Below are 144,179 nucleotides of genomic sequence, written 5' to 3'. Positions count from 1 at the left end.
ACTGTTTTAATCATGTCCACATAGTCTATGACCAATGACTTAAAGGGTCCTTCTGGCACCGGAATGTGTCCCACTGGTGTCTTCACACCCTTTCGCACATTATTCTGTGCACAGATTTCACATTGACCCAACACTTCATCAACCATTGCATGCATGTATGGTGACCAATAACCTTGTTGTTTTACCTTTTTCACTACCTCTGCCCTGGCGCAGTGATCCACACTGTGAACATCAGAGATCAGCATTGTCAGCAGAGCCACTGGTGCCACCAGGAGACCCTCCTGTGATCTCCACAACCCCTTCTCATTCTTCACGGCGCCTCTCTGCGTCCAGACATTGTGCTCCCCCACCCCTGCTTCCTGTTGCATTAGAATGATGTCTTCTGGCGTGACAACTGGCTCCAGTGACACCATCGGTGCCAAAACAGCCACCTGGCATCCTGATGCTACTTTCGCTGCTTCATCAGCCGCGTTATTACCTTTACTGACCATCTCGTTACCTTTCCGATGTGCCTGACACTTTATCACTGCCAGTTTCGAGGGGAGCATCATGGCTGCAATCAACTCCCTCACTTGGACCTCGTGCCGCACTGGACTCCTGTCTGCCCTTCTGAATCCTCTCTGCTTCCAAACTGCTCCAAACAAATAGCAAATACCATGAGCATATGCAGAATCTGTGTACACATTTGCAACCTTACCCTTCGCCAGTCGACATGCTTCCGTTAATGCCCTCAGTTCAGCCAACTGTGCCGAACATGGCTGTTCACACTTCTCAGCCTTCACCGTCACAAAGTCTCCGTCCTCCTGCTTCACAACTGCAAAACCTGCATGATTACCCAAATGATCTCTGAAACATGAACCATCCACAAAGTATGTGACATCAGCCCGCCCAAGCGGAGTTGCTTCTACATCAGGTCTCAATTTGGTATATCTCATAGTTTCTGCTACACACTCATGTGGTTCTCCTTCAAACTCGAGTGGAATGACATCCGCCGGATTCAATGTAGTACACTTCTGTATTCTCACATCAGGATATGTCAACAGATGCATAAACTGCAAACACCTTGCCTGAGTCACAACATACTTTCCCTGATTTATTAATTCTGAGATGTTATGGTGTGTCATGATGTTGACTGGATACCCCATTGTTATTGTGGATGCTTTCTCATAAGCATACTGCACTGCGGCCAACCCTTGATAACACGGTGGCCAGCCTTGTACAACATTATCCAATTTTGTACTGTAATAAGCAATAGCTTGTTTTCTTCGACCACTACACGTTTCCTGCATCAATACTGCAGAAGCGTACATGTTGTGTCTGTTTGAGACATATAAGAAAAATGGCTTCTCATAGTCTGGTATTGCCAGTGTTGGTGCTTTTTGCAAATCCTGTTTCAAACTTTCGAAGGCTAACTTAGCCTCGCTGGTCCACTCCAGTGGTGCTTTCAACCTTTGGTCTTTGGATTGTTTCATGATCCCTCTTAAGGGAGCGCATTTAATTGCATAATCTTCTATCCAATCTGCACTGAAACCTGTCATCCCCAAAAAGATCATCATTTCCTCGATTGTTTTTGGACATGGTGCTTTACTTACTCCCTCCAAGTGTGTTGGGGAAATAGCAATCGTTCCCTGCGAGATTACCCTCCCCAGATAATCTACTTTAGGTTGACAATACTGCAGTTTCGATTTAGAAACTTTGTACCCTCCCTCTGCCAACCTCTCAAGGATTTTCATGGAGTCCTGATGACACGCCTCAAGTGTTGGTGAGCATAGCAAGAGATCATCGACATAGCGTAGTAGGGTACCGTTCAATGCGAGGCCCTCTAGGTCCTGTCCAAGGACCTGGTTAAACACATGAGGGCTGTGTTTAAACCCTTGAGGAAGTCTGGTGTAAGTGTACTTCTTACCTCTGTATGTGAATGCGAACAAATACTGGGATTCCTCAGCTAGAGGAACGCTGAAAAATGCAGAACATAAATCGATTACTGTGAAAAATTTTGCCTCAGGAGGCACGTTGGTGAGGAGTGTGTACGGATTTGGCACCTCTGCTGGCCAATCTTCCACAATCGCGTTTATCATGCGCAAGTCATGTGCTAACCTGTATTTAGATTTGTCTGCCTTCAGTACTGGAAATATTGGAGTATTACACACACTGACTGTCTCAACCAACACTCCTTTTCCTACAAAACCTTCTACTGTCCCACTTACCCCCTCCTCTGCTTCTGGCTTGAGTGGATACTGAGGACGATTAGGAAGTTTGACATTAGGTCTTAACTCTACTTTCACTGGGTTAGCAGATTTCACCAAACCAACATCGGCCTCATTCTTAGACCACACTTGGTTTGGGACATGAGCTATCATTTCTTTCAACAGATCACTCTCAACCCCTTCTGTCTCACTTTGCTTTGCTGTCTGGACTGATTGGTTCACCAATGCCATAACAGCCTGCGGTTTCGCCAATGCTGCTACGCTGCATAGGATTTTAATCATCGTGGCATCCTGTGATTGGAAAATTAACGGATTCTCTGTTCGCTCCCACTTTACTCCTAACGCTGTTTTCATCATGGGCCCCACATCCTTTGCTTTGAAATTCTCATTCACCAACAAAGTAACATGTGGAGCAGATTCTGGCACATTGTACCATTTTGAAATAAATGCATTTGATTCCACATTCATGGCTGCCCCTTGTTTTCCAATGATAATGTATTGAGTTGTCAGACTTATCTCAGAGTTTTCCGTTTGTTTGTCCCATGGCTCTTCGAACTCTCCACTTTTTGAAACATCATAATACATTGTACAATGATAATCGAGCGTGGGTTTCCTTGCTTTAGGGCACTGGGCTTGAATGTATTTTTCCCATTTGTTCCACGCCACTGTTACTGGCTCAGAAATGTCTCCCAACCAATAGATTCTTGCTGTGTCTGCCTGTGTTGACTCCGGAAACTCCAGACCTCTTTTATCCAAGATTATGCCTTGCGGTGAACACCAAATCTTAATTTTTAATTTGCACAGAGCATCCCTCCCCAGCAAGTTAAGGGGAGTCTGAAAAGATACCCCGATTGGCATCCTGATTTCATTTTCCCCTGTGGAGATGCGCACGGGGGCGGTCATTTGTACTAGCTGCTTAATTCCCGAGAATCCTATTGTCTCAATAAATTTATTTGACATGGGGAGGTGTGTGGCATAATGTTGACTTACACAAGTGTAGGTGGCTCCAGTGTCCACCAACATTGGAGTTGGCTCATCCTCAATTAGAACCTGCAGCATCGGTTCTTCATCAGCTCCCACCATTACGACTGGAAACTGACCCTCCCCTCTAGGACTCTGTGGGCACCCCTAATAACCAAAGTTTGGACTCACCCATGGGCCTGCCGGGCCACTTGATCCACCCCGCGGGGACTGGCCGCGGTCCTGCCGCACATTCTGGTTTCCTGGTGCTCGCGGACATCTGTCAGCAAAGTGTCCCAACTCGCCGCAGGCCCAACATGCCCCCGAGGATCTTCGTCTTACGGCTGTGCCTCTCCTGTACCCTCGGTAAGGTCGAGGCTGGCTTTGTCCTCCTGCACGTGGTGTGTATGGTGGTTGCGTGTAGGCCTGAGGTGTGACGGGTTGAAAGGGTGCAGAGGGTGCAGAGGGTGCAGAGGGTGTAGAGGGTGCAAAGGGTGGAGGTACCTGTTCAGTGGTCCCTGGTGTCATCAGGGCCTGGCCTCCTACCTTTGGTCCTTCCAACTGCATCTGTGTGAGTTTCCTCTGCAAGTTCTTATCCTGCTCCTTCCGTTTCCGTTCACTTTGCCTGTATTTGTCAATAGCATGCACAACATTATCCCGGAATGCCGCATGCGTCATTGATTTCAACTCTACCACATCCTCCAGCCTCGCTCGCACTGAGTCGGGCATGGCTTCTAGGATAGAGTCTCTGAATACAGAGTTGAGCACTGTGTTTGGTTCAATGTCTTGTTCCAGTTCTTGTTTCCATCTTTCCAACTGGCGTGCAACGTACGCCGCTGGATTATCTGTATCCAACAGTGTGTCGCTCTTTAATGCTTTTGGATCCGTTTTCGTAGGATACTCAGCTCGCAGAGCTCCCCACAGTGCAGGTCGATGTACATCGAACCCAATTCCATCTGCTCGATGGCCCACCATCCAGTCATTCATACTGTTTCTCAAAATGCCCTCCATGGTAGTAGTTCCAAAACACCTTGCCCACACTGCCTTGATGTCTCCCACAGCCAACAGTTTGCCTACAGTTTCTTGTTCAAAAGCTCTTATCCATTTGCTTGCACCTGTGTGAATGTCCGGCAGTCTGGCAACCAGCCCCGCTAGGTCGAGCATCTGCCACGGCACATACTGTCCCTGCATCCCATTCACCAAAATCGGAAAATTACCCGCAGTATATTTCTGTGGTGCATGAATATTTGGTCGGTATCTTAAATTAAACTCTCTGTCCCTGGCGTTTCCCTGCTGGCCGGGTGGATCCTGTTCTTGAACCTGCTTTTCTGCTTGATTTATCTCTTGCTGTAAATCAACCATGGAATGAGCATGCTCTATCCAATATGAATCTTCTGCAAGTTTCCCCTCATATTCTGCATAACAGTCTAACCCGTGTGGTGTCTTCCTGGCCGTACTACAATGTTTGGGAGGCCTTTCATGTAACATGGATTTTTCTTGTGACGTCCTTTCCTGTAGTATAGACTTTTCTACTATGGGAGTGGTGGTACGATCTAGGTGTAGTGCTTTTTGGTGATCTGAGGCCTGTGCCGTTGCTGAAGCTGAGGCTGTTGGACTCTTAAACTCTACAACAGATAGTGGTTTCGGATAACCTGAGGCCTGGGCTGATGTTGAAGCTGTTGGACTGCTGTGTTCAGTACAAGATGAACATTGATCACATGATGGTTTTTGATCTGACGCTGCCTGATAGTGTGGGGGGTTTCCCCTTGCAACCTGATCTGAACCACCGACAGCGCCTGGCTCAGGAGCTCCCTGACTGCTTGAAGCCGCTGTTTGTGGTTCAGGGCGCACATAAGGTGCTTCCTGATTTTTCATCTCAAAGTCTCCTTTTATGTTCATCACCCCTGACAGTGTTGGATATAGTCCTGCAGACTCATGCTGCTTGACCTTCTCCACTACCGGCTGTTCCCCCCTCAGTATGGCTACGCCCTCCTTCAAATTCCTTCTGTAACGACGACCTTCAGTTTCAAAGAAGTGCAAAATTTCTAATTCAAGCTCCCTCTTTTTCTGTCTCTTTTTGCTTTTGTTTTTTGATTTGTGATCGTTGATTCTTTGTTCCATAACTTCACAGACAGCTACATCAAAAGTGCCATCCTTTGGCCAGGGTGGGAACATATTTTTGGTTCTTTTTTCCCATTTTTGAGATAACTTTTGAATGTCTTTGTAACGTCCTGGATGCCTAGCGCTAACGATTATTGTTGGTGTTACATCCATCGTCTCACCTAGTTAGTTCCTTAGAACCGGGAATACTAATTATTATTATCCCTTTCTCCCCCCCCCCTTTTTTTTTTTTTTTTTTTTTTTTTTTTTTTTTTTTTTTCAAACAAATTTTGAAGACCAATTTCTAAATTACCTAATTATTCAACTCTACTGCTTATTTAATGCTCGGCTAAATTTAGCTTAGATGCAGCTAATTATTGGATTGGATATTATCAATGCTACTGTTAAGCTAATATAGCTCGTTGCTATTTTGATTCCTAATTAGGAGTTAGGTTCTTATTAGCTTATTGTTAATGCTATTGTTTGCTATCCAATGCCAACTGCTGTTGGTTTCCCAGCTGTTGTTAATGAATGCTAGCTTATTGCCAATTAAGATTTAAACCAATATTTGCCTTATTGCTATTGTTGATCAATGCTAATTGTGTTTCTGATCAATGCTAATTATGGCTAACGAAATGCTAACAAATGCTAACAGATGCTAACAATGCTAACTATTGCTAATCAATGCTACTTATTGCTAATCAATACTAGCTTCCTTGTTGACCAATGCTAATCGAATGCTAATTATGCTATTTAATGCTAATTATTGCTAATCAATGCTATCGATTGCTAACCAATGCTAATCAATGCTAATTTATTGCTAAACAATGCTAGTTATTGCTAATCAATGCTATTGATTGCTAACCAATGCTAATCAATGCTAATTTATTGCTAATCGAAAGCTCAGTTAATGCTTACTCTGTTTAAAGTGACTCAGGCTTGGCGTTGCCCCAACCTTTGCTCACACCCGGATGTTTCTGATCCAATCCACACACAATGTCCTCCACCAATCCAGATGATACAATGCACGTCACGGCTACGTCAATTTCGACCAATGAAATCTGAACACACCTCTAAATCCGACTCCAATGAAACACGTCTACGACACGTAACTTCTAACCAATGAAATATGAACACACCTCTAAGCCCGCCTCCAGCGAACCACGTGAATTGTAACCAATCAAATATGAACACACCACTTAGTCTACCTCCCAGGCTGTTATTAACTCCTCCCAATCATAACAATTGAACCAGACATAACAATTGAACCACACCCAAACTCAAAATGGCGTTTGTCACACTTTGTAACAAGTTAAGAAAAAGGAGGAAATACAAACTTTCAGCTGGACATAGAAGAAATACAATTTAACACAGAAATAACAGTTGCACTATTCTTCACCTCGAAATGGCATTTGTTAAGAAAGAGAGAGAAATACAATTTAACACGCTGTGGACAGGGAAACTACAAATCAAAAGATACAGAAACAATGCATAAGCGAAAAACTTTCTTTATCAGGAATGTCACATTCAACTTGACTAGAGACAGCAACCTCTCCTCTAGAATTGCGAAACCCTCATTACTCGACTGATAACAACTCCGCAATTAGCACATTACCTAAAGAAAACTAATAATTATTACAGTTCAACCATAAATTGCCCCTGGAAGACACAAGGAAAGAAAATGTGATCACACACGAACATTTGCAGCAGCCGAAAACTCTCAAGGACAGTGCATGCGCCCACACACCAGCCGCGGGAGCGCGCAGCACCCTCTGTCCCCCTGAAAGCCAAAACACCTTCACTTGCCTGTTGAGAATAGAACTTTCGAAACTTAACACCAATCACAGCAGTATTCAATAATAACAAGATGCACTCAACGAAAATATAAAGTCTTAAAGAAAGAAACCCACAGCGTTTAAAAATAACAGCACATTTCTGCAACAACACCTTATTTCCCCAAGTTATTAATGCGGCAACTATCACAATTAAGCAGATTATACCAATGAAGCAAGTTATGACCATAAAGCCAGTTATAATAATGAAGCAAATCTGAGTGTAAATTAAAATACTACGAATACTCAAAAGTCAAGGGATGAGATGAGTTAGGTTAGAACCTTGATTTATCACACAAAATAATTTTCCTTTTTTCTTTTTTTTTTTTAGATTCACATAAAACATCAGATTTCACACCCATTTGACAGACACAGACAGAGACCGGTCCCACACACTCATACCAAGTCAGTCGATCACCAAATCGGTCGATCAAAGTTTTGTGTCAGTCACCGTTCAAATCTTCACATTTTTAAATTATCAATTTCTTTCATTTAGACTTTTAATTTTTCAGGAGATGTTGGTGTCGGCAATATATGGAATACAAAATGTGTTTTCCCTACAAGCCTTGTGATATGGTTTCTTGACCAATGCAGCAAATGCTGACGTGTATTTATCAGCTTCGCTGTGACCTCTTAATAAAAATCTCCTGTGGCCAATTTCATAAACGAATTTGACTTTTCTTCTCCAAATGTCTTTATACTGAGGTCTCGGATAACTCCAAAGAGTTCTAAGCAGATATATAAAATGATATAAACATATATACTTAAAATGTGCTCCTCATAGAACTGGATTTTTTTCATTTCAGAGTTTTTTTTTGAAAGCCTGATTGATTCAATCGTTGAACTTTAATGTTCGCCAGTCAATCAATTATCAGTATTCGTTTTACTCCTTGACTAGTGAAAATAATTTTCACGTATGTTTAATGCGTCTAGTGTACCCCGTACTCCCGTCAGTGTTCCCCCCCCCATGCATTGAAGGATGGCTGATAGAATGCAAGAGGTACTATTGGTGGCCGCTCAACGGCCTACCCGCTTCTTTACAGCTATTAATTAATCCAGTTTGAATTCATCCGATTCACAATTGGCCGGAGCGCAGCGACTATAGTCCTTCTTAATTACCAACAAAAAAATACAACAACACAATAGCCCGACCAGCTGCTCACAGCTGTCTGCTTCACAAAACACATCAGCTGCTGTTTACCCAATTTTATCCCAATTAAAACACTTGGCTCCCCTTGGCCCACAATTTCAACAATTTCAACAGCCCCCCTGCGCAGAGGTAACAATGAGATGCTTACCGAATATACTCGCCCTTCTCCCGTGTTCTTTTAAATTTGTGGAGCTGTCGGAGGCCCGTCACCTGTACACCACCAACAGACACCGCCGCTTTCAGAAAAAAAAGGAAAAAATATGTCGTACCTGCAGGTTTAACGACTGATCTCGGCTGTCGGCGCACAGAGGACGCGTCCCGTCGGGCTCCAGCTGCCAAAATCTCACGCACTCGGGGTCACCATTATGTTGTAGAGAAAATAGAGACGAGTACGCGGTCGGTCAGCAGTCCATTGGGGAATTTATTGAACAAACCGTCACAACAAGTGTGCATACAGAATGTACAAAATGTCCACCGTCTTCATTCTGGGACACCCTTTTATACCGTTTTATCATAACAAGTGTACGTGGCCCTCTCTGGAGGCGCCTAGCTTTCGCAGTTTATCATAAACACGCTCATTCTAACTATCAACAATATTCATATGAACCAGTCAACAAGGCCCAGGATGTAACTAGGCCAGAAGTCATGAACATGTCATGACATCCTTCTCCCACAGGGGTCCTTAAGCAAGACCCCTTTTCGCTATCTGCCTACCAGGGATATGAATGTAAAGGCCTCAGTATGCTTCTCCGTCGCTATCCGTCAATCCGTCTCTGTTGTCCGTCCTTTCGAAGTTCTCCATCGGGCTGTCAGATACGCAAAGCAGTTCACCTCCCGATCAGTAGGCGTCGCTACGTTAGACGACCCAATCTCGCAACGTCTATCGTGAAAGTGGTTGATTGATTGTTCACCTTCCGGCTCCGTTCCACTCCTCACGCAAGCGACGGAGAGCGTCTCCGGGAGGGTCTCCGTAGATCTCCATAGGCGACCATAAATCAGCCTTAAGTCGCTTTGGATAAAAGCCAAATGTATAAACATAAAGTATGATGTGATATGATTAAATGGAATACCTGATGAATACAAAAGTCAAAGTCAAAGTTTCTTTATTGTCAATTTCTTCACATGCCGAAACATACAAAGGAATCGTGAGGACGTTTCACACACTCTCACGGTGACATATAAAGTGCACAGGCACAACAGATAGGACAGGACATATCAATACAAAGTAAACATTCAGGGCACACAGGTAAGACATATACTAAGCTAAAACTAAAAGAGCCAATGAAAAATGTATATAAAAAAATATGCAGTGTGGTTGTGTACAAGTTAAGTATAAGTTAAGTTAGCAGCATAGTTATGGTTGTGGTAGTGCAAAAACGGCAGTATGGAACATAATAAAGTGATAAAAAAGTTATAGTAGTGCAAACTGGCAGTATGGAACATAATAACAGCGATAAAAGGTGTTCCTGAGTCTGGCAGTGCGGCAACGGAGGCTTCTGTATCTTCTTCCAGAGGGAAGGAGGCTGAACAGACCGTGTGCAGGGTGACTGGTGTCGTTCGCAATTGAGATTGCTTTCCGGGTGAGGCGGGTGGTGTATGTGTCTAGCAGGGAGGGGAGTGGGAGTGGGGCACCAATGATCTTTCCCGCTGTGTTCACAATGCGTTGCAGTGTTTTCATGCTGTATGCAGTGCAGCCACCGCCCCACACAGTGATGCTGCTGGTCAGGATGCTTTCAATGGTGCCCCGGTAGAAGTGTTCAGAATAGGTGTGGGAATTTTCGCTCTCTTGAGTTTGCGGAGGAAGTAGAGGCGCCGCTGGGCTTTCTTCGCCAGTGATGCAGAGTTGGTGGCCCAGGAGAGGTCCTCACTGATGTACACCCCCAGGAATTTGGTGCTGCTAACTCGCTCCACAGCAGCACCATCGATGGTCAGTGGCAGGTGTACGGTGTGGCTTTTCCTGAAATCAACCACAATCTCCTTTGTTTTGCTGACATTCAGCAGGAGATTGTTGTCTCTGCACCACGTGGTCAGAAGGCCAACCTCCTTCCTGTAGTGGGTCTCATCGTTCTTGGTGATGAGTGACAGTGACAGTAAAATCTTAACTGCTTGTGTTAACATCTTGATTTATTTTCATATGGAAATGTGGATCTGAATTAATTAGTTCCCTTTGTGTGAAGGAAAAGTTGGATCTTTGTGTGAATGACTCAGTTTGAAGACTTTTTGTTCCCATTTAGTGACACTGAATGTGATAAGTTTGTAGACATTGACAAGGACCGTGTGGGTGAACAGTTACACATAATATATGGTAAGTATTCCAATTTCAACTTCTGACTACATGGAACACAGGGTGCTTGAAGATGCTATTGATCACTTTAACAACAACACTAACAGTAACTGAGAGCACTGCACAGATAAACAGTTCAGCAGTAATGTGGAGAAGGAAGGTGCTCCATCCATCACGCACTTCAACATTAGAATTTATGTCACTTCAAAGGGTTTAATGTTATTACTATATCTGAGATCTGGCTTGGTAATGATACAGATTATAATGTGGAACTAGAATATTATGAGTTTTTTACGATTAATAGGCAAAAATAAAAAAGGAGGAGCTGCTCTATTTGTCGATTCAGCTCTAGGATGCACTATGGTGAAATGTATGTCTGATACTGTAGAAAATACATTTGAATGTTTGACGGTAGAAAATGATGTGGAAAAAAAAGTCAAAGTTAGCTGTGTAAATCGAACTCCAGACACCTGCACTGATACATTCTGTAACAAATGAATGGGCCTACTTGGCAAATCAAGTGGAAACAATGTTTGTGTTTGGAGATTTTAACAGTGACTTGTTAAACCCAAATAAAGACAAAAGGATCAGGGATATCAAAATGAACAGCAACAGCTATTTTCCTGTAACCACAAAACCAAGTAGAATATCATCTCATACTGCCCCATAGATAAATATGTGGAGGAGGAGGAGTTGTCCTGCTGGTTCGGGGTCTGTGGTGGCTGGGGGGCTGCTGGCCCCCGGATGTGCCCGCTACGCCACACTCCAGCGGAAGTGGGGGATGGGTGCATGTGCTGTGCAAGTGTTTGTGGATGTGTTTTTTTTGTTTGTTTGTTTTTGTTTTTTTCTCTTATATGATTTATGGGGTGACTGGGTCTGGGTCCTGCTGTCCTCTGGCCTGCATGTGCTGTTCCTGATGGGGGGGGGGGGCATTGCTTCTCCCCGCTGCTCGCAGCCTCACCCACCTGTGGGCACGTCTTGACTCCCGGGGCGCTTGCCCAGGGGCACTGGGGTAGGCGCTGGCCCACTGCGGTTGGCTGTCTGGGGCGCCTGGCCCTCTCGGGTGTTGGGCGGGGCCCCTGCCGGGGGGTTTGGTGGCGCTCGGGCTCGCGGGGGCCGGTTCCGGCGCGCGGCCCATGTCTGGGTGGCGGGGGCCTGGCGGGGCTGGTAGGCTGCCGCCTCTGGTCGCCGGGGGGGCTCTGCCCGATACTTGTGGGGGCTCTGTCCGGGAGCTTCCTCTGCTGTCTTCTGGGGGGATGCGTGGTTGTCCCTATGGTGGGCTTCCCGGGTTCTGTGCTCCTTAGGGGCTGTTGGTGGCCTGGGTCTGGGGGCCCTCTCGGCCTGCTTCTGATTGCTGGGGGGGGGGGGTTGTGACACTATACACTGATATTTAAGCATGGTTATTATGTGGGACCATCTATGTGTATTGCATGTTCATGCACACACACACACACACACACACACACACTCACACACACACATTCATTAGCCCAGTAGCATGCTCACTATGCTCACTAAGCAGTTGTTCTGCTTGTGTTTTTTTTGTTTGTGTGTTTGTTCTCTACTTGTCTGCTTACAGGTGCTCCTGGTGCTTCTAAGGTTGGATTCCCCACAAAAGCCGTGAATCGTCTTCAGTTTTGTTTTTACAGGTGTAGCAGCTAGTTGTCGGATTTTTCATTGTTTTTTATGTTTGTCTCTTCATGTTTCTGTTCTTTTTTTCTCTTCTTCGCTTTCCCTCTCTCTCTGTCCCCCGGTCCGGTTCGGCACTATTATCATATCATGTTAAATATTGTAACAAAAATAAATAAATAAAAATGAGGAGTTGATGGGCGTCAAGGGGAGCTTTACATTCATAAAGATTCCCTTGGCATAGCAAATGTGTTTAGCATAAACGGTATTCAGATTACAATTCTGCTGCCATAATGCTGGACAGGACAAGGAAAAAAAAAAAAGAAAAAAAGATAAATATGTGGATGACAAGATGACAAAACCATGAAAACATTTGAAAACCCGAACACAAAAACACAGATCTTGACAGCGACAGTATATACTGTTTCAAAACTGCATAGAAATTGTTCCAATGTTATATAAGATGCAAACAAAAGTTTGCTATCACTTTGGCTTGGGTTGGTTGTTCAATGGTATTGTAGCTTAAACAGTGTTAGTTAGTAATTCTATCAATTGAATTATATCTTCTGGACTAATAATAACCCCACACATCTGTGCATAGTAGTCACAAAATATGCTCTAACATTCTATGGTATGTTTTCAACTCAATTGTAAGTTATTGTCAGTTAATTATTAGACTTTGTGGATGCTCTGTCAGTTTGTGTAGTTATCAAACAGGAAATACTAGCATAATATTATTCAGTATAAAGAGATTAGGATGTACCTCTGACACAGAAAATGCAGAGTCACAGGACTGGTTTTTATAAAGGGATAATTTTAGTCAAGCCCTTCTGGACAGGTAATAAACTACTCATCTGCAACATTTGCGAGGAAATGAAACTCAGTTTCGATCCCAACCTTTGGCACTGTGAAACGCTTTACAGCCTGCCATAAATTGTGATTGTTGGGAAAGAGGACAAGGTAAACTGTAGACGCTTCATAGCACCTGAGATTCAGTAGATAAAGCCAGTGTTAGGTTTTGCGAAAACACAGCTGTATTAACATGGACACCTGTGGATGGATTTGGACTTGTCTTATTCTTGCTGTTTGTTTGCATGTCGCCAGTGGAAGTCCAGTTGGTAAGTGCAAACAGAATAAATGGATTTTCTAGAGATTAAACAGGATGAAAGTGGCAGATTTTCAAACCTTGAACCGAATAAAGATTTCAGTTGGCTGTTTTAAGTGTTGAACGATCAGTATTTTCTTGACAGAGTTTTCATAATACTGGTGGTTACATTCGTGAGTGTGTGTATGTGTTCTTGTCTTTTTATATTCAGAAAAGCTAGAAGCTCACTAAAATTGTTGCCTGAAAATTCTGAATGCCACAAGTTAAATGTTTTCTTGAGGGTCAAAACTTTGGTTAAGGTTAGGGGTTAGACTTTAGTTAAGATCAGGGTTTTCCATTCAGTTGTGATAATTAGAGTAAAGGCAAGTAATGGAAATACAAGAATGTATGCGTATAATTAGGTAAGGCAAGGCAAGTTTATTTGTAGAGCACAATTCGTACACAAGGCAATTCAAAGAGCTTTACGTGTACATAAAATCTCAAGGCAAATAAAAACATTGCATAAAACATAAAAATAATCATTAATTGATTCAATTAAAAGTGAAGAGTGCAGATGAAATACTTTCAGTTGTCATATGCACAGCTAAATAGAACTGTTTTCAGGCTGGATTTGAACCTTGTCAGAGTTGAGGCCTGTCTCACATCTTCTGGAAGACTGTTCCAGATTTTAGGAGCATGAAACTGAAACGCAGCCTCACTTTGTTTAGTCCTGACTCTGGGCACCAGCAGGAGACCACGGAGGCAAGTGCAGAGACCTAAGCACTGGACTAATATGGTCGTATATCCTGGTTCTAGTCACGACTCGAGCAGTGAGCAGGCCGTTACAGTAGTCCGAGGCTCTGTTTACATTAATTAATTTCACCATTTCTTCGTGTCGGCGTCTTGCAAACTATTTACATTTACACACAAAGTTGCTGTCCTCTCAATAAAAGCCTAACTGTTTACTCTGAAACAGGGATCGGCTGATTCGCTAGTCACATGACTAATCAGCCATCACATCACTTGCATCTGGAGCATGCGCAACTGCTTAGAAAACACGACCTACAGGAAGAATCCCACTACCTGCATTGTGTTGCTACCTGTAGCACGTCACGAGCGTCAAGAGGAATGGCAAACATTAGTTCTTCCAGTGTAAAATGTGTGTTCTCGTGGACAGATGACGAGGTGCAACTTCTTTTAAACACAACCATGGACTATAAAACTTCGGTTGCGGCACAGTGCATAGACTGGGAGTCGGTACAAACAAAATATGCAGACATCCTTAGCCGTTTCATGGAAAGTTTCCCAGCACTCAAGTCACATGACCAACGATACCAGCCTAGCGAATCAGGGAGGAGTACGTCATACGTCATAGTGATGTTGTCCAACCAGGACGAGTAGCTAGAGCTCAGCACTGTGGAGCCTCGTTTCTCACCGTTTACAACTGCTAAAATCAGCATCGTATGCGAATGCTTACGTGGGCTCCGGCGTCTTTGAATCCTTCCACCTATGAAGTCGTATTCCAGTATTTTAATGTAAATGGACAGTACATCCGCGATAGAAACGATATAGAAACAGATTAGTATAAATGGCACCTAACCTGCTGGAGACAAACGCATGGATTAGTCTTTCTAAGTCTGGTTTAGACACTATTCCTTTGATTCTGGCAATGTTTTTTAGATGGTAAAAAGCTGAAAATGTTACTGATTTAATGTGGCTGTTAAAGTTCACGTCTGTATTCAGCCACACGTTTATTCTAAGTTTATTTTATTTTATTTTATTTATTTATGTATATATGTACATATATATATATATATATATATATATATATATGTGTGTGTGTGTGTGTGTGTGTGTGTGTGTGTGTGCATATGTCTGTTTGTGTGTATGTGCTAGGGTGGGGCAGGGTGGGGTGGGGATGTGGGGCTGCTTTTAAACATGTATAGCACTTTGTGCTACATTTTTAATGTATGAAAAGTGCTTTATAAATAAAGTTTGATTTGATTTGATTTGAGTCCAATATTAACCCAAGATTTCTAACTTGATTATTAGGTTTTAGAGAGAGTCTCAAGGTGACTTTATTTGTTTCTGTGGGCCACAGACAATGATTTCAGTTTTGTCTGAGTTTAGCTGGAGAAAATTGTTTTGCATCCACACACTGATCTGTTCGATGCAGTGACACAACGTATCTACAGGCCCGTGTTCTCCTGCCGTCAGTGACATGTAAATCTGAGTGTCATCTGCATAGTTGTGGTAGGACACATTATAGCTGTGTATTAGCTGGCCTAATGGAAGCATGTACGGATTGAACAATAGGGGTCCCAAGATTGACCCCTGGGGAACCCCACAGGTCATAGCCATTTGGTCTGAAACACAGTTACCAATTTCAACAAAATATTTCCTGTCCTCCAGATAGGACTTGAACCAGTTTAAAGCACGACCAGAGATCCCACCCAGTCTTCTAACCTCTGTAATAAGATCGCATGGTCAACTGTGTCAAAGGCAGCACTCAGGTCCAGCAAAACTAAGACTGTGGCTTTGCCTGCGTCGGATATCGTTTGTCACCTTGATCAGAGCTGTCTCAGTGCAGTGGTGGGGCCTAAACTCTGATTGGAAATGATCAAAAGCATTGTTAGACAGGAGAAAGTCACTAAGCTGTTGGTATACAACTTTTTCTAGGACTTCGCTGAAGAATGGCAGGATATTTGAGATGTTAACTAGATGAGGGAGTTGTGGTTACAAACTGCTCAGCACAGACTTTAGAAATCTAGTGGGCAACTCATCAAGGCAGCACATCGATGAACTCAGACTGCAGATGATCTCTTCGATTGTTTTGTCAGTAACAGGTGTGAAATGTGTCAGCTCTAGGTGTCTAGCTGGCTGCAGAGTAGTTATTTGTGTTGTGGAAATTATTGCATTTTTAATGCCTTGAACTGTCATTAGAGAATATTGCAAACTCATCACACTTAGATGTAGAAATGAGTTCTAAAGGCAGTGAAACTGGAGGGTTTGTTAATCTGTTTACTGTAGCAAACAGGACACAAGAGTTGTTACTGCAGTTTTTGATGATTTCAGAAAAATAACTCCCTCGTTCTACGCAAAGTCTGGTTGAACACACATAGCTTTTCTTTGTAAATCTCATAATGAACCTGGAGCTTTGACTCGGCTCTCCGGCACTCCCTTTTCTGTGCCCTGACCGAATCTTCTTTCCTCTATAACGCCCTTTGCCTACTTTTAACCATTCTAACCTTGATAGGAGCAATGGTATCCAGAACATTCAAAAGACTTGATGTATAAGAGTTCAACAGATCATCAACATTAGAACACGGGGTGTTCTCAAACCTAATCATTTGCATAAACTGTGTCCCTGTTCTGTCATTTATGAGTCTTTCCTGAACAACTGCAGATTACGTTACATTACATTACATTACATTACATTATGGTAATTTTGCAGACACTTTTATCCAAAGCGACTTACAATAAGTGTGTTCCACATCGGTAGGCAAAAGAACTTCAGGTCACAAGAAATCATAAGTGCATTTCCTTCCAAAACCAAACAGCTAAGAGCATAACTAGTGCTAGAGTAAGTGCGGTAAGTTAGGTACCTAGACAAATGGGAAGACAATTTAGAAAACAAAGACAATTTAGGAAACAAATAAGTGCGTAAGGAGCTAGGACGAAACAGGTGATGTCCTAAGAGGGCGGATCTGGGTAGTGTTTCCTGAAGAGATGGGTTTTCAGTCTGCGGCGAAAGATAGGCAGCAACTCAGCTGTCCTGACATCAGTCTGGAGATCATTCCACCATCGGGGTGCCAGAACAGAGAAAAGCCGTGACCGTGTCAATCGTGCGCAGGGACCGCTGAGTGACGGGGCAACCGGCCGCCTGGAGGCCGCAGAGCGAAGTGGTCGGGGGGGGGGGGTGTAGGGCTTGACCATAGCCTGGAGGTATGAAGGAGCTGTTCCTTCCACTGCCCTGTAGGCTAGCACCAGAGTCTTAAACTGGATGCGAGCAGCTACAGGGAGCCAGTGTAGAGAGCGGAGAAGGGGAGTGGTGTGGGAGAACTTGGGGAGGTTGTACACCAGACGAGCAGCAGCTTTCTGAACAAGCTCCAGAGGTCTGATGGCAGATGCCGGGGCGCCAGCAAGGAGGGAGTTGCAGTAGTCCAGGCGGGAGATGACAAGAGCCTGGATGAGCAACTGTGCTGCCTTGTCGGTGAGGAAGGGGCGAATCCTCCGGATGTTGTAGAGGAGGAATCGGCAGGAACGGGTCACTGATGCAATGTTTGCCGAGAACGACAGTTGGTCGTCCAGGGTCACACCTAGATTCCTCGCAGTCCGAGTTGACGTCACCACGGAGTCATCCATGGTGATGGCCAGCTCTCGGAACGGGCAGCCCTTCCCCGGGAGAAACACCAGCTCAGTCTTGTCCAGGTTGAGCTTAAGGTGGTGCATCGACATCCACCCCGAGATGTCTGCCAGGCACGCAGCAATGCCTCCACTTGGGTGTCAGAAGGGGGGAAAGACAGAATCAGCTGGGTGTCATCTGCATAGCAGTGGTAGGAAAAGTTATGGGAGTGGATGATGTGTAGAGGGAGAAAAGAAGAGGACCCAAGACCGAACCTTGCGGAACCCCAGTGGTAAGCAGACATGGCTTCGACACAGACCCTCTCAGTGTTACCTGGTAGGAGCGACCTGTCAGGTAGGATAAGAACATGGAGAGTGCAGAGCCAGAGACCAGCAGATCCAGCTTCTGGTTTGGGTGTAACAGATAGGCCGAAGAAAACACAAAAATGATCAGATAAAGCAACATCGACAACATCCACATTTGAGATAACAACACCCTTTGAAATTAGCACATCTAGAGTGTGCCCTCTGCTGTGGGTGGGCTCAGTCACATGCTGAGTTAGACCAAACATTTCAAGGACAGCAGTGAGCTCTTTAGCTTGCTTGCCACGAGCTACATCCACGTGCACATTCAAGTCCCCTGTTATGACTAAACAGTCAAAAGCAGTGCACACAATTGAAAGTAGTTCAGTAAAATCATCAATGAAACAATTCTGTGGTGGTTTGTAAATGGTGATATAAAGTATGGAAGATTGTTTTATCTCCATTTTGAATGACACATACTCAAATGATGAAAAAACCCCAAATGACAACTTGTGGGTGGGTATATTGTCCCTGAACATGGCACAAACACCCCCACCCTTCTGGTTTTCTCGTGTTTCAGACAAAAATATTTAAATGAGATGGACTAGACTCAATTAAGACTGTATTAGCTGTGTTTTTGTCGAGCCATGTCTCAGTTAAAAACATAAAATCAAGTTTGTGAGAGGAAATAAAACTATTAATTAAGAATGATTTGTTACTTAAACATCTGACATTGATTACCACGTCTTTGAGATTAGTTAGGGTTGAACTGGACGCTGTGTTCTTGCAAGGGATATGGATAAGATTCCTCTGATTGGACGGTCTGATTGTCCCTCTCTTATCTAATCTATGTGGTTTAACAATAGGTATTATTTTAGAAGACAAACACTCCCTCCCTGGACCTCTGGTTGAGATGGGGTTTAGCAACGTAGAGACCCTTAGTGACCCTTAATCCTAGACAACAGCATTTAGCGTGTAGGAGATTATCCGTCAATCGTCTCACTCCACCTCTGTTCAGGTGTGGGCTTTTTCCTTTAAACAGATCATCTCTTTGCCAGAAAAGATTAAAGTTCTCAATGAAAGGCAGTCCTCTGGACTCACAGACTTTGGACAGCCATGTGTTCAACTGAAGCAGCCGGCTGAATTAGTTAATCCTCCTGTCGATGTTTGGGAGAGGTCCACTAGTGAACGTTGGAATCGCCACTTTATGAAGACTCTCAAACAGTTTCTCAAAGTCTTTTTTTAAGATTTCAGACTGATTCTCTCTGATGTCCACTGCACCCACGTGCACAATCAGCTGTTTCACCCCTAAACACCAAGTCCGGAACCTCGGCGTGCTGATAGACTCAGACCTGACCTTCAACAATCATATCAAATCAGTCACCAAATCAGCCTTTTATCAACTTAAGAACATATCCAGAATTAAGGGTTTCATGTCCCAAACAGATCAGGAGAAGCTGATTCATGCTTTCATCTCCAACAGACTTGACTACTGTAACGGTCTTCTGACTGGACTCCCCCAAAAGAGTCTCAAACAGCTGCAGCTCATTCAGAATGCTGCAGCCCGAGTTTTAACCAGAACAAAGAGATCACATCACATCACCCCAGTTCTCAAGTCTTTACATTGGCTCCCGGTCAGATACAGAATAGATTTTAAAGTTCTGCTGCTCGTCTACAAATCACGGAATGGTTTAGGTCCAGAATACATGAATGACATGCTAGCAGAGTATAAACCCAGCAGAGCTCTGAGATCTACTGACTCAGGTCAGATAGCGGAGCCCAGAGTTCAAACTGTACCCGGTGAAGCAGCTTTTAGCTGTTATGCTGCACACAACTGGAACAAACTACCAGCAGAACTGAAATCAGCCACAACTGTAAGCACTTTTAAATCCAGGTTAAAAACATTTCTCTTTCCGTGTGCTTATGGTTGAGTTTATATATTTCTTTTTCCCCTCTTCTTTGATTGCTTTAATTTTTATTCTATTTTTTTTTTCTCTTTAAATTGCTTGTTTTTATGCTGCTTTATGCTGTTCTTTTAAATGCCTTGTCTTTATGTAAAGCACATTGAGTTGCCTGTGGTATGAAATGCGCTATATAAATAAAGATGCCTTGCCTTGCCTTGCCTTGCCTTGGTGTTTTGCCAGTACCTCAGGTAGTAATCTTGTGATGTCAGAGACAGCGGCACTTGGATAGCTGCATGTAACTATTCTGTTTATATTTATATTAAGTATGGCTCCGTCTCTAAGCACAAGAGTATCTTTGACCTTTACACCCGGCACAGTTTCTCTGTCCATCTGCTGCTTTGTACCGTCTCTCTGTCTGTTACACTCAGTCACATTTGGCTCTGACAGTGGTAAAAATCTGTTTGTTAACTTTATTCTGGGTCATGTTACATATCCTCCATAGATTCCAACAGTTTGACGTTTCTTTGGCTTAGCACCAAGTCCATCATAAGTGTCTTTACAGAGTCTTGGAAAAGACACAGTATCATTTAGCTTTAAGTTGGAGGTAGCAGTTTTTTCACCCTTTCCTTTGGAAGTAAATGTTGACTTCTTACCACCGGATTCCATTCGGAGCGTTTCATGAAGTCCTTTTATTGTTTCAAAGGCAAAAATCCTTTCTTTTTTTTGTGATCAAATTTTTATTTAACAAGAATACAAGTTACAACCAAGAAACATGACTCATTAATGACAATAGAGACAGTACAAAAATTGACTGTAACAACTAAATCAAAAAAAAAAAAAAAATAATAAAATAATAATAGTGATAGTGTAACCTTGCACTTCAATAAGGTACAAGAAAAAAAATCCTTTCTTGAAGTGCAAGAATTTCTTGTTGATATATCCGACAGCTTTCACAGGGAGACTTTGTTTGGATTACTCCTTTGTGCATGTTGAAAGGATTGTAGTCGCTGGCTAGTCAGATAAGTTGTAAAAAGAATAAAAATGATTCAAAAAGTCTTGGGTCACTTAAAAGAAAAAGAATAAAATCATATCCAAGACTTGTCGAAAAAAGTCGAATGATTTAAAAGCGAATAAAACAGTAAAGCAGTAAGCGGCAGGAGCAAGCAGAGACACTTCTGCACTCCTCAGAAGCAGATAGCAAAGTATGTGTTCAAATCTTTTACATCAATCTGCCAAATAATCTAAGTGAAATACATCATGTTAATTATCAAGTGGATGACTTGTGCTCCCTGTATGTACATAATCATTAATCTGAGATGTCTAAATTCTACTCTAACCAATGAAATGACAATCACCTGAACTTGTTTACTTGACCCATTATAACTGCATTTCATCTGCCATGGGCTAAACTATAGCGTCATGTCTGTCACATGTGGGTAGTGGCGAGGAAGGAGGACCCAGGTGCAGACACTGACTGAGAGAATTAAACGAAAGTACTTATTTTCAAAAAAGGCACGGCAAACCCGGAAACACATCAATCTAAAATATGGAAAACAAAATCTAGAACAGACAGACTGACCAAATTAGAAAAAAGGATCTCGGAGCAGCACAAGTGAGAGTAACGGTGAGGATCTGGCAAAGAGTGAAAGAAACCGGGAGTTTAAATACAGAGGAGGGTGATTGGTGAATGAGTGCAGCTGAGGATAAGTGAACACAGTGAAGGGAGTAAAGCTGATGACTGCACTGGAGAGAGACTGAGTAAGGAAGTGACAGAACCCTAATAAGAAACAGAATGGAAAAACAAACAGCAAAAGACATCAAAACAACACGGATCATGACAATGTCAGTTCGATCCTTCTTTAAACACTTTCCATAAACTCCAACCATAATAAACTGAGCTTTATGTACAGTGTAATGGTAAATATACGTGACCACAGTTATCAAAAACATTTTTTAAGATAATTTCAAGACAGGTCATTATTCCAGAAAATATGTTAAAGTAAGATTTATTCTTACTTTGAGAGCATAAATCTCACAACGAGGTATCCAGTCAGTGCAGCAGTGTTGTGAGAAAGGGACAAAAAAGAAGTCAAGATACTGTTAAAACAATGTGATTATAGGTCAAATACAACCAAACCATATAAAACATTTAGTTGAAAACTGCACGAACAACATATCAAAATGATTAAACTAAGAAATTGAATCAACTTTTGGTAAAGATATGCTTATTTTGAACAGTTGGGACCGGGGTATGTTTACTGAAGTGTTACATCACTTCTTCTTTTATCAACACCTGTACAAGTTATAAGACCAGCTGTAGTTTTAGAAAAAAAAAACTTTCATGTTCATGTCCTTGACATTTCTGTTTGACTGTTGCCGCTGTAATGCATATGTAATGCATGTGTAATGCATATGTAATGCATGTGTAATGCATGTGTAATGCATATGTAATGCATGTGTAATGCATATGTAATGCATGTGTAATGCTTGTGTAATGCTTGTGTAATGCTTGTGTAATGCATGTGTAATGCATGTGTAATGCATGTGTAATGCATGTGTAATGCATCTTACACATGTAATGCATGTGTAATGCATGTGTAATGCATGTGTAATGCATCTTACACATGTAATGCATGTGTAATGCATGTGTAATGCATGTGTAATGCATGTATAATGCTTGTGTAATGCATGTGTAATGCATATGTAATGCATGTGTAATGCATGTATAATGCATATGTAATGCATGTGTAATGCATATGTAATGCATGTGTAATGCATATGTAATGCATGTGTAATGCATGTATAATGCTTGTGTAATGCATGTGTAATGCATATGTAATGCATGTGTAATGCATATGTAATGCATGTGTAATGCATATGTAATGCATGTGTAATGCATGTGTAATGCATATGTAATGCATGTGTAATGCATATGTAATGCATGTGTAATGCATATGTAATGCATGTGTAATGCATGTGTAATGCATATGTAATGCTTGTGTAATGCATGTGTAATGCTTGTGTAATAAATGTGTAATGCATGTGTAATGCATGTGTAATGCATCTTACACATGTAATGCATGTGTAATGCATGTGTAATGCATCTTACACATGTAATGCATGTGTAATGCATGTGTAATGCATCTTACACATGTAATGCATGTGTAATGCATGTGTAATGCATGTGTAATGCATCTTACACATGTAATGCATGTGTAGCATATGTAATGCATGTGTAATGCATGTGTAATGCATATGTAATGCATGTGTAATGCATGTGTAATGCATATGTAACTTCACTAATGAAGTAAACAATCTCACTCTTAAAAAATTAACATTACTCTGATAAAGTGCATTTTCTTATAATATAAAAAGTATGAAAATATGAAATGTTGAAAAACACAAACTGTTTTTGGCTATATTCACACGATTTAAATATCAATGGTCCAATGCAAACTGAGGTAACTGTATTAGTGCAATAACAAACTGCTCCTGATAAAAAAGAGGAATTCACAGTTTCCCCATCACAGATTTTTGGTCAGAAAAATCAATTTGTCCACCTTTATCTGGCTTGAGAGTAGCCCTTTGGCAAGTTACGATGTTGCCACCTGTGCTGAAGACTCGTTCAGAGGGAGAACTTGTAGCTGGAATGCACAGGTATTTCTGAGCTAGTTGGCTCACTCGTGGAAAGTTTCCCTCATGGACTTTCCACCATTCCACAGGATCCATCTCACTGTCTGCATGTGGGGTGGAAAGATAGGCCTTCATTTCCCCCTCGACTGCCTCTCTTATAGATGGGGTGGGGGAAGCTGTTGTGCCAGCTGCAGATGCAGCACCTAAAATTTTGAAAAGGCTGCCTAATGTTTTTTTCTTTGCTTTCTTTGGTGGGGGTTGGTCTGCACCAGGATCACTCTGCGAAGTGGAGGTGGGCAGTGAATGCTGTGCTGTGGTCAGTAAGCCCTCAATCTCGGAAACAGCTCTGGCTTGTATTTCCTCTGTTTTGTCACTGTCAATGTACTGGCTCTTGAACCTTGGATCCAAAAGCGAAGCCATGTCGAGCAGGGCATCAGTGGTGGGGTCCTGATATTTGTCAGTGAGGTAGTTGAGGATTGTTGTCCTCATTGTGTTGGTGAGCTCAATGTCTTCTTCATTCTGCTCAAGGAGGTTGGCTTTCAGCAGGTACAGGACTGGCTTGACATATGAGACACTCACATAGTCCTCCCCAGAAAGTGCATCAGTGAAATCTCTCAGAGGGCCGAGGGCCTTCTTAACACACTCCATGACTTCGATATCTTGCCATGATGTTGCCAACTGCCGTGTCTTCTTGTCAGCTTTCAGGACCTGCGAGATGGCACTTTCTTGTTCCAACACTCTCTCGATCATGGCAAGTCTGGAACCCCATCTGGTTGGTGACTCTTTTTTGAAGTTTTTTTTTGTGGGAGTTTAAGCTCTGTTTAAGCTTGAGCCAAATCCCTCTTCTTCTTCTTCCAGCTGAAGGAGAATGCACTGACCACTTTTTTGCAGACAGATGTCACACGAACAACTCGATGGTCTTTGGCACTGTTTTCTATAAAAGAAGAGCACAGTAGTATTTCATTAGCTAGATAGATGCATTGACAGAAATAAACCAAAACAACAAAATGAACATTTTAATCTGCCATTAATTATTAACATTAGAAGTGTTGCATTGCTCATATTTTTTTCATTCAGAATTATTATTATTATTATTTGTTATCATCATCATTATAATAATACATATTATTGTTGTTATTATATGTGAAGAAACATTTAATCATAGACCCCATCACTGATTTTTTTTTTAATAATCTGTTCGGGATAAGTACTGAAAACATCTTAACAGACATGACACATGCATTATTAATTTATAAAGTTTACTCACCAATGGCTAGGTGCAGCCTATGCCCAAAGCAGGGAAGACGAGTCCAGCTGTTAAGTTGGAGGGCCTTCACCATGTTGGTCCCACTGTCTGTGGTCATGCAGGTCATGTTCTCCTCACGGAGTCCCCAACTTTCAAGTGCGTCTCGTAGCCCTTGCGCGATGAGCTCCCCCGTGTGGTCTTCTGGGAAGTATGTTGCTTGCAGAGTCGCACTGCAGAGCTTCCAGTTGTCGATGTAGTGGATGGTCAAGCTCAAATAAGGCTCAGATGTGCGGCTAGACCACAGATCACTGGTTGTTGCAAAGAACTGCACTTTTTGTATTTGATGTTCCAGCTTCGCTCTGCACTCTGTGTACAGACGTGGCATTGCAGTGTTGGAAAAAAATTTCCTGCCTGGTACCTCGTAGCGGGGGTCAAGTACTTTCACTAGGCGTTTAAATCCCTCGTCCTCCACGGCCGAGAAAGGAACCATGTCCTTAGCTAGATAGTACGTGATAGCGTCCGTTACCTCTCTCCATCGCTTACTGGACTTCTTATACGGGCTGCCTTTTTGGAATGCCTGGGTAACTGTTGTTTGCTTCGGTTTTGCCACCGAGGCCGCAGGTTGTGAGGAGGTGGTGGAAACCCCCGCTGCTCGCATTGTTTCACTCTTGGCATATTCCTTGGGATGCCTACGTCTCAGGTGGTTGAACAAATTTGTTGTACTGGCATCGGACGTTTTAACATGTTCTTTGCACACCTTACATATGGCTGAAGTTTGGTCTTGGTCAGTAGAAGAAAACCCGAACCAATTCCAAATTACAGAGGTGGATTTCGTCTTCTTCACCAGCTCGTCGGCTTGGCTTTCAGCCATGGCTGTCCATGCGTTTTCTAAGTTTTTACAAACACAACATGGAGGCGTGTAAGAAAGTGTTACGACGCACTGCTCGCTATGATTGGTCGGTTAGGTTAAGGACGCCCTACGTCTGCCGCATCGGCGGGAACCAGCATTAAAAAAATAAAATCATTGCGCTGATTGGCAAAGGCGATCTATACGGTTTCTCTAATTTGGTAGATCGCCTGCGATTCTCCACTCTTCCTCGCCAGTCACGATTTTATATCGTCAGATCGCGCACCCCTATGTGTAATGCATGTGTAATGCATCTTACACATGTAATGCATGAGTAATGCATGAGTAATGCATGTGTAATGCATGTGTAATGCATCGTACACATGTAATGCATGTGTAATGCATGTGTAATGCATCTTACACATGTAATGCATGTGTAATGCATCTTACACATGTAATGCATGTGTAATGCATGTGTAATGCATCTTACACATGTAATGCATGTGTAATGCATGTGTAATGCATGTGTAATGCATCTTACACATGTAATGCATGTGTAATGCATGTGTAATGCATCTTACACATGTAATGCATGTGTAATGCATCTTACACATGTAATGCATGTGTAATGCATGTGTAATGCATGTGTAATGCATCTTACACATGTAATGCATGAGTCATGCATGTGTAATGCATCTTACACATGTAATGCATGTGTAATGCATGTGTAATGCATGTGTAATGCATGTGTAATGCATGTGTAATGCATGTGTAATGCATGAGTAATGTTCTTTGCACACCTTACATATGGCTGAAGTTTGGTCTTGGTCAGTAGAAGAAAACGCGAACCAATTCCAAATTACAGAGGTGGATTTCCACATAAAACATAAATTATGAGTAATGCATGTGTAATGCATGTGTAATGCATGAGTAATGCATGTGTAATGCATGAGTAATGCATGTGTAATGCATGTGTAATGCATGTGTAATGCATGTGTAATGCATGTGTAATGCATGTGTAATGCATGAGTAATGCATGTGTAATGCATGTGTAATGCATGTGTAATGCATGAGTAATGCATGTGTAATGCATGTGTAATGCATGTGTAATGCATGAGTAATGCATGTGTAATGCATGTGTAATGCATGTGTAATGCATGTGTAATGCATGAGTAATGCATGTGTAATGCATGTGTAATGCATGTGTAATGCATGTGTAATGCATGAGTAATGCATGTGTAATGCATGTGTAATGCATGTGTAATGCATGTGTAATGCATGAGTAATGCATGTGTAATGCATGTGTAATGCATGTGTAATGCATGAGTAATGCATGTGTAATGCATGTGTAATGCATGTGTAATGCATGAGTAATGCATGTGTAATGCATGTGTAATGCATGTGTAATGCATGTGTAATGCATGAGTAATGCATGTGTAATGCATGTGTAATGCATGTGTAATGCATGAGTAATGCATGTGTAATGCATGAGTAATGCATGAGTAATGCATGTGTAATGCATGTGTAATGCATGTGTAATGCATGAGTAATGCATGTGTAATGCATGTGTAATGCATGTGTAATGCATGAGTAATGCATGTGTAATGCATGTGTAATGCATGTGTAATGCATGTGGCTTAGAAAAGTCTTGATGAAATAGGCTAAGCCTTCCTTGAAAAAGACTATATATAATTCACGATCAATGGAACGTTAACAAATGCTTGATTCTGATGTCATGTGCCTCAAGCACCTCAATGCAACCACAGATGTGTACTAATAAAGAGATTAGGTTATTTCTCTTCTCGAGCCTGGAGAACATGGTGTCGATGATTTTTTATTCCGATCAGATTCATCCCAATACAGAACAGCTGTCTACATCTTTACTGGACTGGGGGCCAGAGATAGCATCAGTGTTTCAGTGTTTTTTTTTTTCTTGTGAATGCAGTTATAAATGGTGTTAATGCCAAATTGTTTTCTGAGGTTCCTGCACTTATACAGGGATTTCCATGAACTAATTTAGTTTGTTTTTAATGAAGTGCCTCTGGCTGGGCATTCAAAAGCTGTTTTCAGCATTGTACCTTTCATATAGAGATTTCCTCTGCTTCCTGAGTTCCTTACATGATATTATAGGTTAATTATCTAAAAATGATTTGCAAATTTACATTGAAATGAGTCATTTACCGTTCTATACTTTTTTTTCATACAGACTTTGATAGAGTTTTGAAATCTTCCACAGCTTTACTTCTCAAACTCTTTGTTTTTTTTAACCCAGCTATGGTACAGTCCTGTTACACATGTAGTTGTGAGATGTTCCACCAGCTATTCTTTTTAGCATTACACAAATTTGCAAGTCTTTTGTCTCCAATGTTTGAACTTTTTCAAATGTTCCTCTGGCATAATATTCAAAATGAGCATATGATACATTATTTTATGCATTATATATATATATATATATATACATATACTTTACAATGTATATGATATAATGTCTTTTAAAAAAAAAAATAATTTATTGTACTACCAAGAGAATTTTTACTATTTTTGATGTGGTATAGGGTTTGCAGGATTTATAGATTATTGCATTCTATTTTAATTCATATTTTTACACTGAATTTCAACTTTTTTGGAAACTTTTTTGTATTGTTTTTGCTTTTTGTTTTAATTAACATTACTTTTGTTTCTGCAGGTACTTCAAATATAGACTGCACTGGGGCTACACAAACTATACATTTGGGTACAGTTGATGAAGGGTACATAGGTGAGCTGTTAGAATGATATTTTTGAATCATACATTCCAATAATAGATTCAATTAAATAAACTTTATTCATCAGCTGCATCTCTTTTTTTTCCTTTTTATCTTGTTATCTTTACTTAACTGCATGCTGAATACATAATGGAACAACCTTTACATAATTTTGAAATGAAAAGTTCACATGTAATTTCTGAGGTCATGAAGTTTATCTTTACATCAGTCCTCTGCTCCCACAGGGGATGTGGAGGTGGTTAATGGTATCGAAGAAGGAAGCAATGTGAAGCTGGTTTCCTACTTATTTCCTCTCCACCTTGAGTTTCTGGAGTTGAGCTTCACACTTGGGAACCCCAGTGCAACTATTCGCACCAAAAAGCCACTGGATGCAGATGCCCTGGCAGCTGTGAGTTTGGCCAAGTATTTTTTTCTTGAAATGATGAATTATTAACCATTGATTTGCTGCATAACATAAATGGAAAGGGTTTTGCACATAAATGCTAGATTTCTAAACTTAAAAGGGACCCTAATTGATAAGACTCAAATACCTTAATATTCTATCCTCACATAGTAAAATACATTAAAGCCACTTTCATTCTTTAACTGAAAAACAATCCTAAAAGTTGATCATACATGTTGAACTACAGAATCCACCTTTACTTTACGAAAAAAAATACATTCTAGTTTCCAACTTTTACTAGCCAACAGAAAATATGTAAATTCGGTGCCAGATGGTGCTGCTTTGGGGCCTCAGTTTCCTTTTGAAAGGTACACACATCAGCTTTTAGACAACCTTTTTATTAAACTCATTATTTCAGCTTCCAAGAGTTCACTGACAACAAAATCAATTCAGTCTAAAATATCTTGTCTTCCAGGTTTTGTCATCTGGTTGAACCTGAAGTATTCTTTTCAGTTGTGTTTCAGTGTTTATTAAAGAGTAAGGCTGCATCTTGGTTAAATTAAAGGATGCCATTTAAAAAGATTGAAATAATTTTTGTGTGTGTGTTTTTTTTTGTTTCAGAGTGATAGCACCTTGTACTACTCTATCATGTGTGATGGCACTATCAAGGTGGATTAACTTCTAAAGTCTCAGCACAAAGTCTTAATATCAATGCCATACTTTACAAAACTAAATTTTTCAAATAATGTTTCATTTTGTGATATTTTTTATGATTTACTTTTATAGTTCAACAACACTCGCACACTGAGGATCAATGATCTCAATGACAACAGCCCAATATTTACAGAAAAGTTCTACACCGTCAATATATCTGAGGTAAGTCTCTGTCATCTGCTGGAATGAGACAGGGGACCTCTTGCATGATACATCTCTGCATGAGTATACGTGTCAACTGATGCTCTGCAGCAACAAGATAAGTCAATAATACTCAAATAATACTCTCTGACTATTAAGTTACTGTCAAATAAATGTCACCACTGCCCAAAAATCCTTTAAAAATGAACAGTATTTGGACCGGGGGGTTGGCAGGGTTGCATGGTGGCATGGCGCTGCCGGCTGGAGCCTTTCTATTTGGAGTTTGCATGTTCTCCCTGTGCATCCATGGGTTTTCTCCGGATGCTCTGACTTCCCTCTGCCATCCAAAAAACACCAAACATGCATGTTAGGTTAATTGGCAATTCTACATTGACCCTAGAAGTGAGTGTGAGCTTGCATGGCTGTTTGTTCCCTTTGTCTCTATGTGGCCCTGTGATGGACTGGTGACCTGTCCACAATGCACCCTGCCCCACCCAATGGCAGCTGGGATAGTCTCCAGCCCCCACTGAATTGGATTAAGTGGGTATAGATACTGGATGGAGGGGTTTTAAACTGAAACTGTTGATACTGCTTTGTTCAGAGGTTTTAAGCCACTGCCTGGCTAATCGGTGGGCGAGGGTGATATTAAGACGTAGGCTACAGTGAAGCAGGATCGAAATATACATCTAATATTAAGTGTTATGCTAAAGCTAAATTTGTTTGACTTGTCTGATCTTTTCTTCTTTTAGATTCATAGTGTGGAAACTGAGGTTCTTCGTGTCAGAGCTGTGGACGCAGACAGCACCCCAGAAAACAACCGAGTGACATATTCCTTTGTAATAACATTTATTATGCTTGGAAAGCTACAATGAGTGTTTTGATTTATTGTATGTCGATACTGAGAGTGCCGCAAGTAATATATAAGTGACATGATATTTGTAATTTAGGTTGATGTAACTGTACACTAATTGGCCAAACATTATGACAAATGGCAGGTGAAGTGAAAAACATTGAGTATCTCATGAAGGTGGTACCTGGCAGTGGGTGGAATGTATTAGGAAGTGAACATTTTGTCCTTGAAATCGATGTGTTGAAAAAATAGCAAGCCTAAGGCTTTGATGCATGTGGAGAGTGAAGGCTTGTCTGTGTTGTCTGTTCCAATACAAGGGCAACCGGAATACAAATTAATGCAAAATTAGTGCTGGTTCTGATCAAAAGGCGCTAGAACACAATACATTGCAATTTGCTGCATTTGCTGTGTAGCCGCAGACTGGTAAGGGTGACCAGGTGCTTACAATGGGAAACAAAGCTTACACTGATCACAAGAACTGAACTAATAAGCAATGGAAAAAGGCGGCCTGGTTGCTTCTCCATCTGGTATGAGCAGAGATCCCCAGGCCTTCCTCTTCCCAGGCACCTCCTCCAGCTGTTCTGGAGGGACACCAAGGCATTCCCAAGCTAGTCAAGACATGATGATATCTCAATCGAGTCCTGGGTCTGCCCCAAGGCATCCTCCCATTTGGATATGTCCAAAACACCTCTCCTGTGAGGTGTCCGGAAGGCATCCTGACAAGATGTCAAAACCACCTAGACTGACTACGTTTGATGCAGTGGAAAACAATTCTTCTCCAAGATCCTCTCACTATTCCTAAAAATAAGGCCAGCCACCCTTTGCAGAAAGCTCATTTCAGCTTCTTTCTGTTTGTAATAGTTTGCAGGCCATTACCGTAGCTGAGGGTCGGATAAATGATCAATAAATGAACCATCATCCAGGTCGATAGCCTTAGAAAAACTCCTACAATACCTTTCACAGCTGCCTAAGCCACATTCTGATTGCACTGTTGACACCTGTCGGCTGCCTCCAAGATCCTACAAGCTAACCAAACTCCGTAAGGCTCTTTCTTCAGCCTTACAGTTCGTTTCACCTGAGTTGTCCACCGCCAGGCTCGGGAATTGCTGCCAGAACCACCCACTTTACGACCTGCAACTCTGTATGGCTGCCTCAGTAATCTCCCAAAGATGGGAGTTGAACATCTCCTGGCATGGGGCCTCTGACAAATATTCCCAGCACACCCTCACTAGACTCTTGAGCACCAAGCTGAGGGCGCATACACAAAAAACAACAGTGAAAGCCTTTTCCCCAACCCAAAGGCACAGGGAAACTACTTTGCCGTCCAATAAGAAAAATTCCAGCACTTTAGTGCTTGGGAAGTTACAAGTAAGCCAACTCTTATCCAAGGCAACTCCATAAAGAAATAAATTTGAGCCGCTCTCTGGAAGATTGTTGCCTTGCCGTGTGTTGAGGTGAGCCCCACTATATTTAGCCAACATCTCTCGACACCCGCATGTTTGGACTCCATCCTCACCAGTGAAGTGACGTTCCATGTCCCTATCGCTAGTATAGCCATAAATATGGCAAACACAAAAAAGAAAGAAAAATAAAGTGGCAGCACTAATAATATTATGCTAAATATGATTCCTTTTTTTCCATCAAAAGGCTCCAGCAACAGAAGACTTTCTTTTGACCAACTCAGGGGTTTTTATTTTGAAGAGACCTTTGAACTACAATGTTGTCCAGAGGTACAACTTCATGGTGACTGCCAAGGTAAGTGAACAAATGAACACGTAGTTATTTTAGAGCCAAAAGATATGCCGGTCATGCATATCTGCCTTATTCGTGTACATAATCCCACCATTGTTTACTGCAGGATAACAGCGGACTGAATGACACCGCTTCTGTGGCGATTATCATAGAGGACTTTGATAACTTCAATCCCTATTTCAGCCACAGCCTGTACCAGGCCTTTATCCCAGAGAATCAGGTCAGTCTTCTGACTTCTGCTGCATTTCTCTCCCGGGTAACGTGGGTTTTCAGTGCTTGAATTTCACAAATGTGTAACATTTTGTTAAGGTAACAAATTTTGGAGGTGTTACGTAAAAATATTTCTTTTGCATTTGAATAACAGAAATTTAGTACTATCTATCTTACATATTTTAGGTTGGGCTTTTCCACTCTATTCAACCTGAGGCAATCAAAGCCCAGGATGGAGACACTGGAATCAACATCGCAGTAACGTACAGCATCGGTGCTGGTAAATGACAAGTGGCTTTTTTCAGTCTGAACATGTGTAAAATATGTAGAATAAAAACTTAGTGTACCATTATTTATGTTTTTTTCAGTGTCTCCTGACAAGTATGAAAGAAACTTTAACGTTGACTCCAGCAGTGGAGTTTTGTCTCTGATGACAACTATTGACAGGGAGGAGATGAACAGCAGTGTGATCTCTGTTAGCATCAAGGTAAGGACATGTTCATCTACACACACTTTGTTTCTAGTAGCTGTTTAATCAGTTGTTGCTTCTTTTCAATCCTCAAGCAATTCACTGTGAACACTGAGAGCTCTATGGCATTGATCAAAAACAACTTTGTGCATCATTTTATTTGAATTATTACTCAGAAAACCAAATTCGAAAAACTATGCATATATGAAGAGAAAGACCATCAGCAGTGACTCATGGCCACTGCAGTGCTTAGCCATCTTTTGTAGCCATTCAGCTACTGAGAACACTTGATGTGACTTTTGTATCCACGCTGAATGGTCATGGTCATGAGATCCTCTAAAGTATATTACATTCAATTAATTTTATTTATATAGCGCCAAATACAACAAATGTCATCTCAAGGCACGTAGATAATAAAGTCCAATTCAAGCCAATTGGAATTCAATTAATTGTAATCATAATTATTCATAAATTAATCCAATTCGTTCATATGGAGCCAATTCAAAAACAATTTCCTAGCTAAGGAAACCGACAGATTGCACTGAAACTTTGTTTTCGGTCCAATCTCCCGTCCTGAGCGTGCCTGAGGCGACTGTGGAGAGAAACGTAATTAATTACTGTCCCAATTATGCAATTAATTAAACTGCAATTATGTACAGTAATTGCAGTACTATATTGCATGTAATTTTGAGAGAGCAGTTGCTTTGCTGTTTCATTTAGCAGATGAAAAATCTTATGAAACATGTCTATTAGGAAAGTTTATTCCATAAGCGGTATCTGATTAAGATTTATTCAATACCTCAGACGTCATCAAAGGTCAAAGGTTCAGCAGAGCTTACTTAACATTGAATTCATGTGAATTTACTTTACCCACAGGCAGCCCAAACAGATAACGCTCTGAAGACGGCTGATGCTGTGGTCTCCATTACAGTTGAAGATGTGAATGATAACGCTCCAGAGTTTGATCAAACCAACTACTCTGTAGCTCTCCTGGAAAACTCCCGCGTTGATACTTTTCTTTTTCAAGCTGCCGTCACTGATTTGGACCAGGTGAATTTTACTTTAAACAACACTCACACATTACATACAGTCTCTGCCATTGGAGGTTTCTGCTGACCCTGTTAGGCATTTCTGATATCACTCTCCTCTCTACATGTTACCCATCTCTCAGGGAGGATTTGTGGGAACTCTGCGGATTGTTCCAGATTCTGTCCCTTTCTCTGTCAGTCCTGATGGGGCAGTCAGAGTGAAAAACTCCACAGCTCTGGACAGAGAGGCCACAGAAAGGATCATGTTTCAGGTAAACTGAACTTCATAACAAGCATGCCCTGGGGTTCCCATTAAAGACAACATTTTGTAATTCTGTAACATGAATTGACTTTCAACGCTTATTAATTTTTATTTGTTTTTCTTACATCAGTTACACAGGAGAAAATAGTGCATAAGTGCATTTTGATGATATTAAAGTTATAAAGAAACACACAGCTAAATATAGCTGAATCCTTGTTGTTTTTTTCAATTCAATCTTATTTTTCTTAAATAATTTACACTAACTGCCGTTTTCAGTGTGACATAGCAACTCTGAACACATGAAGGCACAAGTGAACGATTACTTTAGCTGTGAAGACAGATTCAAACTATTTGAAAGGCCACAATGGGCTGTATTTGGGCCTGAATACACTGTAAGTCTTACCATTGGGTGTTGTTCTGTCCACGATAAGATTGAAGCAAGGGAAAGAGATCACCCCAACCATAATGCCACAGCACAAGTCACTGTGACTCTCTTGGATGAGAATGACAACAGTCCCATCTTCACCAGTAGCAAATACGAGGGGAAGGTGTTTGCAAATCAGACGGTGGGAATGCTGCTGGTTCAGGTGAGTGACGGAAACACCTCTGTTACACATTTACTGCATACATAATTGAAGTCATGTAATCAATATTGCTATATTGAATTATTCGATCTCCCTTTCACGATTTATTCCTATATTCTATTCTATTCTAATATTCTAAATCAATTCAGAAGTTTTGACAGAGTTCTCATTAACGTTTGTCAAATCGTTCTCCGGGTGTCTTAAGTTGCATTATGATATTCCAATAGACGTATCTGAAATTGAGTGTCTAAAGTGATGTGATATTCAATTCAATTCAATTAATTTTTATTTATATAGCGCCAAATACAACAAATGTCATCTCAAGGCACTTAGATAATAAAGTCCAATTCAAGCCAATTGGAATTCAATTAATTGTAATCATAATTATTCATAAAATAATCCAATTCGTTCATATAGAGCCAATTCAAAAACAATTTCCTAGCTAAGGAAACCAACAGATTGCACTGAAACTTTGTTTTCGGTCCAATCTCCTGTCCTGAGCGTGCCTGAGGTGACTGGAGAGAAACGTAATTAATTACTGTCCCAATTATGCAATTACTCCCAATTACCAATTACTTACTACCCTTTTAACAGGAAGAAACCTCTGGCAGAACCAGACTCAGGAAGGGTGGCCATCCGCCTCGACCAGCTGGGGTTTGAGAAGACAGAAAGGGGGGGGGGGCAGCGGCGGCGGCACTGTAACACCATTCAAAGGATATTTGTTGGAACAGGGAAACACGAGTTAATGACCACAACAATATCACATATACATAAAGAGAGTAAAGTGAGGAAATGTGTGACAGATGAGGCCCCCCAGCAGTCTGGGCCTATAGCAGCTTAACTATGGGATGTTTCAGGATCACCTGAGCCATCCCTAACTATAAGCTTTATCAAAAAGGAAAGTTTTAAGCCTGGTCTTAAAAGTGGAAAGGGTGTCTGCTTCTCGGACATGACATGACACTTGATGTTGATACAACTCATTTGGTTTTGAGAAAAGAATTTTCTTTTTTTACATTTAAAAAATCTAGTATTTGTAGCATAAAGTGAATATACTGTTCCTTCATGTTCAACGTATGCAACGTATTAGCTGCAGACACTAACCAGCCACTGCTATGCTGATGATGGATAGCTTGAGGAACCTAAATGAGTCATATTATTAAGAGTACATGTCATAAGCAAGATTTCTTTTTGACTTCTGATGTTATCTTTTTTCTTTTCTTTTTTGGCCTTTAACAACTCTCTGCTTAGTTCTATTCATGTTATGTTTGAGGTGGTTTAAGAATCACTGTTATGACATTGGTTTGTATTATGTAACTTAAAGGTTAAAGCAGAAGATCCAGATGCTGATGGAAATGGGCTTGTAAAATACTCGATTGACTTTGGAAACAATGAAGGATACTTCTCAATCGATGAAGACACCGGAGAGATCACACTGGTTAAAGCCATCCCCCTGGTGGAAAACAGGCTTTTGGTGTTCCCTCTTTACATAACAGCCAGAGATGGTATTATATTTTTCCTGCATTGTCCACTACCATAACTAATCTGTGACTTTAAAAAATGACTTGTACTGACTTGAATTATGATGTTAGAGCTAATCAGCACCAAATTATAGCTACAAGCCCGGTTCTCTGGCACATGTTTGCAACAAATCATTCATGCAGTACTGAATCACAGCTCAGAACATCTTCAGTGACCTACTCTCTGCGAGCTGCAATTTTTTTACTTGATATTCTTCAGTTCTTAAAGTAAAGTCTTTGGCTGCTGTCAAATGTAGTGAATATAATAATGTCATCACACCAATATACACATTGTTGCTTTTGTTTGCTGACTAATTTTGCTCGGTTACTTAAAAATGATATATTGGAGGATGACAGTAACTGTGTTTGATCCTAAGTGATCTAATAATTTAACATAAGTCTACTGACTGATTTGATTTTGGTACAAGTTTGTTTTTCAGAGGGCAGTTTACAGCAGAAGCTGTTAAAGGTGTTTTCCGATTAATACAACAACCATTTTGTTGGCAGATAATGTGTAAAAGCTGTGGGCAAAGAGAATGCTTACTGTGTTAGTTTACTTTAAATGAATGATTTAATTGCCCTGCTGAACCTTAAAATCTCTTTTCTGAAGCATTTTCTGTGGCAATTTGTCAGAGATCACACTGGTTATATAAAAAGTCATCAATCTCACTCAAGTGCCACAACGGTTGTTAAAAGAGTTCTGGATTGGACAGCATGCCAACCATGCAAACCGGTTTATCTGAAGTATATCAAAGCTTTGGTGAAACATGAAATGCCCTGAAACAGACTGCGTTTCAGTTAAGAAAGATTTATCAAACTCGGTTACAATCATGTCCCTCTCCACCTCTCCTGTAGGGGGAATCATATACCGTTCCTCTTCAGCACAGGTTACCATTCGTGCTCCTGGTGACTCCAAACCTCAGTTTTTACAAAAAGTCTACCAGGGCACTGTTGAGGAGGAGCAGGACCCAGGAGTTGTTATTCTTAGGGTGAGTGCAACAGTGAATTTCAATGACCAAAAGATTTTTACTAGCAACTTGTTAATCTGACAGAAGATGTGGAATTGGATATATATATATACTCACTGCTGCTCAGATTCTGCTAAACTTTTAGGAAATAGTGATTCCCGCTACTCATCTGTTTGTTTTTAGGTCAACTTTCTAACAACTGGAGAGACTCCAGCGACCCTCCAAGTTCAGTCAGAAGCCGATAAGTTCTCCATCTCCTCCAATGGTGAACTTACCACCAACGTGAAGCTCGACTTCGATGATTCCCCACACAACTACTCTGTGGAAATCTCTATCTCTGATGGCATTACCAGTGACAGTGCAATCGTTGAGGTTCGTGTCACCGACATCAATGACAACAGTCCAGTTTTTGCTTCCACAACTGTCCCAAAATCTGTCCCAGAGGGCACAGCGGTGGGATCCAACGTTACCGTAGTCCCGGCAACAGACAAAGACAGCAACTTTAACAAAGAAATCAGATACTCACTGAGAGGAGGACAGGGGTTGTTTTCTATTGATCCTATATCTGGGATGGTAAGTGTAGCTGGTGCACTTGACAGGGAGACCACAGCAAATTACAGCCTGCTTGTGGTGGCTGAAGATCAAGGTCGTCCTGCACGATCCGCTACAGCCACCCTGCTGGTCCAAGTGTCTGACATCAATGATAATGTCCCAAAGTTCTTTGAGTCTGAGTACGAGGTGGAAGTCTTAGAAACAGAAGAAGTGGAAACGAGCTTGCTAACTTTATCAGCTGTAGACCCTGATGAAGGAGCAAACGGGAGACTCACCTACAGGATTTTCCAGCAAAGTCCCTCATCAGACCCTGCTGTTTTTGGGTTGGACGCCTCCACTGGCACCCTGCGGCTGGCACAGCCTCTGGACTACAGCCGGGTAAAGATGTACACTCTGACGGTCCAGGCCTCGGATGGGGGGGTTCCTTCTCTGGTTGGGAATAGCTCTGTGTTGGTCAAGGTGAAGGACGTGAACAACAACCCACCTGAGTTCAGTCAGGACAGCTATGATGTGGCTGTCTCTGAGAGCCTGGCCATGGGCGCATCCATCCTGACCCTGGAGGTCACAGACAGGGACGAGGTGAGTTTCATCATGTGGTTCTGGTGCCCTGTCAGAGCACATTCCTGGTGTGGAGTAGTCAGATAAAGTTATTTTCTTATTTGTTGGAGTAGATTCTGCATGAAATATATTTGAATACTTGCTAGATTTGTGTCGAATTGAAAAAACAAATGAGATGAAATGTATGTTTTTTTTCACAATTTGGACCTTGAAACTAGTGTTTACTAATCTTGCTGCTGTTTGATGGCTGAAAATAACTCTGACGTTAAAGCTGGCTGATTTTTAACACACTTATCTTCCTGCTCAGGGTGGATTTTCCAAAGGTCACTTCCTCTTTATCAATGATACTTTTGACATTAACGAGCAAGGTGTTGTCTCCCTGAGGAGAGACGTTAACTTGGACAGAGAGACAATCGACAGCTACCTACTTCAGGTAGGACTGTGCATTTAAATGTTTCTAATGTTTTTGGGATGTGTGACTCCCAGAACATACAGCAGTATGATAAACTGATTAATCCATACAAACTTGTTTTTTTGCATATTTTGATGGTGACTTGGATTTGATCAATACAATTGTTAAAACAAACGCTTCTTCTCCCTCTTCGGATTAAGTGTAGAGAAATGTTTATGACAGGTTGCTGTATATCCATAAAGTGCATAGCTGTCATGATCTTTTATTGTGGCACTGAGTCAATTTACAGCATATCTACTTTGTTGAGGAGATAAACTGTATAAATCCACCCACAGTGTTATTAAAGACCTCATTTACTATATAATAGCGATGTACTTTGTTCCTCTGAAATGATCAGAGGCCAAATTGGAGATTGTAAAGCCTTGAGCAATTTCTTCCAAAGGGCTTCTATCTCATCTCATCTCATCTTGATCACGTGCAAGAGCCAACCTTTTGCTTTTGGAAACAATATCGCTCAATAAAGAAGAGCCGGAGAAAAATCCAAGCTAAAAATCATTTAAAAACTTCTAAACTGAGTGTTTGTTTTTGTTGTTTTCTATTTCCTTTTTCAGGTTGTAGCAGTGGATCAGCCCACTGATGGTCTGAGAGCAACAGCTCAGCTCAACATCTCAATCCTGGACTACAATGACAATGCTCCACAGTTCCCAAGCATCCCCGACCCCTTGCAGATCGTTGAGGGTGAATACTCAGTGGAAACTCCAGGAGAAGTTTTCACCATCGAGCCCACTGACGCCGACATTGGGCCCAACGGAGAAGTCAGCCTCTATCTTGCATCCCCACACCCACTCTTCAGATTCGGAGAGGTGAGTCCGGAAAAAATAAATGTGGAAATATTTTGAAATCTCAGCCAGCATATGGAGCAGCTTCTGCCTCTCTGCTGGTGACATCAGAATCAGGAAATCAGAACCAAGTGTACTTTTGACTTTTTATGCTTGATGGGTACTCTTGCTTCCAGAGGTTGGAGTCATGAGTGGAATTAAGATGCAGAAAAAAAACACATATGGCAAATGAAAAAACTTTATTCAAAATGCAAACAATGGTCATTATTCTCAAGTGTGGCACAGGATGCAGTGGGACACTCAGAAGCATGCTTCCAAAAACATTGCTTTTACATTGCCATTTTAAGCCAGTGTTAAAGACAAATAACAAGTTTACAAATTCTGGTAATGCCTTTATTATTTTGTAATAGCAACTGTACGATTGTACTCATTTGACTCAAATCAACTTGCCTGCCACAGCTTTTGCTTAGACATCTGTGCAGTCTGTAAGAAACCTAATGCTAATGATTTTCTGGTTTGTCTTTTGTTTTTCATTCAGTAACAGCCAATTAACTTTGACCCGAATGTAACTTCATAACAACAAAGTTTTTTCATTTGTAATGTCACTCTGAGCTGTTAGTTACACAGATACATAATGTCTTGGCTTTTTCGTATTTAGTTACATCAATCAAAGGTACTTTATGGAACCTAGTTATATCTACATTTGGAGGCAACATAAAATATTGTAACGTCCAAGTCACAACAAAATGTCAACAAGTTTTTACAAGTGGGTCAAAAATTCTTAACATAGAGGGACAGAGCAGCCAGAATGGCTTCGTTAATCATCACGGGTCTCATTGATGCGTAACGTTTACTGTGATGTTTGCCGTAGTTTGTGTGATTGTGTCTTGTGTTGCAGGATGGGACATTGTTGGCCATTGGTTCTCTGGATCGGGAGAGCAGGGAAACTTATGAATTGGTTGTAAAGGCTTCAGACAAAGGCAGCCCAAAAAGAGAAGTAAGATGCAACTGCAGGACAGAAGGAAGGACACAGGACTAGTTCTGATGACAAAATCTTGATTTGCGTATGGGAACAAAAAAATGACCCATTGACATTGAATATTGAATCAGATTGGTGGCTTCATTTTACCAGGAGACAGATTTATTTTAACGGGATATGTAAAAGGAAAACATTGCAACTCCACAATAGTTACAGAAACGATTTTGAATAATCATTTCTTTAAATAACTTTTTGAGCAGAGAAGTGTTATAAAGTTTAACTTAACAGTAGGGCTGGGCGAGTTAACTCGTTATTATCAGGTTAACTCGCTAACTATTTAACGCCGATAAATATTTTATCGCACATTAACGCAGTTGGTTTTTTTTCTAATTATTATTTTTAAAATTTATTTTATTATTGTAAAAGTCTGCTGCTCACAGGCTTTTATTTTGTAAAAGTCTGTTGCTGTCTGCTGTGGAACAGGAAAAGAAAGTAATCGGCGGATCCACCAAACATGGAGAAGGGTACGGAACTTTTACTCGGCCATTTTCATTTTAAAATTCTTCCAGACGGCGGAGTCGACAGAACCAAAGTCATCTGTAAACACTGCCAAGTTGAATTGTCTTCTCAGCGTAGTAGTTCCAGTCTAAAATATCACTTAAAGGCAAAACACACAACTGATAGCAGCAAGTCATTCAAGGAAACAGACAGTGGAGCGAGGCTTCTACATAAAAACTACAGAAAGATGCTGATGTTAAAAGTGTGTTTGCACAACAAATGTTATGGCACTTTCATTCATATGGCAGCACATTTAAAATAAAACTAAATGCTAAAAGCTATACACTACTTTTGAATCCATTTTTGGATTTTGCGTACAAATGCGATTAATCAGGGAAATCGTGCGATTAATTAGATTAAAAATTTTAATCGTTGCCCAGCCCTACTTAACAGTGCTCAATCATATAATCTAAAATAGTGTTTCCTATTAGACAGGCTTATATTGCTCAGGACTTTACTATTATCCAGTTCTTAACCTGTAATTGTTGTAGTGATCAGTCAGTTACAAAGGCTGTTGAGCATCACAAACATATCTTGAAAAAAGTGTAATAGATGGTATTCGACTGATTAACACAATTACATTTTTAACGAATATGGTCTTCGTTAAACTTTTTCCACCAGAACATTACCACCATCAGAGTGAGCCTTATCGACGTCAATGACAACCCACCTGAGTTCAGCTTCAGCAGCTATGTCAGCAATATCCTGCTGAAGGATGCAGAGGAAGGGAAGCTGGTGCTGACGTTGTCCGCCACCGACAAAGACGCCGGGAACAACTCGCGCATCAGCTACAGGTCAGTTGAAACCAGTTTAGGATGTGTTGCACCTTGACAACTTGGAAATATTCCCAGAGAAATTAGGAACCACCACCATAACAAGTAAATGCTGAAAGTATTTTATTTTATTTTTTTTGTAGTTTCTGTGCAGGAAATTCTCCATATCTGGCCTTAAACAGTGAGAGTGGAGCAGTGACTTTGACTTCTGACTTGGCTGATCTAGCAGAAGACACCACGCTGGTGCTGACAGCCATGGCCACAGACCACGGCCATCCTCCTCTCAACTCCACCGGTCAGTTAGATCTTTTTATTTCTGTGTACTTCTTGAACATTGCCATATTTTATGAATATGCACTTAAATTGTCTCAAATACAGAACCTTTCCAAATGAACTTGACAGTAGATTCATAATGTAAAACTAAAACGAGCATGGTAAGATTTAAGAAAAACACACACAAAATGATGGCAGTGGAGAAAAAAAGATACTACAGAAGAAAATTGCTTTTTTTTAAAAAAAAAAAAACAACTTCTAAACTCTTTGTCTTGACATATCTGATATCTACCAGTAACTATGCATGCAAAACTAAATAAATATGTAATAAATACCTTTTTAACCTGTTCTCTCTACCATTTCATGTTGAGGAGACAGCAGGAATGTAATCCCTTTAAACTTAAGATTCCCCTCCTGGTATTAGGGAAACTAATCTCTTTCAATTAAAAATTAGACATTTATTTCATTAAAATAATCTGCTGATGCCTTTAAAAAAGGACAATTAAATGCACTGAAATACATTTGCAGTTATACACAATATTATATTATATATTACCCATTTTTAGCTTGATTGGATTGGACAAATTGGGCACACTATTCACATTTGACTGTGCTCGAACATTATTACTAATACTACAAAATGGCAAGTTGCAATCATTTAATTCCAATCAGTGTTATTTATATAGTGCTAAATCACAACTGTTAATAAAACAATAAAATCAATTAAATTCAAATCCAAGTTATTCCAACTCATACAATGCCAATCAAAAAACAAAAAGTTGCCTAACATCAAGAGTGAAAAATATAGTTCATGTGAAGTCAGTCTCTCACCACACAGCTCTGACTGCAAGCTGGAGTGATTGTTCCTGTGATGTTCTGTCGTCCTGCAGCTCGCCTCGTGGTAAATCTGAGGAATGTCAGTCTTGTGGAGGGTGTAGCATTCGAAAGTTCCTCCTACAACTTCAGCGTGCCCGAGAACCAGCCAGAGGGGGTGACTGTAGGGCGGGTCTGGGCCTCTTCAGGAAGCCAACTTTATGAAGTCGCCTACAAGCTGAAAACGTACACCGACTTGTTCTCGGTGAACAGCGACGGTGCCGTCCTGACCACTACACAGCTGGACAAAGAACAGCAGGAGTGGTACATCCTGGATGTGGAGGCTGTGGACACACGGACACCCCCTACATCAGCCATAACAACAGTATAAACCTTTAAGATTTCATTTGCAGCCTGGTGAAATAGTAATGTGGGCTAAATCCTGTTGTTGTTTTCATTCGGAGCAGGCTAACATGCTGATGTCAACCATCATGAGACCACTCGTGCTCTTATCTAATTATCTTCAAAACAATATTATAAACATGTCCTTAATTAAAGAGGGACTTTGTTTCTTTATTTGTTTCAAATCTGTATACAGAATAGAGTTCACAATTAGCTACAGCACTGCGATTTGAAAAGGGGATGGAGGAAGCTTTGCTTTTAATATTCCAACCCCTCACTCAACCACTCACAACAAAACAAACATAAAACACAATTCACTACAATAACTCTCAACACAAACACAGGACAAAGACAGAGACACAGACAGGCCCAGACAAACTCCAACCCTACACCCCTCTCCCCACAGAATATACATGTGTATTAACATATACATACATACACATGTATACACATACACATATATATATACATACACACACAACATACACAAAATCTGTATATTAAGAAGAAAAAAAGGAATAATAATAATAGTAAATTTAAAAAGTAGTGGTAGTTGTAGCAGCAAGAGTAGTAGTTAAATAATAATAATAATAATAATAAAAATAATAATAATAAAATAAAAAATAAAACTACCAATAGTTAATACAATAGGTTTTTGGGCATCAGTCACTCTCCTCCTGGTATTTCCTCATCACCTTTCTTTTGAACATTATTTTAAACATTACCAAATTTGTACAGGTTTTTGTTTCCTCTGTTAGACTGTTCCATAATGTGACTCCCCTCACCGAAATACACATAGATTTCAGGGTTGTTCTTACTTTTGGTTGGTATAATTTATTAATGAAATGACTTGAAATTCTTCAGCCTGAACTTATTTACAACAACTGCTTGATAACTTGTTTGTGCCTCTCACAGATCAGAGTTCATGTGGAGGATGTGAACGAGTCCCCGCAGTTCCCCAGCGAGGTTTATAAAGCCTCTGTATACAGCATTGCCCCTTATAAAACCCCTGTCATCCAAGTCAAGGTAAACACACCCAGCCTCTATCAGTTTCCAATTTTTTGAGAAAAACGGTGGTTTGAAGAATTTTTATTGTTTTTCTGTGTCGTGTGATTGCAACATTTAGCTACTGTGGTGCTAATGGAAGAGTGTTTGTGTGCTTTGAGCTGGAACCCGCGCAGCAATAAGTGAATAAGCAATATGTGTGGTTAATGTGTCAGTGAAATACATCACATCACCGGGAATCTGGAGGAAACTTTTTTTTCTCCGATTGGAGACGGTGTTATCTGATTGGCCATGAAACTTTCCAGGAAATACAGTCTCCAAGCTGAGTCACAACAGCACAGAAAACATGAAATATGTAGGAGTTAATACTTTAGCAACAGTCCCAGTGACCCAAGTCAAAAAAAAGATCCTGCCTATATTTACTGCATGTATTGGTATTATTGTACTCTCTACTTTGGGCTCATCATCAAATGTTCCCCAACCTCGCATTTCATTGTATGGCTACTCTGTATTACTGTTAGATCTTGTTGGCTTTAAAACTATATTTCTGATATTTCTTTTAACCATCCTCTCTGTCCATCTCTAGGCTTCAGACCCAGATGTTGGGGATCAGAATCAGCTGGTCTACAGTTTGTCAGCAGATAGTCCGTCCTTTGATGTAGAACCGGTCTCGGGTCTGGTGTTCGTGGTCTCGGCGATGGGTGAAGCTGGGCAGACAACTGTTTTGGAGGTGAAGGCCACAGACTCCCGAGGACTGTATGCTGAAGCCACAGTGGAGGTGAGTGTCCAAGACTGGATGAAAAGTAATGAAAAAATATTTGCTTATCATAGGTCTCTGCTAAAATAATACAGACAGGAAAATAGTAAATTAACCAGTACATCTGCAATATATGTATATATATATATATATACAAACACACACACATTTATTTATGTATATATAAATGTGCGTGTGTGTATATAAGTGTTCTATTGTTCTGTAGCTGGGCCCTGTTCATGTATTGAGCCATGTGTCTGCTCATCTTGGCCACTGTGAGGCCTTCTATGTGCTTCCATATTGTGCTAAACCAGATTAATAGCAGGAAGTTGGATAGATTTGCCCCCTTCTTGGGATCCTTCATGAGCAGGACTGTCTGGTCTGGAGTAAACCCCTTTGGGTGGGTTCCATTCCTTAGCAGCTGGTTCATGTGTGCTGCCTGACGTTCACAGAGAACAGTTCATAGCTTGAGCTAAAACAGTTTGAATCATGTCAGGCCCTGGTGCAGGCCAACTCTCTCTACTGGAGACTCTCTTAGATGTCTGCCATTGTGCCATTTCTTGTTCTGGGAGACTGCTTTAGTCATCTCTGCCATCCACTAGTCACGAAGCATTGATTTTATATTATGTCCCTTTTTCTGTTTATTCTCCTTATTTATTCGTCCCTTTGTACTTTTTTGGGTGGGCAGCCAGAGTTTTGACTCTATGCAAGTGCTGGAGGACTGGCACTATGTAGTATTTCTTAGGACTTCTCTTACTTACTGGTTACGGTTCTCTTACTGAGACTTACTGGTCTCTGTGATAGTCCCAGTTGGACTCTGGATCCTGTTCCTCTGCATATAGCACTTTACACCAGGGTTGCTTGTACACTAGCCTTCCAGTAGTCTGATAATCTCTGCTGTTGTCCATGAGATTTTACCTGTATAAATAAAGGTTAATGATAAAAAAAAATGAATGTTTGTTCCAGTAACCCACTTTTCATCAGCATCTCCTGATCTCCTACAACCAAAATGTTCTGCCTCAGGTGATGGTTCAGGGTGGTGCAAGCAGCAGTGACGTTGTGATCATCTCACTCAATCAGCCGGCTAACACTGTGGAGAAGAAGGTTCCGGAGCTGGAGAAGTAAGTTTAACCAAGAATTAAGATTATTTTCTCATGTATCTGATCCATTTATGCTGTTACACCCCAGCCTGCTGTTGTCCTCTCTTTGCCCTGCCTGAGTCGGGTTCTGCCAGAGGTTTTTTCTGTTAAAAGAGAGTTTTTTCTTTCCACCGTTGCCATGTGCATGGTCAGGACGGGAGATTAGATCGAAGAGACATTTCGATGCAATCTGTTGGTTTCCTTAGCGAGGCAACTTTTTTATGAGTTGGACTAATTTGGAATGATGAAATTGATTTAACTGGATTGTAAATTGGCTTGATTTGGACTGTATCTTTAAAATGCCTCAAGATGACATTTGCTGTGATTTGGCGCTGTATACATAAAACTAAATTGTATTGAAATGAATATACAATTTTTTTCTCCTAGGTCTTTAAGTAAAGTTCTGGACTGGACTGTGAATGTCCTCCAGGTGTCCAGCTCTAGCGGAGGAACCACTAACTCTCGAGGGCTGAGGGAGTCTGTGAGGACATTAGTCAGCTTTGTCGCTGTAGATGGAGATGAAGTTGTTTCCTCTGAGGAAGTCACAAAGTAAGAGTTGAAAAAATTATCTTTTTTTTAGTCTGTCTCAGGCCTGGGTCATCAGCATTTGCCAGCTTATTAAATCTATGATGTTGTGGTCTAACAGGTCAAAGTTTTGACTCTTCTGTTTGATCCACCAGGAAACTGCAGAGCCAATCAGCTGCTGTGACTGCAGAGTTGGCTTCTGTGTTTGGAGAGGAGCTTCATTTTGATGTAGAGACAAGGCCTCAAAGTTCCACCTCCAACCAAGCTGCGGTCATTGCTTTGGGCGTCTTGTTGGCCCTGAGCATCCTGGGATTGATTGTTGCTGTTACATTGATTATCATGTAAGAATAATGTTCTTCAAAGTGGTTTTAGTTGATGTTGATTACTGGATAACATCCAGCTAAACTAAACGGTGTTACTCTGCTGTCAGGTTCAAGAAGAAGACACATCAGGACTCTGACAAAGAGGCCTTTGACAATAACCGACATAATCAAGGTTACCCGTAAGTCTTCTGAAAAACTCCCCATTCTCTGTCATAGTTCTGCATGAGAAGTTCCTTTTAAATTGAAATTTTCTGTTGTGTTTAAGGAACATGAACTGGTCTCAGAAGATTTCTGAAACTTCTGAGCAGGTAAGGAAATATCACTCAGATTAAATCAAAGTGTTGAATTGACATGTAAAAAGTATACAAGTGGTTGATTGGCCATGTGTGTTCCAGGCAGAGATGAGGCCACGAGAGAGCAGAACTGAGGGCAAGCAGCAGAGGACGGACAAAGAGACAGCTCAGAGTAACGGACGGGCAGATGAAGAGGACAGAGAGAGTGACACTGATGACAGCAAGACTTCTGCTCTCTGATCTGAACACAGAAACCTTATGATAGTTCAATTAAATTTAAGCAAATGAGTATTGGAACCACAAACTGTGTTCTTCTGAAATATCTAAATGTATATTCTTTATTGCAAACTGTGTTTCAGCCATGACTAACACTTCACTGCATTTTCTATACTTAAAGGCCAGCAGTATCCAACTGTATCCATAACTATATTTTCATTAGTGTAGAATTGTTCGAGTTGAGAGATGAAATTTCCTCAAGAACCAAGAAAACAAGTCAACTTACTCTCTGCACAAGCACTTAGGATCATGATGACCTGGGTGACTGAGAACATATAGACCTGTCACTACATCCCAGATACGGGACCTTAAAAACCTTTTTCATTAAATACTATTAGTAGGCTTGTGACCAGAGGAGAGATTAGAGCTTTAGTTTGTGAACCATACGCCTATTTTTTTGGCAGCAAACCAAACTTTATGCCAACAAATAATTAACAAGCAATAAAATAACGTAAAAAAAAAGTATAATAAAGTAAAAAGATTTTAAAAAGACAGTGTTGTCATTACAAATAAAGTTTTAAAAAAGAACTCTGCTGTTGAAGTCTTGAGTCTCTTTACTGCATCTGCCACAATTTTACTTCTATAACACCTTTTAAACACGAGTGTAACCCAAAGTGCTTTAAAAGGTAATGTAATGTATATTCACGGGCTATTATGTTATCATCATATAAATTGTGATTAACATCAAATAAGAGATGAGAAGATATGTGTAATAATATGTTAAAATTAGGTTGAAAGTTAAAAACTATGCCAATGTATGTAAGACGCATCCATATAAACTGTAATTTTTGAATGGGGGTGGGAGCAAATAAGTATTTTTACTTCATCTCACTCCCTTTCTGTTACCTTTGTACTAAATGAATATGTAAATTCATATGTATTATGGAAATGTATTTATTTTGTAATCTGCCTGAAAATCAATCAAGGTAAAAACACAATCAAGAGTCATGGTAAAAAAGGAAATTTAAGAAAACACAAGATCATTCATGAAACAAATTAAAAAAAAGCAATAAAAGCAGGAGGTAAATGAAGGAATTAGTGAATAAATACAGTAGTTGTAAGTATTGTTTTAATATACACAAAGGTGTATGAACACAAATAAGCCACTGGCGCATTAAAACATCAATAATCAAGAACACGTTATGAGCTTCAGTTTAAAAACAGAGAAGATGTCAGCGTTCCGGCCCCCAAGCAGGTAGTTGGTTCCTCAGGACGGGAGCCCAAAAACAAAAAGCTCTGCCTCCCATTCTGGTCCCAACAATTCTGGGAACAACAAGTAGACCAGACTGCCGAGAATCGTCTGAGTGATCTTTTTGGGCGATAGTGAATAATGAGATCTTTGAGATAATTAGGGTTAAGGACTTTGTATGTTGTAAGAAAGGATTTTAAAGTCTATCCTAGACTTTACAGGAAGCCAGTGTAAAGAATTCAAGACTGGAGAGCGGTGTGAGCTGTCTTGGCAGTACCGGTCAGTTCTCTGGCTGCAGCATTTTGGATCAACTGAAGCATCTTTATGGAATTTCCTGGACAGCCAGCTAAAGTTGTAGTAGTCAAGCCTACAATTAATGAACCCATGGAACAGATTTTCAGCATCGGTTTGGGACAAGATACTTTCTATTTTTGTTAAAGGGACAATATGTAATATATTAAGTCATTTATTAGCTGAAAAATCTCACTTATCCTCCTGAGTGAAGAATAACTTGTCTGTATCTACATAGAGTGGGCAAGCTCTATGGAGGCTGCCATGTCCTTCCGCTCTATGAAAAACGACGAAGTGCCGAGAGGGACATAAAGCACTTCGAATCGCGTTTTCCCCAACGCCAGGCCTGCAAGCGGAAATGACGTCACATCCGCCGAATGGCTTATTACTGGCACTAATGGTAAATAGATTTTATCTGGTAAATTATCCCACTAATAATGCATTGATTGTTACCAAACTTCTGCCGTAGTACACATAGGCTCTTAACTCACAAAACGAGGCATTAGAAAGTTTGTAAGTTTACCGGGAGTTTATTTAAAAGAACACTTTCCAGATAGCAACTACACACTGCTGCTAATGCTAACGCTGCGTCGATGTCACTTCCGGTAACTCCCGGAATATGACTAACTGCATTGCTTGTACACCAAAGGCTATGTCAACTTATGTTATCTGTCATCTGTATTTATAGTGTTATTGTATGTGTGTTATGTAATCCTTTGTACTGTGTGTCTTGATCTCTTTTTGTTTGTATGGACCTTGAGTCTGAATATATAGCTTCTTGAATCTTGACACATACCGCCTGCCGTAGTTCAAGAAGTTGCAGCGCACATTTGAAAACGCGAGGCGCTAGAGAGCAAATTCATTCAACTTTGCAAAATAAAATTGCACCACTAGATGGGGGAAGAAATGACATACTTTAAGTGTCGCTGATGAACGACAGCCCTCGTGACCTGTTTGTAAAGGACAAATATTGGTCCAAGGTTCCTCACAGTAGAGCCAGAAGGCAATACTATCTATATAGTAACTATATTGCTGAGAGTGATTGTCTGAGGTTTTTAGGATGAAAAACAATTACCTCAGTTTTCTCTGAATTTAAAAGCAGGAAATTGCTGCTCAACCAGGTTTTTTTTCCTGAAAGACAATCTTGCAGTTTCAATAACTGGTTGGTATCACCAGGTTTCATTGATAGATAAAGCTGGGTGTAATCAGCGTCGCAATGAAAATTTATACTGTGTTTCCTGATGATACAGGGAAAAAATGACCCCGTTCTAAATGAGGAATGTTGTTCATTGTGTTGTGTTTATGTAAGGGATAATGGGCGACATTAATAAACATTATCTTGCATCAGTGGTTCTTGGACGCTCCCTGCAGAGCGGAGATCTACAGGTAGCTAATAGTCAGCCACTGACAGCGGTGGCCGACCATTAGCCACTTTTAGAACCTGGTGTCTCTCTCCGTCCGGAAGGACCCGAGCGCTGATCACATCTGTTGTGGTGTAACTTCCCTTGTGGCTTATGTGTTGTGGCATTTTTTTATTTTCTTCCCTGCTCTCTCCTGTAACATTTTTTAAAAACGGAGGAGCAGAGATTAATTACTGGGTTTGATTTGATGTCATGCCAGAATAGTGGTTTGTTCTTGTAAGTTATCAATTTAAGTAGTGTTTATCCACACATAGGTTTAAACCTACAGTATGACTAACAATGTTTTTTAATGGTTTAAAATGTATACAAATACTTTAGTAATGTAATTGTGTTTTATAGTTGAAGTTGGGAATGCTTGTTGCACAAACACGATGCACAACGGAGCATTCTCCATCGCGTTGTTTGTTTTTTTCTGACGGCGACAACAACAGTAATATCGTCTCCTTTGACTTCCGGGTCACGACCCCGGGAAAACATCTGGAGCATGCGCAGAACGCAAAGTCTGATTCACCACGAGCTTCAGCGTCTACAAGCAGGTTTAGAGTGACTTTCAACCCAGTTATCTCGGGGTGTTAATCTGATCGCGAGTAACCCGATCCGATCCAATTTCTTGTCAGATTAAGGTGTATACATGAATTTAATAACTCAGTCTTATTGTAATTTAGCCCTTAATCCGATTTTTACAGTGCCATGTAACCCCACTGAGTGTCTTCTGAGAGTGGCAGAGTAGAACTGCTGCTGATCTGAGACCCACATCCTTCTCCTCCTGCCCTCCCTCTGCTCTGCCTCCTTGCTCTTGAACTACAGCATCTCAGACACCTCCTCCTGTACAAACCCTCCCCCAACTCTTGCAGCAGAGAGGAGGACCCTCCATGGCTGTGGGGACTCTACCTGGGGCTTTCCTCTGCTGTCCACTGGGCTGGAGCATGGCTCTCTTGTGATTGTCTGTCTGGTTTCTGTCTTCCTTACCTCACAGGGGTTACTGGTTGCCTGGGCCGGGGGCCTTTCATGTCTGCTAACCCCCCCCCCCCTAAAACCCCTAACAAATGCAGCTACTAGAGAGTGTCATTTCGATGTGATACACAGAATGGAAAATAAATGAGTTAGTAAATAAATAAGCAATATTTGACTTAGCATTCATTTCAAACCAATTTATAACCTTTTATTGGCAACATATATTCCCAACCACACTATCAATATTCTATAGGTTCTTGTAAATGTCTTTAATACTACTGATAATCTATTATTATATCTTACGACAGAAATATAGTTACATTATGTTAATATGTCCATCCAGCTTACTATGCATGAATCAGATTTTTTATGGAGGCTAACACTGATAACTGATAAGTATAATTTGAGAGTGGTCTTTGAAATGTCCCTAAAGGTTGAGTGTCCCTCACATGTGGGCAGAGGGTCTCTCCGACAATAGCAGCCACTCTCTCTTGGATTGCCCTCACCTCCAGTTTACCTGCGCCTCCACCTGTGGCAGCCAGCCTCTTCTTTACACTCATTTTAATGAATACATTTGAATGAACCTTTGCTTGTTTGTTGCTTGTTATTCCAAATGTACGTATGTATGTTTTCTTTTCACCAGCAACTATGTTTCCCTGAGTGCCTGGGGGATGCTGCCAATGTATGGTTCTCCGTTTGTTAATGGCCAAAGAGGATAAACCTTTTTATTTCTGGTTTCCACCTCCATCATCAGCACTTGTGTCCAGAGACTCTGTGATATACCTTTTTGCAACTGGATTTTCCTTTAACTGGACAAGCAGCGACAGGAGGGATGCGTTTACTTCTTTATGTAGTAAAAGAAGGAATCAATGGGATATTATTGGTTCATTAAGCTTAATTCATTGAGATTTAAAAAGAAATGGAGTGCAGGATCGGGTGTGCACATGTGGATTTATCTTTGCGTGCTACTTTTTAAAAATTGTTATTTTTACTTTTACATTTGTGAGAATGCCCTCTTTCCTTTTTATCCTCTCAACCCGACCAGTCGAGACAAAAGGCCACCCTCTCGGAAACCAATTCTGCTCGGGTTTGTTCCCGTTACCTGGGAGTTTTCCCCTCCAGCATGCTCAGGGCGGGACAAACTGAAACTTTTTTCTTTTAAAATTGGCATTATTCAAAATAGGCTCATTTTGATTTCATTGGATTACATTTCATTTGATTGTAACTCTCTTGAAGTGCTTTCACTGTTGGTTTATGTGTTTGTGTTTAGTCTTGCTGTGTTTTACGCTGCTGTCTTGCCCAGGTCAATCTTGGAAAAGGTTTTAATCTCAAGGAGTTTTTTTTTCCTGGTTAAATAAAGGATACTAGAAAAAATTACATTCGTGGTGATTTGGAGTTACAGTATATAAAAAAAAAAACTGAATTGAATTCCAGATGACGATTGAGGAGTGTTATTCATGAGGCCAAAATGTGTTCATCCTTCCTCATACGATCTATGGTTAAATCTGAAAGAACAGATTTTCCGTCCTTAGGAGTGCAGCAGAATCAAGTAGTACGCACAGTAGTGGCACTTTAAACTTGATAATACTATTATTTGCTCGTCCACATTCAGCTGCTCCAGTAAAATGATCTTTGTGTCCACCTGATAAAAGTTCAGTGTTCACTGACCTGTTTTCCAGCTTGTCTATTTACTGCTGAGAAAGCTCTGAGTGAGAAAGTGAACCAAGGCATCAACGGTCACATTTGTTGTATTTACATTGTTAAGACATAACAGTAAGGCTTTATTAAATGAAGAACACCATGGCAATAGAAAACAGACTATGATTACATTTTGAAAGTAAATTGGTTTGGAATTAAACTAACAGGAACATTTTTTATTTTATTATTTTATTTAAACGGGGCATAAATAAGCTTCAACAACCATGGAAAATCTACGTCATGGTTCTTGGTTAAACTGGTGTTTCAGCAGTTTAACATTTAAAACGGATTTAAGCTCAGGTTGAAATGTTTCTGACTGCAGTGTTGTTTACTGAGAGCTATATGATTACAGCTTACACTGAACACCGTGGACACCAGGAAAAGAAAAAAGAAAAAGAATTTCAACTTTTGATCACTTGAACAAAAATAACTAAAATGAGCATCTGTACAATATCACCGAATAAAGTTCATTTGGTTGCAATCTCTTTTGTACAAACAAAACTACAAAAAGCTTGATAAATTTCCCCTCAATGACACTTTCATGATTTATTTTTGTTGTTGTATACTTTTAACAGTTTTCTGAGTTTCCTGCTTACAACAACCAAGTACTTTTACCAGCTCAGCTTGCAAGTAGATTGGTTACTCTTTATGTACAGTTTATTTTATTAGCTGGGCAATTAAATCAAGTAAAATTACTACAATCTTACACTACATACTTACATTGTAATAAAAGATCCTTCTTGTCGAAATTCGGCTAAGATGGTTAATTCCTGTACATTTAAACCACAAGTTGAATGTTGGGAAATCTGGAGCCTTTGAAGGCTGTCTAGCTACACCAATACTGAAAAAAAAAAAAAAAAAAAAAAAAAAGGTACACTGTGCTTACACAACACTTTCTGATCAATTTACCATCCTGTATTATCCTTACAGCAGGTGCCTGAAGCAGCTCATAACTTATATATGCTTAATTAAATAAAACTGAAAAGAAAAGGAAACAAACCTCCACGTGAATTTCAGTAAGTAATTCTTCATATTAAAACAGTTTTATTAATTTATTCTCTATTAAAATAAATCAGAGGACAATCAGAACACAGCAGAAGCAGCAAAAATAAACAGCAGATTATGGAATGTACTTTAGTAAAGAAAATAAAAGCTCCAGCTGGTCCAACATATGGGCTTTATTTAAACTACAGTCTAATAAAGCACCGCTTATATATGTGTATGTATATATGTATATATACATATATATACATATATATGTATATATATGTATGTATAATTTCTATAGTTTTTCAATATACACCTTCAGGCAAAGACAAGAGAGGATTCTTTACAGAATCAAGTTTCATGTGGTTTTCTTAATTTACAGGTAAACTTAGTTTTTGAATAATCAAACCACAGAAAAACTCAAGGCAACTTTCCTTTGCCTTGTTCATAAAGTACAAAACTGGCACAGAGGACAACCATTTTCATACACAGTAAAAATGCAATAAAATTAAATTACATTAAGTTCTGTAAACCATTCCCCATTACAGCAAACCTCAAACAAATAAAATCACTTTCCAAAACAGATTTAATTCAGTGTAAAAAACACACACACAAAACAAAAAATAATTAAAAAAAAAAAAGTTTTTTGCCCTTTGGGAAAAAAAAAAAAAAAAAAAAAAAAAAAATGTGCTGCAACTTGTACAAATTGTTCCGTTTCTCTTCTTTTTCAAACGAGGGGGTCGGTTTTGCATGGAGTCAGTTTTATTAGAACAAAGCTAAGAAGAGCAAAAGCCACTGAAGCTGGAGAAACTGACCGAGTCAACATCAGCGGAAGGCAACAGACAGCAGCACAGAAAGAGCCGAGGAGGAAGAAACAGAAAGACAGAACAAAGCTGGGTTCCTCTGAGCAGACGTTACATCTTCAGTGAGAGGGCGGGGGAGAAAAAAGTTCCACACGGATCTCATAGCGGCTATGAGATGATGATGTCATGAAGAAGGGGGGCCTTTAACCGGTAGTTTGGTAACTATGGCGATTGTGGCTTCGACTGTTTTGTACAGCATGTCCAGCATGTCAGTTAGGGGGTAAGCACTGGGGAAGACCTGCGAGGAGGCGTGGCCACCGCAGCCGTCTGGCCCCTCCCCCACTAACCCCACAGTGTCCTCTGGGAGCGGCAGAGCAGAACCGCTGCTCATCTTGGAGCCCACATCCTTCTCCTCCTTTGACTCCACTGAGGAGGAAGATGTCGTCTCTCCACCCCTCCCCTCCCTCTGCTCTGCCTCCTCCTCTTGCTCCTCACCTGTGCCTCCATTGTCCTGCTGCTCAGGCTCCTCCCCCTGCGCGAACCCCTCTCCCGCCTCCTGCAGCAGGGAGGAGGAGGAAGAGAACGAAGATGAGGAGGACGAAGAGGCCTCGATTTTCTCCTCTTTTACGGTAGAGTCCAGGTTTTCTGAGGTGGAGGGGATGGGATCGGGAGAGGGCGGGTCCTGCTCGGTGCCAGGGTCTATCAGGGAGGAGGAGTCTCGTGTTTCAGTGTCTGAGGTGCTCGTGGGGGTCAGCGCCTCCTGGTGGTCGGGCTTAAGCTCGCTGCAGGGTGGGAGAGCCGAGCAAGAGGAGGTGGAGGCCACGCAGAGGGGAGCTGCTGTATCTCCACCTCGGCCGTCATCACTGCCCACCCTCCGCCGCTTCACCGGCGTTGCCCCCTCATCCTCGGCTGCCATGCAAACACAGTTACGGGTCACATGAAACCAAAATAATGCCTTTTTTTTTGCACATCAACACTTTGAATAACATTTAAACCTGCTCAGATCTACTCCCTGAAGTTAAATGTTGGCCAAAAAGGAACACGTAAAACAGCCGAATGTTTCTTATATCAATACCACAGAGGGAAGAATGACCAACTAAGAGGCAGAAAACGTGTTTGACTCTCATATGAATGAATAGATTTCCGGTCGAATCACAAAAACACAAGTATGAGGAAAAGAAGCATACAGTTAGTTCTTTCAGTATGTAGAATCTTTGGTATACAGCCTATAAAACTAAGGGATAAACATATATGAAACGGTGGGCAATAATTATGCATTTACAGGAGAATTAAAATAGGTTTTAGGGTTGGACATTGGACCAGATTAAATTTAGGCATTCAGTTGCGATAACTTGTGGTAAGTCAATGGCTGTGTTCGAAACCGCATACTACTCCTACTACTCATACTAACTTTAACTTTTTTAAGTTCCCGGATGCATACTAGATTCGCCGAAATGTTGGGTATGCATCATGAGGTTACTACTCATACTCAAACTACCCAAGATGCAACGTAACGTGACGTCGCCGATCGTCATTTCCTGTCAAAACGGCAGTTTCAAGCTAGCTACAACGAGGGTAGGTTCACTTCCTCTTTTCAAAACAAAAGCACCAATTGTATGGTAATGGCCTTCCCTATGATAAAAGGCAACGGGTATTTTATTTTTGTGGAAATAACCGGAAGTACTTCAGAAACCTATTTTTATTAAATGATGGAAACCTGTTATAGCTCTGCTAGTACAATAATGCTGCGTGTACACCAAGAGCGACCTATGCTACCTGGTAGCGGAGGTAGCTGGAGAAGCTTCGCTTGAGAATTTGCTTTGGTAGCTTTGTTCGCTCGTGACGTCACATTTAGAATGTTCAATTTTTAAAGGCCCCGCGGCTGTGCAGCACCCCCGCTGAAAAAAACATGAGGAAAGTGAGGGCAGGGACACGAATAAATGATGTAAACCTACATTAGGTACACCTGAGAAGAGCAGGAATAGCAGAGGCAGCTGTGAAAATAAACTAAATTCGAAATAAAATCTGAAATAAATCCGAAATAAAACTTAATTGCAGTGAGAAAGGTATGCGTGGGGTTACTACACTATTGTATTGAAGCACTTGCAACAGTCTCAGGATTAAACGACTATTGTTTGGATAGGAACCAAAGTTTACACGTCTGTTTCCGCGAACCCCGCGGATTGTCGGACCCCTTCAATCTGTGGATTGTCATTGGTTTTCGCCGAAACGCGTCATAGCTCATTACCATACAGTTAGCTTGAGTTTAATCGCTGGAATCCGCTCTGGTAGCGCAGTTCTCTTCGCCACTGGCGAATTAGCTCTGGTAGCCCAGGTAGCTCACCCTCCATAGAGAAATAATGATTTCCGGCGCTCAGGTAGCTTAGGTCACTCTTGGTGTACACGCAGCATAAGTGTATAGCATAAGACTTCTGGTTAGGTACTAAATACATTCACACCACCAGTCATTTGATACCTAGAGTGGATCTTTCCTTTTTTTTTTTTTTTCCTCTCTTTCCTCCCTTCTTCTTTCTCTCCTTCCTTTAAAAAATCATTTATTTTTTCTACTTAAGATTATTTCTTTTTTTCCCCTTTCAAATTATCACTACTATTAAAATTATCATTATTATTTTTTTTTCTAAATGATGTTCAGTTATTTATCTTTATTTAATTTTCACTTCAAATCTGTGAAATTGGTCCCATGTTTTATTAGTTTTCATTTATTGAACTACTATATTTCATGACTGTTGATTTTGCTAAGATGATGTGCAGAGGGAAAACATTTACATTAAGGGAAATTTGACTTGTCATGTTACCATTGTGAAAAAATGAATAAAAATGAAGTTAAAAAAAAATATATAAAATAACCGGAAGTGCGTTGCTCACTGCGGCTAGCTTTAGTAGCGCCGAATTCGTGGGAACAAAATTGTAAATAGCCGGTATTTTTGTCAGGTTTTCAACACGTTGGGGATCTAAACGACTACTTTCTCGCCTGAAAATGTTTCAAATGTTGCTAAAGTTATATATTTACAGAGTTTATAGCCCGAGCCGAAATCAAACGCTTTGCATACTGTCTGATCGATGAGTATGCCGTTTGCAAGTATGTAGTATGTAGTAGGCGGTTTCGAACACAGCCATAGAAACACAGAAGAAATAACAACGTGCGGGTGTCGTACCTTTAGCCTTGTGGTCTTTTGCTTCCAGTTCGAGAGCGCTGCGCTGCTGGAGACAGAGACGACAGCGCCCCAGCAGCTCCTGCAGGGCCGTGCAGAGGGCGGGGTCGATGGCCTGGGGCGGCTGGACAGACAGCAGCAGCACCAAGGCCCTGAGGTCCTGAAACACACACAGGGAAGAAAGAATCAGTCACACCTTCCTCTTCAGCCTGGAGCACAGCGCACATGTGCATGTTCGGCTTTCCCTACGGCGTTCAGCAGGCTGCTCGTCTTGTTGAGCTCCGTGTGGTGAGCTGCTAATTCAGGCTGAAGGTTGCTCTGTTCACTCAGCAGGTTGGTCACCAAAACACCAATGAGGTTGGAGAAGCTCGGAACAGACAGCACTTGGACCTACACACCGACACACACATTTTTTATAAAGTAAAGTCAACTTAGACTTTGAAAAGCTGCTATGGTGCCATCATGTGGATGGTTTACCTTGTGCATGAAGCAGGTGAGGAAGGAGTAGGCCACGTTATTGTTGAGAAACGTTCTCTCATCCATCAGGATACATTTGATGTACTCACTGAAGGCTGGGTCCTCACACAGCAGCTTCACGCACGTTTTAGCCATAACGGACTGAAAGAGCAAGAAGACGACAACGATTCGGAAATAAAGATTGAATTAAGTTAGTTTCTGGTTTCATTGGAAATTGTATGAGTTTGCTCTCATGTTTACAAACATCTAAAAATGCAATGCACATATTACACCAGGCATTAAAGATTAAGTACATATACGTTGCATCAGAAAGTAATGGAATCCATAGAGATGGCTGGACTCCACCTATATACATCCCTGCAGGATTTCAATGCTTACAGTCACTTACCAACTTACTAACTAACAGGGCAAAACTCAGGACGTACCTGAGACTGACACAGCTCCATCCACAGTTTGGGGAACAGAGCAAGATGAAGAGGAAGTCCTTCATATGCTATTAAAACACCTGAGAGGAGCAGGGACAGTGTTATTGTATGTAAACCAAATAACAAAAAAAATACAGAATATACATACAGATATATCTATCCATCGATAGATAGATAGATAGATAGATAGATAGATAGATAGATAGATAGATAGATAGATAGATAGATAGATAGATAGATAGATAGATAGATAGATAGATAGATAGATAGATAGATAGATAGATAGATAGATATTAATAGAAATCAGTGTAGCCCTTTTCAAACATGGTGGCGACTGACTGTGTGTCATGGTGAATTATCACTTTCAGCACAGCCACATCAGTGGAATGCTAAGCACGACAAGAGGTGGGTTCATGTGACAGAACAGCTGTTCAGAGCGATCAGAACACATTAAATAACAGCAGAGTGTGTCCTCTGCCATGGATTCATCTACAGTTCTTAGTGTTTACTCAGTATCTAAAGTGCACCTGAAGCTTCTGTTCTCTGACCATATGTCATTATTTCAACTGCTTCCATTGTTAAATTTGTTTCACACGATGTTTGTTAGCTTGATGAAAATTCATAAAGCAAAATTAAACAAACTCTAGAAGGATTTCAGAGTATTTAGTGGGACAGTTTCTTGTCTAAAGAGCAATAATGACTGTGTGGAGAGATGAAATAAACGACACATTTTCCTTAAGTTGATGCAATCGCTGACTGTTAATCAAACTTAAACATTCAGCTGCTTCCATCCACCACCTCTTTGTTTCACACAACAACTGCGCAGACTTGGGACACTAACAGGAACTGTTATGACGAAAGGACACATCAGAAAACTGTCCTATCATAGCTAGGGATGGGAATCGAGAACCGGTTCCCAGAGTTCCTTGGAATCGTTTGGCGATTTTGCAAACGATTCCCTTATCGATTCCAGTGGGCGCGAATGACGTCACCATGCAACGTTGCGTGGCGAGTCCAGTGCAGCCAGCAGTCAACAGTAAACATGGCGCCCAAGCGGTACAAACACTCGAAAGTTTGGTTACACATCCCTAAAAAAGACGACAACAGGGCAACTTGCAAAGTGAATATTTCACCAAAGGGAGGAAATACTACCAACATGCAATAACTATGAATGAATGTCGCGTTTTTGATCTGCTCCGGACTAACGTTGGTGAATCTGAACCCAGCAGCAGCAACGGTAGCAACGTTAGCATGTCCTCGGCTAACACTGCAGGTAACTAACTAACAAACAAACTAACAACACTGCCTATCATGTTAGCGCCATTTGCCTCATTGTAAAAGCTGCTGTTAGTAACGGTTAAGGTTAAATGAATGCCTTCTCAGGCATTACATTTAGATGAAATCATGAGAGACAGAGCCTGACTGGCTCAGAGCCAGAGGCTGGTGGTACTACCCCCAGTTCACGTCTACCTCCAGCTTCTCCTTTCACCAGAGCAGGGAAGAGTTAAATTACCCAGGCCATGATAGACCAATGTGGACCTCACCGTTGTTGGGTTTGTAAGGTCATGACTCGTGTTACTTCTAAACTAAACAAAGTTGATGCTAATCGACCGGTTTGTTGTCCTTTTTCTCCAAATGAGAATCGATAAGGGAGCCGACAAAGAACCGAATCATTAAGCAGAATCGAAAATGAATTTGTAATCGTAAAAATCTTATCAATTCCCATCCCTAATCATAGCCTAGTAAACCGGTTCTTTGTGTCACTTTCACAGACATGCCGACCCTGGAAGGGTAAACAACAAGCGACTCGTGTCTGAATGCCGCTGCAGATGTTAAAGGCGCTCATGTTGTGCATCTCATGTGTGAAAAGGGCTTGTGTTTGCAGGCATCATGTTGGGAGACTAAGATCTAAAACATACTTAATTTGACGAGTGTATCGGTAAACTTCTCGCAGTTGATGGCAACGTGGCACAGCAAGTGAATGAACTGATGGTACGACAGGAAGTAGTCGAGGAGCATCCTGTCGTAGACCTCGTCTTTACCCTGAGAGAGACACACAGATGCACAATCCAGTTCATGAGCAACATCAAGCTCTTTTTAGGGTTGGATGTGCTGACCAGAGGGCATCTCCAGCAACAACACATGAAAGATTTCTGTTCAACAGATAAAGTGAAGCAGGCGGATGTACCTTGCTGCTCTCCACCAAGGAGGGCAGCAGACACATGTTGAGCTCCGGCCTCGGAGGTCGGATGTTGTTCTTTGCTCCCATCAGCTTGATGTTCTCTCTGCATGGCAAGTAGGGGCCAAATGACACTATGGGCAGATGGATGATGAGAAAGTCAGAAATTATCCAAGAAAAAGAATGAAAGAGCTCCTGTGATTAAGCCTTCCTTCCTTCTCCAGACTATTAGCCACTGTGTACAGAAGTATATTTGATTTAAACAAGTATCAACATTCTGACAAAATCACATCATAGACCACAAAGTTACACATCACAAGAACAAAAACACTATATCCGAGGCAAAGTCCTACTTCTTATTTATACAACATAGAAAAAGGAAATACAGGAAAAAACGTCCCGTCAGAATTTGCAACAATCGGGCTGCGAAAGCCACAATAATCACTAACTGGAAGAGACACACTGTCTACTGTCCATGATAAGAAACTACAGTACCAGCAAATAATCAAAGAATGAGCCTGTTCATACACTGCAAAACTAATTTCTTAATACCAAAACAGCTTAGATTATTCATAGAAGAGGTTTAACATCAAAATCCACTTTCAAATCTTTGGGGTTATTGCACTTTGTGTGTACACAACACAGCGTAGCAAATAGCAGAAATGTTGTGTATCTTTTTAAGATGTCCTGCCGTGGGTTCCGTCGCACCTGATCCAGCCCGAGGACTAAAGTGACATCCTCACAACCAAAGACTTAAACTGTGTATGGGAGGGGTCTTAGAAATAATGATGCAATCCCAGATGTAATCTAACCGGGAGATTCCCTTTAGCCGAACCAAACAAATCTGCGGGTGAAAAGTAAAATCTCAAAAGAATCTGATCCGAATCCAAAAACATAAAATCTGAGAGAAAAAAATCTCCAAAATGAATCAAATTATGCTTCTTTTTCCCCCCCCAAAGTTCTAGATCAAAACTTGTTTTTTTTAGTTTCAACATTTATTTATTATTATTCTAAAAGAAAAATGCTGAAAGTTCAAATCTACTCATCTGAATCTACCAAAGGGAAGAAGGCCAGTCGGTGGGACTTACTCGGGATGTTGCTGTGGTGGTACGTGCAGTGGTTGTGCTGTAAGAAAGGGACGAGGGTGTGCAGGAAGTCGTGTGGACTCAGCAGCACCAGTTCCTTCAGGACATCTACAACAAGAGGAGCAACAAATGACACGACTGTTTCATAAGTACTCAAAGAATGCCAATTCTGCTTCATATGGAGTTGAATGGAAGCACTGCACTCAGCAACAAAAAAGAAAGGGATTAAAGAACATTACCTAAGCAGGCGTTGCGCAACTCAGGAGGGCTGTAGGAGTTCAAGAGTGTGAGCAGCTTGTGTGCAAAGTCGATCCTCTCCTGCCACTGGATCAGAGCCTGCTTCACATCTGAGTAACAAGAGAAAGAGAAAACATGTCTGGATGCACCACTGAAGCAACTGATGCTGATCAACCACCAGGCTCATTTAGCTCACTTCCATACAATATGGAATCCATTCTGCAGTGATGAAGATTATTCATTAAAGGAAAACATTCCAGACTGTCACCAATCGTCGTGGATGTGCCAGCAAGGGCCTCAAGATCACACTGTGCAATCCGAAGAGAAGCTGCAAAAAACCGAAGAACTACATCAAACCTCAGTTAGCAGTTTAAATGGTCGAAGTGGTGAAAACGAAAGGAACTGAACAGCCATGGCTTGAACAGAAGGACAATCAGGAGAAAAGCCCATCTCTGGCAGCATGCCATATGTTTGCAAAGTGGAACAACATGGATACGTCTGTCCATATGAATCCCTCCTCTCAGAAGCTCTCAGTGTTTGTGCTGAAATGTTTTGTCAGGCACTGAGTTTGCACAGTATGCTGAAGTCCAGCGTGAGGTCTTCTGCTCTGAAGCTGAAGCCTGGCTGAACTGGGCTGTGCAATAGGACAACAATGCCAAGCACACCAGTAAATCTGCAACATAACGGCTTCAGAAAGAAAGAAAGAATAAAGTAGTTGCACTGATGTGTGAAACTCACTTCATAATACAGAACACCAATTATTGCTTTTAAAGCAACTTCTGTAAGACACTAGCCCCTTTCACACTGCCGAATAACCCGCATTTAATCCGCGAATTTAGCGTGTCCGCTGTTGCGTTCACACTGCCGACCGTCGGACCCTAGTCTTTTTGCCGAGCCGAGTTTGGTGTGAATGCAATCGACGCGGGTCGGACGTGGGCGTGGCGTGACGTGAGGAGTTTAAAAGACAGAATGGACAGCTGATTCAGAACAACAGCGACAGGTGAGGACAAGTTTTACTCTGTTTTAGCCTACATCAAGTTCGAGACATTTTTTAATATGGCCAACTGGGGAGACAAGGAGGTCCGCGAGCTCCTCAGCCTCCGAGCAGAGGACGTTATTTACCGCCACATTTCGGGGACTATAGTGCTCTTGTATTCTCCGCATATGTTCTTCGGCGGCATCCCACGTTGTAACCATCCACACCCCGTAAAATAACATCTCCATGAACTGCATATACAATTGCAAAAACGAGTCCTCAAGGTGTATTTAACCCTACCTCCGACGCATGGCTTGTGCCTACGTCATTGTACACGCCCAGCATTTTATGTGTTTCGTGTGACGCTCTGCCACTAGGCAACGCCCCCTGAACTCGGCTTCAGGCGACACGGGTCACCAACACGCCAAGCGTTCACATTGCTCGACGCGGGTCGAAGGTGCAATTTGGACCTGCTAAGGTAGTGGGTCTCAGTGTGAAAGGGGCTACAGAAAGATGGGGTGGAGCTTGTTATCCATGGCTGTCAGATTATACAGCATCTACCAGTCTAAGGCCCAGTAATTACATAATGATTGTTCATCATGGAAAACTGAAAGAATGCATACTTCATAGTTGTATGTATAAACCTGATCTGAGAGACCAATGAATGTGTTAAAGTTGTTTAATGTTGACAATAAATTCAAAGATACGCTATCTCAATGAAAGCAGCATACTTTAAACAAGAAAAACAGGTCACACGGGGTGGGATTGCTTGCTAGTCTTCCCAAATGATCTGGATGCTTGAGTTTGTTCAGAGGACTGTTAAGGCGGCATGAGGAAATCCTACACCAGAGACACTCATTGCGCGGCTCCTCAAGTTTTAATTGGTGGCTCGCATAGTAGCTATAACAATATGGTAACAATAACAATACATTTTTTCAAATAACTGCACAGTATTAAGTATTTTTATTTAGTATTAATTAATGGTGCTTTGCTTAATGGTGTTTCCTAAAGGGGGAACTGTTAAACCTGGCAACGCAGCCTGCTTAAACCTCCGTCACACTTGACCGCAGAGCCCGCTAGCTCCTTTAGCCAGCGCGAGATGCAAGGCACAATGGATCGTTTTTTAATTAAAAAAGGGCAAAAACCAGCACAAAAACCATGCTCATCCTCAATGTCTCACTATGATTACAAGATCAAACTACAAATACAACATGAAGAAAGTCAAGGACATGCACGCCAGCTTCCGCTCATCCCAGTATTAAAGGCATGGTTGGTAATCCTGTTCAGAAACACATTTTGTAATACTGGGTGAAATGGTCCGTCTGTCCTGAGAGAAATCTATACAAGATGTATTTAGAAAAAGGGACGAAAATAATCAGACCTCTGTGGCAGCTGCAGGACTGAGAAAAAGCTGACCAATCCGAGATCAGCGTCCCGCTGATCTCGGATTGGAGCGCCTACAAAAACCAATCAGATGCCTCTGCTTTCTGCCTACGCCCCCCTCTGTCGGCTCCCTGCTCCGTGTGCGCATGCGGTTCTACCGGCTTTGGATGAAGCACTGACGGAATGGGGAGGGGGGGGGTGGAGCTTAGAGGAGGGGACACTTTCGAATCTTGCTAGCTCTCTTGCTAGCTCTCTAGGATTACCTACCATAGCTTTAAGGTAAATGTGGTCTGAATTGAAAATGTATTGGCTGTGTCGTTTCATATTTGTTTGTTTTATATGTAGAAATGCATATTTGCAAAAGGGGACTTAGTATGTTGACGTAAAAGTGGCTCTTCCCTTGATTTTGCTCTGCCAATGTGGCTCTTGTGAAAAAAATAGCGAGTAATCCTACACCATAGCAGATGGGTGGTGTGGATGCTGTGGCTGAACAACACACGCATCGAGTGAAGCCAAAGTAATAAACTAAATCTACCAAATTGTAAACTCCTTTTAAAACCATACATCAACTATAAAAACAATACTCATTTTATTTGGTGTAAATACTCTCATTTTTTGGCATCAGTAAGGTAATCTGACCTTTGCGCTGCAGGTACGGCCGGGTGGCCTTGAGGACAGACAAGAAAATGGAGAGCAGCTCCACCAGGTCTCCAGTGACATGACACGCCGTTGCTTCATGGTACATCATATGCAGAGTGTTGAAGGACTGCAGGGCCAGACACAGACCATTAATAAAAGGGACATTTTCATTCAAGATGCAAAGAGTTGATCCGGATCATACTTCGGTCATGAGGATGAGTCCTCTGCTGAACACCACGAGTAGTCGGTCCTCATCATTCTCCAGCAGAACTCTAAAGGCACTGCGAGGAGGAGCAGACACCAGCAGGATTAAAAAAAAAAACTAAAGAGCTTTCAGATGAGAATGTGGGCGTTTGTGTGTGCCCACCTGATGAGGGTGGTCCAGCATGAGCGCCCATCCAGGCAGCGCAGGTAGCAGCTGATGGTGGTCTTCTTAAACTGCTTGATGTCCTCCACCTCTTCCTCTCTGGTGTCCGCTCGCTGGGCCACAAATAGCTGCATTAAGTTGAACAGCTCCTCCACCGCCTGCGAGGAACAGCACACACACACACACACACACACCTTAGCTTCCAGTACTATTGTGAGGACACTCACTGGCAACTAGGGTTGCCAACCGTCCCTTGAAAAACGGAATCGTCCCGTATTTAGAAACAACAGCACCTGTCCCGTATTGAGCAAGTATTGATACTCATGGTCAAATCTTACTCAACTACAAGTTCAAAATTTTACTCAAGTTAAAATACTGAAGAACTTACTTTTAAAAATAATTAAGCATTCAAAAGTACAAAGTACGTTTTCTAATATCAGTACATTGCTGTATTGTTTTATGAATGCTTTTACAGAACCATGTAACTCTCTGAAACGTAGGGTAAGGCAGGGTAGGGGATCTTTTTCTGGAACATTTTTTTACATATTGCTTGAAATACTCTTCACACCCCAATTGCAACCAATTAATTAAAAGTTTTGACACAAATATGAAAAGTTTTAGTGGCCTCTAGAACGTACAATCTAGGAAAAACAGTATCCAATCATTGTGAACGGACCGTTCACAATGATTGGATTCTGATGCGTCTATCAAACTGCAATCTGCCCCCCCTCCCCCTCCTTCCCCCTGTGCGCGTACCCTGCTCCGTGAACGAATTATGTGTCCAGAAGGTTGGCAGGAAGCTAAACTAGAGCCAGCTTGGCTAGCACCTAGCATTATTAAACGTATAGTTAGCATATACTAAATACTAAATACGGCAACGATCGATGCTTGCTGTCAGAACAGCGCTCGTGCACCTTCGTGCTCGTTCATGTACTCTAGAGGCGTGCCTTCGGGGGGAAAGTGAAGAAAAGGGTTGGGACTTTTTACCTGTGTATTTTCAAAATGCAGCTTCGCTGGACTCAAAATCCAGGATCTCCTACCCTACCTTTAATGTAGACTTTTTGCACCACTCTGCTACAAAATAACAACAACAGGGCAGCTCTGAGCTAACAGTGCAATAGTACGCGTTCATTCATTCATTGGTCTTAAAGTATTGGTGAAATGAAGACAGATAATACCTTATTTAGAGGCTGTATTGTCTCTGTCTGTTCTCTCCTGTTATATGGATATACGCCGATCTCCAGTGATCTAAATATCTTCCGAAGGCCGCCGACTTTCACCAAACTGTTATCGGTGAGTAGATTAACTTATTTTATGCCAGAAATAAGGTCCAGGTTTAAAAAAAAAAAGAACTTCTCCTTTAAGAAAGATACTTATTTTATTCTGTTAATTTTGTAATTTTGTATTAAAGTGAATTCCTGAATAATAATTTGTTTTCCATGTGTTCATGTCACTCAAAAAATATGCATCTAATTCAATTCAGGTTAGAGTTAAATAGTTAAAAAATCGTTTCACTCACAAAAAAAAGGGGGCTAAAAAATTCACCAGGCCAGGAAGGAGGAAGGCAATCGGGTCGGCCGACCCTTCTAATGAGGTGTCCCTTATTTATTTTTCAGGGAGTTGGCAACCCTACTGGTAACTGGTATATTTAACAGCTTTATAGGACAAACATTCGTAAAATCCCCAAAATGTCAAAAGCAGAATGGGAGACGGTGCCTTCAGTTATTGGGCCCTCTCTTGGGTTTGGGATGCTGACATCCTCTCCACCTTGAAGTTTAGGAATAAACCTTTACCTCTTTGATAATGTTTACAGTTATTGCTGGCTCAGGTGGCCCTCAGCCATCTCTGTAGTTACGCTGCTACATTCCTAGTCTGCTCCTTATGACTTCAGTCATGCAAATTCCTGGGTCTAAAACTACCCTGGGGCACCTCAGGGCTAAGAAGAAGATCTCATGGTTCACAAACAAAACACAAACACCATTTTGAGTTATGGCACCACATTATACAACAGCAACTAAATAACACACTTTTACTATGATAAAGAAAGTAAAAAAAAGACACTGATATCATTACAAATACAGTTGGAGGCAAAAAGAAAGACACTGCTGCCGTTACTGTGTGGCAGATGACACGAAGATGCCCAAGACAACGCTATGGGAGGAAGTGGGGAAATGAGATCAAGCATGCGGGCTACACACAGGTCAACTATAAACATCAGATAGGATTCTACTGCTGAACAACAACAAGGTGACAGACAGATGAAGCGTTAGTTTCCTTACTGCTATTGATAAGCAGCTACCATTCTGTTGCATTACTTTGCTCGACTTGGTTTAAATGAATAAAAAGAATACGATCATGATCATTTCTGCTTCTACTTTGTGTAGGCTGTAAATTATAAGTGACTGAAGCTGTGGTTGATTCCTAAAATAAAAGGAGTGGAAAATGTTTATATACTCTATTTAAATTTGGTGCTCTGTACCATGAGTCATAGGAAATGCACAACATCCCAGTGGCGCTGTGTTCATCCACACTACTCTATTGTCAGAGGTTTAACGAAAGCTATAACCTTATCGTTATCATCCCTGCCTCACAGATGAGTTCTCTGTTCTTCTCAAATAAAAAAAATCTGAGCTGTTTTGCAAATTTCACAACAAAGTCTTGGGAGTTTGCGATGATTCAAAATGTTCTCTATTAACTTGCAATTCATGGCATTGTAAAATAAAATAAAAAACAGTTACATTGCATATATTCATATTAGGGCTGGGCAACGATTAAAATGTTTAATCTAATTAATCACATGATTTCCCTGATTAATCATGATTAATCGCATTTGTACGCAAAATCCAAAAATGAATCCAAAAGTAGCGTATAGCTTTTAGCATTTAGTTTTATTTTAAATGTGCTGCCATATAAATGAAAGTGCCATAACATTTGTTGTGCAAACACACTTTTAACATCAGCATCTTTCTGTAGTTTTTATGTAGAAGCCTCGCTCCACTGTCTGTTTCCTTGAATGACTTGCTGCTATCAGGTGTGTGTTTTGCCTTTAAGTGATATTTTAGACTGGAACTACTATGCTGAGAAGACAATTCAACTTGGCTGTAAATGCAGGAGTTTTTTTTTAAATTTATTTTGAAATACGTGCTTTTATGTTGAAACAAGTAAAGCAGGAAGTAGCGCCAGTTAGCTCCGTGAGCTTCACATCGAGACCGAGGAGCACCTGTAACGCTAAGGTTAGCTGCTAGTTTATTTTTATTTTATTCCTCCATGCTTCGTGGTGTTTGCTGTAACTGTGTGAATGTGATGCATTCAACAGACTTTTATAATAATAAAACCTGCGTTAATGCGCGATAAAATATTTATCGGCGTTAAATAATTAACAAGTTAACGCGATAATAACGAGTTAGCGCGCCCAGCCCTAAATTACATATATTTATTTCACACGCTACATTCAAATCCCTAAAAAAAAAGTAGCATTACACAATAAAAGCAAATGGTATTACAGATTCGTTCGTCTTATTCTTGTTTTCTAGCAACATTACATTACATTACATTTCTTGCAACATTACAGCACTTCTTTTGGTGCCACAACCAAAAATGCAGTTGTTGGTCTCTTCAGCTTGGCAAATGTATGCGTATGGCTGTGCATGTGCGGGGCTCAGAACGATGGTGGCGTTGCATCCCACAACTTTAGGGGGAGCCAAAGAGCAAAAAATGGCCAAATCCTCAAGGGATGCTTACATAAATAATTACATTTACAAGGATTGAATTGGATTTAAATTAATGATTATATTTGGGCTTGTATTTAACTTAGCTAGCTTTGTCTTATAAGTGACTCTGAGATGACTTTTGTTGTTAACTGGCACTATGCAAATAAATTCAATTTCATTGAATATGCATGGCAAATAACTAAAAATCTAAATATCACAGCAAAGAAAAAATATTGCCAAAATGCTACGCCCAGATCATCCAGGCTATTCAGTGTCTAATGTCTCCTGTATCAGCTTAACTATGACAACAATCTTATAGAATTGATTTTAAACTTGTTTGTTTTTAAAGCTCTTAACGGCCTCGCCCCATCATATTTATCTGAGCTTTTAATAGTCCTAAATCCTAGTAGGGCTCTGAGGTCAACAAATCAATTTTTGCTGGAAGCGCCCAGGTCAAAATACAACCGAACCTTTTTTCCGTCGCTGCCCCCAGGCTCTGGAATAAGCTCCCCGTCGAGCTGCGTCTTTTTTCTGACCTGGGCCTCTTCAAATCTAGGCTAAAAACCTACTAATTTAGGATTGCTTTTAATACCCAGTAGTATGATGACACTTTTATCTTATTTTATCTTATTTGATTTTGTTGTATTTTATTGCTTTCACTGTTCTTTTATTGTTTTTACTTATTCTTCTCTTTATTTATTACCTGCTGTAAAGCACTTTGGTACATCGTAATGATTGTCTATAAAGGGCTGTATAAATAAAATACATTTACATTTACAACAAACATCTCTGCTGAAGGTCTGACTGTCCACTTACCCCTGGATACTGGCTGGCATGTGGTGTAAGATTCTTAAAGGCCCACTGGATATTCTGGTGTGACGCCAGCTGGCGGGTAAAGGCAGGTGACTGCTCGCAGCACATGCGCAGGATGCCGTAGTAGGCGGGAAGCATGCCACGATTGAAAAGTACCACCTCCTGGTCATCATGATCGGCCAGGATGTAGTTGAAGGCGATGTTTTTGGTCACCACAGGGTTCTGCACCACCAGTCTGATGTTCTCAGGACAGTCCACGCACACATTGTACCAGAAAGACAACAGCGCTTGCTTGTTGTGGTTGGTAGCGATGGCTGGCTCTGATAGTTTGGGCTGGAAACAGAAGGAGCAACATAAGCAACAGGCAAACATCCATCATAAGAGAATAGAATATCAGAATGAATTAACAGTTTTTAAAAATTCATTCAAAATGAATATTCTTTCTGACCAACTCCCCACAAATGAAAAGGAAGACAGATGTCCAAAAATAAAGATACCTGGAAAAGGTTCCAGAGGTCCATGAAGTACCCAGAGAACATGAGTTTCTCAGTCTTAGAGATGAGGCAGTAGGTCATGAAGCTGAAATACTGCACTAGTTTGGTAGTGCCGTGAACACTGGCATCCACGTACAGCTTTGCACGGCCCAGCAGCCCCAGTAGCAAATTGTAGACTTGGTGAAGGACCACAGTAGTGTCGGGTGACAAGGGCAAGTCGCGCGTTGGCAGGTGGAGGGAGCGCGTGGAGCGAAACATCTGGCGGAAGGAGTTACTGGGGATGAGGGACACCAAGAGGTAGGCCGCAGCTGAAAGGAGAGACTGATTAGGTTACCTTCGAGAAGGTTTTTCCAAAAGGTAAAACAAAAGAAGTAACAAAACAATCTCAGGTCAGCTTCAATATTCCAACTTAGTTGTCATGATGTCTTCTACACACACCTTTAAGCTAAAAGCTGTTTCATTTATGTTGACCACACATGTCTGTAGAACAACCAAAGATGACACGATCGAACAGATTCATTTAATTTCATTTAATCTTTTTTGTTTATTGGCCGAGTTTGTGTAGCTGTACAAAATTCTAAAAGAAAAACATCTCCGTTTATGTTTTATGCATTTTGTAAATCACTGTTTACTTTGTGTCGGCCACAGCAAAAACTCAGGCTCTGTTTGAATGCTCAGAGAAGTTCTCATACATTTACATTTGTACTTGGTTTTTATTCCAAATCAAAGATATCTTGACCAGAAGAGCGAATTGTGTTGTTGCATTTTGTTACGGGCTGTGTTGTGTGTCGAGGCTCTCACATGTGCGGACTCGTGGGTAATTGTGGGCGAGCAGGAAGCGTTCCACCCAATTCTCCATGTTCTGCAGCACCCAGCTGTGGGCCAGCTTGTTCCTGGGAGTTTGGACAGCCAGCCAATCCAGACACTGGGATGGATTGTACTCAATCACCTACAAGCAAGCACGCAGGAAGGATTTTAATATGGATTTCAGAAACGCTTCATGGACACATCAATTAGCAAGTTTCTATTCTTCATGGTGTTTTCTTTCATCTGCTGTCCATGTCTCTTTGAAAATCTTTCATGTTTTTAAGGTCTCTTAAAAATCTTTCAAATTCGAGTCATCTCCCACAATCAGACTTGACAGGGTATCAAAGTATGAGGAATCCAGCTCAAATTATAGCCGTTCTTTGCGCTTCCAAGATGTATGAAACTATAAATTCAATGAAATAAAATGTGACCTGGGTGGATGGACAGATGAATGGATGGAATGAATCAAACTAATTAAAAAAAACTTGATAAAGTGACTGTCTCCATTTACCTCCCAGATCCTCTGGAGGATATAGGAGGCAAAAGAAGGCATCCCCGGAGGTCCGCCCGCAAACTCCATCAACATTGTCAGCAACTTGAAGAAAGGATTAGCAGCCTGAGTGAAGAAATAACAGAAAACATGAAAATATATTGCGTTTAAAAATCTTTTTCGATTACATTTATTTTTCCCAGTATACAGCCTAAAATATTTATACTGAAGAATGTGAAAATAGACAGAGCTAGCAGAGGAGCAGTTGTGTAGAGTTTATTTACATTGCTCCAAAAAAAGTTTCACTTTCATGCTGCTTACCTCAGGAGTGAGCTTAGCGATGGAGGTGAAGAGCATCGACACAATCTATGCAGAGGGCACAAAGTCGATTCCACATTAAAACTGGAAAAGAAATGTTTGGACCTATTGCTGCTAATGCTAATCACATTCCCATTAACCTACATGTTCAGCGAGTCGGTTGTTATAGCGACAGAGGCTGAAGATGAGGTTGCAGCTCTGTCTGATGTTGATGCCGTCCCTGATGTGCTGAAAGAGGAAGGGGAAACCCTTTCCCCCCGTCAGGGCTGCCATGTCGCTCTGGGACAGCGTCAGGTGTCTGGACAGAAACGAGAGGAACTGTAGCTCATTCTGCTGGAATCAGGGAACAGCTGCTCCATAAAACCTGCGTCCTGTACCTCTCAGAGCGAGACTGTTCCACCAGCAGAGCAATGAGTGCGATCATCTTCTCCAGAGCTGCGGGACGATATTTCTCCTCCGCCAGAGACAAAATGTCTTCCTCTTCATCGTCCTCCTCTGCCTCCTCCTCCGACAGCACCTCCACCTGTGGCTAAGGGAAGGCACTTGTCATCTAACTGTGACCAGGAATACGCAGCTGTGTGGAAATACCTACACTCAAGCTCAAAACTGGCCAGAACCACATAATTTACATTTCATTAGTATTTGTCTTATGCAATCCATTCTATTCCTGCAGCACATACTCTGTGGTAGACTGGACCAGTTAGGTGACCTCTGCATGGTGAATAAAACTAATGGCGCTTTTCCACTAGGTGATACGAAAAATTGTGCTGGTTGCAGGTACGGCGTGCTAGTGGAAACACGCAATAGCGCGCCGGGCCGAAGCGAGCTGGTGGAAAAGCGCCATAAATGTGTAAAATTTTAGGACATTCAGGTAAAATTACTTTTACTTAGATTTGGACAAAACCGTTACAATATGCTACCTAATTAAATAGTTTGTCATACACATCAAAGCACTGAGGGAAATATTAAGATATCTATATCGTATTTTATAAAATATTCTGGAGTTCGTTAATAGTCTTCCATTAGATAACTAAACCATGCAAATAATTGTGCTTCACTTATATTTTGGTTTTAAAATAATAAAATGGGAAAGATTAATGGTGATACTATTAGTTATAATTCTGACCCTTCTGACCTGTCTTGGCACCTATAGTTTCACCTTAAATAGATGCAATAAAATGACAAAAAAAAAACAGCCATCTGTGTGTAAACTTACGTTCTCAGGGCCTTTGGTTCCCATGTAGAAGTGCACCATGATGGAGATGGCTTGCAGTGACAACAGGAACTGACTCTGTGGTCAAAGGCAGAAAAGTGGAGTGTTAGTGATGTATCACAGGATCACATTTCTCATGACCATCATAACCAATTACTTTTCCAAAGGTATTCGGTTCTACCATTTTTGATAAAAAGACCTTTGGTTTAGTGGACAAACTAATTGTTGAAATGTATTTTGGTCAGACCTACCTCCTCCTCTCCCATCTTGGCAAACTCGTAGAGAAAAGCAAAGTACTCGGTCAAGTGTTTGCTGTGTGGCTTGACGCCATGCTCCATGATGGACAGGAGAGTCTTAACAAAGCGAGTGACACAGGAGCGGCTTCCAATATCCTCCACAGGACCATCCATGTCATCGGAGCTGAACACAAAGAGAGATGCTCTGAGGGCGAATCCCCTTTGACACACCCTCAACAAAAAGTGCTCTCATGAATTCCCTCCAAACTTTCAGTCTGGTGGTAATGTGGAGCCACACAGCTTACGTATGGATCTCTGAAGCTGTCACTAAATCTTCTACTCACCACAACTAATGGCACATGACTTTAAGAGCTAATGAAATAAACTCTTAATACTTTTTGTTACTTTTTGTTTGTTACTTTATGTTAAATGATGATTTGAAAGGTTAAGCATTTAGGTGAGACATACCCATCCTCCATGCCAGGCTGCAGGTAGAGGTGTGCATGAACTGGTCGTAGCCTCTGGATCACATGAATGCACAACCTCTGGAACATCTGGAACACAGGTACAGAGAGTATTTTGATATGAGATGAGAAGTCATGCCACAACTAGGGATGGGCAACGACTTCCAACTACTGAAATAGTCAAGAAATCAATTCTATGCATTATCATTTTGATTTAGGCTTTTTTGTTTTGCCAAACAGCAGCTACTATTGCAGCCAGGTACCGTGCTAAGCACCGTGAGCTCAGATGCTAATGGCGCTCCAACAACTGCAAAATGAAAAGCTAAAGTCTGCAGCCATCAACACTTCTCTGTGGAACTCCTTCAAAATGCTAAAAAGAAAATGTTGTTCCAGGCAATGTTCCCTCTAAGCTGCGCGCCTGCGCACTGCTTGCACAGTCTCAGCGCACAAGAAAATCTATGCAGCGCATAAAATTCACCATAAACGTATTAAAGGTAGTTTAGCGGCAGTATAGCGATCTCTATTGGTCAACCTGAAATTCTACACTGTCGTAAAAATGCCCACCTTTGTATTATACACATCCACTAACTAAACATCGTGGCGAATGCTGCCGTTGTGTTATTTAGTCAGTGCAGTTAGGTCATCTGATTCACAAGTGTAGACTGCCCACGTAAGATACTATAATCAGAGATTTTCTGAAGAGAGAACTCAAGATAATATGCTATAATACTGTTGCTGGAGGAAGTGGCCGGGGACAGCTCGTCTGGGTTTCTCTGCTCAGGCTGCTGTCCCCGCGACCCGCTCCCCGGAGCAGCGGAAGATAATGGATGGATGGATGTATGGATGGACTGTTGCTGATCTTGAATGGGATTCTTCCCTCATCATGGTGTATTTGTGGAGTGATTCCTTTGTATTAGCAGACACTTACAAAAGTTACATCTTAGACAGATGCGCGCAGGCACTACCAACATACACGCCGCAATAAACGCAGACTAGCTCTACACTATTCCAATTACAATCATAATCCGAACAAATGAATCCATTTTCATGTGTAGATAACAATTCTTGTTCGGATCAAAACGCTATTCTTATTCTAATCAGGTCAGTCCGTGTATTTCTGAAGCTAGGCTACGTCTCGAACTCAGGAGGAATTAGAGCACCATCATCACCTGTCTCTTTACGATCTAAAACGCAGATCACTATGGTAGATGAACAAGATCACGCTTGGAGAAATTTCACAAAGATAGGAAGTGCCAACATCGAACGTTTCATATTCAGTCTGTGAAAGGCAGAATAGGAAACGCTTTGTGTTGGCTCTTCAACGCAAGCGAACACATAGTCTACAACTACAACTAGAAACAAACGACTCTTCTTGCGCATCACAACACTTCAGAAGCAGGTCGCTCCTGCCGAAGTTACATATGGGATTTTCAGCATACAGACCCCTGTTGGGAGCGAGACAGGCTTCATTTGTTTACTATTGACTTGTTTAACCTTTGGTAAACTCCTGAAGGCTATAATTTTAGGTGAAAATGCTACCTAGTGCCCCTTTAATTAATATCTAATACTAGACCTAATCTAATCTAATAATGTGTTTTTCTGTACCATTTTTCAATGTTACGCAGTGAGTGACAGGTGTTCAGCCAATGATACGATACGGTTTACTTACGCTATGCAGCTGCTTTCATATGTGCCCTGCCCATACGCGCCGTGAAGGTTAGCTAGCTAACAAAAGTGAGATGCAACTCCTTATCATGACGAAACGAACGGGCAGCGCCAGCAACACATCCACTCACCAAGCCAAAGTAAAAAAGAAATGCGGTTCTTTTAGGATGGAATGGCTGTCTGAGTATGTGCAAATAGAAGAACAAGCGGTGAAACTGGGGGAGATTTTTTCTTTTTCGAGTGAGAAAGATCTACTCTGCAAAACATGCAGGCTGCATGCATGACTCTTCCCATGGCCAAAGCATGACTCTCCACAGATAGAATACTACACATCTCATGAACAACAAGATTTTTGTCTTTTTCATTTTAAGTGGGCCAAATCGCTTATATTAAAAGTAAACTAATGAAAATTGCTGCAGTGATTTGATTATTTTAATAAGCCATGTAACTTGCTATGATCAAAGGTTTTGAACAGGTGTGATACTGGTGTGTGGCCACAGCGTGCACATCTGATGTTGCTCACAGTGGTCCTCAGTGTGCTCAGGGAGCTTGTGTGTATGCCCAGACACATGATATTCCTTTTGCGTTATATTATTTATAGCTTGACACTGATAAAGAATGTGATGGCAAAATAAACAAGGTCAAATAATTCCTGTGTGTTTTTCATTCTCACGGGCATCTCTGGCTCCAACCTAGTCATCTAAACATATGATACTGCATATAGAGCTTCATATCAGCTGTCATGTACCCTGTACTTCTTCTTATGCTGTTTAGAATGTTTTGTCTCTGGCATGTTCGATGTGTGCTTTGGGCAATATTGTGTATTTTTTATTTTCGATTGTTAGGTTTCTTATCACAGGAATGATAATTAACTGACCTGTCTGACGATCTGATTGGGGCATTTTATGAGGATCTGCATAGGCCACCAGTTGTCATCAGCCATCCGATCCAAAAACCACTAAAACAGAAAAAAAACAACATGAAATTACCCATCTTGCAGGCAACCTGTAGAAGAAGCAGGTTTACTGAGTCCGTTTACATTGATTAAAAGTACTGAATATGTAGAATGAACAAAATCATTTACAATACATATGATGTGCAGACTATGAGAATAAGAAAGGAGGAAAAGGTTTTTCAAGCTCAAACCTCGCAGGCAGCCTGGCTGTTGTTAAACTGCTTGGTCAGAAGCTCAATCCACTGCAACATGGTGGGCTGGAGGGAGCAGATCAGGAAGGATACAAATGAGTCCGTTTTTCTTCAATCATTGTCTCAGCTGATTAACAACAAAGCATGAGTGCACACATTACCTTTTCTTTCGAGTGAATGAAAGTCTCAAGAACAAAAGATGTGCTGAGCTGTAAAATGAAAGGAAACGCATGAAAAAAAGTTAAACGTGAGACTGGATTTTAGACAACTCTTCCAACCAATACAGTAGGTAAAAATGGAAAGAAAGCCCAACAATCCTCATTCCAAAGCTTGGAGTTAAACTCAGAGATGCCATTTCATGCAAAGCTAGTATAGGCTGCAGTGCAGGAAGAGGCATATCCATTTTAAATACATTTCTAGTTAATTATATTAAAACAGATCTATATTCTAATTACTATCATTTAGCAAAACATTGGAATATAGGTAATGCATAAAAAAATATTTTTTGAGGGAGCAAACAGAGAGCAGCAATGAATCATTGGTCTAAAGAGAAAGTAAATAAACCAATTTAAATCAATCAATAAATGCATTTTTCAAACATTAACTTCTGAAAGACTAAGACAGTTCTAATGATGCGTGTGTGTCTGTAACACGTCAGATTTCTTGCACTGTTTTGGATATGCCATTTGTCTCCGTGTGGGCCTGTGATGGACTGGCGACCTGTCTGGGGTGTACCCCGCCTCTGACCCAGTGACTGGGATAGGCTCCAGCCCCCCCTGCCACGCTGACTTGCATTAAAGGGGAACTCCGGGGCATTTGAAGCGCAATCCCATTGCTAGAGGTTGTCAAATACTGACAGTAGGACACAGACTGGTGCAAATCGGCGCTCCCTGTGCGGCGATTGCGCTGTTGGCGCAGCCTGTCATGCTAGCCAAATACGTGGTGGCCAAGGGGCAACAATACATGCCCAGTAATATTGTTGTAATGTTTTAAATACTTGAACGTAGTTTTTCTAGAGAAGATAATTGTTTTGGATTTGGGAGTATCGTCCATTGACTGTTTTGGGCTTTCACATGCGCGAGCATACCGACAACCGATAAGTGACATGCTGTTTATAAAGTTGTTTTGTAACGTCCCCATGCCAGTAATGTGAGAACCATGCATATGGTTTTGATGGTAAGGCTTGTGACTTTATTGTCGGATGGTTTATAAAGTGGTGTGACGTTTCTGCAGTGTGCAAGTTGTTGTTTTACGTGGAAGGGTTAGCTCTTGCCCCTTGGCCACCACGTATTTGACTAGCATGACAGGCTGCGCAAACAGCGCAATCGCTTCACAGGGAGCGCCGATTTGCACCTGTCTGTGTCCCACTGTCAGTATTTGACAACCTTTAGCAATGGGATTGCGCTTCAAATGCCCCGGAGTTCCCCTTTAAGTGGGTATAGAACATATATGGATGGAAAAAAACTGTTTCTGACATTCATATTAAAGAAAAAGAAAAAGAGGCAACAGTCAAGAAATCACAACATGTTTTTCATATTCGTGGAAAACATACAAACCAGGAAAATTCTAAAATCAAATTCTAGACCCCTTCATACGTTATATGAATCCCAAGTTGTCATAAAAGCAATTGCACTTCTAACACGACTCACCTTGGCAGTCATGAGGGAGACAACTTTGGGGTCTGGCAGACTGCTGGGGATGCTGCTACATAGTTGCCACATGAACCTGAAAACAAGCAGGGGTAAATCATCTAATATTGCAAGAGTCAGTAGTGATCCCAAAGTTAAACCAGACAAAGTAACAGAGTTTACACTCACCCAAAGTAGGTGTGCTCAAATATGTTTTTATCCTGAAGAAACTGCATGTTGTCGTGCCAAATCCACTGAAAGCCACAGGAATTCTGATTACAGCTTTGTGTAACGGGGGAAACATTGAAATGCAAACAGAAATGTACTTCCATCATTTGAAATAAGAAGAATAGGCCTCCAGTACCTCAAGCAGATCAGGAGAAACATCAAAACTAAAGTCCTTCCCATTTTCCTCCACCAGCTCCACTCTCTTGTAGAAGAGCATGTAGGCACTGTGTGTCTGTAATCATCGTCTCAATGTTTCAGGATTTATTTTTTCCAAAAGGAACAAAGACTGATACTAAATGAAACTGGGACATTTTCCTCACCTTCTCAAAGGAAAAGTCCATGAACTTGTCAGTTACAGAGTCATAGGTCTTAGTCTGAAAGATGAATAAACAGACTGAAGTATGTGGAGACAGATCAAATAAAGTAGCTGTTATTTTTCATCTGACTGCAGCCCATACCGTCATCTCTCCTCCAAAGCACTCAGAAGCCAGCTGGGCAGAGTCAAAAGGTTTCACCTCTGCATCATTGAACAGGTACCTGCAGGTTTTACACACAACACCACGTAAATGACACCTGAATCTGGAACCTGGAATGCATTGCTCATCCATTTCTGGGTGATGAAGGCCTGAAAGCCGTTTAGCGTTAAGACTAGAACACATGTCTGCCGTTACCACTTGTTGTTCTTGTAGGCATGTGGGTTGACAATGTCCCTGATAAAGCTGTAGTAATGGCCGCCATCTGCTGTGCCAGTGTGGACAGTGACGCCAATCAGGTCGTACTCATAGCTCTCCGTCATGTTTGCCTCCCCCTCTTCCGGAAAACCTGAACAAGGAAGAGAATTTCATTTAATTCATTCAATGTTGCCAAAATACATATACACACACACATATATATATATATATATATATATGTAGAATATATTGTTTATTGAGAACAATAAACATCCTCTCCACAGCATCCTGGCAGGCCAGAGGAGCAGCTGCAGTGAGAGGCTGCAGGACTGAGAAGTTCAGGAGGTCCTTTGTCCCCACAGCCAGAAGGCTTTTTAACAGGGACTGCTGAGTTCTTCTCAAATTGATTGATTGATTTTTTATTTTTTTTTATTAATTAGTTAATTTCCATCCATCCATTATCTGCCGCTTGTCCGGGGATCGGGTCGCGGGGGCAGCAGCTTGAGCAGAGAAACCCAGACGTCCCTGTCCCCGGCCACTTCCTCCAGCTCTTCTGGGGGGACCCCGAGGCGTTCCCAGGCCAGCCGAGAGACATAGTCTGTCCAACGTGTCCTGGGTCTTCCCCGGGGCCTCCTCCCAGTGGGACGGGCCCGGAACACCTCACCGGGGAGGCGTCCAGGAGGCATTCTCACCAGATGCCCGAGCCACCTCATCTGACTCCTCTCGATGCGGAGGAGCAGCGGTTCTACTCCGAGCCCCTCCCGGATGACCGAGCTTCTCACCCTATCTCTAAGGGAGAGCCCAGACACCCTGCGGAGGAAACTCATTTCGGCCGCTTGTATTCGCGATCTCGTTCTTTCGGTCACTACCCACAGCTCGTGACCATAGGTGAGGGTAGGAACATAGACTGACCGGTAAATCGAGAGCTTCGCCTTCTGGCTCAGCTCCTTCTTCACCACGACGGGCCGGTGCAGAGCCCGCATCACTGCAGACGCCGCACCGATCCGCCTGTCAATCTCCTGCTCCATTCGTCCCTCACTCGTGAACAAGACCCCGAGATACTTGAACTCCTCCACTTGGGGAAGGATCTCATTCCCGACCCGGAGAGGGCATTCCACCCTTTAAATTAGTTAATTTATTTAGTCAATTATTATTATTATTATTATTATTATTATTAGTTAGTAGTAGTATTTTATTAGAATTGGTATTATTATTATTGTTGTTGTTAATATACTATCCTTGTAAATATTAATAATTTTTTGAGCTACTTGACTAATTTGAATTTCCCCCATTGGGGGATGAATAAAGTATTTCTCTATTCTATTCTATATATGTGCATATGTTCTTGTGGAAATACACAGATACATACTAATAAATCTTTCAAAAGAAAAAGCTGCTGTTCTGTGCCCTAATGGAGAGAATCAGACATGCTAAGTTGTTGGCAGCACACAACAGCAGAGCCTTTCATCTGCAATGAAAATCTGCAATCCCTTCATTCTTTATGTTGTTAACTCAAAATTTGGATGGGATCTTAGGGACAATCTGTTGCAAAGAATTTTTCTAATTCCAGTCCATCTGTGCTTTTCGCTAAAGAATAATATTTTAGTTTCCACGTGTTTGGTCTGTTAGCTTGAACCTTCTTTCCGATCTCCTTTGCCCATCAGGAAGTCTTCGGTGTACGGCGTCATGTCGAGGCGCAGAGGGAAGGAGAAGTGTGTGTTGACCTTCTCCTTCATCATGGTCACCATGTTGAAAGTGTATCTCATGGTGTTGAAGCTAAGGATGCGTGGCAGTTTCTTGAAACAAGCTCTGTGTAGGGAGCAAGAGTGCACAGTGAGAGATGGCCAAACTGATTTTGTTGTAGATCCGAGGCGTTTGGAAATGTCCCCACCTTTTCTCTGCGCGAACCTTCTTGCCACACTGCGAGCAGGTGTACATGTTGTCACCCTCCAGAGTGTCCTTAATGGTCACCTCATCCAGAGACTCCTGCACAATGACAACAGTTGGGTCAGGATTTCCAGATTTGGAAGTCTGTTTTTTTAGATCCTTCCGTCTCACACACTCACATAGATGTTCTTCATGTCTGCCACCTGGCATCTGACTGTGTAAAACTCCTCTGCTGTCTGACTGACGTGGTCACAATCCTGCAGGAAAGGCCGAAAAGAGCTTCAGTGACATGTCGGAGACAAACAGTATTTACCACCTGCAACCAATCATTTAGCCACTTTAACCTTTGCACTAAATCAAGACAATTCATTGATCTGAGGTTACTTATGTACAGTAAAGCTGGGAAAGATTTAGAGAGACACTTAAAGGCTCAGCCAAACCAGTTTTTAACCAATTTTGATTATTGATCATGTGGAGTTTATCCAAGCGTGAACATAGAGTTTAATTAGTTTCAAAACCTGCACCGGTCAACAAGGGGAGCACACAGAAAACAAAAGAGTTATGATACAAGCTTATAGAATGGTATCCACAAGCCATCCTCACATTTCTGCACACAAACTGTAGGGTAATAAAATCATCTCAAAGTTTTATTTTGATCTGATGTGAAGGTGTGCACTCTAAAGAGCAAACCAAATACTACACAAGATGGAAATCATGAGTGGAATGAGCTGTCAGTACAGTAGAAGACCATTTCCACTTTTTCCTGGCATTGGGAAAAGGGACTTTTTTTGTGTATTAAATGTAGAAATGAATAAACTGAAAATAAAGATACAAATCAATACAGAGAAACACATAAAATAATTAGGAAACAATGTTTAAAACCAAAGAAAATCCTGTAGAAATGATCAAAAGATAAGCTTCAGAGTTTCAGGCACACCTTCAGCTCCTCAACAGTCCAATCCAAAGTTCAATATTTCTCACTTCAAACCAAAGGACTCAACTTCAACTCACCAGAGAGACAACATTGTTGGTAATCACGCCTCCAAACAAAGTCTTCACTGTGTTTTTCTGTGAAAACAAATCGGGGTCCGATTTTTATTTAACATGTTATTATTCATCTGCTTTATTATGTTAGTCTATGTCAGTCTGGGCTTTCCAGAACTTTGTTTGCTTATCATGTCCAGAGATCTGCAGATTCTTGCAATGTTACTTATGTGCACATCTCTTTTGCAGGTTTATTCATTCATTTCCTGAGCACTGAGTTTGACAATCTGAAAGGTTTACCAGCTCCAGGGACATCTCTTCTATCTTCGTGATGAGGTCTGTGAAAAATTCGGTCATGTCTTTCTGCTCGCCCGTGTTTAGAGGCTGTTTGTCCATTGTGTAGGTTTTGCAAAACGGGCGGGGATTGTACGCTTTCCTTTCACTCTCCTGAAGATACACATGGATGGAGAGTAGGATCAGCAAAAACAGCCCCATGTCCAGCCCACATTGTCAGTCCCACTCCCATCTATTGTTCTCAGATACAAGGCCAGTTTAGACAGTTTCTTTTCAGAATGTTACTGACAAAAACTATACAAATAGATATTTTGGGGTATTTAGGGACTATAATTAAAAGGCAAAGTATGGGAGGATTTGTGGTGGAGTTGTAGGTGTAACTGGAAAACTTACCATGAGATATGTGAACATCTTCTGAAGCTCCAGAAGTGTAGTTTTGTGTTTGATGTCTTCAGCGTACTGCACACACACAGACACACACTGAATGAGAACCCCCACTCTGGCGTGAGTTTGAATGATGATGAATTCGAATTACCAATTATGTCCGAAATCTGCCATCTGTGTTTCAGGTACTGACCTTGGCTGTGAAGACAGCCTGGCGGGCCTCAGGAATCATGTACAGCTGCTGGATGGTGGAGGCCAGGTAGCAGGTTGCTCCAAGGTTGGTGAGGCCGACGAAGCGGCACTCGGCACGGACATCGTCATGGGGCCAGTAGTCCCACTTATAGGGGGCGTGAGAAGCTGGAGGGAAGACATCAGACGGAAGTTTGAACTTGAATCTACAGAAGGGTTTTACGAATGCTGCAGGATTTCACAGCTTTAAAGCCACTTTAAAACTCATCGCTGTTGTTTTAATGAAAACACATCTACAACATAGTTCAGCTACAGCAGGTTGTCCGAGTTTCTCCAACATCTTGTGGGGGCAAACCGGAGTCAGGACAGCAAAGCTCAAATTGAGTCAGTTTCTAAGAGCTTGAATAAGGGCAACAGAACTCCTTCTTAAAGGGATAGTTCGCCTCTTTTGACATGAAGCTGTATGACATCCCATGTTAGCAATATCATTTATGAACATTGACTTACCCCCCGCTGCGTCCTGTGAGCCGAGTTCCAGCCTCGTTTTGGCGTCCACGAAGGTAGTCCGGCTAGTTGGCTGGGGCTTGAAAAATAAAGCGTTTTGCTTCTCAAAACAATATGCGTTGAAAAGAGTAATACATTTGCATCACAAAATCGTTCGATGAAAAAGTCAGACCTCACATCGCTTGGCGCTATTTTTGCCTCCCTTGATATCAATGCGTAAAACCCCTAGCGATAGCCGCACCTGTTACGTTTTTGCTGCTCGGAAGCAGGGGACTGCTCGGTCTGCTCTTCGGTCTGCATAGTTTACATTGGACGCATTGATATCAAGGGAGGCAAAAATAGCGTCAAGCGATGTGAGGTCTGACTTTTTCCTGGAGAACGATTTTGTGATGCAAATGTATTACTCTTTTGAACGCATATTGTTTGAGAAGTAAGACGCTTTATTTTTCTAGCCCCAGCCAACTAGCCGGACTACCTTTGTGGACGCCAAAACTCAGCTGGAACTCGGCTCACAGGACGCAGCGGGGGGGTAAGTCAATGTTCATAAATTATATTGCTAATATGGGATGTCATACAGCTTCATGTCAAAAGAGGCGAACTATCCCTTTAAGGCCTCAGTATGCTTCTCCGTCAGCTCTCAGTCTTTTCGAAGTTCTCCGTCGGGATGTCGAATATGCAAGGCAGTTCACCTCCCGATCAGTAGGCGTCGCTACGTTAGACGACCCAATCTCGCGACGTCTATGGTGAAAGTGGTTGGTTGATTGATTGTTCACCTTCCGGCTCCGTTCCACTCCTCACAGTGAACGATGGCGACCGAGAGAGAGAGACTGTTGTTGGAGTTGGAGCTTGTTGATTTTGAAATGCAAATAATTTTGACCAAATGTTGACCGGCACACAGTAAACTCTTTCAAAAGTGTTGTTGTTGTGAGAGGAAGGAGCTAAACCAGAAAAGTGATTACGGAAATGATGTTGTTAGCCGACCAATCACAACCCTTGCGGTCTCCGTGAGTCTCCGACGCCTCGACAGATAGATAGGAATGTTGGCTGACGCACGCAAGCGACGGAGAGCGTCTCCGGGAGGGTCTCCGTTGACGGAGAGGGGTCTCCGTAGGCGACCATAAATCAGCCTTTACATCTTAAAACCTCTCTTCCAAAAGGCTTCTTCAGTTCAGAAAGAAGCCTTTTGAAAAAGAGGTGAAACGTTTTCAGGATCCAAGACGAATCCCAGTTGCCCTTATTCAAGCTCTTAGGATCGCCATGACCTGGATGACTGAGAACCGACGTCAACAATCGAGTCGATCATTGTCTCAAAGGACTACTGACAGAGTGCAGCTAGCATTTCACTTTATGACATAACTGACCAACTGAACATTCATTCATGCAGACAGAAGGTTTTGACAAATGAACAACAGTATTTCATGTTTTAAAATCCAAAATGCCCCCATTCTAAAACCGTATCTGCCATAAACAAAGGGTCTTTGTGTCCTTAATGTTTGTAAAGGTAGTTTCTTTAAGTGTGTCTGAGCCAGTGAGCTCACCCTGCATGTGCTGTGACATGACCCAGTTGTGGAGCAGACGGTAGTTTTCAACCGAGCCCTTCACCATCTCCACCAACAGGTCGTAGGCTGCGGCTCTGGCAGCATGGGACTTGCACTTGGGCTGAGCACGGTCGGCCAAGCTGGGGAGGAGGAAGAGGAGGTTGTAGGCATCCCGCAGAAACTCCTGCCCCTCGCGAGAGAACTTAAAGGGAGGCTTGTGTTTGAGAACGCTGGAGGCAAGACGGAGGAGGCCCGTCAGCCCATCATCCTCAATGGCCCCATCTCGCTGGTCCAAAATCTCTCGACTGGGGATAAAAGAAAAGCACCGAGATGAGTCATGGGCTGTTGGGTAACTACCGCGCTGTCAACAATTTGCTCTACAAGGTTAGTTTATCTGTCAAAGAGATGAGGATGTGACTTTTTGACCTCCTGATGCAGTCAGCAAGGTGTCGGGCAAGCGCATCGAGGTCCAGCAGGGTGGTCTGTATCGAGCCGGTCAGCGACAGAGAGGAAGAGACCTTCTGTGAGTTATAACAGACCAACACTAACAACAGTTCAATACAAAACCAGAAGGATAAAACAAACTGTTTCAGAAATGAAATCAATAAACTCAGCGACTGATCAGGTTGATCAGCTGTACTGTAACCTGGCTTCCCACCTGGCTGGCATCTTTCACATGAATGTTATCTATCAGTTTGCAGAGCAGCCAGAAGTACTCCTTACAGCCGGTCCTTAACAGAGGCTCCTCTTCATAGTCCTCCATCTGCAAAAACACATAATGAATAAAGTCCTTTTTGAAGAAAAAGGACTAAGTCTGATGGGGAATTTTTTTGGGGGTGATAAGGATTCTGGACTGTAAAGGTAACCACAGATAATCTGTGGAGTTGAAGTGACTTAAAAACAAAAGTTTATCCCAGTATCACCAGCTTTAATCCCACCACAGGGACAATAGCCGCATTCGGACACAGCAGTTCTAAGAACGCTCCACCTCTAATAACTGTCCTTCCCCAGGGGAACTGTTTCAGTTTGCATTCGCACATGAGTCGGGACCTTGATAGGGACTGATGGGACACAGCCGTCTGCGACAGCCACGTGTTACTTTAGCGCCACATTCAACAACAAAACAGAACAAAACAAAACCCGCGAAAAGTAAGGAGAGAAGGAAAAAACCCCACCAAGAAGCTAACATGGAGAGCGGGGAGGCCACCGTGTTTATGGTCTGCATGACGGTGATATTAATCATGGACGATCACATCGGGCGTCTAACATGGAGGCTGGAAGAGCTCACAGAGAGAGTCAGGAGACGAAGGATGGAGCGCAGGCCATACTTCTTGGTTTCATGAAGGAAGGAGAGCAGAGCGCCGCAGACAAAGGAGACAACGTGGAGGTTTAACTTATTAAACACGTGCCGGTTGTGTCTGTGTCGTATGAGGAAACATTTCAACCGTGAAAACATGACAAGAGGCGGAGCTACCGACCACCCAACACCTACGTCAGATGTGTTCCTATAGAACCCAGAACAGACCCAGCTGAGGAGAAGGAGCTAAAATGGTGCCTGGAGCTGAGGGCCGTGATCCCGAGTTCCTGTATGTGTGAATGCGGGAAAAAACGGCCCCGTTCCTGAAAAGGTTATAGGAACTGCAAAAGGTTCCTACAGTGCGAATGCAGCTAATGTCTCATACAAATAACCCATTTAGGCCTAAAACGCCTGGAAAAGAATGCCTGTAAAACCTATGGCCGAGTTCAGAAAGACCCCCTAAAACCTGAAGTTTCTATTCGTCTCGGAAACGAGATGCGCCCAAAGCTCCTCAGTAAAAATATGATTAAATGCCTGCAACGGTGTGGCATCTGCAGGTAAATCCACTTTCACCCCTGGTGTGCGGTTGAAATCTCTCCGTCGATTACGGTGGTAATTGTCAGTCTTCCACTCACATTCAAACCCTTCAAAATCATCCTCATCGTCATCTTCAAACATATGTGCTAGCCATAAATCTCCATCAATTGGGTCAGCACGTTCATCAGCATCATCAAAGCCAAGAAACTCCTCACAATCGCTACCGTCTGAAATGTCTTCCCACTGAAAGTCCTCCATGCTTGTTCGATGTAACTTAACTTCAAAACAATGACACGAGGAACATGATGACACTCTCACGTGTCTATTATAATGCATTTCATTGGCGCAGGGGTCAATAATTGGTGCAAAACAACCCTTATACAGGAAAAAAGACGTGTACGCTTTCCCGGCCTTAATGGTAGAATAACGCAACAGCGCCCCCCGGCTTTAAAGGTAGAAATGCGGCAATGCTTTCCCGGCCTAAATGGGATAAACAAGATTAGGGTAGCAAAGCTCAAATTGAAATAATTGTTCAAAAGGAACACAGAAACAGTGAAGCTTCCAAATGTCTTTTGTGTGTGTGTGTGTGTGTGTGTGTGAGCGATAAAGGAGACCTACCCTCAGAGGTTTGAGGGCCTGTGCATCAGGCAGGAATTTGAGCAGCGTAGAGGCAGCAAGCAGCAGGAAGGACCTGTTAATGGACTCTCCTCCCTCCAAACCAGACAGAGAGAGCTTGTAGAGGCCATTGCATGCCTCGTGCCTCACTGCCGGCTACAAATAAACACAACAGCACAAAATCAAATGATTGAAAACAGTTATACTTCCACAATGCTTCAGTTCTAACACACAGTTGGATAATCTCTAATCCAGATTTATTTTATTTCTAATGTAAGGTGACCTTGGGTGACCTGAAAGGCGCCTCCAAATAAAATGTATTATTATTATTATTATTATTATTATTATTAGAGATTAGGTTTTCACTTCCTCTCCAGTCCTTTTCCTGTTTCCTTTACTAAAGCTTTTGCCTACACTCGAGCTCTGCTAGTACAGTGCACAGTGAAAATGAGTACACCCCTGTTGAAAAGTAACATTTTGAACAATATTTTAATCCACACACAAGTTATTCCCAAAACGTGCATAGAGTAAGTTTAATACAACATCTGTTCAGCTTACAACAGAAAAGAAAGGTCAATAATATAACTTAAATGACCTATTTGTCCATTTTTGTGAAATTATGCTGGTGCAAAAGTGAGTACACCCCTATGTTAAACTCCCTGAGAATGGGCCGTGTTGGCCCGAAATGTCATGAAATGAAAAGGCATTAAAAGGGAGGTCATCGTTGTGCGTTTCATCCTTGCCTTACATTGAAATTTTACATTTTGAGTCTGCACCAGGCTAAAAGAGACGTGTGTGAGATTTGACTGAAATCCTATGGAGAGTATCATGATCTGCTTCAGTAGTCACAGTACATGTTGACAAGCATGTTTCTTTTGGTGAAATTCAGCTTCCTACTGGTGATGGCATCCATACAGCCCCAAACCATGTCACTCCCACTACTATGCTTGACTTTAAGCATGGGGCACTTTTCTTTGTACAAATCACTTTTTACCACCACACAGGCTTGACACCATCTAAAGCAAATTTGTTCATCTTGGTGTCATCAGATCACAGGACATGGTTCCAGCAATCCATATCCTTAGTTTGTTTGTCTCTGATGAGACAATGATAAACAAATTTGCTTTCGATGGTGTCAAGCCTGTGTGGTGGTAAAAAGTGATTTGTACAAAGAAAAGTGCCCCATGCTTAAAGTCAAGCATAGTAGTGGGAGTGACATGGTTTGGGGCTGTATGGATGCCATCAACAGTAGGAAGCTGAATTTCACCAAAAGAAACATGCTTGTCAACATGTACTGTGACTACTGAAGCAGATCATGATACTCTTTATAGGATTTCAGTCAAATCTCACACACGTCTCTTTTAGCCTGGTGCAGACTCAAAATGTAAAATTTCAATGTAAGGCAAGGATGAAACGCACAACGATGACCTCCCTTTTAATGCCTTTTCATTTCATGACATTTCGGGCCAACACGGCCCATTCTCAGGGAGTTTAACATGGGGGTGTACTCACTTTTGCACCAGCATAATTTCACAAAAATGGACAAATATGTCATTTAAGTTATATTATTGACCTTTCTTTTCTGTTGTAAGCTGAACAGATGTTGTATTAAACTTACTCTATGCACGTTTTGGGAATAACTTGTGTGTGTATTAAAATATTGTTCAAAATGTTACTTTTCAACAGGGGTGATACAATTTATTTGCATGCGCCCTTATGCTTCCTCAAGAAGCTGGACGCAGTTTATCATTCTGCATTGCGATTTGTAACAGGTGCCCCCTCAAGAACTCACCATTGTGATCTATACTCTAAAGTCCAATGGCCATCTCTGTATTTAAAGGCGTAAATTGCATATGATACTTTTTATTGCTAAGGCATTGTTGGGTAAACTTCCCCATTTTATCTGTAATTTATTGACTCTTCGCACTTCATCTTATGGTACACGTTCCTCACAAAAGTTGTTACTTCAGTCTTGCACTCCTCGTACTGAATTAGGAAAGACAGGCTTTTCTTTTTATGCTCCTCACCTATGGAATGAGTTGCAGAATATATTGTGTATGGATTCTCTGCCCTCTTTGGAGACTTTTAAGAGGGAAATTAATGCTGTTTACACAGAGGAATGTCATTGTTTTTAAACATACACCACATAACCTTGATCTGATGCTATGTTTTATGTAGGCCTAAGTTTATCATTATTATTTTCTCTCTTAATGTATTTTTTGTAAGTTTATTTTCCTTATTATATGTTTTGTGTCTGTCTGCGTCTGGAACTGTATGTAAGCTGCCATTTTGACCAGGACTCCCTGGCAGAAGAGACTCTTAGTCTCAATGGGACAATCCTGGCTAAATAAAGGAAAAAAATAAAATAAAAATTTTCACTGTGCACTGTAGCAATGATGAGTGGACAAGGCTGCATGAAGTCTGTTTTTTTTTTTTTTTTTTTCAGTTTAGCCTGGATAAGTTGAACTCAGATTGTGGATATTGGGGATGGCTCACCTCAGGCACCAGCAGGGTGAGTTTCTTTAGCCAGTCATGGAGGTGGTCACTGTCAGCCAGACTGGACTTCACGGCAGAGGAGCAGTGAGTCCAGCTTACCAGAAGCCACATGGAGTAGTGCGTCACTGTAGACCAAAGCTCATTATCATGTTGCAGATACAAATGAAGACCAATGCTTTTCTGCTGCAGAACCAGGACTCTTTCTGGTTGGAAAAATATTGGCTTTGCAGGGCACAGACTTTAAGACAATGTCTTTGTTCCTTAATGTTGCCAGAGAAAACTAAATCTCTAAATTCTTACCTTCATGTCGAGACCTGTGGTCAGACTGAGCCTTAAGAACCCTGGAGGAGAAAAAATAAATAAGAAATATATATATCAAATCAAATCAAATTTATCTATATATCACATTTCATGTACAAACAATTCAAAGTGCTTCACATAAAATAAAAGCATTGCAGCAGGGAGTGGAAGAAGCATGGATTTAAAAATGTCTCCATTTGGTGAAAGTTTAATCTCCACTGGCAGTTTGTTCCACTTGTTTGCAGCATAACAGCTAAATGCTGCTTCTCCATGTTTAGTCTGGACTCTGGACTGGACCAGCTGACCTGAGTCCTTGGATCTAAGAGCTCTGCTGGCTTTATATTCTCTGAACATATCACAGATGTATTTTGGGCCTAAACCGTTCTGGGATTTGTAAACCATCAGCAGGCTTTTAAAATCTATTCTGTGACTGACTGGAAGCCAGAGTAAAGATTTTAAAACTGGTGTGATGTGTTCAGATCTCTTATATATATATGTATCATAAATGGATTTGCTAAATTACCTTCTTCTAAATGCCTCATTAAAAGAACACTTCTTCAGATCCAACGTAAATACCTGTGTGCGAGGTTGTCGTAGGTGTAAGCCACATTGATGAGTCGCTGGATCAGATTGGTGCCTTGGACCAGACTGAGAAACACCTAGCAAGACGAAGCAGATGATGAGTTAGAGATGATGTCTATGCACTATACCTGCCGGAAATGTCTTAAACAGTCAAATATTTACCTCTGTCAGGCGAGGGATGTGCAGGCCTTTCCCATGATCCACGGTGGACTTGCGGGATTTACCCGGCCAAGCCCGTTTGCGCTGGTTATCGGCGAGGCTCGACCAGGAGAAGACATCGTGGTAAGCCAGGTCGAGGTCAGCGGGGTCCACAGCAAACTGGCAAATCAGCTTCAGTAGACAGGCCAAACAGTCCAGCTGCCACTTTAGACGAAAAACAGGGATGATTAGCAACAGATTGTTCAATTGTAATCACACAGCAATGAAAATAAAAATGGAACGATACAATGAAACGATTATTTCTATTCAAGCTTTAAAGAACTTTTCAAATCTCAGACTGCTCTTATTGTGTGAATGCAGTAATCTCACAATATACAATGTGATAATGTGTAATCTAAATTTGGCTGCCTTACCACAGTCCAAGACTCCTGGTCTTTGGGTTCAAGGATGCCCGAGTTGAAAATTTCCAGGAGCAGTTGCAAACCTCCGGACGAAACAAACTGAAGCAGCAGATCAGAGAAGTGCAAAATCGGTTAAAGACAGAGGTCAGGTCCATTTGTGCCCTCTGGGCTTTCTTTCGAGCTTATCTTTTGCCAGTTTGCGTTCACTGTGCTTTTAGTGCTGCATTGTACCTTGCAGCTCCAGGTGTTTTTGCTGTTTTCAATTTGATCCTCACTGGAGTCGTCTGAGTCAGGGTAAAGGTCACTGTAGCTGCCCTGGAAGCGCATAAAGGATTAAAAAAAAAGGACCAACAAGAAGATACTATTCATCATAAATCAAATAAAAGTTTGTCTTGGCAGTGGAGCATGTCTACACCTAAAAAGGCGCTTTAAATCTATAGGGATTGACTATTTGTATCTGTGTGTCGAAATACTGAATTAAAAGGATTTAAAGTCATTACAATTTGACTGTGGAAAAACCCTCCATGTGAAAGGTCATTTTTGACTATTTCACAGGGAATTTTACAAAAGATTACCATGACCCATAGTCAAGTAGTAGCTTTTCAGCCACCTTACATGGTAAACCTACACCATACATGGTACCCTTACATGTGTAAGGTCCAAGCAACTGAGTCAACAACTCCATTCACTGATTTAGACCACGAGCTGCAGTTGAAAGCTGTGGAAAAATCTCTAAAGAGAATCTTACGATGAAATCACTTTCAGGTTTTATCACAATCTCCACTTTGCACTTATTTTTCCACACAAAGTAACACATAACACAAAAACGCCACATTGTTTGTTGCAGCTCTCTCACAGTCGACTCTCTGTGGATGCGTCGGTTGGGCTTGCCGAGAGCCTCGATGATCTCCAGAGCATACAGCAGCTTGTGGGGACTTCTGATCCTCAACAGCTCCCTCCAACACAGACCATCTCCATTCTACAAACATGAAAAGCCAGTGAGACGGTGTTTGCCAAATTTAGTGACAGAGTAATGAAAGGCATCTGCTAAGCATGGCGACTGACCGTTTCATCTGAGATGTTCTGGAAGGCATGCAGCATCTTAGGACATGTAGGAAGGAGCATCAGCAGCTCCCAAACCCGACGGGACAGATTCTCTGCATTAAGGTGAAGTTCCTCACACCGTGCATCCTGGATTTAAAAGGCGCACACACACACACACACACACACACACACACACAAAAAGAGAAAACACAGAAAACCAACATGTTCAAAGGAATACTCTTTATACTTTAGATTTGCATGAATGCAGACATTTTACAGCCTTTATTTTTTGTTTATTGGATGCCTGATCTTAAAAATGCAAATATATCAAGAGAACAGAGCTCAAGATTTTTCACATGTAATGACTAATAAATCAAATCAAATTTATTTATATAGCACATTTCATGTACAGAACAATTCAAAGTGCTTCACATAAAATAAAAGCATTGCAGCAGGGAGTGGAAGAAGCATTAAAAATACATAAAAGAATATAAAGAGAAACAAATAAAATCATTTAAATGAATTTAAAAACAAGCAACGGTCTAGATAAGTTCAAAGATATCGTGCAGATTTCATGCATAGACACATGAGAACAGAAATGTTTTTAACCTGGATTTAAAAATGTCTCCATTTGGTGAAAGTTTAATCTCCACTGGCAGTTTGTTCCACTTGTTTGCAGCATAACAGCTAAATGCTGCTTCTCCATGTTTAGTCTGGACTCTGGACTGGACCAGCTGACCTGAGTCCTTGGATCTAAGAGCTCTGCTGGGTTTATATTCTCTGAACACATCACAGATGTGTTTTGGGCCTAAACCATTCTGGGATTTGTAAACCATCAGCAGGCTTTTAAAATCTATTCTGTGACTGACTGGAAGCCAGAGTAAAGATTTTAAAGCTGCTGTGATGTGTTCAGATCTCTTAGTCCGGGTAATACAGTGTATATCAGACACTAATGTACTTTACATTGCCACTCATTTACCTGTGGGCTCTCCTTGCTTTTGTCTGTGTTGGGACTCGGAGGTTTGAAACACGCTAGCATCTCAAGAAGATCAAACAAGGTGGTGAGGTGTGGCTCCTGAAGAAGCAGCAGCATGGGAATGTGTTCCTTCTGAGGAGGAGGCAGACAGGAGGCCGGCAGCTGGACCCCGTCCCCCTTCCTCTCCCTCCGCGGTGCTCCCAAAGAGACAAACACCATCTGGGATCAAACAGACACAGAGTGATCAATCCTCTGCATAGCAAAACTGAAATGAAAAGAAGCTTTTGTGTAATATTTAGCCCCCAGTGTGATCAGAAAGAAACCAGAAAGTTACCTGCATGTCTTTAAAGCCCAGCTCATGTAGAGTCTTTTCATCATAGTCTGTAGTGAGTTCATGGCCAGAGGAGATCATTCTGACCGGTCCCATCAAACCACCTGCAACACAAGAGAAAGACTTCTTGCACACGCTCCGAACAGGATGAAAACTGCTTAAATGATGTAGAGACAGTTGCAAGAGAAAACGTTGAGATAGTTGACCTGAGAAATCTCCTGGCTGCCGGCTGCCCTGGCCAAACTCCTGCAGCTGAGCCTGCTGGTTCATCTGCTCCTTCTGCAGGTTCTCGTACCAGTGGGTCACCTCAGCTCGCAGGTCTGCCACCTGGTCGCTCGGATACATCTCAATGGTCATCTTCAAAAATCAAAACAACACTTGCATTAGATACTCTTATACAAATGTTGTTGTTTTTTTTTTGTTTTTTTATTTTAGTATTATTATCGTTTTAAATTATATAGCTGTTGTATGTCTTTTAATTTATTCTTGTATTTTATTCTTTTAATTTTTCTGTACAGCACTTTGGTCAACTGAGGTTGTTTTATGTCTTATATTTCGTGTTGTTACTCATGTACAGCACTTTGTTTCAGCCAGAGCTGTTTTAAAGGGCTTTATAAATAAAGTTGAGTTGAGCTGAGTTGTAAAGTGCTTTATAAATAAAATTGGATTGGAACTGTTAATGATTTAGATTGCTCAGATTTCAAATATGTGACTGTGTCAAAGTTGTGTTTTTGACAAAAACACAAGTCCAAAATAGCTGTAAAGTAGCTGTTCTTAGCTGAAATTGGTAGTTTGGAGGTTAAAAGTAAAAATGTCACCTTGTCAGGCAGTCCAGCTGGCTGGCAGACAATCCTGAGTGGCAGAGACTGTTTGTCACTCAGAGCTTTCAGATGACTGCTGATTCCAGTCCCCTCTATCTGCCACTGCCGCAGGTGGTATGCAAACCTACCAGAGATGGTACACAGAAGATGGGAGGGTGCTTTTTATATTGCATAAAGTCATTTTCCACACTGGATTTAAGGGTCCCCTTTTAATCCTCTACGTACCTGCGTCGGAAGGCCTCCAGGTGTGTTTTGAGCATGAGCAGCCCCCTCTCGATGCTCGTCAGGCTGGAGTAAGCATCTTTTTCCAAGTTAGCTGAAGCAATTAGAAGGCTCTCCATACACTTTCTGATAAACTCCTGCTCCTTCTCCAAGCCAGTCTTACCAGCTGTGGACACAGAATTAGAATTGTTTAGAATCCACAGTCAACTGGGAAGAATCAGAATCAGAAAAAACTTTATTTATCCCCGAAGGGCAATTAGAAGGGCGAATAGTGGTATATTAAAAGAAGAGCAAGAAAATGGAATCACAAAGAAAAAGAAAATAAAAACACAAAAGGGGTGACAAATAAAAAAATTTAAATTAAAAAAAATAAATTTAAAAAATAAATTTAAAAAATTAAAAAATAGGGCGTTGATAAAATTAAAATGACAATGTGATTAAAGTGACATTGTACTTAAAGTGTCATGGTGATATTGTAATATTGCACATCAGGACATGAGATATTGCACTAAAGTATTGTACAAGAAGGCATAACGTTAATTCATTGATACACATTTTTGTGGATTTTACGAGGTAATATGGAAACATTCCTTTTCAGAACAGTTAGTGAGTGTTAGGAACTGGTCTGTGTGTAAACATTACAAGTTTACTGACCATTGATGTAATAGGAATTGATGTACTGGATTGCAGCACGGCTGATGTCAGCAGATTGAGCTTTCAGAGCAATCCCCCACAGCTGATCCATCCCACAAAGCTGGACACATACACAGGAGTAAATTAGCCATCTACAAGGTCAACTATGAACAAGATGAATGGTTGCAGGCATCAATGTGCAGGTTTCAGTTTCTGGAGTCTTAATGTGAAAACTTTGTGCACCTCGCAGCTGGAAGCATTATCCAGTGTGCTGGTGGCAAGCCGAGCCAGGTTACAGAGATGCTGAAAGAGATTGAGGCCCGTCATGCTGATGGTTTCTGGTTTCAGCTGAGGTATCTGTAGACACAATTATATCAACAATGATCAACATACAATCGCTGTCCCAGAGGAGCTGCCGAAGATGTCATTTCTGAGTTCCCACTTCAAGGTCAGCTGAGTTCCCACCGACTTTAAACTCGCACACATACATGTAAGTTTAAAAACTTAATGAAGAAACGTGAGATATCAGACGTGTTGTAAACTTCTCAGTCTTGTATACCTTCTCCAGAAAAAGGTGTTTGTATGTCTCCATGCCCATAGCGTGCTGATCCTTACTGCGGACCTGATTGAGAAACCAGTGCAGTGCATCATCGTAGCATTCAGCATCCTCCACCAGACAATGCCACAGTATGTCCACCTGCTCCAGGCTCAGCCCTAAAAGACCAATGCACACAAAGAATTACAGCTCCTTCCGGTTTGAAAAGCGTACTCCACCCCCTCCTTCAAAACTTCCCGTGGCAACAGCAGTCTGAAAATATCTGCCTCAACTTTTTCGCTTGTGGATGAATTCATCGTTTGCTGATGAAGCCTCTCAGAATATGGAGGAGAGCACCTTACAAACATTCTTTATGCAAAAAGGGTTTATTACACAACGTTTTTTTTAAACACAAACAATGAATTGATGCTAAAGCTACTATGGCCTTTGCCCAATTATAAAAAACTCAACCTTTGGGACATCTATGTTTTTTTTCATGAGTAATAAAATAGCAAATGGAAACAGATAATCTGCATATGTTGTCAAAACCTTGGAAACAAAACCTGTACTTGTCCGTATCAACACAAATTACAGTGGGTGAGGAAATATTTTTAGCAACTTACTTTTAAGTGTCTTACTTTAAGCGACTGTACAGCTGGAGTGGGATTTTGTTGTGAAAACTAAGTCTACCATAACACAAAACTAAGCAGGAATCATTAGGTTCATCGAGCAGAGTAAATGACTTACTAAAGTGGTCTGGTGATCCGAGTGTGGAGAAGACGCAAGTGAGAAACTGCAGACGGACCTGGACCTCTGCACTGTGGCTGTACCTGCAACAGAAGACATTTGATCAACACTGTGTGTTAGCATTAGCAGCATTAGCAAAAGAAAGCATTACCGTAAATTCCGGACTACAAGCTGCTACTTTTTTCCCAAGCTTTGAGCACCGCGGATTATAATACGGTGCGAAAATATATGTTTTTTTTCTGTTTTTTTCATGCCGCTGAAAAACATTTTGCCTCGTAACATTAGACCAATAAAATTTCAGTTGTCCAATGAAATTGTACGATAAATCAAACACACTTACACTACTAAATTGTTGTAAATCGGAGCGACAACAAAGAGACTGAAGTGAGTGACGAAGTTCTGAGGCTGTTCAATTCGGACACTGAAGATGACTTTGATGGTTTTAGTGCGCAGGAGGAAGATGAAGAAGGTGAACAATGACTTTTCCTGGTAGGCTACTGTCTTTTTTTTTTTTTTTAAACCAGCCATGTTACAGGCACCGTTCGAAAAAAAAAGCATTTACGCCCCTTATTTGTGCGTTACCAATAAGTATTTAAGTTAAAACCATCGGTGTTACAGGCACTGTTGGGGAAAAAAAGCATTTACTATTTGTAAATACCTAGCAATTGTAAATGCTAGGTATTCAAGTTAAAACCATCGGTGTTACAGGCACGTTCGAAAAAAAAAAAAAGCATTTGCAGCATGTATTTGTTTATGTTACCATACGCATTTAATTAAAAGTTTAAAAATCCTCACGTGTAACATCTTTCTGTGTAAATATCTCATATTACAATGTGGACACCCACGGCTTATACAAGCACAAAATGGATTTTCTTTTTAGAATTAGAGGGTGCGGCTTATATTCAGGTGCGCTCTATAGTCCGGGATTTACAGTAGTAGATCAACCCTCATCTTACTTTGAAGCTCCCAGATCAAGGAAGTGACGTCGACGCAGCTTTAGCAGCAGAAAAGCTATCAGGCTTGTGTTGATAATAATAAACTCCTGGACTATGTACAAACTTCCAAATGCATCGTTTTGTGAGTACAGACCATATTTGTACTACTGTAGAAGTTTGGTGTCATGGCATGTGATTTTAGTGTGGTAATTTTGGAGATACTGCCAGGGTCCATTAGCGCTTGTACTAAGCTATTCGGGATAACTCAGCAACTCAGCTGATGTTCAGCCAAGATCGGAAAAACTTCGGGTGGGCTACTTGGCTGGATGTCACGGTTCAAATGACCCCAGGGTGAATCTACTCCGAACCATCACTTTCACAGACCTGACAAACGCCTTTTCTAATGGGGGTTTCCAACATGTAAAGGCCTCAGGTACCGGTCCAGCATTCCTTCTATATTGCTCTAACGAAATACTATTTTAAGTCGTGTATTTGTAAATTATAGCTAGCTAGGACTAATAATTACTGTAAGTCATTTTTCCATGCAGTTGTAGCCCCAGCCCCCACGCCCCGCCCCCGCCGTGGACAACTCGTGTTCCTTTTTTTTTTTTGCCGCACCTTACTTATCAGGGGAGGGCGCGGCTCAAACATAAAGGAATCAAAACAAATACTGCTGTTAATTTAATCTGTTACATCACATCAGTATTATAATAAAATCCATACACCAAACACCCGTCACAATCCACCCTCCCCTTTCTCAATCAGGACGATCTCCCAGTTGAGTTCAGTTGACGGAAAATCCGTCTGGACAAACTATGCAGGCTGTTCAGCTGACGGAAATCCGTCACAGCGCCACAGAACTTTAATCCATGAGGTAATAAAGCTTTACTCGGTCGTGTGGGGATTATTCAAATGATGAATTTAAATCATCTGCTAACTCTAGCGTTGAAGTTTAAGTTTTAAGTTCAAGTTTAACTAGACTGAATTCCAGTGCGGGCTGTTCCGAACATTGAGAATATTTGCTTAAAACAACCTGAAGATGTGTACAGAGACAACACTACGTCATAACTAGTGGTTGCAGTAAACCAAAGTTTGAATTGTGAATGAGGTGAGGAGTTGACAGACTCACAGTGCAAACTTGTGTTGGTGTTCCCGCACTTCGTGGATGTAATGCTGCAGGTTGTCAAAGAACAGTTTCATCATGTGCAGCTCCTTCTCCGCCCACCTGACAAAACCAATAACCAAATCAGTAAAGAGATCAGGAAGAGAAATTTCATTTGCTCCTTTAACATGAAAGAGTGAAACTATTTTGACTGTTTAGTATTCATGAGTCAAGTCATTTTTCAAATTGAAAAGAAAATCTTGTATTTTGTCCTTAATTCCCAAATATTCAGGGATACAAATATTTCGAAGCAATACAATACACAAGCTAATATCTAAGAAAAGCTTGGCAAGAATAAGAATAGAAAAATAAATAGTCAAAGCTTTTTACTATCCCTTATCTGAACTGAAAGGATATAGTGATTCTGCAAGGAGGCGGCTTTACATACATGGTGATCCAATGAGTGTCGTAGCTGGAGCCAAACTGCTGAAAAGTGCCAAAAAGTTTGGGTAGTAGTCGCAAGGAAATCACAACTGACCTGAGGGGCAAAAGGAATGAAATGTTCCACAAGGGTCAAAACACGAGATAAGCAGAGAAAGGAAAAACAATGCAAGTACTTAGAGAAGTCCCTGTTATCGCTGTAGAAGCAATATTAAAGAGAGATTTATTTTTTTTCATGGAATTGTGTATAGTAGTAAAATCAGATGGTTTTCTCACAGCTGAGCTAAAGCTGAAAGAGACACAGAACAGGACCAACCTAGGAACTAAGTTTTCCACATTTCCAACAACTCAGAACTCAAAGTCCAAGCAAATGGCATAATATGGATTTTTATATATCATAATCATAATATATATCATAATATGTCACTTCACATCAGACAGTTGTTTACTTTGTCACCACACTGTTTCACTTGCAGAACGGCTGTGTAGCAACGCAGTTCATGGTTCGATTCATTGTGGTCTGAGTTGCAACACCATATGGGAACATGGAACGTGTTATGTGGGGCCAGTCTGGGTAACTGCCTGATGCAAAAGTGATACGTGCAAAAATACACAATAAGCCTATGCTTACATTTCTATGGCACAAAATGTTTAAGAATACTCTTTGTACAGTCGCCCCATTCTGAGTAGCTTTTAGCTGGAGCTCTCCTGTCAGTAAACCATCCGATTCCCCAACCTGAGAAGCCTGTGACTGCTGTCTCCTGCAGACACTCATTACTCAGAAATACTACAGAAAACCCAGCCTCAGAACTCATTACTCAGAAATACTACAGAAAACCCAGCCTCAGAACTCATTATTCAGAAATACTACAGAAAACCCAGCCTCAGAACTCATTATTCAGAAATACTACAGAAAACCCAGCCTCAGAACTCATTACTCAGAAATACTACAGAAAACCCAGCCTCAGAACTCATTATTCAGAAATACTACAGAAAACCCAGCCTCAGAACTCATTACTCAGAAATACTACAGAAAACCCAGCCTCAGAACTCATTACTCAGAAATACTACAGAAAACCCAGCCTCAGAACTCATTACTCAGAAATACTACAGAAAACCCAGCCTCAGAACTCATTATTCAGAAATACTACAGAAAACCCAGCCTCAGAACTCATTATTCAGAAATACTACAGAAAACCCAGCCTCAGAACTCATTATTCAGAAATACTACAGAAAACCCAGCCTCAGAACTGACAGAAATATCGCTTTAAGGCTTTCTGCACTATAGGTGCATTTAGTTACTGCCAAGTACAGAAAACGAGGAATGATTGATTTTCAATATCTTTTTTTCCCAATGATTTAAAACACATGTCATGTGCTTTTTCTTAACAGATATTATCTATTTTTTTTATTTCTTTACTGTTGACATCTGTGGAATTTCAAATGCTCTTTGACATCACTTGGGTCTTTCTTACCGATGATGAGCCAAGTTGTCGAGGCAGCCTTCGATGAAGCGCATTCGGATCTGTCTGTCAGTGAACCAACAGACCAGCGAACATAGCAGCTTCTCTGCTTCATTTATCAAACCCTCAGACAAATGAATCTAAAAAAACAAGCAAAAAATGACAAATTGAATAACAGATTAACGTGGAAGCTCAGAGAGAAAATCCAATGTTGCTGCATGTCTAGCTTTGACTATCAGAAATATTATTACTTCACCTTGTAAAAGACACGAGAGATTAAAAATAAATCCAGATGAGGGTAGATATTCAAGGTGTGGAGGAAGTGTATGAACAAAAATAATTCCATTTTAAATGCTACCACCTTAAAATTGATTTCTCACATTGTTATAATTAGTCAACTGAAGCTCTATTAAGCACCATGACAACAAGTAGTTCAAACTGAATTTGAGTTGAAGCTGACAACAAAATCTAAAAGTCAGTCAGCCTTCAGTTGTTTGCTGGTTGTGATGGCATCATTACCAACTGTATACAAAAACCTAAAACATGTCGTACCGCGTCTTCGTCCTGCACCAGGTCCCAGAGCAGGGTGTTCCCCTTCTTACAAACATTATCCAGGTTGATGTCAGTCACAGCATGGCTGGAGTACTGATGTTTATGAACAGCTGGACCTGCAGAAATACACACAGTTAACAAAGTCAGCCTTTTTGGTTCTGGTAGAATGACCTTTGTTCACAAAGACTAAAAACTAATAAGCTTAATACTCCAAACCTCCCAAACTTTTGTTGTGTGCTTACCTTGCACCAGGTGCTCATGGTAGATGGAGGCCAGATTGGGTAAGTGCTGCTGGAGGTGGGAGCTGAGCTCAGCGTGGGAGTTGATTTGAACCAGCTCCTCTTCACAGCCCGATTCCTCCCCGTCAAAGTCGGCCATGTTCTTTTCTGACTTGGCACTGACCTGGGAGCTGCTGCAACTAACGTCATCAGCACTCAACATGTCCTCCACCATAGGGCTGAAAGAGGAAAGGAGGTTTGAAAAACAAACACATTCCTAAAACATTTAAAAAATATACAAACTGAAATGTGTAACTACACAACGGTATTAATTCAGAAGATTTCGATGATCTTGGACAAAAAGGAAACAATTTTACCCTTCATGATGGTGATGGTGGTGATGGTGGTGATGCTGGGGGCCAATGAATTGGCGGCAGCTGAAAAGTTCACTGCCCATGGCCTCTCCAAGGAAGTCCCCAGGTCTTGGCATACAGGGAGGCTCCTGTGGCCCCTGGACCATCTCCGAGGGGCTTATGTCTGCTGGCTGTGGGTGGGGCTCTGTCCCCCCGGGCCGAGCAGACGATGAGGCAGAGCAAGCGTCCAGCATCCTCATATGGCCGTCTAAAGAAGTGGACGCTGCTGTGACCATGACAGCAGACGTGTCTGGACTGAAGGGAAGGCCTTTGGGTTTGGCTCCTCCCCCCGGGTGGTGACCCGCCCCATGACTCATCCCTTCACCAAGAGCCTCCTCAGCCTTCCTCTTCCTCGACTCGGTTTGCTCCCTGGCCTCCTTCTGCCGGCTGCCTTTGACCCCCGAGCCATTCCCCTCATCCTCCTCCTCATCGTCATCCTCGTCGTCATCCTCCTCTTCCTCTTCATCCTCCTCCTCCTCCTCTTTTAAGGCCTCGCTGTCTGCCATGTCATCAGAGTGCATCTCACTGCCAGGGCTGCCAGCTGATTGGCTGGCTCGGCTGGAGGCAGCTTCATTGCTGGAGGCCTCGCTGCGGCCACTGCTGCTGCCTGGCCCGCTGCTGCCCTCCTCCACGCTGTTAGCCGTCTCATCAGAGCTGCCCTGCATAGACTCCTAAGGAAACAACAGATGCCCTTTATAAAGCCTGAAAGAAGTAACAGAGCTGGTTTAATTATTCAGATCATTACGTGAAAGTTTTGGACAGATTTGTGTCAAGAAACTCTGTTGTTTTGAACAACTACAACACAAGCGGGCAGTTACCGACACGACCGGAGATTTAATTTGCACCATCGAGATGAAGGAAAAGTACCAAACAAGTTTGCAAATTAAAAATCCAATCCTGACCAAAAACATGGAACAGTGTCATTTATGCACGAAAGGCCTTGGTCAATGAAAAGATTCATTGCACAGCAAATAAGATAAACAACATCTCTGAAAAAAGACGAGATTTCCGTTGGACAATCTGCTAAAAAGGGAGACAGAGAAGTATAAGGAGGCCGCAGCAAAGGAGAGATGGATGTAACCTATCAAAACGCAACCCCACAGAAATGGAACGTAATGTACTCTCCTAATAATGAGGAAAGACACTCCATGTGAAGATTTCATAGCAGCCACAGAATTAGCATGTCAAAGGATTCAAGATCAAGGACAGAAAGCAGAGCTATGAAATGAAGTAGTGGTGATGTTAAAAAAAAAAATTATAATAATAGGGCTGGGCAACGATTAAAATGTTTAATCTAATTAATCACATGATTTCGCTGATTAATCACGATTAATCGCATTTGTACGCAGAATGCAAAAATGAATCCAAAAGTAGTGTATAGCTTTTAGCATTTAGCTTTATTTTAAATGTGCTGCCATATGAATGAAAGTGCCATAACATTTGTTGTGCAAACACACTTTTAACATCAGCATCTTTCTGTAGTTTTTATGTAGAAGCCTCGCTCCACTGTCTGTTTCCTTGAATGACTTGCTGCTATCAGGTGTGTGTTTTGCCTTTAAGTGATATTTTAGACTGGAACTACTACGCTGAGAAGACAATTCAACTTGGCTGTAAATGCAGGAGTTTTTTTTTAAATTTATTTTGAAATACGTGCTTTTATGTTGAAACAAGTAAAGCAAGAAGTAGCGCCAGTTAGCTCCGTGAGCTTTACATCGAGACCGAGGAGCACCTGTAACGCTAAGGTTAGCTGCTAGTTTATTTTTATTTTATTCCTCCATGCTTCGTGGTGTTTGCTGTAACTGTGTGAATGTGATGCATTCAACAGACTTTTACAATAATAAAACCTGCGTTAATGCGCGATAAAATATTTATCGGCGTTAAATAATTAACAAGTTAACGCGATAATAACGAGTTAGCGCGCCCAGTCCTAATAAATAAATCAGCCAAGTCACAAGAGTCAGACGTACCCCAAGAGAAGCAGAGAGCCATGCAGGCATTGTCTAAAGACCAATCCATCAGGATGCTACCAGCAGACAAAGGAAGGACTACACTAGTTATGGACACTGGATGGAATTTATGCTCAGTGACAACAACACATATCAAGCAATAGAAAAAGGACCCAACAGAGGAAAAGAAAAAGAAACTGAAAGACCTACTGAAACAATAACTACAGATGGGTAAGACAGATAAGGACTCATATAATCCCTTTATACACAAAATACACAACCCAGGGATCCCACAGCGCCCTACTGTGGGCAGCATGGGCTCTGTCACAGAAAAGCTATTAAAGGCCTTAGTAGAGATCAGAAAACCTCTCTTAGGTCCGACCTAACAAAAATTGAAAAACTCAAAACAACTGGCACCAGAACTGAGCAACTTGAAGCTTAAACCAGATGAAATGTTCATATCACATAACGCGTTATCACGGTTCACAAAAACACCAGTGGAAGCCACACTTAACATAGTAGAAAAATGCCTTAGGATGGGCAGGACATTACAAAAAAGCACAAACTTAACTGTGGAGGATATATCCCAGCTCCTAAGTTTTGTAGCCAAATCTACACTTTTCCAATTCAAACGAAAAATATACAGGCAAAGGGAAGGGTTCGCGATGGGGGATCCATTGTCGGCTACACCCTCTAAACGTCTCCTCCTCCAGAGAAAAGGAGCAGCAGCTCTGGCAGCTGACAGCTTGGCAGACACATCCTACATCAAAGTCTACAGCAGGAAAAAGTAGATTTTTTTCTGGATATCTTCTCAGCTGCATCGCAGCTGGCACTGAACTTGAATTGCAATTTGCGTCTATGGAACTTTGTCCTCTGACTTGCACCAAAGCCCAGAGGAGAGCACAGCACATAAAAGTCCACGAGAAAGTAATACACAACGGTTACTGCTCAGTCAAGCTGTGGTCAGAATCATTTCAACTGACCACCATCCTTGTCCCAAAATACATGCATGAGAGGGAAATTTACTGCATAAAAAATGTCTCAAATAATTGTTTTCAAAGGAAAAAAATTCATTGAAAAATCTAAAGAATATCCAAAGAAATATAATACATCTAAAAAGAAACTGAGATGAACTCAAATATATAAATTATAGAAGCTTTGGGCTGTATACATATACACTTGTGCTTTATCTTTTTTTACAAAAAGATGCCCATTTGAGCATATGCAGGAGTGATTTGAGTATGTTTATCAGCTTTGAGACCTCAGTTTCTTTTACAGTTTCCGTCTAACAGACAAATGGAATTTGCATTTGTTATTGGCTCGCCTCAGTAAGCAAGTGAACACCTTTCAGGACCCACTACAGTTTTCTTATCATCCTGGGTTGGTGTCGAAGATGCCATCATCTGCCTGCTTCAGCGAGGCCACTTTCATCTGGACAGAGTAAGCATCATGGTGACCATAATGTTCTTTGATTTCTCCATTGCTTTCCACCACAACTAAGCCTGCACTGTTAAGTGAGAAGCTCCAGAAATACAGATGGATGCCTCCACAACCAGCTGGATTGTTGACTACCTGACAGACCTCAGTTTGTGACACTGAAAAGTTGTGTGTCTGAGAAGGCTGTCAGCAGCACAGGAGCACCACAGGGCACTGTACTCTCACACTTTCTCCTCACTCTGTACACCTCAGCCTTCCAGTACAACTCAGAGTCCTGTCATCTCCAGAAGTATTCTGATGACTGCAGATGTTGGGTGTTGGACAAGAGAATGAGTAAAGAAACCTGGTCAATCACTTTGTGGCATGGTGTGGGAACAATCATCATCTTGAACACAAACAAAAGAGATGGTTGTGAATTTTAGGAGGATCAGGAGTAAGCCAAACTCTGTCTCCATCCTAGGTGAAGAGGTGGAGGTGGTTGAGGAATACAGACACCCGGGAGTCTCCCTGGACAGCAGACTGGACTGGAAATGCAACACGGAGGCACAACATACAGCACTAGAGGAAACTAATGACCTTCAATGTCTGCACCCAAATGTTGGTTATTTTCTACAAGTCTGTGGTGGAGAGTACAATCTGCTTTGCAGCATCTGTTGGGGCAGCAGCATCAGAGCCAGAGACTCAAGATACTGAACAAACTGCTAAAGCAGGCCGGTTCTGCTCTGGAGCCCCTGGAACTGATTGTAAAAAGAAGAATGCTGCATACATTGATTAACATAATGAACAACACTGCCCATCCTCCTCATAACAGAAAAAGTTACTGCAATAATACAATTTTCCTTTGGGGTGACTTAAAGCTATAATGTGTAATATTTCACGGACAATGAATGTCTCCATGTCGCTCCGCCATTTTAAAACTACGGGATTTGTAGAAGGACATGTCATCAGCTTCGCATTTTCCGTTTCCAATGTGGAATTTCCGTTTCCAATGTGGAAACGGAAAATGCGAAGCTGATGACATGTCCTTCTACAAATTCCGTAGTTTTAAAATGGCGGAGCAACATGGAGACATTCATTGGAGTGTAACACTCTTATGTACATTCGTATGCTGAATATAAAGAATATAAGAACACTGCACTTTTGTGATGGAGGTAATTAATAACGATTGAGGTAATACTTGTGAATGATAAGACTCAAATTTGTTAATAGACAACGTGAAATATTACACATTATGGCTTTAAGTATTCATTTAATTTCGTCATGTATTTCATCGATTCAGTTCTGGTTGGACCAATCCAACATTTTTTCTAGTGTCATACAAACATGCTTACTGTCAAACCAAAGCATTTTGTGCAGCGCCATCATTATTATTGCTTATTTACTGACACATGAGTTGTTTGCAGTGTGGACATCTTGGTCATCATCTAATTGTATCAATCTTTAAGGTTTCATGCAAGTCTGTGAATCTACCTCTGTATCCGACAGCCTCTGCTGGCTCCTCTTACTGCCAGTCACCATCATCTGGTCTTCCATCTCCATGTCACTGCCTCCGCTGTGCTGCGTGTCACTGTTGTCGCTACTGTCTGGACTGGCAGCTGTTGAACCTGACACCAGACAAAAGGACTTAGACCCACCCAAAAAAAATCTGTCTAGAAGACAGAAAATATGACAGAACTGCTTTTACAGGCTTCCAACTAAATGAATCCAGGCTGACCTTTCTTGTTCCCCATGGAGATGTTGGTTTTCAGAAGGGAGGCAAAGGAGCTCTGTTTGGAGAGCTGGGCCTTCGCTGCCAGGGCGTTGTTCCACAAAGCCTTGATCAACATCGAGGCCAGGTATAATGTCTGAGGAAAAAGAAGACGCATTATTTTGATGCCTGGGTGGAAAAAAACAAAACAGTCTTTGCATCCTAAAAAACAGTGTGGTGGAGTTTAGCTTTGGCGGCTTATTTTTGCGGCTGTGAGTCTGTGCAGCACCTGCTCAGTGTGGGCACTCGGATGCAGAGTGGAAACCAGGTTTAGGACATGACGGAGAGGTCCGGGGTCCAGATTTTTAATGAGTGATGGGAACAGGTCGTGGATGTAGCGGCTGCAATGTTTCAGCTAATAACATAAAAACAAAATACATGCTTTTATATCAAGGGAGCACAAACTGACACTGATAAACCTAAACCATGTACAAAGATTTTTTTACAAATGCAAATTCTTTTCATCTAGAGCTAAGAACCAAACCAGCCAACACTGCTGCTTATATCTGTCGTGTTCATCAACCCAATAATAATTCTGTCTATCTTATGTATCAGGCTACTATATATGGTTCCAAAGAGCAATCCCATCTGGTCTTACCTGAGCTGCAGCCCAAATACAGTCCACATGCTGCGTGCTGAGTCGACCCTCAGCAGCCAAGAAGTTAAGGATCACCTGGCACTGTTTGATGATCTAGAAAACAAACACATGTCTTCTACTTTCTCACGTCTGTCACATTGTTCAATTACAATAACCAGAGAGTACAGTTTACATTGAGGACACCCTGGAATATAATAAAGAGGGTTAAACCCAGTGAAACATCATTTCATGTTGAAGGCTGTTCACATGACAGGATCAAAATTCTCACTTCAATGTGCAAGTTGGGTCCGAATATGTGCTCCACTACGTTGTTGTGGATCAGCCAGTCGGCTAGTTCCTTTGCTATGGACCTGAAAGGACGAGGGACAATCTCACTCAAATGTTCAGTGACTTTAAAAGAAGTACTACAGTAGAAAATGGGCGCTCCACAGATGCAGCTCATGGATGCAACTCTTACAGTTTACTTACGTTTCTGTGTCAGACACAAGAGACTCATTGTTGCACACATCATTGAAGGTGTGGAGCTGATTCTGAGGAAACACAAAGACGGAGTTAAGCACTGAATTCATGCAACTTCCCAAGCTGTATGCTTAACATCACAAGCTAAGACATTACATCACAAGCTAAGACATTACATGCATCTTTTCTATGCAGTCAACGAACAGGTCCCCCATTGGTCCAGAATCACACGTGCATATTAGGGGTGTGCAAAATAATCGTCATGATGATGCATCGCAATTCTAATTTTCGCGATCTACTGCATCGATTCTTGACGCCAAGTATCCATTATTTTTATTTTTTATTTTTGGGGGCTTTTTATGCCTTTAATGATAGGACACATGCAATTGATGCATTTCGCTGCAAGGGATGTTTGCAATATTTATTTTATTTTTTTAGTTTTATAAAGCCTATGCACTTTGTTTTGTCTGTACTGATCATCCCTATTTTGTTATTTTAAGTTTTATAAATCCTATTTACATTTGTTTTGTCTGTACTGATCATCACTATTTTGTTATTTTAAGTTTTATAAATCCTATGCACTTTTTGTGCTGAGTGTGTCCAGTAATAGTAATATTTGTGTCCAGTAATATTTGTTTTAATGGCAATACCTCCAGGGAGGCGTCCAGGAGGCATTCTCACCAGATGCCCGAGCCACCTCATCTGACTCCTCTCGATGCGGAGGAGCAGCGGTTCTACTCCGAGCCCCTCCCGGATGACCGAGCTTCTCACCCTATCTCTAAGGGAGAGCCCAGACACCCTGCGGAGGAAACTCATTTCGGCCGCTTGTATTCGCGATCTCGTTCTTTCGGTCACTACCCACAGCTCGTGACCATAGGTGAGGGTAGGAACATAGATTGACCGGTAAATCGAGAGCTTCGCCTTCTGGCTCAGCTCCTTCTTCACCACGACGGGCCGGTGCAGAGCCCGCATCACTGCAGACGCCGCACCGATCCGCCTGTCAATCTCCTGCTCCATTCGTCCCTCACTCGTGAACAAGACCCCGAGATACTTGAACTCCTCCACTTGGGGAAGGATCTCATTCCCGACCCGGAGAGGGCATTCCACCCTTTTCCGGCTGAGGACCATGGTCTCACATTTGGAGGTGCTGATTCTCATCCCAGCCGCTTCACACTCGGCTGCGAACCGCTCCAGTGAGAGCTGAAGGTCATGGCCTGACGACGCCAACAGAACCGCATCGTCCGCAAAAAGCAGAGACCCGATTCTGAGGCCGCCAAAACGGACCCCCTCAACGCCCTGGCTGCGCCTAGAAATTCTGTCCATAAAAATTATGAACAGAATCGGTGACAAAGGGCAGCCCTGACGGAGTCCAACCCTCACAGGAAACATGTCCGACTTACTGCCGGCAATGCGGACCAAACTCTGACACAGCCCATATCAAGGAGTCCGGTAGTGCTGGGCGGTATGACCAAAAATACATATCACGGTATTTTTTCACGGTATCACGGTTTCACGGTATTTTTTTTTTATGCATAATTAGGTGTTCACAGCATTTTCTACAGATTGAGAACAGAATTAAAAATTAAAATAAAAATTCTTCAAAATAATTCCTTCATTAATAATTGGTCAAACAGAACTTTATTGTATTAATACTCACATCTTCATTGTAAACAAATTAATAACATAGCTAATTACACTGGTCGTACTGTTCAGCTCTGTTTCAGACTGATACCTCCGGTTCAGGCTGGTCCTCATCCTCAACACGTCTCTTTTTCAATCGCGGAAAATATTTTTCAATACTCATCTGGATTGAAGCAGCAAACATTCAGTGTAAGAGTTTAAAAAAACTACTTTATTTGATTCACAGCTGATAGTGTTTAGACCTCGACAACCCAACTACATTTTTTTTTTTTTTTTTTTAAACGGCAAACTTGCGACTAGTTAACTTTATAAAGAAGGCGTAATCGCTTGTTTGCTATGGGTCGGGTCGGGTCGGGACAACATTGTATTAAAAATATAAAATATTTTTATACGACTTTTTAATGTGTGATTTTATAAAGTTGCACGTGATACCAACCTTTTGGGAATTTCGCCAGCCGTCTTCTTTCGGTTGAGCTAATCTAACGCGACGCTGAAGCTAGCAAGCTTCCAAGCTACCAGGGATGATCTCGCTGATGGAGACACACGCGGTGTGCACGGAGGGGAGGGGCTGTCTGTGTGTGTGTGTGTGTGTGTGTGTGTGTGTGGGCTATGTGAGAGAGACGCATGACTGACAAAGACGGAGGGAGAGCAGGGAAATGCAGCTTAACGAATATGAGTATTTTTTTAAATAGCGTTAAAAATAGACAGTAAACATGCGTGTTTAGAAGCGCAACACTGAAAAGGGTCCCGTCTCAAACAATGTCGCGCGACGCAGCGTTCCCCCCGTTGTGTAATAAAATACACCGGTATGGCGGTATATTAAAAATTCATATCATAATGAAATTATAAACCGGTATTCGGTGTGAACCGGTATACCGCCCAGCACTAGAGTCCGGCACTCCATACTCCCGGAGCACCCCCCACAAGAGTCCCAAAGGGACACGGTCGAACGCCTTCTCCAAGTCCACAAAACACATGTAGACCGGTTGGGCGAACTCCCATGCACCCTCCAGGATCCTGCCGAGGGTGTAGAGCTGGTCCACTGTTCCACGGCCAGGACGAAAACCACACTGCACCTCCTGAATCAGAGATTCGACTATCCGGCGGATCCTCCTCTCCAGTACCCCCGAATAGACCTTACCAGGGAGGCTGAGGAGTGTGATCCCCCTATAGTTGGAACACAACCTCCGGTCCCCCTTTTTAAAGAGGGGGACCACCACCCCGATCTGCCAGTCCAGAGGCACTGCCCCCGATGTCCACGCGATGCTGCAGAGGCGTGTCAACCAAGACAGCCCCACAACATCCAGAGCCTTGAGGAACTCAGGACGGACCTCATCCACCCCGGGGGCCTTGCCACCGAGGAGTTTTTTTAAGTATGTTCAGTGAAAATATCGCGATGCATCGCAATAATTCAAGTATCGTGATGCATCGTGATAGTATCGCATCGTGGCATGTGAATCGTGATTCGAATCGAATCGTGACTTCATTGCCAATACCCACCCCTAGTGCATATGTCAATCAAACCCGGGTGAGTTTGTTCATGTTTGCAGTGTTACTCACTGTGATCTGGCTGAGTCCCGCCAACCGCATAGTAAGAGTGGGAGACATGAAGTATTTGAAGGCGAGGTCCAGGCTCTCCTTGTCAAAGCACAGGGCACTGTCCAGCGGCTCCTTCACCGTGCTCCACATCAAGTCAGCCATGTTGCGTGCAGCACTCTGCCGTAGCTCCTGGTCCGACAGCTTACACAGATACCTGCAGACAAAAGTCCAAGATTTCCATCACCGTCAAAAGATCAAGCAACCAAAAGGATATGTATTCCAATATTCTATACAGGAATATTAACAAAGAAGGATTTCAGTGACTTGGTCAGCATGCAATGACATAACACGGCTGTGACTACTTTTTCATCGTCACCAAAGACATAATAGTTCAAAAATAACTTGACTGTACTAACAGAACAAGAGTTGAGTTTCACAACTGAAAATCTTTATCTTCTTTTGAAACACAATAAATTTGAGAGACACCTTTCTTAGGCCCAATACGTTTTCTGACAAACGCAGATTTTTCAATGTATTTGTGGCTATCATCCACATGCAAACGCAACTCCTGGCCCCTTGACACGAATAGTTTGATTTTCTCCAGCCAGGACAATAATATTTAAATCCTGCAGTTACAGTGCTGTCGTTAATCAGGATAACTGGGCTTTTTGGCCTGCCGTGTCACACTTTGCACGGTTATTTTCTTGGTTTGACGTCAGAATATGTGCTGATCTGCCCTCAGATCAACAGGAGGCTACCTCACGCGACACATCACGTCACGTGAGTCCGTAGGAGTTGATTGCCGAGTGTGGAGTAACACGCTCTGGAAATTCACAATTTCGTTGCCGTTTTTTTTTACAAACATAGTCCAGTATTTCTTTCGAAAGTGAAATGAAGTTGTATGCAACAGCAAAGCCTAGCTTACTAACAGGTTGGAATTTTGAAATGTCACGTGATGTGATGTCTCGCGTGAGGTAGCCTCCTGTTGACGGAAGAGGCTCTGATTGAGCAGCAGAGAAGAGCAGGTACTGGCTTGATTAAATTCATTCTGGACTCTATATCCGACCAAATGAAGACCTCGGGACACTTCGGTTTGGCTTTAGGGACCCTCTACTCACTACCTCTGTAAGTGCTACAGGATCAGGATTATCTTTGAGAACAAAGAAGGACGAGAACTCTCAGCGAGAGACAGTTACTGCTAAATAAGCTTAAATGAGGGGCCGCTGTAGTTGAGGACTAAGAGCAGGTTCCTTGGACAAGACACTGAACCCCATGTGTCCACGGGTGCGTGAATTGATCGTTTACATCCAGTAAGTATTTTTCTTGCATGAATAAAACATCTGCAATGCACCAGTATCAGTGGAAAATGGACGCTTGAGGGCAGCGACACAATAGAACGCTCCAGTGAAGCATTCAACAGCAGCCCAGACATGCTGCGTTCAATATGATCACAACATCAAATGCCGCATTCTAAATCATTCCATAATAATTACAATTTTACAATAAAAGTTGTTATTTCAAATGTTCCTTTTCTAGATTTCCCCAGTTGTAACTTTTATTTGACATTAGTTTTGTTTGAAAAAAAACTGAAAATTCATGCGCACTTTGCACAATAGTTGAGAGCTCTCTGTAAAAACATTTTATTCAAATGAATTTTACATGGTTTTCTTTATTTAAAAAATGTTTCAATCACTTAAATGTACTTGTGATGTGTCGTTTGTTACGGAGCGCTTTAAGAGAATCAATTTGAAATTCGGCATTGGCAGATCCTCAATCTTAGCTCGGATCAGGACTGTGGATAAAAATCTTTACCTGGACATGCCTATATTTTGACTTGCTTAATTTTCTATGCTTAATTAGACTTCAGCTGTTACTACCTGTCAAATGAACCAGCGTGTGCCCCCCTACTTTGTTACTGATTACAGCTATTATTAACCTCTGGAAACTCACCGTATTACATAGGTGCGGAACGGTATGACGTGCTGCATAACTGCAGGAATGTGCAACCAAATTCGTATCTGTGGGAAGGTCCAAAAATAAAATTCAAATTACCAAACATTACACTGTTACTTGATATGTAAAACTAAATGTAAAACATGAGTTTGAGGCAACTAACCACAGCATAAAGTGCAGAAGAAACAATTCATTTGCACCACAAACTTCCAGAATAATAATTAAGTTTAAATAAAATATCAACTCTGTGAAGGTAGTTCTTTTTAACTGTTCCAAGTTTCATCTAGCAGTGATTAATATCAGAGGTATTATAATCTGTGCTGCAATTATTAGGCTAGACAGGAAAGTCACTTAAAGAGACTCACATTAGAGACTATGGTGATGAAGGCATGGGCGATGGGAAAGGGGAGGCTCTCAGGAGTGCCCCACTCAAAGCACTCCTTCATCAGAGAGAGGCCGTGTTTCCCGCAGAACAGACAGACATAACGCAGAAGGTGAAGGGGCACCTCCACATCCTGATCAATAACACATCAGACGTACAGTCAGCCAGTTCATTTTTGCATCAAGAAACAAAGATTTAGGCAGAAAGCTATCCAATACAGTCATCATTTAAGGAAACATAACTGCTCCCTGGGTGACAAGAACTTTATCTACAGGAAAACAAACCACACAAAACAAAATGCTAAGCATTCCGAGGGTTAGCACATCATCATAATGTAGGCAGTAACAAATAACTGCAGAGGGCAAGAAATGTTGGCGATACTTACCGGCATAGATAAATGTATTTAATTCAATAAAGATTCCACTGAGTTAATAACTGAACAGTAAAATGCTCACATTACATGGACACTACTGATGTATTCAAGGTCTTCTATACTACAAAGATTTATTAGACCAGAGTCAAACCACACGGCAGAGAAGACAGGAAAAAACTGATGACCTTAAATCCTTATATTTAGGCCCTTGGCTAACTGAGCATTGGACTTTTCAGGTCAGATAGTCAAAATATCAGGAGACGGTGAAAAACCTTTTGGCGAGTAAAATGCAACACCCCAGCTGAGTTTTCTTATGGTGTAAAAAGTTCAAGAATTACACAGATTCTGTGTAAGTCTTCAAGTTTAACCTATGAAGTAGCAGACGATGAGTTTTACACCCACAATCAGTGGCCGATAAACTCTAACAACTGTTTCACAATGAGGTCTAATCATGATGCTGGCAACATTTTAAGGAATTTTCCTTTCTTTGGCCAATTCGGATGTTAAACATCAACCAGGGCACGGGCCAGTTTCACCACGGTTTTACAACCAGTAACATCTCCTGTCATGTTCTGCAGTGATAATTGTGTTTTGTTGACGTGTGGAAGAAATCCTGAATTCGTGCGCAACCTTTAAGGGTCGAACCGAGATCTGTGTACGCTCTCCACTGATGCCTCACGAAAGCATGTCTACATGTTATAGCATGTTTTGCTGGCCTGTTGGAGCGGTGTCATAGATATGTGGAACAATCGGAGCTGTGGGTTGTGTCAGTTTGCACTGTTGTTGTTCCTTTAGCTTTGCTCTGCTGTGGAAAAAGACAGAAATCAAGATGGAGAAAGATCTGCTTTGTGAGTTAAGTTCATATTGAGTTAATGAAGGTTGCTCAGTGCAGCAGCTGTCTGTGCTTTTCACGTGTGCTTCTATCTATGGTTTTTGGTGCCTCGTCCTAGCCTAGCAAGTCAGACCCGTACAGCAAAAAGCTGTACAGGGGTCTAGTGAAGCTGGATAGCAGTGTGGGCGGGATAAACGGTTGTCTATTAAGTTGCCTCTGCACTCAACGGCATGCAATAGGATGGTGCAACAACCAATCAGAGCGATGAAGAAGGATTACGTAGTCAGCGCGACCCATGTGGAGACCCATGCGTTGTCCCACCAACGGAGCAAGCTGGTAAATTAAACTTTTACCGTACCCAGTGGGCAAAACTCCGAAAACGTCCTTTTAAGTGCAGTTCTCTCTGGAACTACACACTAAAACGTCGCACCTCTGTCGTCACTAGGTAGCCCGGCCTCCGACCCCGCTCCTCACGATTTGCCTGATTAAGTTTCGATTTTCAGCCTCTCAAAACGACCACAACTGACTAGACTAGCCCGGAAATTCAATTTGCGGTCGCTAGGGGCGTCTAGATTTCTAGGCTAGCCTCGTCCTCTTTGTTGTGAAATTCGGTTGTCAAGTGCTCCTCCCAAATCTAACAGGCTCAAGCCAACTTTCACCAAATCAACACTCGATTAAGGTGTAAAGTCATCGCTGGAGCCTATACCGGGTTGAATCTTTGGAGGTTTGCACAACTGCATTAACAATGTGGCCATCTGAGGGGGCTGAGGGTGATCCAGAGAGAAAGTTAGGAAAGAAAGGTTGGTGCGAGCTGTAAGGGAGCAAGGAACGCTGGCTGAAGGTGGTGAATGGCCAAACCTTCCCCCTGTTGAAAAATACAGACAGCTGTTTGTGGATGATCAGGTACAGCTATGGCTTTAAGGAGGCCACAAAGAGTGGCTGCCAGGCGGGGAAACGCTTTCAATTATTTCACGTCCACACATCAACCGTCCCAAATTCTGAGAAACACTGTCTTGAATGAATGTTTGCAACCAGCTATATAACTTAAATTTAATTCAGTGTTTCATTATTTTTGACAGTTGAGACATAAGAGAAGAAAACTGTTGCTGCTAATTGTCAAGATATTTTCAAACAATAACTGTGGTGAGATCAGTAGACTGACCATTTACAATTTTCCTCCAAGACCAAAGTAGAAGATCAGGCAGTCAAAACTGATAAACTTAATTTCCGTAGCATGCTCACTGTCAGTGGGGTCACATGGCACTGAAAGGATCAGATAATTGGCTAAATTACAATAAAACTGAGTTATTAAGTGCATCTAGACACCTTAACCTGACAAGAAATTGGATCGGATCAGATCACTCGCGATCAGATTAAGACCCCGAGATAACTCGGGTGTAAGTCAAATTAAACGTGTTTGCAGACGGGTGAAGCACGTGGTGAATTGGACTTTGCGTTCTGCACATGCTTGAGATTTTTTTCCGGGGTCGTGAATCGGAAGTCGGAAGAGACGATATTACTGTTGTAGTCGCTGTCAGAAAGAAACAAACAGCGCGATGGAGAATGCTCCGTTGTGCATCGCGTTTGTGCAAAAGTAGCTCATGACAAACGAAATGTAGAGGGACGTAGCTTCATCTTGCTCTTCATTCGCCATTTTCTCAAATGCCTGAGTTTGATTCCATTCATTCACCGCCATATAGCCAAGGATAATTACCCTTGCTTATTGTAATTTAGCCAATAATCCGATCCTTTCAGTTCCATGTGACCCCACTGAGTGATCCCAGATAGCAACAAAAAGTCTCTTTAGCTGTCATGTTCCATGTTTATGGTGACATGTAGTTTTCCGTCCACATCGCTCTCAACCCTTACAGACTGAAGGTGTGCAGTCCTCCAAAAACCTATGAAGAAAGGCCCCAAAGATGATGCCAAGTGTTGATCAGTTATACTGACCGATTAAAAGTTAGCTCGAGTCAAGAGGGGTCGAGAACAGGTATCATGACAAAAAGGATTAAGCACAAAATATGATTAACAACAAAGAAGTACATGTGGCCTCAACACAGAAAGGTTGCAAAAGTATACTCAAAGCTTTACACACATGCAGGACCTTTAAGTGCTTTTCTCCACCAGCGAATCTTTAAAATGTCCACATCCAACATCTAGTTTTACCCCTGCCCCCATCTTCTCTCCCATTGGGAATGCTCTCCAATCATTAAGTAAGGCCACAGAACTTGTTCATGCAGCTTCCAAATAAAAAGAAAAACAAAGCAGTAACTAGTGAGAGACTCTTCTAATTGTTCTTTGTTGAAAAGGACTAAGACTAATTTTTAAGTGTTTAAAATGCTTAAAGGAAACTAAATTGGAAAAAAAAAATGTTCCTTGTAGCAGTTTTGCGGGATCGTTTCCTGACATCGGTAAAAAGTTTATTAAGAAGAACCAAGTTAGAGCTAAATACAAGAACTATGAAAACACTTAGGTGGGTTTAAATTAAGATGTATTTCTTACGTTCATGTCACAGAAGGAGCCAAGGATGTTGCTTTCATGAGCAGATATGTCCTATGGAGAGAAGAAACGCATATGTAAATAGCTAAGTCAGAAAATCTGCGAGAAATTTTTTTTTTCCAAAACTAAAGGGTCATCTTAATGCTGCTCAGTTAATGTATTCATAGGTTTCTGACGTTAAGTGTTCACTTTTCAAAGCTTGTTTAAAAGGAGAAAAAAACATGGTTTTATAATCTGAAAAAAAGACTAAACATGAGCGTTTACACCCTTAAGCTCGTTTTGGAAGAAAACAAGCAGTTTTGAAGTATGAAGAAACAAACTGACCAATCCTGACGAGGCACGTAGTCGCCACAAATATAATGCTAACTTTTTTCATTCATTCATTATTCAATGTGCATGTAGTGAAAGTTATCATAGTTATCATCAAGCAGTAATGCTTTCCTGCCAGATCATGGACATGTCATCCTAATGAACTCATCCACCAGATCCATTGTTGTTGGTGTGTGTCAGAAACAAAGCTGTAGGCCTCTCATCTCTGTAGCCTTCCAACGGTCAGCGTGCAGAGGATCTTCCAAGGCGCATGGGTGTCAGCCACCACCTAGGCTTCTGTCATTTCCCCTTTCACCACAGCAGGCAAATACCTGCGGCTTGGCAGACTGTAATGACCATTTTTTGATAACCTTTGAGTTCACATTATGACTATACAGCTTCTCTACATATAGAAGGTGTCTATCAGAGGATGCTGTAACCAGATTTAAAGACTTAATTCCATCATCCTTTTCTTCACAGAGGACGGCTACTTAAATTTTACTGCAGTAAAACTTGACTCTCTTGTTGGCAGCACTATAGTTTCAATGCGTACAGCACTGGACAATGTTGCCCCTCTGAAAAGGAAGGTAATCAGTCAGAAGAGGTTGGCTTCTTAATTGTACAATTCATTTGTATTTAGACGGCTTCTGCCCCTTCCTCAACCTTAACCTCGCTGTGCTGCAGTTTAGCCTTGGCTGGTTACCCAACTGCCCTCCTTCCCTTTATTAAGATTAGGTGAATGGTGAGAGACCCCTATGCTTGATCTACACATTTGTGACCCACACCCCACTCCCTCTTACCTCTATGGTTGGGTGTGTGTTGTGTTTATAGGCTGTGTAGAGGGGGAACTGGATCTGGAAAATCTTGGCTGCACACAGCAGTAGCTTCTCTCTCTCCTCTGTGCTCCAAGAGCTGAAGGAATTCTGGCTGTCAATACTGCTGTCACTGCCATCTCCAGCGCCATCACCTCCCTCCCCAGACTCTTCGACACCATCACTTGCGGGTCCCAGCCCTTCCACCTGGGCTTTATCCGGCTGAATGTGCCCCTGATCCTGGCTCTGAGTCTTATTCTGGTTAAGGTCAGGCGAATATATGTCCTCTTCAGCAGAGTCTCTTTCCACGTTAACGGGTTCATCCTCCTCTGGCGAGGACGGCTGGGGTATGGTGCAAGGTACAGATTCGTCTCTGCCCCATTTGAACTCTGCCCCCTCTGTCCCGGACACGTCTCCTTTGTGTGTTGGGTCCTTTGCACTGCAGAGCCGGTCTCTTAGGCTGCTTACCTGAGCAATGACCAGGTTGATGAGGGCGTAGACCAGCTGATTAAAGACCTCCAAATGCTTGTACTCCTTGAAGCAGCAGAGACACTGCCTGGAGAATCGACAAAGAGGAAGAAGAAGCAACAATTAACAAAAAAAATAAATAAAATCAACAAAAGGAGTTATATTTTCATTCGAGATCAGTCAGGATCTCATTAAGGATAAAAACCTTGGAGCATTTCCATATACCTGTGATTCCCTTTATGATATTTCACTGGCACATAAATTATTCTTTTGAGAGTAAAATGATGTTCTTTAAAGTTTGAGACAATTCTTCCGTTTACCACAAAATAGGAGTGAATTTCACTTACAAATCTGTAAAAACTTAAGGTTGTGAATAGAACCCCTGTTCTCCAATTAGTATGAGTGGGTGTTTCACTATGGGGAAGGCCTCCTGCGTAACCTCGTCAGAAGCTCAAATACTATTATTACACCAGCCCTGAGTGGAGTGTACAAGTGGTGTCTATGTCAGGAGGGACCTGAACCCTCATCCTACACATCAAGGGTTGAGATAGCATCAACTGTCATTCAAAACACGGGCACCTCTGCCTCACTTCCACAGCAAAGAGGGTGGTCTGGTGAGACACTCATTCATGCTAAACAGAGAACTGGGGTTATATTCATAACCTTTGAGTTCTTTTTCATTGCATTTGTTTTAAAAGGGTGGAATGCTCTCTCCGGGTCGGGAATGAGATCCTTCCCCAAGTGGTGGAGTTCAAGTATCTCGGGGTCTTGTTCACGAGTGAGGGACGAATGGAGCAGGAGATTGACAGACGGATCGGTGCGGCGTCTGCAGTGATGCAAGCTCTGCACCGGCCCGTCGTGGTGAAGAAGGAGCTGAGCCAGAAGGAGAAGCTCTCGATTTACCGGTCAATCTATGTTCCTACCCTCACCTATGGTCACGAGCTGTGGGTAGTGACCGAAAGAACGAGATCGCGAATACAAGCGGCCGAAATGAGTTTCCTCCGCAGGGTGTCTGGGCTCTCCCTTAGAGAGAGGGTGAGAAGCTCGGTCATCCGGGAGAGAACAGTCAAAAACCGAAATGGATAAACAACAGAAACGAAAGGGTGGTGCACAGAAGCTGCGAGATAAAAGGCTAAAAAGCCTACAAGCAGCAAAATGTGCAAAGCTTACTGACATGTTTGCAAGTGCTTCCACCACGACCACAGCACCGGGTGCAGGGCCAGGGCCGTCAACATCAGCAGCAGCCCCCAGTGCACGAGTGGCTCCGTAGAACAGTGTAGGCCAAACACAGAGGAAGAAGCTATCGAGGTGGATTCAGAGGTGGAGGAGGAGACAGACGTGACCCAGGGACACATTGAGGAGGTCAGAATAGCCAGCCCGGTAAGAAGTAGGCTAATGTTAGGCGAAATGTTAGCAGAATGACGACATGTTTTTTTAATGGGAGGACTGAGGGCTCCCCGTGTGCGTGGAGACTTAAATGAGGTATTTATAGATAAACGACTGGTAGGCTACATCTTCACTACATCAGTATGGGGGGAATTGATCATGCTGAAATTATTATTTATTTTATCCAGTCAGGCTGGAACACGAATAAAAAGCCTTGCCTGTTTTTTGCACAACCTTGTTGGTTAGGAGGTGGTCACCGACTGTAGTGTGTGTGTGTGTGTGTGCGTGCGCATTTCTGTCACAGAGATCATTCAGTCTTTATTTTCAACTAATACTATGAGTAGATTTACTTTATTTGAAGGCGTAAAAGTGACATGCGCCTGTCATTAGCATTACAGTACTTAAACCATCATTAATGTAGGCAAGGCTATAACGTATCTAGTGCCATTCCATTTTGTAGGCTTATGTAAAGTTGACTGGTGTGCAGATATTGCAAATACCCAATGACATCAGTCATAGATATCAAGTGTGTCATTAATGTTTATGACACTCTCATGTAGACACCAAAGTGTTCAGTGTTATTTTAGCTTGTTATAACTATATTGTTTGCAGGTGTTACAGGTTACAGTTGCCCATGTAATATTAGTGAAACATTGCTTTGCTGAAATGGATTGGTAGGTAACCGGAGAAATACGAAATTAATATTCCTGCCTCGGTCATTTTCGGTCATTTTCAACCCTCCGCTACATCAAACACAGACTGAGGAGTTGCCTTTCTGCCAGCAAACTGGAAGCCTTTATGTTGATGGCCACCGAGAAAGATGTTCTTGTGTCCCTTGATACTGACACTGATTGACAGAGTGGCAGAGAAGAGCGATTTAATGAAAAAACTGCTTTTGTAAGGTGAGGAGATTTATTTAAATGAATACATTTGTGTTAGGATTTAATTGCATTTTTCACAGAAAGTGATGAGATCACTTGTGTGATCGTATAAATATTCATGGTGGGCCGCCATGGCCAAAAAATGCCCGGGCCATTTTTTGGTCCCAGTCCAGCCCTGCCGGTGAGGTGTTCCGGGCCCGTCCCACTGGGAGGAGGCCCCGGGGAAGACCCAGGACACGCTGGAGAGACTATGTTTCTCGACTGGCCTGGGAACGCCTCGGGGTCCCCACAGAAGAGCTGGAGGAAGTGGCCGGGGACAGGGACGTCTGGGTTTCTCTGCTCAGGCTGCTGCCCCTGCGACCCGATCCCCGGAGCAGCGGAAGATAATGGATGGATGGATGGATTGTTTTATGTCTCACTATAGGGAGAAATACTCCCATATTGCCAAACATGCCTGTTAAGAAGAAAACAGATTCCAGCGGCCCCTCAGGAAAGGGGCACGTCTTGAGAGCCTGGAAAGACACTGCTTAGACCCTGACTTCTAGTGGTGCAACAGATCATCATTGATCCGTGATCCGTTCGGATCAATTATTTCGGTTCGGCACACACATGATCCGCGGATTGATTTATGAAAAAAAAAAAATTGTGCGCATGTTCAGTCCTCACACAGCCGTTACCATTCCTGCTAGTTCCAGGGAAAGAGCTACTTTCCACACTCTGGGTAAAAGTCTGCAACAGTTCCCTCTTCAATAGGCAAACAGTCCTATGGCTCGTTTGTGATTTATTGTCCTCAGCGTACAACATGTAGAACAGTGGGCATGGAAAATAAAAGTAGGCTAGACTTCAGTGACTACTGTAACGATAACTGCTGCCTCTAGTGCTACGTCTGTTTCCATATACTCACGCTGCCAACCTGTCGCCTAGGTTACCACACAGACATAACATGTAGCTGACATAGCGATAGCTAACATAGCGATAGCTAACATAAAGAAAACCCCTAACCTGCAACACAGCGTGGTCATGGCGAGCGGAGGAACAGAAGAGCTTCACGCCCCACGTCATTTAAATCCCCTGTTTGGGAGCATTTTGGCTTGCCTGTCAAATTTAATGAAGAAGGAAAGAGGTTGGTGGATAAAACCGTGACAGTGTGTAGGCACTGTGGCACAAGAAAGCCACACAACAGTGGAAACACATCGAGCATGGCCACGCATTTGCAGCGACATCACCCCGGTGTTTCACTGACAGGAGTGAAACCGAAAGCGGCTCAACAACCGCTCATCACCGCGGTGTTTAAGCAGCCCCTTCCTTCACAATCCGACCGGGCTAAAGTGATCAAAAAAGTTGTTTTTCTTTGATTATGTTGAAAAGAAGATGCTAATTGTGCACTTTGAGTTGATTTTATATATTTCAATTTAATAATTTAAAAGTGTTAATAAACAAAAAGACAAAACATGTTTATTTGTCTTGTATATTTTTTTTTTTTTTTTTTTTTTGCTGATCCGAAAAATGATCCGATCCGTGACTCTGATCCAAGGAACGATCCGAACCGTGAGTTTTTTGATCCGTTGCACCCCTACTGACTTCCCAACAAGTGGTCTTGCCCAAGACCCAAACAACCGGTCACTTTTTCTAAAACACCAGGTCCTGTCCAACGGAAGTGCTTCTCTGAGGCAAATGGTGGGGGATAATCTGTCCCACAACCTTTGGCACAAAAGCTGAGTTAGGCCACAAAATTACCATAGCATTGTCCAGGGAAAACTAATGCACAGACAGCGCATGAATCTCAGCAACTCGCTTAGCTGAAGTTAAAGCAAACAATGAGGCATTTTTAAAGACAATAATTTCAGCTCCACTTGTTCCAATGGTTATAAGGGCAAACAAGAGAGCACATTTATGGCGCATTTCCACTAGCTCGGCACGGCACGGCACGGCACGGCTCGGCACGGTTGTGTTTCCATTACAACCGAGTATCACTTCGTGCCTCCTGGATTCTCTCCTCACGAAATTGGAGAGAATCCAGACAGAGCCCTATGAAAGTGATGCACTGAGAGGGTTTCAGCATGCTCTTTACCCAATTTATCTGAAAACCCTGACTCGCCAGGTGTTGTACAAGAACATCTGTACAGAAGATCCACTTCATCGGGCCAGTTCTCGATGTATGTGGTTTAGGGTTTTGCTACCTATGAAAAGTGTTGCTGCTTCTGCTTGAGGAAAGGTGGCTCTATCCAGAGGGCAAAGTATTGCTCCTTCGCGCTACTGATAACAGTAGAAAAGTATTGCTTTTTTTGTAAGCTAGCGAGCAACTGTATCACTGGAAACAAGCACCCAGTGACAACTCAAGCTGTACAACCGGTCGGTGGACAGTTTAGCTTTGAACCCAATTGTAGAGTTATCTACAGGTTTCAGAGAGAAGCAAGAAGAGGTTTTTGAATGACAGTTGAAGTTATGTCAGCCCTGTATATAGAGTGAGGGTTCAGGCCAGGGTTTTTTTTTTTTTAAACATCGTGTTTACCCTTTTTTACCCTGGCCGCCCTCCCATTCCCTCCCCACATCTCCCCTTACTGGTACATATATTCCTACAGATGTGTATGTATATATATATATATATATATATATATATATATATATACATACATATATACACACACATACACACACACATTCCATCTATTGAACAGAGGTTTGGTGATGCTGAGGTCATTTCCAGGAAGATAACCCATCTTTCAACTGAGCAAGTAACGTTAAATTTTTCTCCCAGAAAAGCAAATCAACTCTCAGTGACACTCCAAACATACACCCAGATCTCAATCTCAATGAAAATTTGTGGTGAAAATTGAAAAAAATAAATAAAAAGGTCGATGACAAGGTTACATCCTGCAAAGCTGCTGTGTTAGCTGCTATAAAATTGCTTGGAGAAGTCATAAAAGAAAGAGAAGATGCACCAAAGTACAATTAATTTTACATTTCTGATTATATCTTTCTCTTCCCTCTACTTCATCTGAAAAAATGCAATAAACTAGAACATTTCTATGATGTTTTAGGTATGTCCAACAAAGCAAGATTGTTCCACTCTTAAAGGTAGGGTAGGAGATCCTGGATTTTGAGTCCAGCGAAGCTGCATTTTGAAAATACACAGGTAAAAAGTCCCAACCCTTTTCTTCACTTTCCCCCCGAAGCCACGCCTCTAGAGTACATGAACGCGCACGAGCACGAAGGTGCACGAGCGCTGTTCTGACAGCAAGCATCGATCGTTGCCGTATTTAGTTTATGCTAACTATACGTTTAATAATGCTAGGTGCTAGCCAAGCTGGCTCTAGTTTAGCTTCCTGCCAAGCTTCGTTCACGGAGCAGGGTACGCGCACAGGGGGAAGGAGGGGGAAGGAGGGGGAGGGGGGGGAGCAGATTGCAGTTTGATAGACGGCATCAGTATCCAATCATTGTGAACGGACCGTTCACAATGATTGGATACTGTTTTTCCTAGATTGTACGTTCTAGAGGCCACTAAAACTTTTCATATTTGTGTCAAAACTTTTAATTAATTGGTTGCAATGGGGGTGTGAAGAGTATTTCAAGCAATATGTAAAAAAATGTTCCAGAAAAAGATCCCCTACCCCGCCTTTAAATAAAGTTTTTTCAATGTCACATCTGTAAAAGGCTGAATGGACATCCTGCAAAAGTGGTGACGGACAGCAGGAAAAAAAACTAAGCTTTGGGAGATTCAAGGTGTTAAAGTCAGCAATTTTTAGTGCATCAGGAAGATGGCTGAAAAAATAAATAAATAAATAAATACATTTAAAAAAAAAAAAAAAAAAAAAAAATTTTTATAAATCAAACCCATTTAACACAATTATTCAGGTCTTTCTTTCCTCTTCTGAGCTTGACTGTCAGAGCATCATCATGAAACCGAATCTTTCTGTAAAAAAGTTTTAAAAATGACATCTGTCTGGACTACATTTGCTGAAGGAGAATACTTGGAAATGTTCCCTCATTGGATGTTCCTTGATCATAAAAAGCCAGTATGAACTAAGTTTGGCTGCATTATCGGACATTCCCAGAGGTTAAGAACAGATAATGGCTAAACAGATTTGTCTTTTTCCCTCATTCTGCCTGAAAAAGGTTAATCAAACAGAGCTGGGAAAGGGATGAAGAAACTACATCCCTCCAGCAATTACACTTCTGCTTAAGTACTGTATGCTGTACCAAGATAAATTGATATTTGTACTTCACTTTAAAAGCATATCGGTATACTAACAAGGAATATTGTTAAGGATGGAGGCAAAATTTGGGTCATTATTTTTCCTTAGCGGCTCAGCGGCTGTAGCGTGTGAACCTGTGAAGCGAGGACTAACTGGTCTTACAGTTTAGGAGAATGTAAAAGATCAAGAAAGGCACAGTTATAAGTACTGTGTTATTTGTGTCTATTTATGGAAACTGTCTCCAAGACAAACAGCACTGACCTCTGCGTCCAGGAGCTGATGTAGCCCAGTACCCGCAGGGCATGTTCTTTCTTTAACTGGAAGCCCACTTCACTGCCATCTGCATCTGATACTGAGGGGACACAACACAAAACATTTGTTAGAGACCAGCTGCACATTTCTCAAAATTCATTTGTGTGAAATAAAGGCTGCTTTAACACAACAAGTGAAATGCTGATTGGTTCTGTAGCAGTCAGCACCACCGGTTTCAAAGACAAAGCCATTCAAAAGTACAATGGTTAAAAATGAAGGCAGAAAAACTTCAAATAAACCTTAAAGAGGACATTTGCCAGTATACTGGCTAATTTATCTATTACATATCTCAGAGATGCAAAGGTTTGTAAGCTTTCAACATCTGCTGTGACGAACATATACAGCAACTCCATGCTTCAGGCAGACTGTATGCTGGCAAACTGTAGCATATGTGCAGTGATTATTGTCTGCAAAAACTGGTCCAAGGAAAGACGAGCAGTGACGAGATAATGGAAGGTTTTAGAGGGGAAGGGAGCAGTTTGATTCTACAAAGGAGCTGCTGTAACATGACTAACTCAGACCCCTGAGAGAGCTCATGCTCATCACCTGTCTGCCCATCACACCCAGACTGGGTCATGGGGCATCACACCGAGAACATTAAGCAGAGGGACACGAGGATTGGAGAAAATTCAGCTTTTTTTCATTTCGTGTGGACTGCTGAATAATGTGACAAAACTACCATAGATACTAGTGATGTTATGAGGCTTTGCAGCGCGTGCCGAGTAATGGAGGCTTGCTTCATTTAGGGGAGGAGCCGAAAAATTATGACGCCCGAGGCTTCGCTACCCGGCCGTACACGTGACTGCTTCGGGAAGTGGTTCAGATTTTGCCCCGAATATTGACAGAAATATAAACCCCTCAGTCTCCATTCAAAATGTGGATTTTTGATGGAGAGTTGCGGTCAGTTCAGGTTTTGGATAGAGTTTGGATAGCGTTAATATAGTTTGGAGATAGTTTGGGGAGTTAAGTGAGAGAGAGAGATAGTTTGGAGATTGAGGAGTGAGGAGAGAAGGATAGGTAAGAGGATGGAGCCCCAGTGTGGGAACATTTTTGATTTGATATCTCCTAATAAGGTAAGCTAAATCTAACATATTTCAGATGCATGAGGTTTGCTTATCAAGAATTGTATTTTTCACTTTTTCTTAATTTATTCATAGGTGAGGTGTTTATTGTGTTCCAAGGAGTTGGGGTACAACAACAACACCTCATCCATGCTAAGGCATTACCGTGCCTTGAATGAGAATAAGGAGGAAACTGGAGCTTCACCCAGCCAAGGTAAGTCATTACAATATTACAGATGCACTATCACAATTTTTTCATGTTGACTTTTGTTCATGCCGACTTCAGTACTTTGTGTTTTTAAAGGCCGGAAATGTGGTGTCAAAAAAAAGGAATCGATAAAAACCAAAAAACTGTTGAGAAACTGTTATTTCTGAATAAAAATGAATACAATCTCCCCTGTTTTGCACATCATTGTCCACGTTCCACAAGCACTTTCACTGTCCTCTGCCTGCCAAGTGACTGACAAACATACACAACCTGCCATATCATATGATACTACCTTTCTGGGAGAATTTATACACAGAATACATTCAAAAATATTTCATTATACACATATGTGATCATTCCTGTAGAGAAGTTATTTAGTCATACATTTTTGGTATTTAATAGTAATTTCCAAGAGCCCTAAAAGACACAAAAATGCAATGCTTCAGAAATTCTGCAGCTGACTGCGATTATACACTTGGCCAGTAGGTGGTTTCATGTGCACATGAAGCTTAGAGAGATTAACCCTTTGTCGAACCAATGAGCTCAGGTGGTTCCATGCCTCATGAGGTTTCATCTCACCATCACTAATAAATACTCCTTTTTAACTTGTTTTCCGTTTAAAATAACTAACTAATTGGATACTCAATTTCTAATAAGAAACTCATTTTGGTATCAGTTATGTCAACCCTATGCACAAGCATGTTCTGCATGTTGGATTCCATTCCAAGCTCCTCCAAGCCATACATGCCCACTTAAAATGACCCACTTGTCTATTCACTAGATATTCATCCCGGATACTTCCTAGCCAGGTCTGTGGCTGGACTGCCGGCCCCCGTCCATGGAAACCAGCAGCAATGCTTTAATTGCCCACGGGAGAGAGCAGTGATTACGAGAGTTCAAACTGTTTACAGCCATTAGACTGGTATAGTTTGTACATTTCAACTTTGCTTATTTAAAAAATAACGTGCAAAAATTGATCTTGTGCAGGGCTGCACGTGGTGCGGTGGTTAGTTGCCTCACAGCAAGAAAGTTCTTAGTTTGAATCCAAGCTAGGACCTTTCTGAGTGCAGTTTTTCCGTGCATGCGTGGGTTCTCTCCAGATCCTCTGGCTTTTTCCTTCTGGCCAAAAGCATGCATGCTCGGTTAACAGGTGATTCTAAAATGAGCCTTGGAGTGAGTGTGAGTATGCATGGTTGTTTGTCTCGTTTCTATTTGTGTTGGCCATGTGATGGCAACCTGTCCAAGGTGTACCCCATCTTTCACCCGATGGTAGATGGTCTCCCCACGACCCTGAATTGGATTAAGCGGGTATAGAAAATGGATAGATGGATGATCTTGTGGAGAAAGGGATGATACTGACAGTCAGAGAAAGCCAGAAAAAAAAACAAAAAAAAAACAATCCCATTAAGGTATATACACCTTGTTGCATTTGTTTCAAGTATCAAGTACTAATACGCGTATACTTAGGGCTGGGCGATATGGGAAAAAGTCATTTCACTATTTATTTTATATTTTTATATCAGTCGATATATATTATATATTAGTGGTACTCCCCATCTTTGTCAGAACATGTACTCGACATATTTTGCAGTGCACACTATTCTGTTTCGTGTCGGACTTCAAAAAACCAAAATACCTCCACACCACCGAACTTTTCGGGCCCTTCTTATTAGAAGACCCTTTGTAGTAAGGTAAGACACCGTCTTTCAACTCAACACGGCAGATAACGTGGCTAATTAACTAGCTAACATCAGCTATTTAGCACCAATAGCGCTTGACTTTTTGTAAGCTTAATATTAGATCCGTTGTATTAGGCAGGGTCATTATTTCATTTGAACTGAGCAGTTTCATCATCACTAAGAGCCATTTAGTGCTGTATTTACTTGCCAGAAGCAGAGTTTGTGTGATAAGAATTGCATCAGGAATGCAGTTCCTGAAGGCAACGTTGTTGTATTCCAGCACCCAAAAATGAGTGTCGACTGTAAAACTTGTTCAAATAAAGTTGGCTAAAGAAATGTGTTGTGAAAATCTATACTAAAAATGTGTATTTAATTGGATGCTTATTTTCAATGGTATCGATACCGATGGTGCTGGTTTCTCCTCATTCCGTTGACAACTTCACACAACATCCCTGCAGACGGACAAACACACAGCTCTTCCCGCACTCGCAGCGAAACACATGCTGATAGCACAACACTGAGCTGGGTGCTGTTGCCAGCGTCAAAATAACATGGTTTTTATTGTTCTGAGATCTAAAACTGTGCAGGTCGTCTTCTATATGTATCACTTGACTTTAACCGTCGTTCTTTAATTTCCTGTTGATTTGCTCCGGATTTTGATTCATGATGCATCTTTCAAAGGAAACAAGTATTCAGACTCTCCTGTGACCTAGCTGTATCATGTCAAAGAGGAGGAAAGATATGGAATCAGAGGGGAGAGATCTCCTCTTTCCGAGATCAAAAAGTCAGTTTATAAGGTAAAGATATGGTCAAGAAAGGACGGCTGTATTCATTTAGCCTACCTGCTGCTATTGCTAAGGCATCACATGTGTGGTATTGTGGTTTGCTAACTGGACCTCAAACTTTAGATGTGAAAGTCTGTCTGCATAAAATCAAAGGCAGGCATAAACTAATATGTGTGTAGAAGACACTGAAATGACCAAATTAAGTATATCCAACAACAGCAATCCATTGCACTACGTACTGTATATGGAGGATAATTCAGAGGATAAAAACTTAAATTTAAAATAGTAGACTACAGCCGCATTCGGACAGAGCAGTTCTAAGAACACAGTTCTGAGAACGCCGTTCTCAGAACGGTCCACCTCGAATTCCGTTCTATGAACTGCCCTTCCCCAGGGGAACTATCTCATTTTGCATTCGCACATGAGTCGGGACCTTGATAGGAACTGATGCGACGCAACCGTCAGCGACAGTGGCGTGTTACTTTAGCGGCATACTCAATGAGAAAAAAAAATTTGCAAACGCGAAAAGTAAGGAGAGAAGAAAAAAACTATCGTGAGAGAAGAAGCTAACATGGAGAGCGGGGAGGCCACAGTGGCTAGAGTCGGTCGTCCAATAACCGGAAGGTTGGCGGTTCGATTCCCACTCTCGCCACTCAAAAAAAAAAAAAGATTGGTGGAACTGATAGCTGGAGGGGTGTCAGTCCACCTCCTTGTCACGGCTGAGGTGCCCTTGAGCAAGGCACCGTACCCCCATGCTCCCCGGGCGCTTCATGGCTGCCCACCGCTCCAGGTTGGCATCTGTCTCTGAGTGTGTGACCCTGTGCATGTGCATGTGTGTGTCAACAGGTGCCAACCTGGATGGGTTAAAAGCGGAGGACAAATTTCGTGTGTATGCATGACAATAAAGCGGATCTTAATCTTAATCATGGTCTGCATGACGGTGATATTAATCATGGACGATCACATCGGGCGTCTAACATGGAGGCTGGAAGAGCACACAGAGAGAGTCAGGAGACGAAGGATGGAGCGCAGGCCATACTTCTTGGTTTCATGAAGGAAGGAGAGCAGAGCGCCGCAGACAAAGGAGACCACGTGGAGGTTAAACTTATTAAACACGCGCAGGTTGTGTCTGTGTCGTATGAGGAAACATTTCAGCCGTTATTCTACTGTTTACGTTGAGCAGATCAGGAACATGAAGGAGCGGAAATCTGACAAGGGCGTAGCTACCAACCACCAGACACCAAACACCTACATCATACATGTTCCTATGGAACCCAGAACAGACCCAGCCTCGGAGAAGGAACTAAAATGGTTCTAGGAGCTGAGGGCGATGGTCCCGAGTTCCTGTATGTGCGAATGTGGGGAAAAAACGGCCCCGTTCCTGAAAAGGTTATAGGAACTGCCAAAGGTTCCTACAGTGGGAATGCGCCATATGAACATCAATAAGTTAATTTTAATGTGTGATCTGAATTTTTTACTTTTTCTATCTCTTAGTTTTTTTGTAGAACTTGACTAGCCTGGACAGAACCTGCACACCAACCTCTGACGGGAATGGCTTCAACTTCAAGCCGGGCCCCATCAGCTAAAATCACACATCAACTGCATTTCACCCAAAATAAGGGGAGATGCCCTCCATCATGAAAAAATGAGTTACTGCACCAGTTACTAAACTGTATCATCAAGCTTTTTTCACAAATACCAATAACTGTCAACAAAAGCAAAAGAGCAAAACAACCCATCCAAAGCTGATCGTACGATAAGTCGCTTTAGTTAAACAAAATTCAAGCCATACAAGGAGAATAAAAAGCCCTCACCATAAGCATGTAGTCACAACTACTGTCACACAGACATGCCTATCTATTCAGACCAATACAGCCCCAAAGGCTATGTGTTTGGGAATGTTTAACTGACAAGTAAAGGAAACGGGCTTGATTTTATTTTGTCCAATGTTTAGTTTGATTTACTGGCCCTTGCAGTAGTCTGGTGGAGGACTGTTCATTTCCTACATAGACTCAAAGAAGACATTTCACTTCATACACACACAACATAATATGTTGCACAAAATACATTCAATAACAGAAACAGCTTGTTCGGGACGAGGTTGGATTATTTGCCAAGTTTTAGCAATAAAGACAGTGATGTACCTGCGATGGCTGACTTTAGTTGACATAAGCCCTCTGGGTGAAACTGGATCTACTGGCATCATAAGAATAGCAGCTACCATCAAAACAAACAAGGAATAAAGCAATTGTGTAAAAGACACCTAACAAAAAAGAAGTCCAAACACCCCAGGATTCAAGCTTTGCTTATGACAAAATATAAACCTGCATGCAGTCTTACATTTTCAGGGCTAGCTTAGTTGCTGCTAGCTTAAGTAACGCTTCATACACTCGCCAGAAACACACCGAAATGTTTCATTCATGCCTTGGTGTCAGCACAATAAGCCTTGGGGGTATTTTTGGGCGTTAGCGGACCGTTTTTAACTGTGAATATGGCCAAAACAACGCGTGTCAGCAGATTGGAAAGCGGACAGACTGACCTGACAAACACATCAAACAAAGTCAGCCTGCTCACTGGCTCAACTAGCTAACTTAGCTTGCTAACTTCCAAATCCAAGCAAGTCGCGTTTTAACGACATCGGTATATTTTATGATCTTTTCTGTGTCCACCGATAAACGAAGCTTGTTTATTTGAGCTAACAACTGGAATGTCACGCATAAAACTGGAGGGGATACTGAGAACTTTTTGGTCCATTTTAGGGGCTAGATTTGTGTGAGGTGTGCTTCATAGTAAGGCCTCAAGCTGACTGCAAATTTGGAAAGGAAAGTGGTATCATCATTTCTATAAAACAGACACAGTCCGATACGAAAACCTAAATGTCACCGACTGCAAAACATAGCGCCACAATGGCATCTTAGTAGTTTTATGGATGAAGACTCTGTATGGAGAGGCGAGCGAGTAAAAAAAAAAGAAAAAAAAAAAAAAAAGACAAGTTATATATAGCTTGCCACCAAGCTAACATGTTTCCATTAAGCTTCAGTGGGCAGCGAAGCTAACATCGATCAGCTAGTCCAGCGTTTTCTAAAGGGAATTAAATTATTTGTATACTTACTTTCATTTAAAACCTGAATCAGCTCGGCGCAGTTCTCACACATTGTTCATGAAGAAGATTGCAGAGTGCTACTCAAACCATTGCAATAGAAACTGTTGGTGGCTGGTAGTTGTTTTGAAGGTTTAAAAAGGCCCAATACCGAGAGAGATTTATTAAGGTTACTCCACTTTATGAAACCTGGGGAAACAGGTCAAGAAGGACGTGATTTGCATCCAAACGAAGATGATGTATGCAAATTGATAAGAGGCACTGAAAGGTAGAATTATTCAGTCACCAATCTGTGCGTTACTTGAGAGTAGACACGGCAGCCATGTTGAAAAAGGAGGGGAGGGGGTCGATACAGCATGTAGGTAGTTCGGGACTTTCCGTATTGTCTCAGTCTCCCATTCGTTATATTCAGGTAATCTCGCGATATCTTCTAAATATTTACCACCTTTTCACATAATTTCAAGGGCAAATGCATGAAATACAAATATTAATTTAGAAACAAACTTTCTTTACGTTATGGTTCATAACTAATTATCTAAATTGCCATTTAGGTGAAACGAAACCTGAAACTTGCCATCAGGCCTACCACCAACTTTATTTGGTGTCATAGTAATTATTATTATTAGTGGTAACCTCAATCCACAATGTTATCCATAAATACAATACTTCACTGTTGACAAATATGTTTATTTTTATGTTGTGTTTGTTTTTTGTTTTTTTCATCCATGTTGTGTACAATCATATGCACAAAAATAATGGCATAATTTGAAGGTTTTGCACATTAGTACATCCATTTCAGTCCTTTATAGATCACATAATAATTGTGATTTAAGTGCTGTTTGTTTGCAGGTTTTTGTCCAGATGATGCCGATATTTGAAATCAGCGCGAGAGAACCCACAAATATATTCAATGGCCCAGTTTCTCCTACAACAATTATGTGCTTTTGTGTACAACCGTATCCACAATAATTTACAAATATGTATGACTTGCTCTGTACATAAATATCTTTATTTCACATAAAAAATATAAAAGGTTGTACAAAAAAATAAATAATAGACATGTTTTACTCATTTTTGTATCACTACTTGTCAGTTTTCCCAAATGAGCTTATAAAAGTGAGAGGCAGATATTAGCTACACCAGCTAGTGGCAATATACAGACAAAGACAGTGTTGCAAAAAGTAGCCTATTGCTGCCACCTGTGAGAATGTGCCGTTGCACTATCCAACTCGGGTTTCTTGTCACTTTAGGATCCATGCCTACTAATCCCTGACCCTACCAACTAATTCTAACCCTAGCAGCAGAATTGATTTATTGTGGTTTGTTCCACCCATAGGACAAAAGTGTGGGACCAGTGACTCAGGCATTAGAGTCTTAACTGCAGCTCATCTTTTACGAAGAACAGCCTTAACCACACACCAGAACATCTTGCACCATACGCAGTGATAATCTAAACCAGCCCCAATTTAACAAAAGATTGGAAACCTTCAGACTGTCACTACCCTGCAAATTTGCATCAAATGGCTTGCTGAGGAAACAACCAGCGAATGCAACGGGACCTAGGCCTGACAAATTTATCCTCCAATATCTCTTGATCAATTCTTGTTCAATTTTATCTTTACTTCACAAATTTCATATTGTCATGGTCATCATGATTTTTTGTGTATGTGTGATTTCCAATGTTCAGGTTTGTCTTTAGGTCATGTCTCATTGTTTCCTGTTTTATTTTGGTAGATCCTGTTCTTTTGTTCCCTTCTGTTCTTACAGCTTACTTGTCACACCTGGTTTGTATATTGCGGATTGCCTGATTTTGTAGTCACTCCCTCAGTATATATCCTCCTGATTTTCTTTTGCCCCTTGCCAGTTCATCGATGTCTTCCGGCTTTGTATCTGTCAGTTAATGTGTTCCTTCCATCTGTTAATCACTCTACTGGTCTCCTTCAGGCTGCATGGTGGTGTGGTGGTTAGCACTGTCATCTCATAGTAAAAAGGATCCAGGTTCAATTCCCAGCTGGGGCCTATCTGTGTGGAGTTTACATGTTCTCCCTGTGTTTGCATGGGTTCTCTGTGGGTACTCTGGCTTCCTCCCACTGCCCAACAACATGCATGTTAGGTTAGTTGGTGACATTAAAAATGACCCTAGGAGTGATTGTGCATGGTTGTTTGTCTCTCTGTGGCCCTGTGAGAGACTGGCAACCTGTCCAGGGTGTACCGTGCCTCTTGTCTGAATCAGATTAAACGGGTATAGGAAATGGATGGCTGACTAGTCCAGTTCTATTGCTTTATTTTTTTTGTTTTCTGTTCTTTCTTTGCAACACCTTTTGTTTGATTCAATAAAGCCTTAGTCATGTAACTGCCCGTCTTTGCCTCCTCCCTCTGGAACAGCCGCGGCTATTCAGAGACAACATGGGAAGCCGGACAGCCTCTCCCATTCTCTGGCGAAATTGCTACATCTTCAATGTTAAATTGACGATAAAACAGTTATTCACAAAACACAAGATATGCCCAATACTGCATTTACTTTCATAACTACAACATGTTGTCCTGTAGCTTAATGAAGTGATTTGTTCTGAAATCGCCGCCGTTCACTGAGGAAATCATGTTATGAAGCCGCCACTAACAGCCAGGCTTCCGAGCCGAGGGCTGCCCGGCTTCAGGAGGGGGCGGGAGAGTCAAGTTTTTTTCTACAATTCTAGGTCATCATTGACTAAATCGACAAAAAATCATCACTTCCGGAAGCCCGGCGTCTCTGGGGGTAGATTAGACGTGGGCGTGTCAATATGAGGGGCTGTGTCGTGATGATTGGAGTTAGTGTGTCCATCATGAGAGATGTTGTGGCAGCCGAATTTTTAAGCGGTGAGAAGCACGCTGGAACTTCAGTCCCAAAGCGGATACGAAAGAGACTGGTTGTCTGTGAAAGTGCTGTCGGAGTTTCACTCATTTCCCATCGTTTCCATTTCCATCCTCACATACATACACTTTTGTAAATATTACACTGTAAATAAGAAACACATCCTCTAAGTATTCATTATGACAGGGAAAAATGCTCCACAGATTCTGATCCAGCCACAGATCCAGCCATTTACAGGCCTTAGATTCCATCATACTTGATTTTGGCCTTGCTGTGTGAATTTTCAAAGTCTATACATTCTTTCTGTGTATTTGCTGGGCATACTTGTCATACTAGACACAGCTATGTTATAACTAATTCTTTTTAACTTTGCTATCTTCTGCTCTGGGATGGCACGAGCCACTACAACCCTGAACGCGTAATATGGGCTTCCCCTGTTTTAAAAGTCAGCAGCCGCCACTGCTCTGGAAGTCCTGCGTTTTGGGTCCAAACCCCTGTAAACATGGAGTGAATAGTTAGCATTTTGTTGACCTTAACTCATTGGCTGCCAGCCATTTTCAGTGAAGAGAGAGCCATACTGCCAAGTGTTTTACAGTATTTTGACTGATTTTCCAAGACCCACAGAAAACTGTGTCTTATGACTATGTACACACCGAAATTACCAAACGAAAGAGTAGACTCTCTTCTTTCATCAGGAAAAAAAAGTTTGTTTCTACCATTTTCAGTCCTTTAGTAATAGACAGTAGAACATAGGTTGGTTTCACCAAAAACAGCTGTTTGACCAAAAAAACGGAGAAAACACGCTTCTTTTTTTTTTGTGCAAAGTGGCACTGCTGCCACCTTGCGGGTAATTTTGCCAGTATATTCTCTGTTTAGTGTTTACAAGCCTAAGATTTAGTGACGAACTCCGCTAGATTGTCCCCCAGCCCGCTCCGTTAAAAAACGCAATTGACGTCTATAGACGTCTTTGGCAGTCAGCGTTTTTTTTTAAATTGACGTCTATAGACGTCAATGGCACCGAAAGAGTTAAGATCACGATAGAAAAATCAAGAGCGGCAGTATCATAGATGGTATGTGAGGTCCCTGAACCGAGAATAGTGCGAGAAATTGAACATACAAAACATCGAAATATTAACAGTAAGTTTACACACCCCCTACCAGACACTTACATATGGCAGCTTGCAAACACGTATTGTTAATTTCTGGGGACATGCACAAACGACGCACCAAATGAATGCAGGATACGTGAGGTAGCCGTGACACACCTAGTTAACAGCAACTGTATCTTAGCTTTAGACTCTCTTCCAATGCATAAACTGTATCCTGCTGCCACCATTTTACCTGTTCCACCTTTTCCCACCACTGCCATTTTGAGCCATGTTTCTTCTCAGAAAAAAAATTCTCCAACACTGAAAATCTTTTGTTTGCCTAACTTCTTAACCCAATCCAACTAGTGAAAACATCATACACAACAATACTGCATTAGCTTCACCATTTCCCCTCCAATGCCACCATTTTGTTTCCTAAAAAATGAAATGTTATCTTCTTCTACCATTTTGGACCTCACTCTGAAATCCTTGCTTTGCATAACAATGCAACCTAATCCTCCCACCAAAATAAAACTGAATTAACAGAGTAAAAGGCTACATGAAGTCAAAGAATAACAATAACTCTGGTTCTTAGCAGAGAGATATTGCACTGTAAAACCACAAAGAACACTCCCTGCTTATCCTATCTTTGCTTGTCTTTCTTTATTCTGACCACACTCGTGTCGCACCAGTGTTCTGCAGAACCCAGGAAAGACATGAAAAAAGCATTGGTTTCCAGAGGGCTATGTCTGTCATGCCAGCTTTCCCTTACCTACAGACTGTAATTCAGCAATGTTTATCCCTACTGTAGATTCAGAAATCAGATGGAGCTGATTATCACTGCAAGCCATCTGAAAGATATCAGAGTAAAACAGCACATCTACTTCAGGGATAGATACCCTCCCATATTCCCTGTAATATATGTGTACAAAAAAAACAAAAAACAATTGGGCACTGTAAATAATGACAGGGTTAAATGATTCACAAGTCTCATATTTCGTCCGCAACATAACATAGAAAAAATATCTCATGTTCAAAGGGAGGAATGTTATGATGGCAAAATGTCTCATTCACTTAATTTAATCTTATTTTTGTGGCTTGGCAATAACGTAGCTGGTGATGTCACACACAGCATTTTCTGGTAACACAGGTGAACTATCTCTGTAGACAACATGCATAGAAACTCACAGTCAACATCTGAGGTGCAGAGACACCCCTTCTCAGTGACATGTCCAGGATTACATTATCTGTTGTTAACAAGCACTGTAATCCCTTCTCCTTTACTGTCTGTAGTCTGTGTATGTCCATATAGTCTTAAGGCTGAGTAGAGAAGTGTTAGACCTGTTCCTGAAAAAAATATTGCCCTTCTATCATATAAATCTGCTGCATCTTCATCAGCACTCCATACTCGTCCTATTTTTTGCGCCGGTAATGTCACATTTCGAGGGAATGAATGGTTTAAACTTTCTCCTCATTTTGTTTCTGTACTGCATTCTAGATATCTTCTCTTCAACTCAGCTGACTTTAGGAGTCTTACTTATGAGACTTGTTCTTGGGCTTTAGAGAGGTCAGTCAATTGCGCTAACATGCAAGCAATTTTCTTTTGCTATGGTTGTGCATTAAAATATAATATGTAAATCATCTAGCAAAAATCATTCCAGCAGAACGACATCCAAACTAGCACAGAAACAATAGGGAACAAAAATGTGTTTTTCAAGGAAAACGTTCATTAGAAAATCTCAAGAAGATATAAAGGCTGCGCCATTTTTGATCTTGCATGGTAAAAATGCAAACTTTTGAAAATATGTTGCTGTAATCAATTTCAAGATGTGCCTAAATTCTTTGTCAAACAGTGCCAAGCTAATTGTTTCTTCGGCTACTAGATTTTACTAAAAACCTTACGAGATTCAAATTGCATACTGGTTTGAACCCAGATCATCACCCTGAAAAGATTTCATGGGGAATACTGAAAACCGATGATCTGAAAGAGTAGCAGGTCAAAATGATGAGAGTAAATTTGAGCAAAATAAGGTCAAAGCAGAGCACAGCATATCTTAAGTGGGAGCAAGACAGGATCAGGCTAAAAGTAAATCTGGCTCATGCTGTGGCCGCAGATTAGTCGCTTCATCTTCAACCATAGAATCCTCAGTGTGCTTTAAGGAAGAAGCAGAGCAAGCAGCACTCATTGCACAATCAGTCTTATTAAAATAGAAGCAAACAGTACGGAGAGAATAAATATAATTAAACCATAAGAACCCAGATTACCACATTTTTCCTTAAAGAAAAGTGATAGGGAATATAAAACAGACCAAGTGGACCACACAGATTTCACACATTTCTGAAAAAAAAATGTAATGCCTTGTGTACACCAAGAGCGACCTACGCTAACTGAGCGCCGGAAATCATTATTTCTCTATGGAGTGTGAGCGAACTGGGCGACCAGAGCTAATTCCAGCGATCAAACTCAAGCTAATATTATGGTAATGAGCTATGAAGCGGTTCGGCGAAAACCAATGACAATCCACAGATTGTAGGGGTCCGACAATCCACGGAAACAGACATATAAACTTTGGTTCCTAGTTCCTACGTCCTTTAAACATGGCTACTGAAAAATGAATCGCCGCGGTGTCCGCCCACCAGTCTTGTACAACCCCACGCATACCTTTCTCACTGCAATTAAGTTTTATTTCGGATTTATTTCGGATTTTATTACGAATTTAGTTTATTTAGAATTTATTTTGTTTTTCACAGCTGTCTTCTCAGGTGTACCTAATGTAGTTTTACATAATTTGTAACATGATGTATATCTTGTATAACAAATTGTAAATAACAACAAGTTTATTCGTGTCCCTGCCCTCTCTTTCCTCCTTTGTTCTTTTTCGCAGGGGTGCTGCACAGCCACGGGGCCTTTAAAAATTGAAGATTCTAAATGTGACGTCACGAGCGAACAAAGCTACCAAAACGAATTCTCAAGCGAAGCTTCTCCAGCTACCTCCGCTACCAGGCAGCGTAGGTCGCCCTTGGTGTACACGCAGCATAAGTACTACCAACAAGTGTCAAAGATCTGTAATGTTACATGTTACATTGCCCATTTTTGGTAAATCTAATTTAGTTTCAATCATTTTTTTACCTTTGTCACCAGCGATGGGGAAAAACAACTTTAGCTAGGAGGTACAGTTAAGAATCCGCTCGAATACGCGTGAAATGACAGTGTCAGTCTTGCTGCATTTTATTTGACTAACTTTTATTCATTGTTTGGATGAATGACTTGTAAAAGTTGCAGTTCTGGCACGCAGGGCGCTAACTTGTGGGATTCGTTTTCAGCACATCGCTGTGTAAGCTACAAACTAAAATGGAAAGGTTAGAAAATGATACTGCTATTGCAGAATCCACTGCAAAACTTAGGGTGTTCCAAGAACATTAAAATGCAAAACACTGCATTAGCAGCCATAGATCTAGGAATCTAGGAATTTTTCAGGGAAAAATGTCATCACCAAAGTGCTTGTTAAATAGCAGGTTATGTCATAACCTCCTACCAAGGACATGCCAGTGTTGAAAGGACACCCTCTCACTTACAAATACTTAATCAGGGCCTTTGATCATGCTATGAAGACAAGCTTTACCACCTTGTGTCATGATTATGCCCAGATGTGGTGTTTTGGTGGCTTCTGTACAGTACACTAGTAGAGAGACACAAAAGCTGGTTGAGTTGTGCGCGTATGTTACTTGAAAGAGGCTATTTTGAGGCCAGAAAATGTTTCCAAAGGCATTACAGGGATGAACTGAAGGTATTGAAATGGCTTCAAACAAACTAGATGACAGAAAAGGATTAAGCACCTATTTCCTGATTGGTTGTAGGAACACTATGGCTGATGTAGATTTCATGGCAGACATGGATAATCTGCCAAACAAGCGAGTTATTTCAAAGCTTCCCTATAAACTGAGGGGAAAAAGTGAGGAACAGCTACCTTTGAGATACAAGAAAGTAGAAGAGCCAGGTTTTCTGAACTAGGCGTTCAGGCCTCAGGCCTTGAGATGCACAACAGATGATTACAGTGCAATAGCCAGAATATACCACCTGATCACTTAGGCTTCTTTCACCAGGTCAGATGGTAATATTCAAACTGATGATGATTATATGATGAGGACAATAGCCGCATTCGGACAGAGCAGTTCTAAGAACGGTCCTCCTCGAATTTCGTTCTGATAACTGTCCTTCCCCAGGGGAACTGTTTCAGTTTCCATTCCCACATGAGTCGGGACTGATGCGGCGCAGCCGTCTGCGACAGTAACTCGTTACTTTAGCGCCACATTCAACAACAAAACAAAACCCGCGAAAAGTAAGGAGAGAAGAAAAAAACACCACCAAGACACTAACATGGAGAGCGGGGAGGCCACCGTGTTCATGGTCTGCATGATGGTGATATTAATCATGGACGATCACATCGGGCGTCTAACATGGAGGCTGGAAGAGCTCACAGAGAGAGTCAGGAGACGAAGGATGGAGCGCAGGCCATACTTCTTGGTTTCATGAAGGAAGGAGAGCAGAGCGCCGCAGACAAAGGAGACCACGTGGAGGTTAAACTTATTAAACACGTGCCGGTTGTGTTCGTGTCGTATGAGGAAACATTTCAGCATATATACAACATGACAAGGGGCGGAGCTACCGACCACCAAACACCTACATCAGATGTGTTCCTATAGAACCCAGAAAAGACCCAGCTGAGGAGAAGGAGCTAAAATGGTTATAGGAACTGAGGGCTGTGGTCCCTAGTTCCTGTATGTGCGAATGCGGGCCCTGTGGATTAAAAGGTTATAAGAACAGCCAAAGGTTCCTACAGTGCGAATGAGGCTATTGTAATACCAGGTGACGAGAGCACACATATGGAGAGACGGGGGGTGGCAGAGAGGTAAGACAGCTCAGTCCCTGCAGGTAGCTGTGGTGCTGAATCCAAGGTGCAGGAGGAAAGTAATAACAGCCTGACGGAACCTCAGGTGGAGAAAAGCACAAGAAGAAACAAGAAGGCGAAAAAGGAAAACAGAGTGTATTTTGCTTCGTTCTGCAAATATATGCAATGGATAGATTATTAAAACGCATATGACTCAGTTTCTTTCTGTAACGATTTTTGTTGTATAATGAATTGAAAAAATGCATCTGAAAAATATAGACTGCATGTGCAAAGGCCTTTAAACTACTAATCACATGTCAATAATGAAGATGGAAGAGCTACTAGTGAAGCAGCAGAATGTTATGTCTCGTCAAGTATGTTGAATTTAGTCACGTTCATGTTCAGTGTTTTTCTGTTCAAGCACTTCCTGTTTTATTTTGTACTCACCTTTTCCCTCTCGTTTCAGACCCTGACTTCCTTCCTTTGTGATATTTTCAGCCTTTGTAATTGTTTGCCCCGCCCCTGATTGGTTTCACCTGTTTTCACTCCCTTCATGTATCAAATAGTCCTCGTCTCCCTTTGTCTTTGTCAGTTTGTCTTGTTCAGTCCAAGTTAAGTGTATGTCAAGGATGACCTCCCAGTCTTCAGGAATTATCGTGTTTCAAGTCTAGTTATCGTCTTGCTCTTTGAGAGCGCCTTTTGTTAGTTTTTTGTATCCTCCTTGAGAGCGCCTTTTGTTGTTTTTTAAAAAAAACATACTTTTTGTTCGATTACCTCGTCTTCAGAGTCGTTTAATTAAGTCCACCTGGACTGTGTTTCAGGTCGTGACACAGAACTCACCCACGTCTAGTGATGGCAAAACGAGGCTTTTTGAAGCATTGAATCATTTTGAACCATTGTGTCATAAAGTGGTTCACTACCCGAAGCTTCATTCAATTCCCTTGGGTGACATCTACTGGCGTAGCGATTGTTGCACCATATGAAGCCCTGCGAATGTGATGCATATAATAACATTATAATAAAACTTATGTATGTATGTGTGTTGTATATATTTTGTAGGTTTGTACATAGGTTTGTAGTACCTCATTAAAGATTGATTAATTTACCCATGAAATAATAATTTGCCCTCTCCGGGTCGGGAATGAGATCCTTCCCCAAGTGGAGGAGTTTAAGTAACTCTGGGTCTTGTTCACGAGTGAGGGACGAATGGAGTGGGAGGTTGACGGGCGGATCGGTGCGCCATCAGCAGTGCTGCGGGCTATGCACCGGCATGGTGAAGGAGCTGAGCCAGAAGGCAAAGCTCTCGATTTTAGAACCGCTGCTCCTCCGCATCGAGAGGAGTCAGATGAGGTGGCTCGGGCATCTGGTTAGGATGCCTCCTGGACGCCTCCCTGGTGAGGTGTTCCGGGCCCGTCCCACTGGGAGGAGGCCCCGGGGAAGACCCAGGACACGCTGGAGAGACTATGTTTCTCGACTGGCCTGGGAACGCCTCGGGGTCCCCCCAGAAGAGCTGGAGGAAGTGGCCGGGGACAGGGACGTCTGGGTCTCTTTGCTTAAGCTGCTGCCCCCGCGACCCGATCCCCGGACCAGCGGAAGATGATGGATGGATGGATGGATGGATGGATGGATGGAATAATAATTTAAAAACAATGTGAAAATGTTTGGTTTGTCATTCATATTTTCTTTGGGAGTGTGCTTGGTGTAATAAAGAGGGTGCTTGTGTTACTTCAGGTGTTTTTCATTCAAGAAAAGTAGTTTTTGCACAGTAGAAGGACTCAAACGGTTTCTTTTTTTTTTTTTTGTCAATTTCTCCAGCTTTGGAAAATACTCTGTCACAGGGAACAGAGGAGGCTGGTGTGACAAGGAACTGTTTGGCTCAAAATATTCCCACACTTTAGAACGCTTCCTCGATTATTCTCCATGAGAGAATAATCCAAAACTCCGAATATCAAAAAATGAGAGCTGTTCGTAACGTATAATACGTGTAGAATGGGGACATGAACCGGGGCTTCAGCCATCTTGAATACACTGAATCGCGGAAAATGTTCAAAGCTCCGCACATCAACTCGAAGCAGTCAGCTGACTCGGTCTGAATGAAGCAGTAAAGTGGTTCAAACGTCATCAGTGACGTCACATGAAGCAAGCTCCGGCCCACTGCTTCACCATAACTACCCTGTCGAGTTTGAAGCGTGCTTCGGAGCTTCAGTGTTGGAGGTAACATCACTACCCACGTCCCATGACTGCTTTTTGGGATGTCGGGATACGTCCCTCGAGGAGGGGGTTTTGGGGGTTTCTTAGTCTGGTTTTGCTTTCCATGTCTTGGTTCTCTTTCATAATAT

The 144,179-nt window shown here is 41.7% G+C and overlaps 1 protein-coding gene and 1 long non-coding RNA gene across 7 annotated transcripts; one reads left to right on the top strand and one right to left on the bottom strand.

Annotated features, from left to right (window-relative positions):
* The first annotated feature begins 32,557 nt into the window (after positions 1-32,557).
* LOC142379460 (uncharacterized) lies at positions 32,558-33,808 on the top strand. The gene is made up of 3 exons (XR_012769691.1): positions 32,558-32,617; positions 32,706-32,824; positions 33,683-33,808. It is a non-coding gene; the product is annotated as an uncharacterized LOC142379460 (long non-coding RNA).
* Positions 33,809-53,287: 19,479 nt separating this feature from the next.
* usp34 (ubiquitin specific peptidase 34) lies at positions 53,288-133,349 on the bottom strand. 6 transcript variants are annotated; one of them, XM_075464200.1, is made up of 78 exons: positions 133,025-133,349; positions 126,129-126,219; positions 118,925-119,492; positions 117,819-117,869; positions 114,095-114,244; positions 113,727-113,794; positions 111,798-111,990; positions 108,606-108,667; positions 108,406-108,487; positions 108,138-108,230; positions 107,769-107,894; positions 107,507-107,636; positions 107,263-107,396; positions 102,374-103,080; positions 102,021-102,235; positions 101,779-101,894; positions 101,239-101,366; positions 99,771-99,860; positions 99,350-99,445; positions 97,286-97,368; positions 96,563-96,717; positions 96,247-96,360; positions 96,025-96,124; positions 95,374-95,536; positions 95,146-95,272; positions 94,534-94,684; positions 94,331-94,431; positions 94,000-94,215; positions 93,042-93,167; positions 92,833-92,955; positions 92,208-92,291; positions 91,989-92,075; positions 91,579-91,779; positions 91,411-91,493; positions 90,835-90,875; positions 90,535-90,659; positions 88,042-88,194; positions 86,248-86,352; positions 86,016-86,110; positions 85,590-85,894; positions 83,552-83,715; positions 83,368-83,454; positions 82,981-83,127; positions 82,708-82,764; positions 81,876-81,953; positions 81,701-81,795; positions 81,446-81,618; positions 79,810-79,960; positions 79,597-79,675; positions 79,459-79,512; positions 79,275-79,370; positions 79,100-79,164; positions 78,932-79,007; positions 77,444-77,491; positions 77,283-77,348; positions 77,014-77,094; positions 74,476-74,561; positions 74,023-74,191; positions 73,775-73,849; positions 72,936-73,081; positions 72,703-72,856; positions 72,562-72,606; positions 72,262-72,366; positions 71,745-71,892; positions 70,947-71,251; positions 70,453-70,782; positions 65,927-66,084; positions 65,762-65,840; positions 65,560-65,686; positions 62,564-62,671; positions 62,328-62,432; positions 61,249-61,373; positions 60,980-61,103; positions 59,061-59,140; positions 58,636-58,776; positions 58,408-58,548; positions 58,162-58,318; positions 53,288-55,894 (listed from the first exon to the last, which is right to left on the bottom strand). In XM_075464200.1, the coding sequence occupies exons 1-78, from the start codon at positions 133,065-133,067 to the stop codon at positions 55,170-55,172; spliced, it is 11,031 nt and encodes a 3,676-aa protein (XP_075320315.1). In that variant the 5' UTR covers positions 133,068-133,349; the 3' UTR covers positions 53,288-55,169. The 6 variants fall into 6 exon arrangements, with proteins under 6 accessions (XP_075320315.1, XP_075320313.1, XP_075320317.1 ...); XM_075464198.1 differs by having other exon boundaries at positions 53,289-55,894; positions 72,936-73,087; XM_075464202.1 differs by having other exon boundaries at positions 53,289-55,894; positions 72,262-72,345; positions 72,936-73,087.
* Positions 133,350-144,179: the final 10,830 nt, after the last annotated feature.

Source organism: Odontesthes bonariensis, chromosome 4 (genome assembly GCF_027942865.1).
Source record: "Odontesthes bonariensis isolate fOdoBon6 chromosome 4, fOdoBon6.hap1, whole genome shotgun sequence".
Classification (NCBI taxonomy): domain Eukaryota; kingdom Metazoa; phylum Chordata; class Actinopteri; order Atheriniformes; family Atherinopsidae; genus Odontesthes; species Odontesthes bonariensis.
This window is presented reverse-complemented; position numbering and strand designations above follow the sequence as displayed.

Coding starts and splice junctions, on each gene's coding strand:
- usp34 (XM_075464198.1), bottom strand. CDS start 133,067: ATGTGTGAGAACTGCGCCGAGCTGATTCAGGTTTTAAATGAAA. Junction 102,236..102,373: donor CACCATCACCATCATGAAGG/GTAAAATTGTTT, acceptor TTCCTCTTTCAG/CCCTATGGTGGAGGACATGT. Junction 79,371..79,458: donor TGGACTTTTCCTTTGAGAAG/GTGAGGAAAATG, acceptor CGATGATTACAG/ACACACAGTGCCTACATGCT.